The 144,179-nt window shown below is 47.0% G+C and overlaps 2 protein-coding genes across 2 annotated transcripts; one reads left to right on the top strand and one right to left on the bottom strand.

Moving 5' to 3' along the window:
• Nucleotides 1-8,341: 8,341 nt before the first annotated feature.
• nxt2 (nuclear transport factor 2-like export factor 2) lies at nt 8,342-15,451 on the bottom strand. The gene is made up of 4 exons (XM_038775682.1): nt 15,257-15,451; nt 14,548-14,634; nt 10,311-10,455; nt 8,342-8,869 (listed from the first exon to the last, which is right to left on the bottom strand). The coding sequence occupies exons 1-4, from the start codon at nt 15,269-15,271 to the stop codon at nt 8,691-8,693; spliced, it is 426 nt and encodes a 141-aa protein (XP_038631610.1). The 5' UTR covers nt 15,272-15,451; the 3' UTR covers nt 8,342-8,690.
• A 9,729-nt stretch (nt 15,452-25,180) lies between these two features.
• LOC119951674 (retinal guanylyl cyclase 2-like) lies at nt 25,181-120,042 on the top strand. The gene is made up of 20 exons (XM_038774878.1): nt 25,181-25,496; nt 27,373-28,202; nt 46,727-47,028; nt 57,642-57,996; nt 65,744-65,828; nt 68,640-68,736; nt 68,909-69,052; nt 70,286-70,366; nt 72,596-72,772; nt 73,904-74,060; nt 80,992-81,141; nt 83,369-83,517; nt 83,693-83,856; nt 90,620-90,812; nt 99,443-99,617; nt 100,195-100,293; nt 108,946-109,040; nt 109,156-109,241; nt 109,365-109,449; nt 119,659-120,042. Exons 2-20 carry the CDS (start codon nt 27,464-27,466, stop codon nt 119,662-119,664), a joined length of 3,339 nt encoding a protein of 1,112 aa, XP_038630806.1. The 5' UTR covers nt 25,181-25,496; nt 27,373-27,463; the 3' UTR covers nt 119,665-120,042.
• Nucleotides 120,043-144,179: the final 24,137 nt, after the last annotated feature.

The raw sequence follows: 144,179 nt of genomic DNA, 5'->3' as shown, positions 1-144,179 counted from the left end.
CCCAAACGGCGTAGCAAGCCACTCAGTTCAAGGGCGATTAGGGATCAGCGATGTCCGCATCGCAAGAAAGAATAAAAACAGTGTTTGAATTTACCTACAGAGTGACTGGCAGCGTTGGCTGAGCTTTTGTAACAGATGTGCTGCTGGGTGGGGGCTTGGAGCTCTCACTTGCAAGCAGTGACATTGTTTACATAGAATTTTACATAGAATTTACAGTGCAGAAGGAGGCTTACATAGAATTTTACATAGAATTTACAGTGCAGAAGGAGGCCATTCGGCCCATCGAGTCTGCACCGGCTCTTGGAAAGAGCATCCTACCCAAGGTCAACACCTCCACCATATCCCTATAACCCAGTAACCCCACCCAATACTAAGGGCAATTTTGGACACTAAGGGCAATTTATCATGGCCAATCCACCTAACCAGCACATCTTTGGACTGTGGGAGGAAACCGGAGTACCCGGAGGAAACCCACGCACACACAGGATGTGCAGACTCCGCACAGACAGTGACCCAAGCCTGAATCGAACCTGGGACCCTGGAGCTGTGAAGCAATTGTGCTATCCACAATGCTACCGTGCTGCCTTCCACAATGCTACCGTGCTGCCCTATTGTTGCTCGGATTGTTTTCCCCTGTGGCACAGAGATCAAAGACTGAAAGGGAAAGTTTATCCAGAAGCAGCCTATTTTTTTTTTTAAACCCTAATGTTACGCTGATGGATGGTTTAAGGAGTCTCCATCCTGTAAATTTGAGGACAGGGTGTCAGAAAGAACAAAGAGCCGACACGGAGCTGCAACTTCTCCCCAGCCCAGTCTGCAGTTGTGTCAAAGTGTTGTGGCCATGAACTGCTCGCATTATAACCGGCTGGTGGCTCTCTTGCAGGGACTTTTAATGCGGTTGAACAGCACATCAGCAGACCTGGCAAACCTCACCTGCACAGAGAAAGTTGCCCAGGTGAGGAGCAGCGAGGACGCCTATCTCTACATTCTTCTGGTGATGGCTTTCTACGCTTTCCTCACGGGGTTGATTCTGGTTCACACCCGCTCTCACACGGCCAGGCCCCAGGAAGACCAACACCACCCAGGAGTGGTCTGTCCACATAACTAAGCAGAGGGCAGCGGAGAAAGCGACAGGCTCCCCTTGGAGGACCACCACTCTATTTGTTTCTTTTTGAAAATTATTTTTTCAAAACATTGTGTCGCCTCCCCCCCCCCCCCCCCCGCGGATATTTTTTTGAAGTGTTTCTGAAGCGATGCCTGTTTATTTGGATTCCAGTCGAGCCTAGCGCGTGGAAGCGGTTGTGTGAAGTTCAATGACCCTTGGAAACGCGGTGACAAGATGCAAGAAGCAATTCAGGGATCTTTGAAGTTGGCGCGTTCGCGCGTTACGCAGTCTGTCACAGCACAAGGTGAAGAAACCTCTGTTTTTCTCAGGAGGTGCAGAGAGGGAGATTTGTGATGAAAAGGAATCAGTCAGATCATAACCTCATTTGAATGTATATGTCATTCCTATATTCGCTCTCAGGTGAAGGGAAAGCCCTTATAAACACATCTACAGTTTTCATAGAATCCCTACAGCGCAGAAGGAGGCCACTCAGCCCATCGAATCTGCCCTCTGAAAGAACAGGCCACCCAGGCCCACTCCCCCGCCCCCATTCCTGTAACCTCACCTAACCTTTGGACACTGAGGGGCAATTTAGCATGGCCAGTCCACCGAACCTGCACATCTGTGGACTGCACTGTACTTGCAACAAATGCTGTCTTCCACTCAGAAATGTGCTTCATTTTGAAGGTGATGCAACCAAGTGGGTCATATTTAAAATTATTTCAGCATGTCAGACTGTAAAGATGGATTATACAATTGCATTTATCAAAGAAACCATATTTAAAACATGAGTTCAAATTTATTATCAAGCTCTTTGGTAAATCTAACCCACCCCATAAAAATGCTACAGCGTAAATGAAAAGAGTGCTAGAGAACTGAGGTACAGTAAAACGTGTATCAGCATGTGAATTCATAGTTCTGAGGAAGAGTTCCAACCATATCATTAAGGTTATTTTGCAATTTTTCACTTTCAGGCACACTTTTTCATTGAAATAACGCTGAACAGGAGATGGAGAGTAATCCTGACATTGATGGCACGCACACTCGTGCAGATGACCTATTTTTGGAGATGTGATGGCTTTTGAGATCTCTATTGACTCTTGGCTTTAACACAAGCATTTCCCTCCCTTTTAGCTCTGGGATTTGAAAGTCTCTGACCTACAGCTTGTCCTAATTATGAAGTGCCAAACCGAGAATATCAGAGCATGCGGCTTACAGGTCTCTGCTGAAGCCCACTTGTCCAGAATCAACCCTTGCAGGACAGACGGAGTGAACTGTACAATTAATCCAATTTCCCCGCTCTCTCCCCACAGCCAAACATTTTTTCCCCCCTTTACAATTCCCTTTCAAAATTTTTTTGTATTTCCAACATCTTTCGCAATAACATGCAGCTGAAAACAAATTCTCTTCCTCTCCCCTTCAGTTCTTTTACTTAAAACTGAAAGAAGAAAATACCTGTGTTAAGAAATGCTAATTCCTTAAGTTGTTAAGTGTCGTGCTAATCACCCTGAGGTAACACAGACTGCAAGAGGCTGGTTTAGCTCACTGGGCTAAATCACTGGCTTTTAAAGCAGACCAAGCAGGCCAGCAGCACGGTTCAATTCCCGTACCAGCCTCCCCGGATAGGCGCCGGAATGTGGCGACTAGGGGCTTTTCACAGTAACTTCATTGAAGCCTACTCGTGACAATAAGCGATTTTAATTTCATTTCAACTGGATGCAGACTCCAAACTTTGCTGTTAGTTCAATACGCTTTATTGAACTTGTTAAGCAGTGCACACAGTTTGCTGTGGGTTTGACACTCTACTAATCTAAACATGCTTGCTATAACTAACTAGACCAGACTAGCTCTGAGCCACGTGTAGAAGGTGCTAACTGTCACTACAGTTGTCACCAGTGGAAAGAGGCAGAGTGTTGATGCCTCGTGTTTTATAGTGGGAGAGCACCTTCCAGTGTTCTGCCTGGTGATTGGTTGTGTTCTGTCCTGTGTGTTGATTGGCTGTACTGGGTGTCTGTCACTGCCTGTCTGTATCTCATTATGTGCATGAGTGCATATCATAACAAAGTATGCCTTTACTTGGCTTTCAATGATAATGTTCAGTTATCTGTTTGGTATTTGGGAGATTTCTGTGAAATAGCTGGGCGGGGAGAGCTGGACTCTCCAACCTACATGCAGCCAGAATGTTAGGGGTATAATGCAAGATTAGGTCCTGTTCCTGTAATAATTGTGTGCCACGTAGAGTAAGATAAAGATGATATTAAAGGCTGCAGTTGTGTATCTGGGAAAACATTCTTCCTGGTTATGCATCACATGATGTGAATTGATGTCTGCAAAGTGTTTGGCTTTTAGCAGATGACCATGTTTGATTGTATTGAGTAACGCCCTTAATAAACTTTTATCGAGTTTTACAAGAATCCAGAGTGTGGGCACTTCCACACCTTTGCTCTATGTGGCAACAAAGAAATGTAACAGCTGCATTTATATTTTGCATTTGTGCCAAGTGGTTTTGCATGTACATCACAACAAGCAGCACAGTCTGACTTTGAAGTTGTCTGACCGCACTAGAAATGGGAATTGTGAGGCTCCCAGGAAGTTTATCAAATGCCTCTTTCAGCGCATGCTGGTGCAATGATAATGTTGTTTCGCTTTCCGCACATAGCTTGAGGGATGCCACACCGCATCAAGCATGGCTGACCAGGCCTTTCTCTCACTCTTCCCACCTGCCATGGCGTGCTGGAAGAATTTTTCAGGTTGATGCTCAACCTGTTGGCCACATTAGGGTTGGGACTTGAACCCAGAGCCTCTGGCCCAGATGCAGGTGTGATGAATGTAGGAAATTGGTATATATAATAGTTTATATTTTGGTGTACTAATGCCATTAAAAACCCTGGGTTCAAGTATGTTTGCTAAAACTGTGATTGGGGAATCGGAAAGGTGAGGTAATCATTGATTTTCACTCATTACTTGTTTACATATCAATGGCTAATGAAATATTGTTTGTAGAAAGGAGGTTCCCTGGGGTGTAGATAATTAATGAGGGTCGGTGTTTAGTCCTAGCTAAGCAGGTCATGGGACATCTTAGTAGGATACAGATGATGTAATTAATGGCAGGAGCCAGATCTGTCTATGGGTTTGGCAATTTGGCTATAGGATTTGACTCTGACAAGACAGACGGATTTTATCGCTTCTCGGCCTTTTGGCTAAGATGGAGAGTGAGGTCAGGTGTAATGTCTGGATCTGGCATGTCTCTTGTGGAGACTATGAATTGGATTCAATTTGACTTGGTTTTTGGAGCAGGCAAGGAGCTGGATTAGGGGTTTGCCCCTGTCCACACACTGAGCTCTGGCTTTGTAACTCTGATAAAGTAATTAAAAAAAGATAGATGGATTTTAAGGTTGTTCCTGAAAGGGTCTCTCTCCGATGGCTAACTTTATTTATGAGTGGATTTTGAACAGTATTGGGTTGCTTTGTTGGAATATATATAGTGGCAGGTGTAGAAAGTGAGTTAAAGTTTTTTTAAATTTAAGAACTGTTTAACAGATAATTGTACAGCTATTTCTTTGATGTTGGGAGCCATGGTGTACATTTCCGTTAGGCCAAAGTGTTTCCTCATTTGGTACCACATCCCGAGCGTGGCTACTACCACTGGGCTTCTCGAGTGCTTGGTCGAGGAGGGGGGGCAGGCCTCACAGGTTTCTTTTCCTTTTTAGGGCCTTCTTTAGGATCCTCGCTCCCCCCCACCCCCACCCCGCCCACTCACACATACAAACGCCATGATTGGTTTGTCTACCGTGTTGAAAAAGGCCTTTGGGATGTAGATCGGGAGAGATCTGAGCAGGAAGAGGAACCTGGGCATCATTATGATCATCTGCATGCTCCTATCAGCAGGGAGAGTGGGAGGGGCTCCACATTTGCGGGTCCTTTTTGACTTCCTCCCCCAGAGTTTTCAGGTTCCATTTGTGGATCCGTGTCCAGTTATGGGCAATTTGGATCCCCAGGTAGTGGAATTCTGGGTCTTCCAGCAGGGTGGTGCAGGGTGATTGGAGTTGGTGGATGGATCCACGGACCAGAGGTGGGGTTAAAAGAAGGGAGCAGTTGGAGTAAGAGAATTTTCATGTGCCGCAGGTCCAGATGGTGGAAGGTAAAGGGCCAACCCTGCCTGCCCAGCGGTCGACGGAGCAACTGTGGACTTCTTAAACGAGGAGTTCAGCCGACAGAGGAGGGAAGTGTTCAATTCTGGTCGCCACACAACCAGGATGTGGAGGTGTCAGAGAGAGTGCAGAAGAGATTTACCAGAATGTTGCCTGGTATGGAGGGCATTAGCTATGTGGAGAGGTTGAATAAACTCGGTTTGTTCGCACTGGAACAAAGGAGGTTGAGGGGTGACCTGATCGAGGTCTACAAAATTATGAGGGGCATAGACAGAATGGATAGTCAGAGGCTTTTCCCCAGGGTAGAGGGGTCAATTACTAGGAGGCATAAGTTTAAGGTGCGAGGGGCAAGGTTTAGAGGAGATGTACGAGGCAAGTTTTTTTTTTTTACACAGAGGGTAGTGGGTGCCTGGAACTCGCTGCCGGAGGATGTGGTGGAAGCAGGGACGATAGTGAAGTTTAAGGGGCATCTTGACAAATACATGAATAGGATGGGAATAGAGGGATACGAACTCCGGAAGTGTAGAAGGTTTTAGTTCAGACGGGCAGCATGGTCGGCGCAGGCTTGGAGGGCCAAAGGGGCTGTTCCTGTGCTGTACTTCTCTTTGTTCTTTGTAAGCCCAGAAGGACCTAGCCAGGGTGGTGGAACCATTAAAAGCAGAAACTGACCCCATGGAATAGAGGCTGGAGCCCCAGGGCCAGGCAACTCGGAAGGCGTAGAAAGCGGTGGGGGAGCACAAGAAGCAGCTTGCCTCGTTGGCGGCCGAAAAAGGTGTGATGCGGGAGACTCCGAAGCAGTTAAACGAGGTGTAGGGTGTGGAGAATCGCTCCCAGAAACATAATTTAAGAATCATAGAATTTACAGTGCAGAAGGAACGAGGGGACACTGATGGTTCGGAACATGTACAAGGACTTGTCAGGTACTGGACAACCTTTTTTGAGGCAATGTCCAGGGTTATGGGAGGGTGGAGCCAGACCTAAAATTGGCAGTCTTCAGGGTCTCAGACCAGCCAGAACTCTTCATGGGGAGGGAGGCTGATGTCCTAGCCTTTTCCTCCCTGATCGCCCACTGGCTGGCCATCAGCAGCACCATCCAAGGCTTCAGACTGGCTGTCCAACTGGCAGGATTTCTCAAACTGGAGAAATTAGAATTTGCCATCTGAGGAGGAGGGGGGGGGGGGGGGGGGGGAAGAGAGAGAGAGAGTGAGGAGCGGATGGGGACACTTGCAAGGAAAACAAGACAGACAAGGGACCAAAACTGGACAGGCACCTGTAAATACGCGCACGGGCCAAACTAGGAACAAAGATACGCCGACCGGGGCGGGGGGGGTGGGGTGTACACGGCCACAGCAGGAGGGAAAGCAATTGTATGTCATAGAATTTGCAGTATAGGACGCCATTCGGCCCATTGTGTCTGCAGCGGCCCTTGGAAAGAGCACCCGACTTAAACCCATGCCTTCATCCTAGCTCCGTAACCATTTGGAGACCAAGAGGCAATTTATCATGACCAATGCACCTAACCGGCACATCTTTGGATTGTGGGAGGAAACCGGAGCACCCGTAGGAATCACATGCGGACACAGGGAGAAAGTACAAACTCCACAAGACAGTCACCTGAGGCTGGAATTGAATCTGGGTCCCTAAAGTAACTTCATTGACAAAAAGTGATTATCATTATTAGAGCTGTGAGGCAGCAGTGCTAACCACTGTGCTGTACAGATATATAAATATCTGTACTGACTTCAGCCTGTCTTTTCATCTCTTATTTCTTGCTTATGTAAAGCGTAACATACGGAGTTTTGAAATACAAAATGTGAAAACCCAATAAAAACATTTTTTTTAAATTAAAAGCAGCAGCATGCTTCAAGTCCATTATTTCAATGAAGCTGGACTAAACTGCATGGCGCCTTCACCAATCTTGTTCATACATTTCTTTCTCAATTTTTTTGCACAGTTAATGCCTCCAAAGTGAGATTGTCATTTTTAAACTAAATTGTTCTTGTCAGCTCTGACAACCGTGAATGAAATGATTTTTAAAACAATACCAGTCACTATATAGAGTGGAGAAATTGTGTTTGCAGCTGCCTTCCCATTATAACCAGCAGACACTAACACCACAGCTGAAAAGATCACAGACTGATCAGGATCCCAAATTTAATGTTGCAATAAGTTAGATAAAAAATACTAGGGCAGGGGTAAGTACTCGGAACAATATAAACTTTCTGCAGGCTCAGAAGAATCCCCCTTCTGTTTTGGTTGCTAGGCCAGAGCAGCACTAGGCAAAAGGATAAAATGTTCCATAACAGGAAAATAATGAAAACCATGTGAAAATAATGATCACCAAGTAGATTAATGATCTTTATAACGTCTATTTTTTTCCATGGCATTCATGGTGCCTTTTCACACTGTGAAGTCAGTTGTTTTACTCCTGATCAGTCGTTGTCTCTTAGCTCTTTTTCTCCATTTGGTTATTTTCAACTTGTTATTCAATCATGAATCATTTCCCCCAATTATAAAGTCATTGACATATTCTACAAAAGCAAAACTAACCACAATTACTGGGCCTCTCCCACCCCTCTGGACACATTCAACTGAGATGGCGTCCTTGAGATTTCAGAGTTCAGTGTGGAGAAACTTATATTTTATAGAAAGGCTTTTAACGTAATTAAACATCCCCCAGGGGTTTCACAGAAGCGTGATAAAAAAAGTGAGACACCTAGCCATTAGGTCAAATGACTAAAATCTTGGTGAACGGAAATTTTTAAAAGGAGACAAAATGAGGGAGAGGGGTATAAGGAGAGAATTCCCTAGACAACTGAAGGCATAGCTACAGATAGTGGAACGAATACAATTGGGAATACACAAGAAGCCAGGAGTACAGCAGCGCAGATAACACACGCGCACACACACAGGACATGGTACCAAAGGTGAGCAGCAGCAAAACAAACATGTGCAGAGAAGGCTGAAGTTGATAAGTAGCCTACTCCTAGTCCTATTTCACAGCAGATAGGGCGAAAACTAGAATGGGAGGAAAAATGCACTAAGCGTTAATAGAGAATCTAAAGCATGAGCAACACAAAAACATGGCTTGATTCAACTGTTTACTGAAGTCAGTTTAAAACAGCACGTTATACAAAGTGAAAACAGTAATGAGTGTCAGACTTCAGATTGAAACCATAGCTTACAGACTGCAGGGTGTGGCTTTGCCAAGTACCATTTATAAAACATACACTGAATATCAATACAATATGTGCTGGTTTTATGCTTCTCTACGAGAGGATGATAAAAGTTCTCTTTTCCCTTCTTTCTGTTACTCTGGTCACAATTCTTCTCACAGTTCCTGCACTGTTTATTCTTCACCTGATGCACCATTTACCATAGACTTACATCCAAAGCAGTGTCAATTCAATCACTCTTCCAATTAAAGCCGAAAGTTAACTGGCCCAGTCCTGAAAGCGGAAGCAATCACTTGCAATTTTCCACACTGTATTCTGTGGGGTTACTTGTGCTGTGAGAAGGAAATTTTGATTGAAGTATCGCTGTTTATTTCCTTCAAATTTCACTGTTCCACAGGTGACGACAAGCACAGTGGTCTGTCCTTGAGTAGCTTGCTCTAGATAGAGACAAACAAAAAAGCTTTACTACACACATAGGTGAATCAGAAACACATACAATAGCCTCAAAACAATTACTAAGCTATTCAATGGCTGGAAACACAATTTTGCAAAGAGGGATAGAATGTATCTTTCTGTAAAGCAATAGCTGGGGCTGGGTTCTTCCGACCCGCCCGTTGCAAGATTGCCACGGGCGGGATATGGACCATGTAAAAATCCATTGACCTCGGGTTGAAATTTCCACCCAATATGTTTGATAGCTGTTCTTTAACACATTGTTCTGCCATGTTAGAAGAGTATATTGCAAAATAAAACATATCATAAAGCTGGCCTTGTAGAATGTAATGAAAAATGTATATGCAACAACTGAAAATATTCAGGAGAGTGTGCAGGAACTGAGAAGAGAAAAAAAACAGCGAATCCCTTTCATTTACAGCCAGTATCAAACCCAGGGAAAAAGCTGGTCTCAGCCAATTGTAAAAGAAAAGATTAAGGTGCTAGACTATTGTCCACTTGTGTACCAACAAAATAAGCTGCCTTGAACATTTTATCTTGACACAACAGAGTGAATGCTTTGCAGAGACCTTAGAAGTGAGCTGTGGTCTGTAACCCCTCTTACAGGAAGCAAATTAACTAGTCAAATATATACACATCACTCATTTGTGTCTGATCATTGCTGAACTGCAGAAAAACTAGTGCACTGGTGAAGCAGCCTTTGCTGCTACAAAGTAACAAGCAGCAACACTGAAGTATTGCTGAAAGAGATTTTTCATCAAAGCTTTTTGCCTTGGATTAATCAGCACATTTCACAAGAATACCAAATGTAAAAAGGAACTGTTGCTCTCTTTATATTTGGTATTCTTGAGAATTGTGCTGCTGAGTGCAAGACGAAACGCTTCAATGAAAAACATCTTTTTCCAGCAGTACTCACGTTCTGTATTACCAGATGTCTACTCGAATATCTGTGATCAGTTGAGCCAACGACTGACTACAAAGTCATAAGCTAGTCAGTCAAAAAACAATGTTTTCAGTATTAACACCATCTCCTAAAGCGAGGATTGAATCCAGGAGGTAGGATTGCCGGGGGGGGGGGGGGAGGAGAAAGAGAGCTCAAAACAAATATTTTCTTAAAATAGGAAAATATATTAAACCAAGTTAGATAACAAAAATAGAGCATTGATAAAAGGAAAAGGTTTTGTGTATCTTTGTTATTAATTATTTTTCTGTAGACGAAGGGGAAAATTGCTAAAGAAATGCAATAAAAATCACATAGTTCATGGACAATCCACACAACCATTTCCCCATTGCTCTTGTTAAAGATAACAGAACAATCCAAATGTAAAAAATACTCCGATCTATTGTAAGAATAATGATACAGACGCAATTATTAGGATTTAAGCATTCAAAACATGTTATATGTCAGGTGTAACTGAAGCATACCATGAACTGGCTGACAATCCAGGATATTTATTTGGAAATCGCTAGAAGGCAACATTTCAAAAAATTCAGTGAGTGCTTGATGTCCTGATATTGCATTACCGTTCCACACTAAGGTCGCTGTGTCCAGGTACAATTTGGTCAATACCTATGAAAAATACATTGCAGGAGGTAAAGAGATGATCAAAATGCAAAGGCTGAAGACAAAAAACATGATTCAATGTGACAAATGGCAATTTAAATCCATGGCAAACATTTGGTGCTGCTGACCAGGTACTCATTTTAGCAACTCCCTTGAAGTTGCATTGGCACGGTGAGGTTTGGCCAAGCATTTTAGCAGCAAGACAAAATGAAACTACAATAAGTGAATCATAAAAACAAAAATCACCTGACCAGTTTGCCGCCATTTTAAGTGCCTATTCTTAAGACATGGTCCCAGCTCCAGAATGGACTGCGGGACATTGATTAGTCTTGCCTGCTTCTAATAATAATCTTTATTGTCACAAGGAGGCTTACATTAACACTGCAATGAAGTTGCTGTGAAAATCCCCTAGTTGCCACATTCTGGCGCCTGTCTTTTTAATGTTTTTCAGAGTTCAAGTTAAAATCTTTACGTGAAATTAACTGAAAAGTAGTATGAGAACCAATAAAGGACAGATTCAGGGAAGAATAAAAGACCGACAAACCATTTCAGCAAGTGCATTTTTAATAAAACTTCCATGCACTGCTATAATTGCTTCCAGGAATACAATAGCAGGACTGTTTATAACATATTGGTTAGATATTTCAGGTGTTACAAGGTCAAATCTTAAAAATTGGCAGCTGAGGAATCAGAGAACTCCTTGGAATTGTTGGAGGTTTGAGGAGGTAAGATACGCCTGGAGGGATTGTTTGTACATGAAACAATCTCCAGCAACTGCCATAATCATATCTATTGCACCAATTAGAATGAGCAATCACATGAAAACCAAACATCTTCTATCTGTGTAGCTAACGAAAACAGTCACAGCATTTTCTTGGAATTGAACTTGCAGTCTAAATTTTCCTCTCTTGGATTTCTCTCTGCTGTCTCCTCCCCTTCCTGTAGCCTAGTCGTAGTATTCGGAATAAGGTAAATGAGTGGATGGCGCAAATCATTGTGAATGACTACGATTTAGTGGCCATTACTGAAACGAGGTTAAAGGATGGTCACGACTGGGAGTTAAATATCTACGGGTATCAAACTATTCGGAAGGACAGAGTGGATGGTAAGGATGTAGCTCTTTTATTTAAGGATGACATCCGGGCAGTAGTGAGGGATGACATTGGTGCTATGGAGGATAAGGTTGAATCCATTTGGATGGAAATCAGGAATAGTAAGGCGAAAAAGTCACTGATGGGAGTTGTCTATAGGCCACCAAAGAGTAACATTACGGTGGAGCGGGCAATAAACAAAGAAATAACTGGTACATGTAGAAATGGTACAGCAGTTATCATGGGCGATTTTAATCTACATGTTGATTGGCTTAACCAGGCCGGTCAAGGCAGCCTTGAGGAAGATTTCATAGAACATATCCGCGATAGTTTTCTGCAACAGTCTGGAACCTACAAGGGAACATGCGATCCTAGATCTGGTCCTGTGTAATGAGACAGGATGGATTAATGATCTCATAGTTAGGGATCTTCTCGGAAGGAGTGATCACAATATGGTAGAATTTAAAATACTGATGGGAGGGCGAGAAGATGAAATCAAACATTAGTGTTTTGTGCTTAAACAAAGGAGATTACAATGGGATGAGAGAAGAGCTGGCTAAGGTAGTCTGGGAGCAAAGACTTTATGGTGAAACAGTTGAGTAACAGTGGAGAACCTTCCAAGCGATTTTTCAGTGCTCGGCAAAAGTGTATACCAACAAAAAGGAAGGACAGTAGAAAGAGAGAAAATCGACTGTGGATATCTAAGGAAATAAGGGAGAGTATCAAATTGAAGGAAAAAGCATACAAAGTGGCAAAGATTAGTGAGAGACTAGAGGATTGGGAAATCTTTAGGGGGCAACAGAAAGCTACTAAAAAAGCTATAAAGAGTAAGATAGATTATGAGAGTAAACCTGCTTAGAATATAAAAACAGATAGTAAAAGTTTCTGCAAATATATAAATCAAAAAAGAGTGGCGAAGGTAAATATTGGTCCTTTAGAGCAGTGCACCTCAAACTATCTGATGTGGCGTACCGGCAGTTTTTTTTTTCAATGTGCCAGGGACCGGCGAGCGAAACAAGCCAATCCAGGATTACTGTCTCTTTCTTTTCTGGAAACACTCCAAGTACCGGCAGACGATGGCTCGCGTACCGGCACGCGTACCACACTTTGAGAAGCACAGCTCTACAGGACGTAGAATGCACTGGTTAAAATGTTACTTGGACTCTTAAGTGATAAAGCCCAGAACAGGGTTAAGTAATTTGGAAGTTCCACACTTTGAGAAGCACTGCTTTAGAGGATGAGAAGGGAGTTTTAATAAATGGCTGAGGAACTGAACAGGTTTTTTGGGTCGATCTTCACAGTGGAAGACACAAATAACATGCCAGTGACTGATGGAAATGAGGCTATGACAGATGAGGACCTTGAGATGATTGTTATCACTAAGGAGATAGTGATGGGTAAGCCAGTGGGGCTAAAGGTAGACAAGTCTCCTGGCCCTGATAGAATGGTACCCAGGGCACTAAAAGAGATGGCTAGTGAAATTGCAAATGCACTCATAATAATTTACCAAAATTCACTAGACTCTGGGGTGGCCCAGGCGGATTGGAAATGAGCAAACTTGACAACACTGTTTAAAAACGGAGGTAGGCAGAAAGTGGATATAGGCCAGCAAGCGTAACTTTGGTAGTAGGGAAGATGCTGGACTCTATCATCGAGGAATAAATAGTGAGTTATCTGGATGGAAAATGTCCCATCGGACAGACGCAGCATGGGTTCATAAAGGGCAGGTTGTGCCTAACTAATTTAGTGGAAGTTTTTGAGGACATTACCAGTGCGGTAGAAAATGGGGAGCCAATGGATGTGGTATATCTGGATTTCCAGAAAGCTTTTGACAAGGTGCCACACAAAAAGTTGCTCCATAAGATAATGATGCATGGTGTTACGGGTAAAGTAGTAGCATGGATAGAGGATTGGTTAATTAATAGAAAGCAAAGTGCGGGGATTAATAGGTGTTTCTCTGGTTGGCAATCAGTAGCTAATGGTGTCCTTCAGGGATCAGTGTTGGGCGTACAATTTACATAGATGATTTGGAGTTGGGGACCAAGTGCAATGTGTCCACGTTTGCAGACGACACCAAGATGAGTGGTAAAGCAAAAAGTGCAGAGGATACTGGAAGTCTGCAGAGGGATTTGGATAGTTAAGTGAATGGACTGGGGTCTGGCAGATGGAATACAATGTTGACAAATGTGAGGTTATCCATTTTGGCCAGAATAACAGCAAAATGGATTATTTAAATGATACAATATTAAAACATGCTGCTGTGCAAAGATCTGGATCAGTCACAAAAAGCTGGTTTACAGATGACGAAGAAGGCAAATGGAGTTTTTTCCTTCTTGCTCGCGGGATAGAGTTTAAGACTAGGGAGATTATGCTGCAACTGTATCAGGTGTTAGTGAGGCCACACCTGGAGTATTGTGTTCAGTTTTGGTCTTACCGGAGAAAGGACATATGGGTGCTGGAGGGTGTGCAGAGGAGATTCACTAGGTTAATCCCAGAGTTCAGGGTGGTTAGATTATGAGGAGAGATTGAGTAGACTGGGACTGTACTCGTTGGAATTTAGAAGGATGCAGGGGATCTTATAGAAACATATAAAATTATAAATGGAATAGACAGGACAGATACAGGTTGTTTCCACCGTTGGGTGAAAGCAGAACTAGGGGGCATAGCCTCAAAATAAGGGGAAGCAGATTTAGGAGGAACTTCTTCACCCAAAGGGTTGTGAATCTATGGAATTCTCTGCCCAGTGAAGCAGTAGAGACTCCTTTATTAAATGTTTTCAAGATAGATAGTTTTTTGAAGAATAAAAGATTATGGTGTTCGGGCCAGAAAGTGGAGCTGAGTCCACAAAAGATCAGCCATGATCTCATTTAATGGCAGAGCAGGCTCGAAGGGCCAGATGGCCTACTCCTGCTCCTCGTTCTTAAGTAAAATAGCTTCAAGTGCAGATTTACCAACAAAGGGAAAACCACGTACAGCTCCGGAAATGCAAACCCCAGAGGGCACTTACTCTTCTCCTTTTGTCCATCGTGTCATAATAAATGTTGACAAATTCATCTGCTGCCCTGCACGCCTGGTCCGCATGGGTTTTGAAGTCCTGAAAATTAGATGCGTTTTTTTTTAATGTAGTGTTTTGAAGACAAGATACCTGCATTTATAAAGCGCAAACTCTGCTCTAAAACCATTATAATCACAGTTCAGCTATATTACAAGATGGGGTTCAATGAGCGAGGATGGGGGGGGGGGGGGGGGGGAGAAGAGATCTACTTCCTTGTGATAAGTAACAGGGCATAATCTAGATGTCCACTGAGCCACCCACCTGGTAAGTGGGTGCTACGGGAAATGTATAAAGAGACGGCAGGGAAGGCCATTCAGCCCTTCCAACCGGTGCCAGCCTGAGAGCACATGCTGGGGACACTCTGCGGGTCCAGCGGCGCCTGTGGTGGGAAGGACACAGGAGGGTTGATCCGAACGGTCAACTCCTGTCTCTCTCTCTCTCCACAAACCCTGCCGGACTCGCTGAGCATTTGTTTGTGTGTGTGTGCCTTTATAATTTCAGATGGCCAGCGACCGCAGTGTTTTATTTCTGCCTTTAGAGCCAGTTGCCTCATTTCTCTATCGTCCTGTATAAAGGAGGATGGGGATCCGGACTGGTTTTATGGGGGGCACCAAAGCCCCGGGTGAGAGGCTAATTGACCGCCCGAGCTTCCCGCCCTCACCAGAGAGCCGGCCATGAAGCGACAGCAGCCGTGAAGGCCAAGCCTCAGAGGCCCCGAACCCGCCGCCGCCGCCGCCGCCGCCAACCGAAGCTCCTCTCCCTCCAGACACACCAACTTCCGGTTGGCGGCGCCGGTTAATCTTCCGTCCCCTCTCCTGGAAAACGCCGCCCGCCTCCTTCCGTTCCGCCCTGGCAGCTGCACCCTCTGCAGGAGACGATGGAAATGACGAGGGTTTTAAAAAATAATAATTTTTAAAGGCGTGAAAACTGGCTGCATTGAGCCAATCAGAAGTTTTTTTTTAAACGTGGCTGCAAGAAGCTGTTTGGAATGCTGCGATTGAAGGAATAGTAACTTTTGCAAACATGGAGCATGTTTACTTCCAGCCACTGGCCTAATCCAATCTCCACAGTAACCTCATCGTAACAATAAAGATGATTCTTATTATTATATGTTGACTAACATTTTGTGTACTTCCTGCATTTATAGTTTTTTTTCTTTCTGATTCTACCCTCTGCTTCAATCTAGGGGAGGCCGCCTATGAAGGCTGATCATTTTGTTTAGCTGTCACGTTTCTCGACGGCGTCAACATGGCCTTAGGATCAGCAATTCTGGCCCCAACACGGGGTCAGCATGGCACTGGAGCCATCCATGCTGCTTCAGCTGCTGATCCTGCCGTGAACTGGGCACTGCGGGGTCCGCGCATGCGCAGTGGCACCGGCGCCAACGTGCGCATGCACAGTGGCTCCCTTCTCCGTTCCGGCCACAACACAACATGGCGCAGGGCTACAGGGGCCGGGGTGGAAGAAAGGAGGCCGCCAGCCTGAGAGACCGGCCCGCCGATCGGTGGGCCCCGAACGCGGGTCAGGCCACAACGCAGGCAACCCCAGGTTCGGCCCCCCCCCCCCCCCCCCCCCCCATAGTCCGCCGCCGGACCCTTCCATGCGGAGGTCCCGCCAGCTGAGAGCAGGTGTGAACGACGCCGGCGGGAATCGGGTTTTTTACAACGGCCGCTCGGCCCATCCCGAACAGAGCGGGTGGGGCCGCGTAGAGCGCCCTCAACCGGCACCGCCCAACCACGCCGGTGCCAATGGTGTCGATTCTCCGCTCTGTGGAGAATCCTGTGCCGGCATCAGGGTGGCGTGGCACGATCCGCACCGGTCGTGGGGATTCTCCGGCCCTGCCCCAGGCTGAGAGAATCCCGCCCAGGATTCCTGAGCAGATTACCAGCCTGTTGAACCACATTATGAAACATACTCCTTCTGCGGCCAGCAAGTCCTGGTATTGGGCTTGAACCAGAGCATCTGGCCCAGAGGTAAGGGCACTATCTCTGCGCCACAAGACCTCCTCAATAGGCGAAGGGTCATTCATCCGAAAAATGTCTGTTTCTCACTCCACAAAGTTTGCCCTGCACCTGTTAAGCGTTTTGGCACTTCCAGCTTTTATTTCCGATTTCCAGCATCCATATTATTTTTGTTTTTCGTATAGGAAGGCGTAGCCAGAGAATTCACTGAACTCATGGGAAATCATGGAACACGGGGGGGGGGGGGGGGGCATCTGAATGGCTCACCAGCACTGATGTCGGCTGCCTATTGGGCCCACTCTGACCACTACACCGGGCAGTGCAAACATACAGCTGCACCCTTTCAAGATTATCACTTTTAACTCTGAAAAAAATCATGCAGAAACTATACAGCAACAATTTATATTTATATCGCACCGAACATAGTAAAACATCCCAATATGTTTCACAGGAGTATTATAAAATCAAATATGGCAACGAGATGCATTAGGGTGAAAGAGGTAAGCTTTAAGGAGTGCCATAAAAGAGGAGAGGGGGGTGTAAGTTTGCAGGGGTATTGCAGAGCTTAGGACCTTGACAGCTGAAGGTTCACACCCATTCTTTCCAATGCAGATATGAAAACTTCATGCTTCCTCCCAGTTTAAGTGATTGTAGAGTGCAACCAGCACTAAAGGCACTATTGACCGCCTACATACCTCAGCTAGAGGCACAAGACTGTGAAGGTTTGGTACCTCTTAATGCTAGGCTGCACATTTAAAGACAGCTTGCACCTTTTAAAGGAGAGCTGCAATCTGGCTGCAGTAGGGTTGGAATTGATTGGAGTAGAGAGTCTGACCTGCAAGAAGAGTAAATATGGCGCAACAAGGGCAGAGAGCATTCTAATAATGAAGCACTGGAGACCTTGAAGAAGAAAATGGACAGGAGGAGAGAGGCCCTCTACTCATAGGATGGATCTCCAGACAAAGATTGTGAAGGCAGTGGCAGTAGATACCTATCGTGATCAATGCAACTCTATACAGCCCCAATGACCTGGATGCAGCGCAAAAAGAAGTTTAATGGCATCGCTTATTTAATGGCTAAGGTTGGTGAATTCATTTTTTTATAGTCATAGCTATAGTTATAGTCAGGGCAGCATGGTAACACTGTGGATAGCACAATTGCTTCACAGCTCCAGTGTCCCAGGTTCGATTCCCAGCTTTGGTCACTGTGCGGAGTCTGCACATTCTCCCCGTGTATGCGTGGGTTTCCTCCGGGTGCTCCGGTTTCCTCCCACAGTCCAAAGATGTGCGGGTTAGGTGGATTGGCCATGCTAAATTGCCCATAGTGTCCAAAATTGCCCTTAGTGTTGGGTGGGGTTACTGGGTTATGGGGATAGGGTGGAGGTGTGGACCTTGGGTAGGGTGCTCTTTCCAAGAGCCGGTGCAGACTTGATGGGCCGAATGGCCTCCTACTGCACTGTAAAATTCTATGATAGCCCACTAATTATACCATTAACCTCCCATATTGTTCCCATATTGTTCAAATCACCCCCCCCCCCACCATCAACTACCAATAATCTCCATCAACCACTATTTAACATTCCTCACTTTACCTTGCCCTCCTTCATTTAGCACTGCTGAAAGCTTCATACCCATACCATGCCCATGCCTCACAGCTTGTAGATACTTCCAGCTATTCAACCATAACAGCCATATCACACAAAGAGGGGAGCAGGGTCATTGTCACCTCCAGGGTAACTGGCTGGGGAAAGCCCATGCTTGCTTAGCTGACTTACCCGACAGCCATCTAATGGCCATTGGGCTATTAACTAGCTTGAGGTGGGTTCTCTACCCCATCCGAGGGGCGGTCCTGCCTCAGAGAGTTGCAGGCCAATCAGAGGGCCAGCAGCCCTCTGGTTCCAGCAGCACCACTATGCAGCAATGGTGCCCGGACTCTGAGGTAAGTCTGGGGTTTCGCTGGGGCCAGGCTAACAAACCCTGGGGAGGGCAATGAGAGGTGAAAGGTCAGGATGGTCAGGTTCAGGGGTGGAGAGGAAACACAGGGTGGGAAGACCTTTTGGGAGCCCTCCAATGGGCACAGAGAGCCTGTAGAAGAAGCCTCCTTGCTCTTGTATGCCCATCAGATAGATGACCTAGTGAAACCTGCTGGGCTCCAGACTAGATGCTGGTCTTCATCCATTGCAGGTAAAAGCACAGCGGTGGCAGGAGGAGGGTAGCTTAAAGGTGGGATCAGCACATGATGAGTCACCAGGCAGGAGTGACCCGCAGCCAGGGCAGGGGGAAGTGTGCTGGGATGGTGTGCAGAAGTATGCTGACACAAACAGAACTGCTTGGTGCTTTAGGTGGCCTGTCATAAACCATTGATCACGGAGCACAGATAAGTCTGGCAGCAATCCTGGACAGAGGTTAGTACAGAACTTGGAGCGCGTACTTTCTTATTTGGATGTTGCGATTAATTTTACTGAGCTGCCATGTTGCAGTGTTTGATGTTGTGGTTAATTTTACAGAGCTGCAATGTTACAGAGCTTGATGTTGTGGTCAATTTTACAGAGCTGCCATGTTACAGTGTTTGATGTTGCGATTAATTTTACAGAGCTGCCATGTTACAGTGTTTGATGTTGTGGTTAATTTTACAGAGCTGCCATGTTGCAGAGTTTGATGTTGTGGTTAATTTTACAGAGCTGCAATGTTACAGAGCTTGATGTTGTGGTCAATTTTACAGAGCTGCCATGTTACAGTGTTTGATGTTGTGGTTAAATTTACAGAGCTGCCATTTTTCATGTTTGATGTTGTGGTTAATTTTACAGAGCTGTCATGTTGCAGAGTTTGATGTTGTGGTTAATTTTACAGGCTGCCATGTTACATGTTTGATGTTGTGGTTAATTTTACAGAGCTGCCATGTTGCAGAGTTTGATGTTGTAGTTGTAGTGATCTTTACATGGGTATGTACATAAGGGGTTAATGGGAAATTGAAAGATCACTAGGGGGCAGCACTGGCGGGTATAAAAGCCAGACGCAAGCGGCTCTCTGCCTCTCTTGGTGATTAGACTGTGATGAGAGCAGGAGCATAGATCTAGCTCAGGGCTACTAGTGTGGTCAGACATAGCTACTGTATATAAACGTTGTTTCTACTGGTATCGATCTTAAAGTAAGAACTCACGGAGTTGTTAAATTCTGTTACTCAATAAACCTTTCGATACCTCTGGATGACTTTGAGCCTTCTTCATCAAGGTGCAGAAATCCTGTGCCACAATTGGTTGAGTAATACATGTTACATACAGTAGTGCTACCAAACACACTACAGTAAGGTAACAAAAGATGGTACCAAGCTGACTTTAGAATTAGAATTAGAACAGTACAGCACAGAACAGGCCCTTCAGCCCTCAATGTTGTGCCGAGCAATGATCACCCTACTCAAGCCCACCTATCCACCCTATACCAGTAACCCAACAACATTATTTTTTAGGACACTAAGGGAAATTTAGCCTGGCCAATCCACCTAACCCGCACATCTTTGGACTGTGGGAGGAAACCGGAGCACCCGGAGGAAACCCACGCACGCACGACGAGGATGTGCAGACTCCGCACAGATAGTGACCCAAGCCGGAATCGAACCTGGGACCCTGGAGCTGTGAAGCATTGATGCTAACCACCATGCTACCGTGCTGCCCCAAAATGAATGCCCCTTTAAATGAACAATACTAGCTAGATTAGGTTAGAGAAAAGAAAGAAAAAGAACAGAAATTAAATTACCGACCGCTCGACTGTGGAAGACTTCGCAGCATTTGGATCCTAGGGAACCAACCAACATGGTGGAACACGTGCAAGCTCCACGGCAGCTGAAAACTACGGTAACTTAAATAGTAACTGGAAAATGTTTAAACAACAGTTCCAAATATCCATGGCAGCTACTGATTTAAACACAACCTCTGATGAGAGAAAGATTACGCTGCTACTAGCAAGGGCAGGTCAGCAAGCAAAAGACATTTATAACTCTTTCACTTACGTTGAAAATGAAGACAAAACTAAATTTCAAGTGATACTCGCAAAATTTGAAGAACGCTGTGAAACACAGTCTAATGAAATCCTGGAAAGATTTAACCTACGCAACAGGTTCCAAAAAACAGCGCGACAATCTCTAATTTTGTCACAGATCTCAGATTAATAGCACAAGGTTGTAACTATGCTGATTTAACAGATTCCATCATCAGTGATCAATTAATACACGGGCTCTCCGATGAACACTTAAGGGAATCACTAATGCAACAAAATGATTGAACTCTAAAAACCACCATAGCAAAGTGCACAGCGCAAGGACAAAAGAAACAGCAGTACCTTGAGTTTCTTCAGAGAAAAAACCAGGGAGAAATTCCTCCACGAGGTGGAAGAAGTTAAAATGGTGTCCTCGCCTCACAGGCATCTTCTTCTGGCCGCCGGCTCCAATTCAAATATGTACACGCATGCGCACAGTCAAGAGAGATGCGACCCGGCGAGATCCCGTTCTGCGCATGCGCACTACCCAAAATACCGAACTCAGCCAGAGGAGCGATTCGCGCATGAGCAATTGCTTCCTACGCATGACGTGATGACGTGCTACCACTGTGGCAATGTCCACTTAAAAGGCAAATGTCCTGCCCAAGGGAAAAGTTGTTTATAGTGCTCCAAACTGAATCATTTCGCCTCCCAGTGTAAGTCAACAGCAAAATATCACTCTCCAACACAGAAACATGCAAACTTCAAAGTTCGCACAGTGGATACAATGGAAACCAAACACCCGAAGAAAATTTTTCTGACCACGAAGATTTCCACTCATGGGAGAACACATGCTGCGTCGGAATAATAGAGTTGGCAGAGGAACTTCAAGCGCTGACCACGAATCCTCAATACGTTAATGCCATTGACTCCAAAAGTGAATGGAACGCCACGGTGCAAGTGAACAACTTCCCAATTACGTTCAAGCTTGATACGGGAGCGTTTGCAAACTTGATGACAAGCAAAGATCTCGCATCCATTCCCGGGACACACGAGATGATACCTACTGCAAATTAAAAGACTACAATGGCAACCAGATCACCTCAAGAGGATCATGCCACCTACAAGTAGTCAATGAGAGGGTCACAAAAGGACTGCGCTTCGAGATCGTGGACGACAAAAAGACATCGCTGTTAGGCTCAAGCCTGCATGGACTTGCAGCTGGTCCAGAGAATATTTATGCACACGAATGACTCATCACGACTAGACGATGACACCCAGCTGCTGCTCAGCGAGTATCCTGATGTCTTTCGTGGCATAGGTATGTTACCGTACAAATACAAAATCCTGCTCAAGGAAGATGCAAAACCTGTCATTCATCCACCTAGGAGGGTACCAGCTCCCTTGCGGGACAGGCTAAAATCAGAGCTCCTACGCCTACAATCTCAAGGCATAAGATCAAAGGTCACACAGCCGACTGACTGGGTCAGCTCGCTGGTGTGTGTCAAGAAGCCATCAGGTGACCTCAGAATCTGTTTAGATGCCAGTGTAGCCCACTTGATTGGCACCCCAGTACCTTCAGCATCCATTCCCTCCACCACTGATGCTCAATGCAGAAGTGTGTACCATCTATAAGCTGCAGGAACTCTACCAGCTGGAAGGACAAGGACAGTAGATGTATGGGAACACCACCACCTGCAAGTTTTCCTCCAGGCCATTCACCATCCTGACTTGGAAATATATTGCCGTTCCTTCACGGCCACTGGATAAAACTCCTGGAACTCCCTCCCGAAAAGTACCGCGGGCAAAGCTATACTACATGGACTGCAGCGGCTAAAGAAGGCATCTCCTCACCACCTTCTCCAAGGCAATTAGGGATGGGCAATAAATGCTGAGCTAGCCAGCACTGGCCATATCCCATGAATGAATATTCAAAATTGCATGTAGCAGTGTATGTTGCTACCGCAACTTGGACTGCTTGGGGGCTGTTTGGCTCAGTTGGAATGCGGCTAATGTGGATCAAATTGATTCCAAAATCATTGAGTTTGATCTATGCTCTGGCTGGGGTAGGTTAGGGACCTGCCTCCATACCCTATCAGTGGCATTGTGGTTCGGATCTGCCTTTGGACAGAGAACTGAAGAAGTCTCCCATGATTAGTTGATGGGAAAATGTTAGAGCCCCTTGTAAAAGATTACTAGCAGACCATTTAGAAATACATCATATAACAAAGAATAGTCAGCATAGTTTCATGAAGGGGAAATCATGCCTCACAAATTCTTGGAGGTAGTAGCGAGCAGAGTACATGAAGGGGAACCAGTAGATGTAATATACTTTGAAATCCAAAAAGTGTTTGATAAGGGACCGCACAAAATGCTTCTTAATAAGATAAGAGCCCATAGTGTTGGGTGTAGTACATTAGCATGGATAGAGGATTGGCTAACTGATAGAAGATAGAGAGTTGGGATAAGAGGGACATTTTCAGGATGGAAACCTACAACTAGTGGAATGCCACAGGGACCAGTGCTGGGGCCACAATTATTTACAATATATATAAATGTCTTGGATGAGGGAAGTGAATGTACTATTATCAAGTTTGTGGACGATACAAAAATAGGTAGAAAGTCAAGTGGTGAGGAAGACAAAGTGTCTCCAGAGAGATAGGTTAAGTGAGCGGGCAAAAACTTGGCAGATGGAATAAAATATAGGAAAAAGTGAAGTTAAGCACTTTGGTAGGAAGAATAAAGGAGCTGAATATTATTCAAATGGAGAAAGACTGCAGAAAACTGCAGCACAGGAGGGTTTGGAGGTCCTCGTGCATAAATCACAAAAATGGAATGTTGACCTTTATTTTAATGGGAATGAAGTATGAAAAGAGTGAAGACGTTCTACTAAAACTATACAAGGCACAAGTTAGACCACACCTGGAATACTGTGAACAGTTTTTGTCCCTTTATCTAAGGAAAGATAGACTGGCATTGAAGGCAGTCCAGAGCAGGTTCACCAGGTTGATCCTGGGTATGGAGGGATTTTTTTTAGGAGGAGAGGTTGAGTAGATTGGGCCTGTACGCATTGGAGTTTAGAAAAATGAGAGATGACCTTATTGAGACATATAGGGTGCAATTCTCCGCGCTCACGAAAATTCGGAGAATAGTGGGCGGCGTAAATTTTTACAGACACGCTGGTCCGACGCCCTCCCGCTATTCTCCCCCACCCCACGGCCGTCCCCCAACACGAATCGCTGCTCGCCGTTTTTTTACGGCGAGCAGCTATTCACCCCTGGCCGATGGGCCGATTTCCAAGGCCTTTACGGCCGTTTTTATGAACGTAAAACACACCTGGTCTGACCGTGCGTAAAAACGGCCGTAAAGTCCCGATCTGGGGAACCATGGCACCGATTGGCACGGCAGTACCACGGCCGTGCCAAGGTGCCACGGTGGGCACCGATCGCGGGCAGCGGGTACTTAACCCGCGCACTCTTTCTCCCTCCGCCGCCCCGCTGGATCCATTCGCGGGGCGGCTGAGGGGCATACCGGCCCGCGCATGCGCGGGTTTCACGCATATGCGTGATGACGTCATCCGTGCATACGCGGGTTGGAGTCGTCCAATCCGCGCATGCGCGGCTGATGTCATCTGACGCGTCAGCCGTTGCTAACTCTGGCTAGCGGGCTTAACGAAAATCGTTAAGCCCGCGATGCCGGAGTTCACGGCCACGCGATGCTAGCCCCGACCGGGGAGCTGAATCGGTTCCCGGTCGGGGGGGGCGGAGGCTGGCGTCAAACGCGCCCGTTTTTGACGCCAGCTTCCCGGGTTTTCGTTACTCGGGAGAATCGCGCCCATAGGATTCTCAGGGGGTTGACAGTGTGGATGCTGAGAGAATGTTTCCCCTTTGTGGGAAGGTCTAGGACCAGAGGGCATAATCTCAGAGTAAGGGGTCGCCCATTTATGACAGAGATGAGGAGGACTTTCTTCTCTCAGAGGGTAGTGAATTTGTGGGGGGCTGTAGAGGCTGGGTCTTAAGTATATTCAAGGCTGAGATAGACACATTTTAAATCGGTAAGGAATTAAGGATTATGGAGATAAAGCGGGAAAGTGGAGTTGAGGACTATATCGGATTAGCCATGATCTCATTGAATAGCGCAGCAGGTTCGATGGGGCGAATGGCCTACTTCCGCTCCTTTGTCTCATGGTCTTCTAATTTCTTTGGGCACAAGGTGGACATGAAATTGGGAAAGAAACTTCAGATTAATTTGATGGCACCATCTAGTGGTCAGGGTCTTGACATTTTGCCAATCATACAAAACAATTGGACGGCATATGTTGGAAGTATCTGAAGAAATGAGCAACTATGTTGTGTTTTTTTTAAAAATTCCATCTATGCCAGTAAATAATCTTAAATTCATAGACAGTGTGTGTGCACAGTGTAAAATGCACAAGCTATTTAATTTCTGATTTGTTTTTATTCTTTTCATTTACTGTTTTTCTACTTATATCAATTTGTGACCCTGATTCATTTCCCTCTCATTTTCCTTTGGAATCTCCCCCAATAAAACCGGCACTGGGATTTTGCATTTTGGGACAACCAAAACACAATCTTAAGGTCATTGTATGTACGTCACTGGATTTCACAGCTCTGTTACATATCAGTTTAAAGGATTTACTATTCCTTGGTCACAATACTGACTGTAAGCTCCAATCTGTACTATGCAAAACGCCAACCTTTCACTTTCCCACTGCTTGCCCCCAGGGTCCGTAGGAAAATAAATACATATTCTGCGTAAAGGCATTCAGTTAAGATTGGCACAATGCGGAGGAAAATAACGAGGAACTAATTATATTAACGTTGAAAGGTGCACAATGCTAAGCAGGCTGAAGCGATTGGATTTAATCAGATCAGTCACTAAAACCTTAGACCTCGTTAGACTGTGAATGCAGGAAAGTAACCTTCTCATGACTTCATCCTAAAAATTGGTAAGTTTAGATTTTTATTCACCATTTTAAAAGTTACTCATAACAACATGAATAAAATTCAAATGGAAATATATATTTAGTTGTGAGATTGGTGGGATAATTTGGTTTTGGTATGGTTAGAACAAGCCTTTCTAATGTCCAAAACGGGTTGAAATTTAGCTTCAGTAAATAGAATAACAATAGCTGTGAGATATTAGTTCAGCATTGGACAGAATCCCAATAAGGCTGAGTTGTCAATTCACTTCAACTTGTCATGTTACAAATGCTCTTCTATCTGTTCCTTTCTCTAACCTCTTGGGTCCATTTTAAATGTACAGAATGCAAGGTACATTCAGTTGAACAGTGCTTTGGAGGTATTCAATTGTACATTGTCGATTGTCATTAAAAACCCATTGGGTTAATTAATGCCCTTTAGGGAAGGAAATCTGTTGTCCTTGCCAGGTTTGGCCTACATGTGACTCCAGATCCACAGCAATGCACCCTCAGGGATGGGCAATAAATGCTGGCCCAGCCAGTGGTGCCCACATCCTATGAACGAATGAAAGAAAATAACATGTTACGTCCAAAGATGTGCAGGTTAGGTGGATTGGCCATGATAAATTGCCCTTAGTGTCCAAAATTGCCCTTAGTGTTGGGTGGGGTTACTGAGTTATGGGGATAGGGTGGAGGTGTTGACCTTGGGTAGAGGGTAGGGTGCTCTTTCCAAGAGCCGGTGCAGACTCAATGGGCCGAATGGCCTCCTTCTGCACTGTAAATTCTATGTATTCAATTATATAACATGTGAGAGATTAGGCAGAATGATTTTGCGCTGGGCTTCTTACAGAATTAATAAATAAGCACCAATTGGAATTCATCTTTGTCCTGGAAGATCAATTTATGATAATATTCGAATGGTTTAGTCTGATTTCAGAATGGATCAAAGTTATGCCAATCCAAATGTATTCAGTCGATCGAATTTATAGAAATTATCAAAGAATATGACAAACATATGGAGGCAATAAAAGTCAACAGTGCAGAATACCACAAAATTGAAAAAAGAAATGTAGGAAAGCAGGAGCGATAAATCAAAGGATAGTTGTTTGGTGACGCCCAACTGTGAATTTTAAGAATTAAAGGGGGAAGACGAATCTGAGGGAATTATGAACTTTCATAGCTTCGAGATCTTAAAAACTGAACACATTAATATAAGCAATGTTGCAGTGAATATTGAGGGGTAATTCTCTAATCCATCATGGTGCTTTGCTCCTAGAAAGTACTTTTAAGGAGTCAAAGATGCACAAACCCCAAGGTTTACAATGCATTAAAATTGATGGAAGGTAGGGCAGCACGGTGGTCACAGTGGTTAGCCCTACAGCTTCACGGCTCCGAGGTCCCAGGTTTGATCCCGGCTCTGGGTCACTGTCCGTGTGGAGTTTGCACATTCTCCCCGTGTTTGCGTGGGTTTCGCCCCCACAACCCAAAGATGTGCAGGGTAGGTGGATTGGCTACGCTAAATTAATAATAATAATAATAATAATAATAATAATTGGTTATTGTCACAAGTACATTGCCCCTTAATTGGAAAAAATGAATTGGGAACTCTAAATATATAAAAACAAAAATTGATTGATAGTTCCCACATTTGGGATATTTCTTCTGGGAGCTTCTCGCCACACTGGGAGCATGGTAGTATCAAATCTGCTATCGGCTTCAGCATAGAGAAGGTATCAAAATTAAGAAGGGCGAGTAGGATGTAGGATGGTATCGTTGGATAGTATCGTTGGATAAGAGGAGCAGGACCACAGTAGTTATCAACAAAACACAGCTAAGGAAGACTGAGAAAGAATGTGAAAACAGTCACAGGAAGAATAAAGCTAAATCCATTTTCTTTTTGCAGGACTCACTTCTGTAAATACTTCTGAAAAAAATTGGATTAAATTCTGAATGCATCCTTCTTAGTGAATGAATTGGACTGCAATGAGATAGCCATGTCACTTCACTCCTCTCACTTCTATACATTGAAATTATTGAACCATCCCATCTGGATCGACATCAAAAATCAACGGCTTGCGTCAGATTCATTGGCGCCCTTGCCGTTGTTTTGTATCATTCTGGTGATGTTGACCCTTCCATGTTCAGTACATTGTGCAACATACACAGTGGGGGTCATAGGACCCTGGAGATGTGACCCTATTTTTGCCAAAGCTCTTCCAAATATTGCTGCTAAATTGGCTGTGGACCGAATCAACAAGGATTCATCTTTAAGTCTTGGCAACCACTTTAATTATGTGATACTAAACGAAGACTGTCAAACCTCAAAAGCTTTGGCTGATTTTCTTAAATATTCAGAACTGGCGTCTGGATTCATCGGCCCCACAAATCCAGGCTACTGTGATGCTGCTTCCCTCCTGGGAAAGAATTGGAATAGGATCGTATTTTCATGGGCTTGTATAAACTACGAACTGGACGATGCTACAAACTACCCAACATTTGCGAGAACCTTACCATCTCCAACCAGAGTTCTCTTCACTGTAATGAAATACTTTCGGTGGGCCCATGTAGCCATCATCTCATCAACTGAAGACATTTGGGTGGACACGGCTGCGAAAGTGGCGAGTGCACTCAGGAAACAAGGCCTGCCAGTGAGAGTTGTGACGTCCATGAGTAATGAACCACGGAATATCAGAAATGTTCTAAAGAAAATAAAAGCTGTCGACAAGCTTCGCAGTATGTACAAACTTTTTTTAAAATCTGGAATTAAAATGATCCTTGGCATTTGCAATCTGTAGTCTATTGGAATATTGCTAATATTTAAGAGTACTGGGGAGCCTTGGCATGAGAAGATTGTGCAGTTCTTTCAGTATTACTCAATTTACAAAGAACAATAGAACAAAGAACAATACAACACAGGAACAGGCCCTTCGGCCCTCCAAGCCTGTACCGGTCATGATACTAACCATGGCCAAAACCCTCAGTACTTCCTTGTGCCGTATCTCTCTATACCCATCCTATTCTTGTGTTTGTCAAGATGCCTTTTGAACGGCGTTAATGTACCTGCTTCCACAACCTCCCCAGGCACTCACCACCCTCTGCGTAAAAGCCTGCCTCGCACATCTCCTCTAAACTTTACCCCACAGTCCTTAAACCTATGCCCCCGAGTGACTGACCCCTCCACCCTGGGGTAGAGAGCCTGCCCATCCACTCTATCCATGCCCCTCATAATCTTGTAGACCTCTATCAGGTCAGCCCTCAACCTCCGTCATTCTAATGAAAACAGTCCCGAGTCTATTCAGCCTCTCCGCATAACTAACACCCTCCAGACCAGGCAACATCCTGGAAAACCTCCACTGCACCCTCTCCAAAGCCTCCACATGCTTCTAGTAGTGTGGCGACCAGCATTGTGTGCAATATTCCAAGTACGGCCTTACCAAGGTTCTATACGACTGCAGCATGACTTGATGCCCCATCCAATGAAGGCAAGCATTCCGGATGCTTTCTTGACTACCTTGTCCACTTGTGTTGCCACATTCAAAGATCTGTGGACCTGACTTTCTATGTTCCTAAGAGTTTTGCCATTTACAGTATATTTCCCCTCTATGTTAGAGCTTTCAAAATGCATTACCTCACATTTGTCTGGATTAAACTCCATTTGCAATTTCTCTGCCCAAGTCTCCAACCTATCTATGTCCTGCTGTATCCTCTGACAATCCTCAACACTATCTGCCACTCCACCAACCTTGGTGTCATCCGCGAATTTACTAATCAGACCAGCTACATTTTCCTCCAAATCGTTTATGTATGCTACAAACAACAGAGGCCCCCGCACAGATCCCTGTGGAACACCACTAGTCACAACCTTCCATTCAGAAAAACACCCTTCTACTGCTACCCTTTGCCTTCTGTGACTGCGCCAGTTCTGGACCCATCTTACCACCTCGGATCCCATGTGGTTTCACCTTTTGTACCAATCTGCCATGAGGTACCTTATCAAAGGCTTTACTGAAGTCCATGCAGACAACATCCACCGCCCTCCCCTCATCAATCATCTTTGTCACCTCCTCAAAAAACTCAATCAAGTTAGTGAAACATGATCTACCCTTCACAAAACCATGCTATCTATCGCTAATGAGTCCATTAAAGTTGTACCATTTACATAATGCCTTTCATGACCACCGGCCATCTCAAATTATTCTGCAGTCAGCAAAGTCAACGTCATCACTGCTGTAATGTCGGAAATGCACAACCAATTTTATCATAGATAGAATTCATAGAATTTACAGTGCAGAAGGAGGCCATTCGGCCCATCGAGTCTGCACCGGCTCTTGGAAAGAGCACTCTACCCAAGGTCAACACCTCCACCCTATCCCCATAACCCAGTAACCCCACCCAACACTAAGGGCAATTTTGGACACTAAGGGCAATTTATCATGGCCAATCCACCTAAGCTGCACATCTTTGGACTGTGGGAGGAAACCGGAGCACCCGGAGGAAACCCACACACACGGGGAGAATGTGCAGACTCCGCACAGACAGTGACCCGAGCCGGAATTGAACCTGGGACCCTGGAGCTGTGAAGCATTGTGCTATCCACAATGCTACCGTGCTGCCCAATTTGCACACAGTCAGCCTGCACACATGGCATTATGATAATGATCAACTAATTTGTTTTTGTGAAGTCAGTTGAGGGATAAATATTGGCCACGGTAATGCGAATAGGGCAGCATGGCAGCACAGTGGGTAGCACTGTTGCTTCACAGCTCCAGGGTCCCAGGTTCGATTCCCAGCTTGGGTCACTGTCTGTGCAAAGTCTGCACATTCTCCCCGTGTCTGCGTGGGTTTCCTCCGGCTGCTCCGGTTTCCTACCACAAGTCCCGAAAGACGTGCTGTTAGGTGAATTGAACATTCTGAATTCTCCATCTGTGTACCTGAACAGGCGCCGAAATGTAGCGACCAGGGGCTTTTCACAGTAACTTTATTGCAGTGTTAATGTAAACCTACTTGTGACAATAATAAAGGTTATTATAACTCCCCTGCTCTTTGAAATAGTATCACTGAAACATATACATCCACCTCTGGGAAGAACCTGCTCACTCGGGTTAAAGTTAAGTGTGCTCTGTGAACCACTTTCAACTGCATTAAGCTTAGCCGTGCGCATGTGGAGGTGGAGTTGACCCTGTTCAGTGCTTCGTTCCAGAGATCCCACCCCATTTCAAACACCAGCTCTTCCTTCCATTTTCCCGTTGTTTTATCTCGTGGGGAGTATGCCTTCCCCAGTAGTTGCCCATACAAGTCTCCGCAGTTCCCCCCCCCCCCCCCCCCAAATAATCCCCGTCCATCAGTTCCTCTAATAATGATTGTGTCGGTGCCTGTGGGTATGTCTTTGTTTCCCTATGTAAGAAGTTTTTAATTTGCATGTGTTGTAGCTCACCCCTCCCGTCAGTTGGAGATTCTCTGTCAGTTCCTCGAGTGTTGTCAGTCTGTTGTCTGTGTAGAAGTCCCTAACTGTCAGTGTCTCCCCGTCCTGTCTCCACCATTTCAAGGTGGTGCCCATTTTGGCTGGTGCGAACCTGTGGTTGTTGCAGATGGAGGCATTTATGGCCATTGCGGTCAGACGGAAGTGTTGTGTTAGCTGGTTCCACGACCGAAGTGTGGTTATTACCACTGGGCTTGCGGAGTGCTTGGCCGGTGGGGATGGGAGTGCTGCCATGGCTAGGGCCTGGAGGGATGTCCCTGTGCAGGAACCCCCCTCTTTTTTTTATCCATTCGGCTTCTGGTTCCTTTATCCATCCCTTTACTTTTTTCGCTGTTGCTGCCTAGTGGTAATGCAGATTTGAGAGCGCCGGCCCCACATGCTTCTCGTTCTTTGCAGGAATTTTTGGAGAATCCTGGGGTTCTTCCTCCCCCACGCAAACATCATGATTATTTTTTGGACTCTGTTGAAAAAGGCCTCGGGGGTGTAGATCGGTCTGGATCTGAATAGGAAGAGGAACCTGGCAGTACGTTCATCTTGATCATCTGCACTCTCCCGGCCAGGGAGAGCAGGTGTGTGTCCCACCTCTGAAATGAAAATGAAAATCGCTTATTGTCACGAGTAGGCTTCAATGAAGTTACTGTGAAAAGCCCCTAGTCGCCACATTCCGGCGCCTGTCCGGGGAGGCTGGGTCCCTTTTTACTTCCTCCACCAGGCTGGCCAGGTTCTATTTGTGAATCCATGTCCAGACATGGGCGATTTGGATCCCCAGGCAGTGGAATTATTTTGGGCCTGTTTAAATGGCAGTCCCCCCAGCTCTGCCCCTCCCTCTTGCAGATTCACCAGGAAGATTTCACTTTTGCTCAGGTTGAGCTTGTAACCGCAAAGGCTCCAAACGCTCCCAAGGCCACCACGGTTCCCTCCATGCTGCTTTGTGGGTCTGCGACACAGAGGAGCAGGTCATCTGTATAGAGCGAGATTCTGTGCTCTCTGCTTCCACTCTGGATCCCCTTCCAGTTCTTTGCCGGTCTGAGCGCGATCGCTAGTGGCTCGCTCACTGGGCGAACAGCAACGGGGATAACGGGCACCCCTACCTTGTGCCTCTGTGTAGCTGGAAGTACTTAGAGCTGGTGGTGTTAGTCCATATGCTCACCATGGGAGCGCTGTACAGGTGTTTCACCAGGCGGTGAACCCTGTTCCGAGCCCAAACTGCTCCAGTATCTCTGTGAGGTATTTCCAATTGACTCTGTGGAAAGCCTTTTCTGCGACCAGGGAAATGATCACCTCTGGTGTTCTCTCCCCAGATGGGGTCATTATCACATTTAGCAGGCATCTGATGTTCGACGTCAGCTGTCTATGCTTAACAAAGCCCGTCTGGTCTTCTGCCACCACCTGTGGTACACAGTTCTCCAGTTGCCTGGCTAGGATGTTGACCAGTATTTTCCCATCCACATTGAGCAGTGAGATGAGTCTTTAGGACCTACATTCTGTCGGGTCTTTGTCTTTAATGAAAGAGAAAATGCTGGAAAATCTCAGCAGGTCTGGCAGCATCTGTAGGGAGAGAAAAGAGCTAATGTTTCGAGTCCAATGACTCTTTGTCAAGGCTAACAGACAGAGAGAGTGGGAAATATTTAGACTATGGAGTGAGAATGAAAGATGAGTCATAACCACAGAAACCCAGGGAAACTGGGTGCTAACGGCCACAGAAACTAAGGGGAAAGAGTGTTAATGGCAGTCCCCAGAGAGAACAAAAGATGTGAAAGGTCAAACAGCAGGGAAACTAACATCAGAGGATGAACTGTAAATGTGGGGGGAGGGGAAGGGGGACGCAAAGAGGAGAAAGGTGAAGGAAAGGTGGATAAGATTGGAGGGGGGAATTAAATATATATTAAGAAAGGAAGAAATGGTAAAAGACAGTTAAAATGAAATGGGATGAAAACAAATGGGTCGAGATGGGATAGAGCTGATCATCTCTTTGTCTTTCTTGGATATCAGTAAAATTGAGGCTTGTACTAGCTTAGGTGGCATAGTGCCCTTGCCAGTGAGTCTGTGAACATCATCCGCAGGTGCCAGTGTCGTCAAATTGTTTATAGAAGTCTGCTGGGAATCCATCTGGTGGGGGTGCCTTTCCCGCCTGTATGGAGTTGACACTCTCCATGACGTCCCAGTTCTAATGGTGCTTCCAGCCTCTGTTTTGTATCCTCCCTCCACGACTGGCATGTCCAGTCCAACGAGGAACTGCTTCATTTTCGAGTCCCCTTCGGAGGACACGGATATGTGCAGCCCCCAGTAGAAGGCCTCAAATGTGTCGTTCACCTTTCCTGGCTCTGTTACTCGTTTGCCTCTGTTGTCTCTAATCTGGGCTATTTCCCTCATGCTTTCTCAGCTGGTGAGCCAACAGGTGGCTGGTTTTGTCTCTGTGTTGGTGCAGGGTTTCCGTGTCTGGTGAAGTTGGTGCACTGCTTTCCTCGTGGAAAGCACATCAAAGTCCATTGCGGCATTTTCCTCTCTGCCAGGAGCTCAATGGTCAGGGCCTCAAAGTATCGCCAGTCCATGTCCACTATGGCGTGGACCAGTTGTTGCCTAGCCACCCTCTCCTCCCTGTGCTTCAGAGGCAATAATCTCACTCCTGATCAGGGCCTTCAGTCCCTCCCAAAGCGTGGAGGGTGAGACCTCCTTGTTCTGGGTAATATAGCCATCTGTGGCCTATGAAATTTTTTTGAAGAAAGCCTTGTCGGTGAGGGGAGCCATGTCCAACCTCCACGAGGGGGGTGTATGAAACAGCCCATCTCCAACCTCACTTCCATGTAGTGTGGAGCATGGCTGGAGATCAGGATTGCTGAGTATTCCATTCTTACTATCTCTGGAAGCACTGATTTCCCACAACAAAGAGGTCAATCCGGGAATATCCATCATGTACCTGGGAGAAGAAGGAGAGATACTTCTCTCCTGGGTGTGTGAACATCCATAGATCCACTGCCCCCATCTGCTCCATGTATGTGCCCAGTTCTTTTGCCATGTTAGAGGTCATCCCTGATTGCGGTTCAACCTGTCTAACACAGTACACAGTTAAAGTCCCCCCCCCCCATGATAAGTCGGTACGTATCTATGTTGGGGATTTCCGCCATGGTCTTCTTTCTGAGCTTTGTGTTGTGCCAGTTGAGAGTGTACACGTTTACCAGGTCCACTGGTGCCCCATCCAAGGTACTACTTTAAAAAAAAATTAATTGATATAAATTTAGAATATCCAATTCTTTTTTTTCCAATTAAGGGGAAATTTAGTGTGGCCAATCCACCTACCCTGCACATCTTTGGGTTGGGGTGAGACCCACGCAGACACGAGGAAAATGTTCAAACTCCACACGGACAGTGACCCGGGGCCGGGATCGTACCCGGGTCCTCAGCGCCGTGAGGCAGCAGCGCTAATCACTGCGACACCGTGCACATCCAGATGATTATTCTGATGGGAGGTTTCTGTTCACTCCCGTGAGATCAACCATAATTACCTTGTGGATGTGTTCCTGCACTCTGGGGATTCCCTCTGTTAGGGGGCCATCCAAAATGATTGCGGTCACCGTACTCACAATGAGGCTCGGACCTTGGACTCCGGGGTTTCCCTTTGTCCAGGGGCCACCCAACATGGCCGCCAGCTATGAGTACGCCATGTGAACACTCCGGGGTTTCCCTTTGTTTGGGGACCCTTCAAAGTGGCTGTTTGCAGTGCTATCTTGTTTCCTGTTGCCATTTGTGGCTTGTTGTAGCCAGCCTAGAGCCCTTCCCCCTCTTGTTCCCCTTGTGGTTCTGTGCATCCCCCCTTATTATTCTTATTATTTTCCTCCCCCTCCCTTATGCTAGTCCCCCCCCCCCCCACATTTCTCCCTTCTTGTGATGTTTACCCTCCCTTTGCCAGGCGCTCTCTCCCCTGCGCAAGATGCACCACGTGCCCCCTCTTTTGTACCTCCTGGCGCTAGGTTTCCCACTAGTGTGATGGCCCCCCCTCCTGAGTCGGTCCTAGTTTTCCCGCTGCTTTTCTTCCCTTTTCCCTCTTTCTCTTTCTTCCCTGTTGCTGCGCCTGCTGTTCTCGCCCTTCTTCCTCATGCCTTAGCTTTCAGTTTTAGAACGAGTCGGCACAGTCCCGTGCAAATTGTCTCTCAGTTTCTCAGTCTCTTCAGGGTGACTGCTTCACCTCTGCTCTGCTTTCCCAGCCCATTCATTTGGACCAACTCGCCCGCTTCTGCAGGGGCTGTAAAGTAGTGCTCCTTGTGTTGGTGGGTTACCCAAAGCTTGGCTGGGTAAAGCATCCCAAACTTTACCCCACTTTATCCTGTTGAATGTGGCCCAGCGCTTGGCCAGGTCTGCCCCAATGTCCTGACAAATTCTTATCTGGCGTCCCTCCCAATGGCAGGTTTTCGTATGTTTGGCCCATCTCGGGATCCTTTCCCGGTTTGGTACCGGGGCAGCTTTGCAATTATTGCCCTTGGTTGCTCCCCGGCCCTGGGTTTGGGTCAGAGCGACCTGTGTGCCCTGTCTATCTGCGGCGGGTTGGGGAAGCTGTCTCTTCCCACCAGGCTTGACAGCATCTGCGCCACATAGTCCATGGGGTTTCTGCCTTCGGTCCCCTCCGGCAGCCCAACTATTCTGAGGTTTGATGCCTCGACTGGTTTTCCTCATCCTCCACGTTCCCCTTTAGGTTCTCGTGGGTCACCACCAACCTTGCTGTGTCCGTTTCCAGGGCGGTGATCCAATCACGTTGGTCTGTGGAGGCCTTTTCCAGTTCTCTGATTCTATTTTCCTGAGCTTCTAGTCACCGCTCTGTTTTGTTGAGGGCCGCCTGCATGCTGGCCAGTGCTTCAGTGACCACCACCTTGACCACTGCCTGGATCTGCAACCTTATGTCCTCCTTGAAGTCCTTCAGCTCTCGGGGGAGGAATTTCTCTAGCCATTGTCCGGCGATGGGGAATTTGTCGCATGGTTCGTTGGCCCCTCTTTTTCGGGTACGGCCAGGGCTCCTCGCCTCGTGGGTCTGTTATCTCACCCGTCGGTTTCTCTAGGTTCCTGTTACCTCTTGTCTCCTTGCGGCCTCTGGTGCAGCTGATGCTTGGCATTTCAATTTTTTGCCTGTATCTTCTTTCGTGGGTTGAAGAGGGTGATGAATAGGCAGCACGGTGGCGCACTGGTTAGCACTGCTGCCTCATGCGCCATGCTCCCAGTTTCGATCCCGACTCTGGGTCACTGTCCGTGTGGAGTTTGCACATTCTCCCCATGTTTGCTTGTGAGCCAGACTCACTTTTCGAAGAGAGCTATGTGATTGCGGTGTGCTCTGTTTCATGGAGACATGGCTCACTCCTACTTCACCGGACTGTGCCCTGCAACTAGAGGGGTTCGCAATCCACCGAATGGACCATACGGCAGCCTCAGGCAAGGCAAGGGGAGGTGGGGTCTGCCTCATAATCAACACCTCCTGGTGCCTCGATGTAGCAACACTAGCGAGTTTCTGCTCCCCGGACCTAGAATACCTGACGCTAAATTGCTGCCCCTACTACCTTCCGCGGGAGTTCAGCTCCGTTATCCTGACGACAGTTTACATCCCACCCCATGCGAATGTGAAAATCTCACTGGACGAAATATTCACCACCACAAATAGCCTTGAAACAAAACATCCTGAGGCCTTGTTCATTGTAGCTGGGGTCTTCAATCAGGCCAAGCTCAAGAGCATACTACCAAGTTACCACCAACACATCGCCTGTTCCAACAGAGGCCCAAACATCCTGGACCACTGCTACACAAATATCGAACATGCCTACCGCTCTATCACCCGCCCACACTCTGGCAAATCTGACCACAAGGCTGTGCTCCTGCTCCCGGCCAATAAGCAAAAACTGTAGCGGAAGAATCCGTCAAAGAAAGTTGTGTGTTGTTGATCTGAGGAATCGGATGATCTCCTACGGGACTGTTTAGAATCAGTGAACTGGTCAGTATTTAAAAACTCTGCGACCAGCCTGAACGAGTACGCCACTACAGTAACTGACTTCATTAGTAAGTGTGTAGAAGACTGTGTGCCAAAGAAGCAAATCCGTGAGTTTCCCTACCAGAAACCCTGGATGTACAGGGATGTCCACTGCTTGCTACAGTCTAGGTCTGAGGCGTTCAAGTCAGGTGACCCTGACCTGTATAAGAAAGCCAGATATGATCTGAAGAAATCCATCAAAGATGCCAAAAGACAGTACGAGTCCCAGGCTAGCCACACGGATCCCCGCCGTCTATGGCAAGGTCTGCAAAACATAACAGGCTACAAGATGAAAGCATGTAAAATCGTCGGCTCCAACACACCCCTCCCTGATGAGCTCAACGCATTCTATGCCTGCTTTGAGCAAGAGGTCAGCGAGAGAGAGAGAGCCCTCCACTCCAGAAGTGCAGATGAACTTGTATCTGAAATCACCACTGCAGACGTCAGAGCAGCCTTCTCGAAGGTCAACCCACGGAAAGCCACTGGCCTGGATGGGGTACCTGGACGGGCACTCAGGCCTCGTGCGGATCAGCTGGCGGGGGTATTCGCAGACATCTTCAACCTCTCTTTACGACAATCTGAGGTCCCTATCTGCTTCAAGAAGACGACCATCATCCCTGTACCAAAAAAAGTCAAGCAGCGTGCCTTGATGACTATCGTCCAGTGGCTCTGACATCCATCATCATGAAGTGCTTCGAAAGGTTAGTCATGGCACGAATCAACTCCAGCCTCCCAGATTGCCTTGATCCACTACAGTTCGCCTACCGCTGCAACAGGTCCACAGCAGATGCCATCTCCATGGCCCTGCACTCTACCCTGGAACACCTAGATAACAGAGACACCTATGTCAGACTCCTATTTATCGACTACAGCTCAGCCTTCAACACCATCATTCCTACGAAACTCATCTCCAAACTCTGTGGCCTTGGCCTCGGCTCCTCCCTCTGTGACTGGATCCTGAACTTTCTAACCCACAGGCCACCATCAGTAAAGATAGGCAACAACACCTCCTCCACGATCATCCTCAACAAGGCTGTGTCCTCAGCCCCTACTATACTCCTTATACACCTACGACTGTGTGGCCAAATTCACCTCCAACTTGATTTTCAAATTTGCAGATGTAGTGGGTCAGATTACAAACAATGATGAGACAGAGTACAGGAATGAGATAGAGAATCTGGTGAACTGGTGCGATGACAATAATCTCTCCCTCAATGTCAACAAAACAAAGGAGATTGTCATCGACTTCAGGAAGCGTAGTAGAGAACATGCCCCTGTCTACATCAATGGGAATGAAGTAGAAAGGGTCGAGAGCTTCAGGTTTCTAGGTGTACAGATCACCAACAACCTGTCCTGTTCCCCCCCATACCGACACTATAGTTAAGAAAGCCCACCAACGACTCGACTTTCTCAGAAGACTAAGGAAATTTGGCATGTCAGCTACGGCCCTCAGCAACTTCTACAGATGGTCCATAGAAAGCATTCTTTCTGGTTGTATCACAGCTTGGTATGGATCCTGCTCTGCCCAAGACCGCAGGAAACTACAAAAGGTTGTGAATGTAGCCCAGTCCATCACGCAAACCAGCCTCCCATCCATTGACTCTGTCTACAATTCCCGCTGCCTCAGAAAGGCAGCCTGCATAATTAAGGACCCCACGCACCCCGGACATACTCTCTTCCACCTTCTTCCGTCAGGAAAAGATACCAAAGTTTGAGGTCACGTACCAACCGACTCAAGAACAGCTTCTTCCCTACTGCCATCAGACGTTTGAATGGACCTACCTCGTATTAAGTTGATCATTTCTCTACACCTTGCTATAACTGTAACATTATATTCTGCAGTCTCTCCTTCCTTCGCTCTGTACGGTATGCATTGTTTGTACAGCATGCAAGAAACAATACTTTTTACTGTATACTAGTACATGTGACAATAATAAATCAAATCAAATCAAATGTGTTTCGCCCCCACAACCCAAAGATGTGCAGGCTAGGTAGATTGGCCACACTAAGTTGACCCTTAATTGGAAAATATTAATTGGGTACTCTAAATTTATTTTTTAAAAAGAAGAGGGTGATCAAGATTAGCTGACCGGCAGAATAATAATTAATAATAATAATAATAATAATCTTTATTAGTGTCACAAGTAGGCTTACACAATTAAGTTACTGTAAAAATTCCCTGGTAGCCACATTCCAGCGCCTGTTCGGGTACACTGAGGGAGAATTCAGAATGTCCAATTCACCTGACAAGCACGTCTTTCAGGACTTGTTAGAGGAAACCGGAGGAAACCCACGCAGACGTGGGGAGAACGTGCAGACTCTGCACAGACAGTGACTCAAGCTGGGAATCAAATCCAGGTCCCTGGTGCTGTGAAGCAACAGTGCGAACCACTGTGCTATCATGCCGCCCAGGCAGAGAGTGGGGATAAAGGAGTCTTTTTCCGGATGGCAACCGGTGACTACCGGTGCCTCAGAGGTCTGTGCTGGGACACAACTTTTCACAATATACATTAATGATCTGGAAGAAGGAACTGAAGGCCCTGTTGCTACGTTTGCAGATGATACAAGGATATGCAGAGGGGCAGGTAGTATTGAGGTAGCAGGGGGAGGCTGCAGAAGGACTTGGACAGTCTAGGAGAGTGGCAAACAAGTGGCAGATGGAATACAATGTGGAAAAGTGTGAGGCTATGCACTTTGGTCTGAAGTATGGAAGCATAAACTATTTTCTTAAAGAGAAAAGGCTTAGGAAATCGGAAGCACAAAGGGAATTAGGAGGCCTTGTTCAAGTTTCGCTGAAGGTTAACATGCAGGGCAGCAGGGTAGCATGGTGGTTAGCATAAATGCTTCACAGCTCCAGGGTCCCAGGTTCGATTCCCGGATGGGTCACTGTCTGTGTGGAGTCTGCACGTCCTCCCCCTGTGTGCGTGGGTTTCCTCCGGGTGCTCCGGTTTCCTCCCACAGTCCAAAGATGTGCGGGTTAGGTGGATTGGCCATGCTAAATTGCCCGTAGTGTCCTAATAAAAAGTAAGGTTAAGGGGGGGGTTGTTGGGTTACGGGTATAGGGTGGATACGTAGGTTTGAGTAGGGTGATCATGGCTCGGCACAACACTGAGGGCCGAAGGGCCTGTTCTGTGCTGTACTGTTCTATGTTCTAGGTTTGGTCAGCAATTAGGAAGGCAAATGCAATGTTAGCATTCATGTCTCGAGGGCTAGAATACAAGAGCAAGGATGTACTTCTGCGGCTGTATAAGGCTCTGGTCAGACCCCACTTGGAGTATTGTGAGCAGTTTTGGGTCTTGGAAAGGGTCCAGAGGAGGTTCACAAGAATGATCCCTGGAATGAAGAGCTTGTCATATGAGGAGCGGTTGAGGACTTTGGGTCTGTTGGAGGAGCTCTGTTGGAGTTTAGAAGGATGAGTGGGGATCTTATTGAAACTTACAGAATACTGAGAGGCCTAGATAGAGTGACGTGGAGAGGATGTTTCCACTTGGAGGAGAAACTAGAAGCAGAGGTCACAGCCTCAGACTGAAGGGACAATTCTTTAAAGCAGAGATCAGAAGTGCTTTCTTCAGCCAGAGGGTGGTGAATCTGTGGAACTCATTGCTGCAGAAGGCTGTGGAGGCCATCTCTTTAAGATAGAGATAGATCGGTTCTTGATTAATAAGGGGATCAGGGGTTATGGGAAGAAGGCAGGAGAAGTAGGATGGGGGATGAGAAACGTATCAGCCACGAATGAAATGCAGAGCAGACTCGATGGGCCGAATGACTATATCTGCTCCTGTGTCTTACGGTCTTATAAGGGAGTGCATTTCCCCCTGGAACTGATGGGCCAATTTGGCATCAAATTGCCTGAATTCGATGTCCTAGGAGGAAAGCTACCTTCTGTGCATCCTCTCAGCACATCCCTGACACCGAAAGTCTCAAAAGTTTACGAAGATAGTGACAAATCCAAATTCGGAATGTTTTTTAGAAACTAGCAAAAGGCCACCAAATTGGTTATGAAAAGAAAAAAACAGAGAATACAAGAGTAAACTAGACAGAAATATACCAAAACCTGATTTAAGAAGGTGTTGCAAGTATATAAAAAAGGAAGAGAGTAGCTAAAGTAAATGTTATTTCCTTAGAAGCAGAGACAGGAGAAATTATTATGGGGAGTGAGGAAATGGCAAAGATATTGAGCAAATACTTTTGGCCAGATTTTACGACTCCATGGACCTTTAAATATGGAGGGTGGGATTTGTAAGCCCTGCCTCTATTTTTGACAGATCCAGTTATTGCTGGTAGGGGAAGGAGAGCTTAGTCTGATTCACACAGGATGGAAACTCAAACTCACATACCCCATTTTGGCTGTTGCAAGGGTCTAACCAAACCGCCTAAGCTCTCACTCGTCCTCATGCCCACCTACCTCTGCCTCCGGGATCGGTGGGCCCAACTATGTTCCTCAGCCCCAGAGAGAAAATCACATATTTTGGGGTGCTTTTAACCAAGGCGGGTCCGGCAAGTCAGGAAATTTCCTAACTCAAGCTACTTGCCTTTATAGTGATAGGCAGCATGGTTTTGTGCAGGGAAGGTCATGTCTTACAAACCTAATAGAATTCTTTGAGGAAGTGACAAAGTTAATTGATGAGGGAAGGGCTGTAGATGTCGTATACATGGACTTTAGTAAGGCGTTTGATAAGGTTTCCCATGGCAGGTTGATGGAAAAAGTGAAGTCGTATGGGGTTCAGGCTGTACTAGCTTGATGGATAAAGAACTGGCTGGGCAACAGGAGACAGAGTAGTGGTGGAAGGGAGTGGCTCAAAATGGAGAAAGGTGACTAGTGGTGTTCCACAGGGATCCATGCTCGGACCACTGTTGTTTGTGATATACATAAATGATCTGGACGAAGGTATAAGTGGTCTGATGAGCAAGTTTGCAGATGATACTAAGTTTGGTGGAGCTGCAGATAGCGAGGCGGACTGTCAGAGAATACAACAAAATATAGATAGATTGGAGAGTTGGGCAGAGAAATGGCAGATGGAGTACAATCCAGGCAAATGCAAGGTGATGCATTTTGGAAGATCTAACTCAAGAGCAGACTATATGGTCAATGGAAGAGTCCTGGGGAAAATTGATGTACAGAGAGATCTGGGAGTTCAGGTCCATTGTACCCTGAAGGTGGCAACGCAGGTCGATAGAGTGGTGAAGAAGGCATACAGCATGCATGCCTTCATCGGACGGGGTATTGAGTACATGAGTCGGCAGGTCATGTTACAGTTATATCGGACGTTGGTTAGGCCACATTTGGAATACTGCGTGCAGTTCTGGTCGCCACATTACCAGAAGGATGTGGATGCTTTAGAGAGGGTGCAGAGGAGGTTCACCAGGATGTTGACTGGTATGGAGGGTGCTAGCTATGAAGAAAGGTTGAGTAGATTAGGATTGTTTTCATTGGAAAGACGGAGGTTGAGGGGAGATCTGATTGAGGTCTACAAAATTATGAGAGGTATTGACAGGGTGGATAGCAACAAGCTATTTCCAAGAGTGGGGGTGTCAATTACAAGGGGTCACGATTTCAAGATGAGAGTGGAAAAGTTTAAGGGAGATGTGTGTGGAAAGTTTTTTACGCAGAGGGTGGTAGTTGCCTGGAATGCTTTGCCAGTGGAGGTGGTAGAGGTGGGTACGATAGCATCATTTAAGATGCATCTGGACAGATGAACGGGTGGGGAACAGAGAGAAGTAGACCTTGGAAAATAGGCAACAGGTTGAGATAAAGGATCTGGATCGGCACAGGCTGGGAGGGCCGAAGGGCCTGTTCCTGTGCTGTAATTTTCTTTGTACTTGTTCTTTGTTCTTTATAGCCAAATTCTGGCCATTTGTGTCTGTCTTCATAGTAGAAGATACAAGGTACAGGAATAAAGGGTAACCTGCATGCTAAAAAGAGTGTGCAAATTGAGGTAATTAATATCAGCAGAAAAAAGTACTGGAGAATCTCAAGGGGTGAAAATCTAACAAATCCCCAGAATCCTACATGCTAAGGTTTAGAAATATAAAATCCTAACAGTGTATCAGGAGGCCATTCAGCTCATCAAGTCTGCACCAACCTCTGAAAGAGCAGCCTACCTAGGCCCACTACCCCACCCAATCTACACATCTTTGCATACTAAGGGGGAATTTGGCATTGCAAATCTACCAAACCTACACATTTGTGGACTGTGGGAGGAAACCAGTGCAAACCCACACAGACTCAGGGAGAAAGTGCGAATTCCACACAGTCACCCAAGGCTACAATGGAACGCAGGTCCCTGGCACTGTGAAGCAGCAGTGCTAACTAACCACTGTGGCACCATACCACCCATGGTTCCAAAAGAGATGGATGCAGAAATAATGGCTGCGCTCGGAACGATTTTTCACAATTCTGGAACGACCCCAGAATATTGGAAGTTAGCAAATGCACCATCACTTTTCAAGAAAGGTGAGAGCAAAAAACAGTGAACTTCAGGCCAGTTAACCTATCATCCGTCATCGGGAAAGTACTGGAATCTATTATTCAGGATGTCTCAACAATGTACTTTGAAAATCACAGTCTGATCAGACAAAGTCAACATGGCTTTATGAAAGGGGTTTTACTGTGTTTGACAAATTTATTAGAGGTTTTTGTGGATGTAACTGGTTGGGGAGATAAAGGGGAAAGGTATACAATAAACTGCCACACAAAAGGTTAATAGACAAGATAAGGGTTCGTGTCCTGGGGCTAATATATCAACGTGCACAGAGGATTGGATAATGGGCAGGAAACAAAGATTAAGAATAAATGGAACATTTTCAAATTGCTAGGCTATGACTCGTGGAGTTTTGCAAGGTGGTGCTTCAGCTATCTAGCTATCTCTGTTCATGATGGCGATAAAGAGACCGATTGCAAAAAGAGGGAGGTGGTGGTTTAATGCTATTGCCAATGGGCTTGTAATCCAACGGCCTGCATTAAAGCACTGGAGACCCCATTTCACACCCCGTGACAGATGACAAAATGTATACTGATAAAAAATTTGGAATTAATGACCACAAAATCATTGTTGATTTTTGTAGAAATCCATTTGAATCACGAATGTCCTGAAGGGAAGGAAATCTGCCATCCTTACCTGGTCAGATCTACATGCAACTCAATGTGGTTGACTCTTAAACATCCTTTAAAATGGCTGTGCAAGCCACTCAGTTCAGCTGAAGGGTAATTGGGATGGGCAATAGATGCTCTTATCCCACGAATGTCCTTTCACCAGATGCTGAGTAAATTGGGTGTACATTCTCTGATGTTTAGGAGAATGAGAGATGATCTCATTCAAACACACAAGATTTTGAAGGGGTTTGACAGGGTAGACACCGAGAGATTGTTTTCACCAGTTGGGGAACCTAAAACACAGGGCATGCAATCTCTGGATAAGGGGGAATGATCATTTAGGACTGAGATGAGGAGAAATTTCTTCACTCAAGGAGTTGTGAACATATGGAATTCTCGAGGGCTGTGAATACTCCATCATTAAATACATTTAAGGCTCAGATGGACAGATTGGTGGACCCTCAAGAAATATGGGAAGTGGGGGGCAGCACGGTGGTGCAGTGGTTAGCACTGCTGTTTCATGGCGCCGAGGTCCCAGGTTCGATCCCGACTCTGGATGACTGTCCGTGTGGAGGTTTTACATTCTCCCCGTGTTTGCATGGGTTTCGCCCCCACAACCCAAACGATGTGCAGGGTAGGTAGATTGGCCAGACTAAACTGCCCCTCAATTGGAAAAATTAAATGGGGACTCTAAATTTATTCTAAAAAAAGAAATAGGGGAAGTGGCTGAGAAAGTAGAAGCCTAAGATTAGTCATGATCATATTGAATGGCGAAGCAGGCTTGATAGGCTGCATGGTCTATTCCTATCTCTTGTGTTCTTATGTTAACAAGTGTTTAGTTGTGTGAGATTAAGAGATGGCATTAGCTTCGGTACTGAGCTTGGAAGTGGCACTGCTGACATCAAATAGCATTGCAGGTTGGTTGTCATTATGATTTGTCTGTTCTGCACGCTTCTCACGGATGTTGGATGTACACCCCAGCACCCTCACTATCCAATGTGATTTGTGGACATCAGTTTGGTCAGCGAGCTGCACACATAGCTCCAAAACAACAGGCGCTACCCAGCCAAAATAATAACAATAATAATCTTTATTAGTGCCACAAGTAGGCTTATATTAACACTGCAATGAAGTTACTGTGAAAATCCCCTTGCGGCCACATTCTGGCGCCTGTTTGGGTACACTGAGGGAGAATTCAGAATGTCCAATTCACCTAACAGGCACGTCTTTCACGACTTGTGCAAGGAAACCGGAGCACCCGGACCAAACTTACGCAGATACGGGGAGAACGTGCAGACTCCGCAGAATTTAATAAGCCAGCATTTATTGCCCATCATTAATTGCCCTTTAATTGAGTGGTTTGCCAGGCCATTCCAGAGGGCAGTTAAGAGTCAACCACATTGCTGTGGTTTGGAGTCACATATAGGCTAGACCAGGTAATAACGGCAGCTTTCCTTCCCTAAAACACATTAGTGAACCTGATGGGTTTTTATGACAATCGACATTGGTTTCATGGTCATCATTATACTTTTAATTCCAGATTTTTATTAAATTGAAATTTCTCCATCTGAGGTAGTGGGATTCAAACCGAGGTCCCCAGAGCATTACTCTGGGTCTCTGGATTGCTAGTCCAGTGATAATACTACTATGTTATTCCACTGCCTCACCAAGTATTAGACATGGGACTGGATTCTCCAATAATGGTGCTACGTCCCCACGCCAGCGTAAAAATGCTGTTGTTTCACTCTGAACGTTGCTTAAGAAAATCCTGAGTGATTCTCCCATCTGCAGGGGGCTGGCAGGCCCCCAGAGTGCTTCCCGCAGCTCTGGCTGTGGATACGCCCTGTGTGACATGGCGGACTCGGACCACTGAAGCGGCACCAAAAATGTTTGCCCCCCCCCCACCCAGATCGCGCGCGCCCGCGGGTCCGTGACACCCGATCGCTCCCCTGGCTGCCCATGAGGCCCCCCCGGTGAATGATGCCCCCGCCCCTCCTACCAGGGCGGCCGCAGACTGAGACCGCAGCTGTCACCTGACATTCCCGACGGCAGATAGGTGGTTAGAACCACGCTGTCGGGAACTCGGCCAGTTGCGCGCGGGGAATCGTTGGGGGGGGGGGGGGGGGGGGGTTGTCCACTTTCACCCTTAATAACAGTGAGTGCTAATGTCCTCCACATTATTGTTACCGCCAAATTCAGGCCAGTCCCATGTCATTTCTGTCTCGGCTAATTTAATGCAGCTATTAATCTGCTTGAAATGAACAAGTTAATGACGGAAGTAAAATGACTGCGAGATTGCATTAACTGAACCAACCAATCTTGCACTGATATACAACAAGATCTGTTGAATGCCTACCAGAAGCCCTGCATTTCAGTTTTACTTGACATGGAACCTCAAATCATTAATACGCAACAGGCTACAAAACCTTTTGCTGATGATATAGAAGCCAGAGATCGTTAGATATTTGGATACTAGGGGAACTAAGAGAGAAAGGAGATATTTCTGGAAAGTTGAACTGAGGTAGAAGGTTTGGCATTTTTGTATTGAATGGGCAAAATAACCCATTCCAATCCTATTTCTAATGTTCTTACGTAATACTTTTTTAAAAATTAAAAAGCCGGAATGGATTTTGATAACACAATAACAACTTGATAACAAAACCTTTCTATATGTCTTTCAGTGATAATCATGTGTATGCACTCAGTTCTTATTGGAGGTGAGGAACAGAAACATCTTTTGGAAGCTGCCCATGACTTGCAGATGACTGATGGTGGCTACGTGTTTATACCATATGATACCCTTCTTTATAGTCTCCCATACCAAAACACTCCCTACCCAGTGTTGGTGAACAACTCCAAGCTGCAGAAGGCATATGATTCAGTGCTGACAATAACTGTGGATTCTGCAAGAATGTCATTCCATCAGGCATTCGAAGAATACATGCAGAGCCGAGAAATTGTAACACACTTGAAGCCTGATCAGGTACCTTTTATTAGTCATTTCCTGATTTTTCAGCGATCTCCCCATTTTGGCTGAAAACAGAGATGTGTGCTGGAGTACAAATCCCTCCGTTTCCTTGTCAAGTGACCATTTATTATTGATGAGTTGGGCAGTACATGTTGGAAAAGCCCAACCCAACATCCATACATGTCAGGAGTCGATCACTATGTGGGAATACAGTATCAGTTATTTTATTTTTAGACCAGAATTGTTATAGCACAGAAAGATGTCCATCATGTCTGTGCTGGCTCCCTGCAAGAATAACTCACCTAATCCTACTCCCCCTCCATTTCCCCATAACCCAGCAAGTGTTAATATTCCAACTCTCTTTTCAAAGCCACAGTAGAATTTGGTCGCCACATTCCCGGAAAGTGCATTCCGGATCCTAACATCCAAACAGTGTATTCCAGATCCTAACCACCAGACAGTATATTCCAGATCCTAACCCCCAGACAGTATATTCCAGATCCTAACAACCAGACAGTATATTCCAGATCCTAACATCCAGACAGTGTATTCCAGATCCTAACCCCCAGACAGTGTATTCCAGATCCTAACATCCAGACAGTATATTCCAGATCCTAACATCCGGACAGTGTATTCCAGATCCTAACCCCCAGACAGTATATTCCAGATCCTAACCCCCAGACAGTGTATTCCAGGTCCTAACCCCCAGACAGTGTATTCCAGATCCTAACCCCCAGAAAGTATATTCCAGGTCCTAGCATCCAGACAGTGTATTCCAGATCCTAACCCCCAGTCAGTATATTCCAGATCCTAACATCAAGACAGTATATTCCAGATCCTAACCCGCAGACTGTATATTCCAGATATTAATCCCCAATCAGTGTATTGCAGTTCCTAACATCCAGACAGTATATTCCAGATCCTAACCCCCAGAAAGTATATTCCAGATCCTAACATCCAGACAGTGTATTCCAGATCCTAACCCCCAGTCAGTATATTCCAGATCCTAACCCCCAATCAGTGTATTGCAGTTCCTAACATCGAGACAGTATATTCCAGATCCTAACCCCCAGAAAGTATATTCCAGATCCTAACCCCCAATCAGTGTATTGCAGTTCCTAACATCAAGACAGTATATTCCAGATCCTAACACCCAGAAAGTATATTCCAGATCCTAACATCCAGACAGTGTATTCCAGATCCTAACCCCCAGTCAGTATATTCCAGATCCTAACATCAAGACGGCATATTCCAGATCCTAACCCGCAGACAGTATATTCCAGATCCTAATCCCCAGACAGTGTATTCCAGATCCTAACCCCCAGTCAGTGTATTCCAGATCCTAATCCCCAGTCAGTGTATTCCAGTTCCTAACATCCAGGCAGTGTATTACAGATCCTAACCCCCAGACAGTATATTCCAGATCCTAACATCCAGACAGTGTATTGCAGATACTAATATCCAGATTGAGTATTCCTGATCATAACCCCAGACAGTGTTTTCCAGATCCTAACTCCCAGACAGTTTATTCCAGATCCTAACATCCAGACTGTAGCTTCCAGATCCTAACCCCAGTCAGTGTTTTACAGATCCTAACCCCCAGACAGTGTATTCCAGATCCTAATCCCCAGACAGTGTATTCCAGATCCTAATCCCCAGTCAGTGTATTCCAGTTCCTAACATCCAGGCAGTGTATTACAGATCCTAACCCCCAGACAGTATATTCCAGATCCTAACATCCAGACAGTGTATTGCAGATACTAATATCCAGATTGAGTATTCCTGATCATAACCCCAGACAGTGTTTTCCAGATCCTAACTCCCAGACAGTTTATTCCAGATCCTAACATCCAGACTGTAGCTTCCAGATCCTAACCCCGGAGAGTGTATTACAGATCCTAACCCCCAGACAGTATATTCCAGATCCTAACCCCAAGTCAGTGTATTCCAGATCCTAGCCCCCAGACAGTATATTCCAGATCCTAACATCCAGACAGTGTATTGCAGATACTAATATCCAGATAGAGTATTCCTGATCATATCCCCAGGCAGTGTTTTCCAGATCCTAACTCCCAGACAGTGTATTCCAGATCCTAACCCCCAGACAGTGTATTCCAGATCCTAACCCCAGAAAGTATATTCCAGATCCTAACATCCAGACAGTGTATTCCAGATCCTAACCCCCAGTCAGTATATTCCAGATCCTAACATCAAGACAGTATATTCCAGATCCTAACCCGCAGACTGTATATTCCAGATCCTAATCCCCAGACAGTGTATTCCAGATCCTAACCCCCAGTCAGTATATTCCAGATCCTAACCCCCAGACAGTGTATTCCAGATCCTAACTCCAGAAAGTATATTCCAGATCCTAACATCCAGACAGTGTATTCCAGATCCTAAGCCCCAGTCAGTATATTCCAGATCCTAACATCAAGACAGTATATTCCAGATCCTAACCCCCAGAAAGTATATTCCAGATCCTAACATCCAGACAGTGTATTCCAGATCCTAACCCCCAGTCAGTGTATTCCAGATCCTAACATCAAGACAGTATATTCCAGATCCTAACCCGCAGACAGTATATTCCAGATCCTAATCCCCAGACAGTGTATTCCAGATCCTAACCCCCAGTCAGTGTATTCCAGTTCCTAACATCCAGGCAGTGTATTGCAGATCCTAACCCCCAGACAGTATATTCCAGATCCTAACCCCCAGACAGTATATTCCAGATCCTAACATCCAGACAGTGTATTGCAGATACTAATATCCAGATAGAGTATTCCTGATCATAACCACCAGACAGTGTATTCCAGATCCTAACATCCAGACAGTGTATTCCAGATCCTAACATCCAGACAGTATATTCCAGATCCTAACATCCGGACAGTATGTTTCAGATCCTAACATCCAGACAGTGTATTCCAGATCCTAACATCCAGACAGTGTATTCCAGATCCTAACTCCCAGTCAGTATTTTCCAGATCCTAACCCCCCAGACAGTATATTCCAGATCGTAACCCCCAGACAGTATATGCCAGATCCTAACATCCAGACAGTATATTCCAGATCCTAACATTCAGACAGTATATTCTGCCTAACCCCCAGACAGTATATTCCAGATCCTAACATCCAGACAGTATATTCCAGATCCTAACATCCAGACAGTGTATTCCAGATCCTAACCCCCAGACAGTGTTTTCCAGATCCTAGTCCCCAGACAGTGATTTCCAGATCCTAACCCCCAGACAGTATATTCCAGATCCTAACATCCAGACAGTATATTCCAGACACTAACCCCCAGTCAGTGTATTCCAGATCCTAACCCCCAGTCAGTGTTTTCCAGATCCTAGTCCCCAGACAGTGATTTCCAGATCCTAACCCCCAGACAGTATATTCCAGATCCTAACCCCCAGTCAGTGTATTCCAGATCCTAACATCCAGACAGTATATTCCAGATCCTAACCCCCAGACAGTATATTCCAGATCCTAACCCCCAGACAGTGTATTCCAGATCCTAACATCCAGACAGTGTATTCCAGATCCTAACATCCAGACAGTATATTCCAGATTCTAACCCCCAGACAGTATATTCCAGATCCTAACCCCGAGACAGTGTATTCCAGATCCTAACATCCAGACAGTATATTCCAGATCCTAACATCCGGACAGTGTATTCCAGATCCTAACATCCAGACAGGATATTCCAGATCCTAACCCCCATCAGTATATTCCAGATCCTGACATCCAGACAGTGTATTCCAGATCCTAACCCCAGTCAGTGTTTTCCAGATCCTAACCCCCAGACAGTGTATTCCAGATCCTAACATCCAGAGAGTATATTCCAGATCCTAATCCCCAGACAGTATATTCCAGATCCTAACATCCAGACAGTGTATTCCAGATTCTAACCCCAGTCAGTGTTTTCCAGATCCTAACCCCCAGTCAGTATATTCCAGATCCTAACATCAAGACAGTATATTCCAGATCCTAACCCGCAGACTGTATATTCCAGATCCTAATCCCCAGACAGTGTATTCCAGATCCTAACCCCCAGTCAGTGTATTCCAGTTCCTAACATCCAGGCAGTGTATTACAGATCCTAAACCCCAGACAGTATATTCCAGATCCTAACCCCCAATCAGTGTATTGCAGTTCCTAACATCAAGACAGTATATTCCAGATCCTAACCCCCAGAAAGTATATTCCAGATCCTAACATCCAGACAGTGTATTCCAGATCCTAACCCCCAGTCAGTATATTCCAGATCCTAACATCAAGACAGTATATTCCAGATCCTAACCCTCAGACAGTATATTCCAGATCCTAATCCCCAGTCAGTGTATTCCAGTTCCTAACATCCAGGCAGTGTATTACAGATCCTAACCCCCAGACAGTATATTCCAGATCCTAACATCCAGACAGTGTATTGCAGATACTAATATCCAGATAGAGTATTCCTGATCATAACCCCAGTCAGTGTTTTCCAGATCCTAACCCCCAGTCAGTATATTCCAGATCCTAACCCCCAGACAGTGTATTCCAGATCCTAACATCCAGACAGTGTATTCCAGATCCTAACATCCAGACAGTATATTCCAGATCCTAACATCCGGACAGTATGTTTCAGATCCTAACTCCCAGTCAGTATTTTCCAGATCCTAACCCCCCAGACAGTATATTCCAGATCCTAACATCCGGACAGTGTATTCCAGATCCTAACCCCCAGTCAGTGTATTCCAGATCCTAACATCAAGACAGTATATTCCAGATCCTAACCCGCAGACAGTATATTCCAGATCCTAATCCCCAGACAGTGTATTCCAGATCCTAACCCCCAGTCAGTGTATTCCAGTTCCTAACATCCAGGCAGTGTATTGCAGATCCTAACCCCCAGACAGTATATTCCAGATCCTAACCCCCAGACAGTATATTCCAGATCCTAACATCCAGACAGTGTATTGCAGATACTAATATCCAGATAGAGTATTCCTGATCATAACCACCAGACAGTGTATTCCAGATCCTAACATCCAGACAGTGTATTCCAGATCCTAACATCCAGACAGTATATTCCAGATCCTAACATCCGGACAGTATGTTTCAGATCCTAACATCCAGACAGTGTATTCCAGATCCTAACATCCAGACAGTGTATTCCAGATCCTAACTCCCAGTCAGTATTTTCCAGATCCTAACCCCCCAGACAGTATATTCCAGATCGTAACCCCCAGACAGTATATGCCAGATCCTAACATCCAGACAGTATATTCCAGATCCTAACATTCAGACAGTATATTCTGCCTAACCCCCAGACAGTATATTCCAGATCCTAACATCCAGACAGTATATTCCAGATCCTAACATCCAGACAGTGTATTCCAGATCCTAACCCCCAGACAGTGTTTTCCAGATCCTAGTCCCCAGACAGTGATTTCCAGATCCTAACCCCCAGACAGTATATTCCAGATCCTAACATCCAGACAGTATATTCCAGACACTAACCCCCAGTCAGTGTATTCCAGATCCTAACCCCCAGTCAGTGTTTTCCAGATCCTAGTCCCCAGACAGTGATTTCCAGATCCTAACCCCCAGACAGTATATTCCAGATCCTAACCCCCAGTCAGTGTATTCCAGATCCTAACATCCAGACAGTATATTCCAGATCCTAACCCCCAGACAGTATATTCCAGATCCTAACCCCCAGACAGTGTATTCCAGATCCTAACATCCAGACAGTGTATTCCAGATCCTAACATCCAGACAGTATATTCCAGATTCTAACCCCCAGACAGTATATTCCAGATCCTAACCCCGAGACAGTGTATTCCAGATCCTAACATCCAGACAGTATATTCCAGATCCTAACATCCGGACAGTGTATTCCAGATCCTAACATCCAGACAGGATATTCCAGATCCTAACCCCCATCAGTATATTCCAGATCCTGACATCCAGACAGTGTATTCCAGATCCTAACCCCAGTCAGTGTTTTCCAGATCCTAACCCCCAGACAGTGTATTCCAGATCCTAACATCCAGAGAGTATATTCCAGATCCTAATCCCCAGACAGTATATTCCAGATCCTAACATCCAGACAGTGTATTCCAGATTCTAACCCCAGTCAGTGTTTTCCAGATCCTAACCCCCAGTCAGTATATTCCAGATCCTAACATCAAGACAGTATATTCCAGATCCTAACCCGCAGACTGTATATTCCAGATCCTAATCCCCAGACAGTGTATTCCAGATCCTAACCCCCAGTCAGTGTATTCCAGTTCCTAACATCCAGGCAGTGTATTACAGATCCTAAACCCCAGACAGTATATTCCAGATCCTAACCCCCAATCAGTGTATTGCAGTTCCTAACATCAAGACAGTATATTCCAGATCCTAACCCCCAGAAAGTATATTCCAGATCCTAACATCCAGACAGTGTATTCCAGATCCTAACCCCCAGTCAGTATATTCCAGATCCTAACATCAAGACAGTATATTCCAGATCCTAACCCTCAGACAGTATATTCCAGATCCTAATCCCCAGTCAGTGTATTCCAGTTCCTAACATCCAGGCAGTGTATTACAGATCCTAACCCCCAGACAGTATATTCCAGATCCTAACATCCAGACAGTGTATTGCAGATACTAATATCCAGATAGAGTATTCCTGATCATAACCCCAGTCAGTGTTTTCCAGATCCTAACCCCCAGTCAGTATATTCCTGATCATAACCCCCAGACAGTGTATTCCAGATCCTAACATCCAGACAGTGTATTCCAGATCCTAACATCCAGACAGTATATTCCAGATCCTAACATCCGGACAGTATGTTTCAGATCCTAACTCCCAGTCAGTATTTTCCAGATCCTAACCCCCCAGACAGTATATTCCAGATCCTAACATCCGGACAGTGTATTCCAGATCCTAACATCCAGACAGGATATTCCAGATCCTAACCCCCATCAGTATATTCCAGATCCTGACATCCAGACAGTGTATTCCAGATCCTAACCCCAGTCAGTGTTTTCCAGATCCTAACCCCCAGACAGTGTATTCCAGATCCTAACATCCAGAGAGTATATTCCAGATCCTAATCCCCAGACAGTATATTCCAGATCCTAACATCCAGACAGTGTATTCCAGATCCTAACATCCAGACAGTATATTCCAGATCCTAACATCCGGACAGTATGTTTCAGATCCTAACTCCCAGTCAGTATTTTCCAGATCCTAACCCCCCAGACAGTATATTCCAGATCGTAACCCCCAGACAGTATATGCCAGATCCTAACATCCAGACAGTATAATCCAGATCCTAACCCCCAGTCAGTATATTCCAGATCCTAACCCCCAGACAGTATATTCCAGATCCTAACATCCAGACAGTATATTCCAGATCCTACCATCCAGACAGTATATTCCAGATCCTAACATTCAGACAGTATATTCCAGATCCTAACATCCAGACAGTATATTCCAGATCCTACCATCCAGACAGTATATTCCAGATCCTAACATCCAGACAGTATATTCCAGGTCCTAACCCCCAGACAGTATTTTCCAGATCCTAACCCCCCAGACAGTATATTCCAGATCCTAGTCCCCAGACAGTGATTTCCAGATCCTAACCCCCAGACAGTATATTCCAGATCCTAACCCCCAGTCAGTGTTTTCCAGATCCTAACATCCAGACAGTATATTCCAGATCCTAACCCCCAGACAGTATATTCCAGATCCTAACCCCAGACAGTGTATTCCAGATCCTAACATCCAGACAGTGTATTCCAGATCCTAACATTCAGACAGTGTATTCCAGATCCTAACCCCCAGACAGTATATTCCAGATCCTAACCCCCAGACAGTGTATTCCAGATCCTAACATCCAGACAGTGTATTCCAGATCCTAACATCCAGACAGTATATTCCAGATCCTAACCCCCAGACAGTATATTCCAGATCCTAACCCCCAGACAGTGTATTCCAGATCCTAACATCCAGACAGTGTATTCCAGATCCTAACCCCCAGACAGTATATTCCAGATCCTAACCCCCAGACAGTGTATTCCAGATCCTAACCCCCAGACAGTGTATTCCAGATCCTAACATTCAGACAGTGTATTCCAGATCCTAACATTCAGACAGTGTTTTCCAGATTCTAGTCCCCAGACAGTGTTTTCCAGATCCTAACATCCAGGCAGTATATTCCAGATCCTAACATCCGGACAGTGTATTCCAGATCCTAACATCCAGACAGGATATTCCAGATCCTAACCCCCATCAGTATATTCCAGACCCTGACATCCAGACAGTGTATTCCAGATCCTAACCCCAGTCAGTGTTTTCCAGATCCTAACCCCCAGACAGTGTATTCCAGATCCTAACATCCAGAGAGTATATTCCAGATCCTAATCCCCAGACAGTATATTCCAGATCCTAACATCCAGACAGTGTATTCCAGATTCTAACCCCAGTCAGTGTTTTCCAGATCCTAACCCCCAGTCAGTGTCTTCCAGATCCTAACCCCCAGACAGTATATTCCAGATCCTAACCCCCAGACAGTATATTCCAGATTCTAACATCCAGACAGTGTATTCCAGATCCTAACATCCAGACAGTATATTCCAGATCCTAACATCCGGACAGTGTATTCCGGATCCTAACAGCCAGGCAGTATGTTCCAGATCCTAACCCCCAGTCAGTATTTTCCAGATCCTAACCCCCAGACAGTATATTCCAGATCCTAACCCCTAGATAGTATATTCCAGATCCTAACATCCAGACAGTGTATTCCAGATCCTAACCCCAGTCAGTGTTTTCCAGATCCTAACCCCCAGACAGTGTGTTCCAGATCCTAACATCCAGAGAGTATATTCCAGATCCTAATCCACAGACAGTATATTCCAGATCCTAACATCCAGACAGTGTATTCCAGATCCTAACCCCAGTCAGTGTTTTCCAGATCCTAACCCCCAGTCAGTGTATTCCAGATCCTAACCCCCAGACAGTATATTCCAGATCCTAACCCCCAGACAGTATATTCCAGATTCTAACATCCAGACAGTGTATTCCAGATCCTAACATCCAGACAGTATATTCCAGATCCTAACATCCGGACAGTGTATTCCGGATCCTAACAGCCAGACAGTATGTTCCAGATCCTAACCCCCAGTCAGTATTTTCCAGATCCTAACCCCCAGACAGTATATTCCAGATCCTAAACCCTAGACAGTATATTCCAGATCCTAACATCCAGACAGTATATTCCAGATCCTAACCCCCAGTCAGTATATGCCAGATCCTAACCCCCAGACAGTATATTCCAGATCCTAACACCAGACAGTATATTCCAGATCCTAACATCCAGACAGTGTATTCCAGATCCTAACCCCCAGACAGTGTATTCCAGACACTAACCCCCAGACAGTGTATTCCAGATCCTAACCCCCAGCTGGAAAGGCTTCACACAGATCGGTGTGCAATTTTAGATGGCTGCCCCAATCTCCCCCCACCCATCCCCTTTAGGCCCCTGTTTGCGACTCCCTCACCCCACCCCCACCCCCTCACCCACCCTCCACCTGGTCAAACCACACCCCCCCCCCCCCCCCCCCCCCCCCCCCCGGCCTGATTCCTGGCACTGCCATCCCCAGTAATTTGCTTTTATCTGTGAGAAAGCTTCAGGTACGTGGATAGATTGGAGAAGCTGAGACTGTTCTCCTTCGAGAGGAAAAGGTCACAGCTCCAGTGTCCCAGGTTTGATTCTGACCTGGGATGGAGTCCATGTGCAGTTTGGGCATTCTCCCCGTGTCTGCGGGGGTTTCCTCCGGGGTGCTGGGGTTTCCTCGCACAGTCCAAGGTCGTCCACATTAGGTGGATTGGCCATGCTAAATTGCTCCCTAGTGTCCAGGGATGTACAGGTTAGGATAGAGCGGGGGAGTGGGCCTAGGTACGGTGCTCGTTCAGAGGGTTGCAGCACGGTAGCATTGTGGTTAGCACAATTGCTTCACAGCTCCAGGGTCCCAGGTTCGATTCTCGGCTTGGGTCACTGTCTGTGTGGAGTCTGCACATTCTCCCCGTGTGTGCGTGGGTTTCCTCCGTGTGCTCCGGTTTCCTCCCACAGTCCAAAGATGTGCAGGTTAGGTGGATTGGCCATGCTAAATTGCCCTTCGTGTCCAAAATTGCCCTTAGTGTTGGGTCAGGTTACTGGTTTCTGTGGATAGGGTGGAGGTGTGGACCTTGGGTACGGAGCTCTTTCCAAGAGCCGGTGTGTACTCGATGGGCCGAATGGCCTCCTTCTGCACTGTAGGAATTCTATGCTTCTGTAGAAGCATGCTTAGAGGCTGGCAGATTACAGCACCAGGACAGACATATTTTAGGCTGCATTTTAAAGTGATTCATTCTGTCCTTTCCCGATGGAAAATGGCGTTGATAGCAGTGGGACTGGAAGAATCCAGGCCCCACTCTGCAAAATGCGCTGCGGGGGAGCTGAAAGTCCCGTCTGTTACATTTATAAATTCCTGTACTCCTAATCATAAAGAAAACTGCTGATGTAAACTTGTCACAATGTGGTTAAATCCTTCTGCCAGCAATGGCACTGGGTAGGTTGTGAAAGTTTATTTTTGATCACCAGGTGTCACCGCTGTTTGGAACCATCTATAACGCTATCTATTTTGTAGCCAAAGCTATGAACAACAATAGAAAACACCAAGCCTGGGTCTCTGGTAGCAACATAGCAATGTTTTCCAGGAACATAAAATTTGATGGCTTTAATCAGAAGATCTGGACTGATAAAAATGGGGACAGCTTCACCGATTATGTAATCCTGGACACTGATGGCAAAGGGACTGAACTGTATCGCACGTATACCGTAGACATGGAAGCAGACCTGCTACGATTGACAGGGAGAACAATTAATTTTCCCAATGGAATCTTACCGAAAACAGACTCCGCTTGCTGGTTTACCCGTGGGAAAATCTGCACAGGAGGTAACGTGACATTTAAAAAATATTACACTTATTGGGGTTCTTTATTCCAGCCAGGAAGCTAATTGTCTGGGCAAAAATGTGATGTTTCATCGATGTCAAAGATCATGGGCTGGATTTTTTGTGACATTTAAAATAGGGTGGGAATTCACCCTCGCTGCCCTCGCTGCCCTCCCGCCCATGCCTAATTTCACCCCCATTTTGAAATTGACAGCTGGCCTGTCATATTTAAATAATTATCAAGGGGTCAATTGAGCTTGTTAACGAGCCAGTTGACCCTGATAATATGCTGCTCGCAGCAAGTACATTTCTCTCTCTTCCACACCAGATGCTGTCTTTGTTTCCCTCTCTCTCTCTCCTGCTCTCTCTTTTTCCATTCAAAAACTTGGAGACCGAAAGTTTGTCCAGTTAGTTCAGTGCTTTGTTTTCAGGTGTGAGCATTTTATAATTTTCTCCCAGTAAGTTTCACCCTGTCCCCATGGTAACCAAACCACTCAGGCTTGTTGTCAGGCAGTCGTCGAAGATCACATCTTCCCTACTCCCTTTTACCTGGAAGTAGAGACAGTCCAAAAACATAACCGTCTTATACAACTTCACATTCATTATAGAAGGACAGAGCCTTATTCCTTCAGGTTTTAATGATTGTCAGAGATTTTCAAGGGCTGGTACAGACTCGATGGGCCGAATATCCTCCTTCCGCACTGTAAATTCTATGATCTATGATTACAAATAAGGCATTTTTAAATACTTTTCTTTCTCTCTTTTTTCACTCTTAATCAAATCCTTATTTTTTTTAACTTTGTACGTGAAATTGATATTGAATCACCCTCTCTACCTTTTTTAAAAATTTAGAGTACCCAATTCATTTTTTCCAATTAAGGGGCAATTTAGCGTGGCCAATCCACCTACCCTGCACATCTTTGGGTTGTGGGGGCGAAACCCACGCAAACACGGGGAGAATGTGCAAACTCCACACGGACAGTGACCCAGATCCGGGATCGAACCTGGGACCTCAGCGCCGTGAGGCCGCAGGGCTAACCCACTGCGCCACCGTGCTGCCCACCACCCTCTCTACCTTAACGCTTCCTTCTCCATTCACTTCAGTTCCAGTTGCCAGGTTTCCCTCTCTGCGAGTTTTCAGCTTGCACTTTCATCAACCTATAGAGCAAAATCTCATTGCGATGAAACGTGCAAGGGCCAGTCTCAGTTTAATGGCAGAGCTGGTGGATGCCTTATCACAGCAAACGATGGCTTGAAATGTTCTATTAAGTGGTGTTATAAATGAATGTCTACTCAGACAAATAATTCTGACAGGTGGTTTAACTACAGCGAGTGTCACTCAAGTCAGATCTGCCCCGATTGAGTCCGCAGTGGCACTTTGTGGAGAAGTTGCTGCAGGAACGGAGACTCCGCTGATTTTAGCTCTCCTCGCCCTAGGCATTGAGACCACTAGCGCTGCTTCTGTTGCTGCCTCAGCTGATGTTAACAAATTCTGTATTAACCGGGACTCAAACCTGAGGCCTCCTTGGTTGCATGGTTGGCATTATAGCTCTGGCACAATTACCCACTGAGCCAGTTCTGCTGTTTCTCTTAAATTGTAAGTGTAAACGTGGTCTCAGTATCTGTGACATTGCAGTTATTAAAAGACAAATCTCTCTCTGTCTATGTTGCAACCAGCACACATTTTTTTCTGCTCTGCCGATAAGAAAGAATCGCCATTCATTCACAAGGCCTTACAGAAATCTATTGCCTGTAAACTTCACCCCTCTCCAGAACCGCTGAAAATTAATATTGGACTCAAAACATTAACTCGGTTGCTGAGTATTCCCTGCCTTTTCTGTTTTTGCTTCAATTTTTCTCATTGGGCTTCCATTGTCCCTTAGCATTTAATATTATTTCTGTCTTTAAGGCCTTGTCAGGATCTAGATTACAGTACCACCCACACAGTGATTCAAAAAGGCACATGACCCAGATCGAGGGCCAGTGTTGTGTTGAGCAGAGATGTGTGAACACATAAACATTTCAGATAGCTCCTTGCCTGGACACTACTGCATATATGTATAGTGGACTTCCGGTGGCGGCTATAAGCCGAGCGATTGCATGAAAGGTGGCTTTGTCTAAGAATCTTTAACCCCAACAAACGGGAACCAAAAGTACTTATAATCCCCCAGCCTAAACCCCCAGTGACCACACTGCCAAGCAGGATTGGAAAGAACCAACCGCCCAGCCAAAAATCCAGTAGAAACGAGGGGAGGGAAACCTCAGTCTTGGAGCAGGAAACCACACATGGAGGCACAGTACTGGCGAGGGTCGACCCCGCAGAGCTCCCAGTGCAGACCCAGGTGCCAATCGCCAAGTTGACAACTTATATCACCTCCGAGCTCCAGAGACATAGGGAGGAGATGAGCAGCTACCTCCTGGGAGCAGTAGAGGTGGAAGTCGAGGGAGGCAATGATGCACCGGTTTCTTCCCAAAATACCCGAAAGACGTGCTGTTAGGTGAATTGGACATTCTGAATTCTCCCTCTGTGCACCCAAACAGGCGTCGGAATATGGCGACTGGGGGATTTTCACAGTAACTTCATTGCAGTGTTAATGTGAGCCTACCTGTGACACTAATAAAGATTATTATTACCCTGGTTACAGCTCCTCTCGCTGGCAGATATTCTGGCCTTGCTGAAGTCGATGGTCTTTTAAATGGCTGGCTGCATTTCCCAGCCATGCCTCACTGTAATGGGGCCACAAAAATCCACCCTTAGAATCTGGTGACTGCCTGCAGTCCCAGTCCTGGCCACTGCTGCCACTGGCGCTGCCAGTCAATCTCACTGGTTAGTAGGTAGGTGAGGCGGGTGTGGTGACTGTGATTCACACCGGATCATAATCTGTATATACATGTATCTATATTGTAAGTGCAATTGCACTACCTGATCACCAGGGGGAGTAGCTCTGGGAATGCTCGAGAATTGTACTGGGCTTCTCCCTTGGTTCCGCCCAGGACTCCTCCCCCTGGAGCTGCTGTATAAAGATCAGTGCCACATGGTCAGCCGGCCAGTTCACCGAAAGTTCAATGGCTGATAGGCTGGCTCTGTTGTGAGTATATTAAAACCGCTATTCTAATCCTACAAGCACGTGTCCGTAGAATTGTTGGTTCCTACAATTTAATATACTCAAGAAACAGTCGAAGAAATCATGGAAGCAGCCCTCAAGCCCGGACGCCTAGAACTCGACCCACAAGATGCAGAGGCTAAGGAAATTTTTTCCCACTGGCTGAGATGTTTTAAAGCCTACCTGGCAGAAGCCAGCACCGCCGGAACAACGGAGGAACAAAAACTCAGCCTACTGCACGCGAGGGTAAGCCACAGAATCTCCACACAGCTGAATCCGGCCAGTTCTTACACCGCAGCGCTGGCAATACTGGACAAAATGTACGTTTGGCCCATTAACGAGGTTTATGCACGCCACATGTTTATAACTCGCCGTCAGCAGCCTACAGAAACGTTAGCTGAGTTTGTAATGGAATTGAACAATCTTTCCAATGACTGTAATTATCAAGCCGTTACCGTGGCTGAACGTTGCTGTGTGGGACGTTTTCGTGGCGGGCCTTAGGTCTAACTATGTGCACCAAAGACTGCTAGAAAAGGGGGCCCAGGACTTAGACACTACTGTGGAGGCTTCTACCACTATGGAAGTTTCCTTCCGCAGCCTCACCTCGTTTCCCGCGGACCCCGCGACCTCATCGTGGACCCCCGACCAACAGTCCCCCCCAAGCCTGTGCCGCACAGCCCCCCAGCTACCGCGCTGCCCCAGCCAGTTACTCTGCTGCCCCAGCCAGCTACTCGGCTGCTCCAGCCTGCCATTTCTGTGGCCAAAGCCAGCACCCGCGGCAGCACTGCCTGGCCCGTAACGCGACCTGCAGCAGCTGCGGGCGAAAAGGACACTATGCCGGAGTGTGTTTGGCGAAGAAAGCCCCAGCCTCTAACCCTCCCACGGCTCAAAGCACTCGTTCCCTGAATTCACAGGCCTGCAAGCCCCGAAATGCTGCAGCCTGTATGCCGACTCCGCCCCCACCCATGTGCGACTCATGGGGGTGGCCATCTTGGCAATCCTCCTCCATGCGGCCGGCCATGTGCGACTCATGGGGGCGGCCATCTTGGGATCCATCCCCTTCAAACTCTGAAACTCACTTCGACGACTACGAACTCAGAGGGCAGTCATCGCGGGGCCACTCCAGCACAGCTGATCGAGCCGCCGACTACCCGCAATGCAGCGCAGTCGCCCTGGATCAATCCCGCCCCAAGCACCTACGAAGTTCGATGGCAGAGGTCCAGATCAACGGGTACATCACGCCATGCCTCTTTGACTCCAGGAGCACCGAGAGCTTTATACATCCAGAGCTGGTAAGACGCTGTTCGCTTTCTATTTTTCCGGTGAGTCAAACTATCGCCCTCACTTCGGGCTCCCACTCAGTCCAAATCCAAGGAAGCACCGTTGCTACGCTCACAATTCGAGGCGCTAGTTATTCTAAATTTAAACTTTATGTCCTGCCCGACCTCTGCGCGCCACTCTTATTAGGCCTGGATTTCCAGTGCAACCTCAAGAGCCTCACCCTCAGCTTCGGCGGGCCCCTGCCCCCACTCACTATCTGCAGCCTAGCCATGCTGCGCATCTCCCCCCCCCCTCCGCTCTTCGCCAATCTCACTCCAGATTGCAAGCCAGTGGTTACTCACAGCAGGTGATACAGCCTACAGGATAGGGTCTTTATCCGATTGGAGGTCCGACGGCTGCTCAGTGAGGGGATCATAGAGGCCAGTAATAGTCCCTGGAGAGCTCAGGTGGTGGTCGTCAAGACCGGGGGAAATTTTGCATGGTCGTCGACTATAGCCAGACCATAAATCGCTTTACGCTCCTAGACGCGTATCCCCTCCCCAGAATTGCAGACATGGTTAATCAGATCGCCCAATATCGGCTATTTTCCATGGTGGATCTGAAGTCTGCATACCACCAGCTCCCAATCTGCCCGGAGGACCGCCACTACACGGCATTCGAGGCCGATGGCCGCCTCTTCCATTTCCTCCGGGTCCCTTTCGGCGTCACTAACGGGGTTTCGGTGTTCCAACGAGGAATGGACCGAATGGTAGACCAGTACGGACTGCGGACCACGTTTCCGTATCTGGAAAATGTTACCATCTGCGGCTATGACCAGCAGGACCACGACGCCAACCGTTTTCTCCAAACAGCGCAGAAATTAAATCTCACTTATAACAAGGAGAAATGCATTTTCCGCACAAACAGACTGGCCATCCTCGGCTACGTCGTGGAGAACGGAGTCCTGGGCCCAGACCCGGACCGCATGCTTAGAACTCTTAGAACTCCCCCTCCCTCATTGCCCCAATGTCCTCAAACGGTGCTTGGGGTTCTTCTCATACTACGACCAGTGGGTCCCTCAATATGCGGACAAAGCCCGCCCACTCTTTAAGGCCACACGATTTCCCCTGTCAGTTGAGGCACGCCAGGCCTTCAGCTGCATCAAGGAGGACATCGCCAAAGCAGCCATGCGGGCGGTGGATGAATCCACTCCCTTTCAGGTTGTGAGCGACGCCTCAGAGGTAGCTCTAGCAGCCACTTTAATTCAGGCAGGGAGGCCCGTTGCATTTTTCTCCCGTACCCTATCCGCTTCAGAACTCCGACACTCCTCAGTCGAGAAGGAAGCACAAGCCATCGTGGAGGCTGTTCGTCACTGGAGGCACTACCTCGCAGGTAGGAGGTTCACCCTCATCACCGACCAACGATTGGTTGCCTTTATGTTTGACAACTCGCAAAGTGGCAAAATAAAAAATGATAAAATCCTTCGGTGGAGGATCGAACTCTCCACCTATAGTTACGATATTAAATATCGACCGGGGAAGCTCAACGAGCCCTCAGATGCCCTATCCCGCGGGACAGGCGCCAGCGTGTAGATCAGCCGTCTGAAAGCCATCCACATGGACCTCTGCCATCCAGGGGTCACCCGGCTCGCCCACTACATCAGAGCCCGAAACCTGCCTTTCTCCAACGAGGAGGTAAAAGCGGTCACCAGGGACTGCCCAATCTGTGCGGAGTGCAAACCGCACTTCTATAGACCAGACAGGGCCCACCTGGTCAAGGCTTCTAGGCCCTTTGAACGCCTTGTGATCGATTTCAAAGGGCCACTCCCCTCCACTAACAAGAACATTTATTTCCTCAACATCGTCGACGAGTTCTCCCGATTCCCTTTTGCCATTCCATGCCCTGATATGACCTCCCACACAGTCATTAGGGCCCTGCATAGTGTCTTCACCCTGTTCGGTTTCCCCAGCTACGTGCACAGCGACCGGGGTTCGTCCTTTATAAGCGACGAGCTGCGTCAGTACCTGCTCGACAAGGGCATCGCCTCGAGCAGGACTACCAGCTACAACCCCAGGGGGAACGGACAGGTGGAAAGGGAGAACGCGACGGTCTGGAAGACCGTCCTACTGACCCCCAGGTCTAGAAAACTCCAAGTCTCCCAATGGCAAGAAGTCCTCCCAGACGCGCTCCACGCAATCAGATCCCTCCTCTGTACAGCTACAAATCAAACCTCTCACGAGCGACTCTTCAATTTTTCTAGGGGCACTACCACGGGAGTCTCACTTCCGGCGTGGCTGAGGACACCAGGCCCGGTCCTCCTGAGGAAGCACGTCAGGGGGCACAAAACTGACCCCCTTGTTGAAAAGGTGCGCCTCCTCCATTCCAACCCCCAGTATGCATTCGTGGAGTTCCTGGATGGTCGCCAGGACACAGTATCCCTTCGGGACCTGGCACCCGCTGGATCCAGCCCCCCCTACCCCCACTGAGGAACCCCTTACCCTGTTCCCTATGCTGCCGCCCCCTCGCGCCCCCGATTCCGCAAACTCACCCCACCGGTTCCACGCGCCAGAACCAGCCCTCCCCCAGCGCCCCAAGTCTCCGGTCGAGCCAGAGGTGTATAAAGTTTGGGCGAGACCCGCCCCGGAGTCTGCCATCGTACCCCAGCTCTCAACACCCACCCAGCCACCGCAAGAGGCTGCAGCCCCGGTGCTCCGCAGATCGAAACAAACAATTCATCCACCAGACAGACTAACTCTGTGAGCCAACACCCCCGCTGGACTCGATTTTTTTCACAGGGGGTGAATGTGATTCACACCGGATTATAATCTGTATATACATGTGTCTATATTGTAAGTGCAGTTGCACTACCTGACCACCAGGGGGAGTAGCTCTGGGAATGCTCGAGAATTGTACTGGGCTTCTCCCTTGGTTCCGCCCAGGACTCCTCCCCCTGGAGCTGCTGTATAAAGATCAGTGCCACATGGTCAGCCGGCCAGTTCACCGAATGTTCAATGGCTAATAGGCTGGCTCTGTTGTGAGTATATTAAAACCGCTATTCTAATCCTACAAGCATGTGTCCGTAGAATTGTTGGTTCCAACAGCAGGACTTCCGCATAAATGAGGGGTAAAAAACCCATCTCCAGACGGAGTGTTAAAGGGCAGAGGGGCTACTGCGATTGGCAGGATTGTGTTTACCACTGAAGGACAGAATACCCCCCCCCCCCCACCCCACCTGAAACACCCTTCCCATCATCCTGTGTTGAATCCAATTAGACACCTCTGGAAGAAATGGGATGAGAATAATAAACTGCCAGAAGTTTCAAGTACTTAGATTTCTCTTTAACTTTGTTGTAATGCCATGTTATTCTATTTACTTCTTATTTTAGGAATTGATCCTTTCTTTGCTGTAACAGTGTCATTGATGGTCATCTTTGCTGTAGTTTTCAGCGTGGGCCTTGTTTATGCTATAAGGTATAGTCTTTGGCAAATTACTCTTAATAGTAAAAGGTTTTGGGTCTAAGTGTTAAGTTGCAATCTATTTTTCTATGATACGCGTTTATGCACATTTTTATCCGTCACCTGATCTTGAATCAATGGCAGACACTGGGCTGGTGGGGGAGTTAAAATCAAGCAGGTTACATCGCACTCAGATCCTGATATTAACCTGCACAGGTTCTGTGATGGATGAGCAGGCGGGAGTCTCATAAATTTTAACAAATCAAGGGAATATCCTGGGGCTAGTTTTACCCAGGGCTTGAATGAGGAAGATGCTGCGATGTTAATGTTTCACAACTTGCCATGGCCTAATTAAGATGACTTGTGAGTCAGTAGACAGTGCCCCTGTCATTGAGATAGAAACTCTGGGTTTAAGCCCTACTCCAAGACTTGTTGGCCATTGAAGGAACATTCATGATGTGGGTGAACAGGCTGCTTATCATTCCACCATTTTGCAGAGTCACAGAATTGTTACGATGCGGAAAAAGGCTATTTGGTCCATTGTGTCTGCACTGGCACTCCAGAGGAGCATCATGACTCAGCACTGTTCCCCTGCCTTTTCCCCAGACCCTTTCACATTGTTTCCATTCAAATTATTATCGGCAATGCCCTTTTGAATGCCCTGATTGAACTTGATTCCAGACTCAAACCACTTGTACGAAAAAAAAATTCTCACATCACATTTGCCTATTTTGCAAATCACTTTAAATCTGTGCCCTCTCGTTCCTGATCCTTTTACGAGCAGGAACTGTTTCTCCCTGTCTACTCTGTCCAGCCCCCTCATGATTTTGACATCTCTATCAAATCTCCTCTCAGCCTTCTTCTCACCAAGGAGAACTGTCCCAACCTCGCCAAACGATCCTCAAAACTGAACTTTTTCATCTCTTGAACTATTCTTGTGAACATCTTCCGCCCTCTCTCCAATGTGTTCACATCCAGCCTGTAGTATGACGCTCAGAACTGTTCCCCACTATTCCCTAAAGTGGAAAAAAGTATGTGAGAAAATACAAAACAAACATGGCCCAATTGGTCAATTGGTTCAGAATGGGGGCAGCAGGGTAGCATGGTGGTTAGCATAAATGCTTCACAGCTCCAGGGTCCCAGGTTCGATTCCCGGCTGGGTCACTGTCTGTGTGGAGTCTGCACGTCCTCCCCCTGTGTGCGTGGGTTTCCTCCGGGTGCTCCGGTTTCCTCCCACAGTCCAAAGATGTGCGGGTTAGGTGGATTGGCCATGCTAAATTGCCCGTAGTGTCCTAATAAAAGTAAGGTTAAGGGTGGGGGTTGTTGGGTTACGGGTATAGGGTGGATACGTGGGTTTGAGTAGGGTGATCATGGCTCGGCACAACATTGAGGGCCGAAGGGCCTGTTCTGTGCTGTACTGTTCTATGTTCTAATGGGAGCCAATTCATTTCCCATAACTGATGAGTCACTGGATGGTGCCCGCTTGGTGCCTTCAGCTCCCTGGTGACATTAAAATGTGCTGCAACGCCAGTAGCAGTTCAGACTGCATGATTCTGGCTTTGGACAGGTGGCATGTTTGCTTCACCTACTAACCCTCTCTGGTTGGAGCTAGACCCATCATGGGCGGGATCCTCCGCCGGGTGCGCTAAACTCCCGCCGGCAGCGGGATCCTCCATCCCACCAGCCTGCCAGACAATGGAGTTTCCCATTGTGGGAAGCCCCATTCCATTGGGAAACCCCAGATGCCGGCGCAACGGAGAACCTCACCAGCAGAGAATCCAGCCCCGTATCTTTTTAACCCACCTATGTCGAATTAACCATGAAAGAGTGTGGAGCAACTAACAATGAATCAGAGAGATACCAACAGTGAGACAGAATAAATATAACATTGAAATAGAGTGATACTGACTAACAACACGAAGCTCACAGAGTAACAAAGTAAAAAGAAAAGGAATGGTGTTGCATTAATATAGCAGATTTCATAATCTTTGGACATCCCACAGTTTTACAGCCAATGAAGTACTTCTGAAATGTTTTCACTGTTGTAATATAGGAAAATAGACAGCTAATTTGCATGCAGCATGATCCCACAAAGAGCAGTGAGGGAAATGACCCTGTAATCAGTTTCACTAATTGATGAGAAAAGAGACAACTGTCAAAGCTTTTCATCTTGCACTCATTAGGACAGTTCACAAGAATGGCAATAGTAAAGGGGAAACAATTTATGCTGCATGAGAAGAAAGTGCTGATTAGTTGGCAAGTGGACTCTTAGTGGTAGTGGTGTTATCATGGAGCTTGCACTAGAGAACAGTTGCTGCCTTTGCTATTGGTATTCTCGCGAGCTGACCTGATGAGTGCTGGATGAAAAGATTTGACAGCCTGCCTCCTTTTTCAGCAATACTCAAGTTCTGTACTACCAAATGACTATTTCTTTTGCTAACGATGGTTAAGGGATAAATATTGGCTGGAGGCGCCAGAAGAACCTCCCAGCTCTCCTTTAAACAGTACCATGGGGAATTCTTACATGCACCTGACTGTGTCTTGGTTTAGCATCCCATCCAGAGGACAGCACCTCTGACTGTGCAGCATTTTCTCAGTAATGCATTGTCAGCCAGGATTATGTGCTCAAGTCCCTGGAGTGGAATATGAATGCTAACCCCATTGACTAAAGGATGAGTGTTTTACTATGACACCAAGGCTGACTCATTGAATGAAACTGAAAGTGAAATGGAGCGTCACGGACAAAACATTAAGTATTGCCATTCATTTGCTGCTGATTTTACTCATAATTTTCCCATGGTGCAATTTCTAATTTCTCACCTCCAGGCAGAGAATTATCCAAATAAAATTACTGAAGGGCCCAGATAAGATTCTACTGACACTCAATGACGTAACATTTATAAACCCACAGCTCAGTCGGAAGGTTGGTACTTTGGTTGAATATTAATTATATTATCAGTTACACTAATTTATATTATAATATCCGAATTTGTAATTTGAACCTTAAAAAATAGTGAGTACAATCAGTGTTATTCACAATGATGCGTGTAAATATCATTCTGCCTGAATCTAACATTTTCATGTCTGGCTTGAAGAAACTCAGCGGTGAAGATAGTCAATTTAGTGAAGGCAGACAAAGCATTTCTGAGACCAGGGATGGGAAGTCTCCCATGTGGTCATGCTCAATCAGAAGTCTGACTCCTGCCACCCACGAAAACTCAAATGTAGCAGTCTATGAGGTAAATTTAATATCTTATATACATACGTAGCTTTTTAGTTCTCGCATTTACAATTTTAAGCTTTAACAGTGAAAGAAATTGCACCACTCTGATCACAATTACACATCCTATGATGGGTGAGAAAGGATCGGGGGGGGGGGGGACGATGTTTAAAGTTTACAATCACCTCCAGCGCATCTGTGTTTCACTCTGGCGAGGCGGGATACGTCACTGAAGTAATTAATTCAGGCTTCCCGAGGGCAGTTAGGCGCTTGATGTAAGGGCTTACTGAAACCAGACAGCTAAATCGGGACAGGACCTGCTATTCTTAGCAGAAAGTAATGAGCACAGAGGTTTGGAGCGAAATACAGCGCAGAGATCCAGGGAATTTGGTCCACAGATCAGGAGCTATGAAGAATACTGCTGGTGTGGGGGGGGGGGGGGGGGGGGTGGTTAGTACTGCTGCCTCATCTTGCCAAGAACCTGGGTTCAATTCCAGCCTTGGGTGACAGTTTGTGTGGAGTCTGCACAATCTCCCCGTGTCTGCGTGGGTTTCTTCCGGGTGCTCCGGCTGCCTCCCACAGTCCAAAGATGTGCAGGTTAGGTGGATTGGCCGTGTTAAATTGCTCCTTATTGTCCAAAAGGTTAGGTGGGGTTAGTGCATTATGGGGATAGGGTAGGGGCGTGGGCCTAGGTAAAGTGTTCTTTCAGAGGGTCAGTGCAAACTTGATGGGCCGAATGGCCCCTTTCTGCACTGCCTGGATTCTATGAGATCACCCTCCAGGAGAGGTGTAAATTCAGGAAAGCTACGTGTTATGCCTGTAATAAGAGGGGGCACACTAAGAGGAAATGCAAGGCTCGATAGCATTGAGAATGACCCTGAAAACAGGTTTGAAGTATACAGTTTAAAAACATTACGTTGGACAAGACGGCCCCATTTACAATTGTGTTAATGGCAAACAGTCAATCACTTGGAATATAGGTGGACACGTGGACCTCTGCTGCAGTTGTAGGTGAGCAACGTATCGTTATTTATAAGGTGCGGTCCAGGCCCTGAAGTTAAAAAGTACGAAGGCCAGGCCAGCCAAGTGTACGAGCGTTTGCAAATATATTTGTTTAAAAGCAGTGCTCCTTTAACATGTTCCTGGCTGCCATGGAATTTAGTATTTTAATATTTGTAACTATGGCTCCAAATGTGACCATTCATCAATAGGATATCACGCATTCTAAATGAAAAAAAAATCTTCTTTACAGGGTGACTGGGTTTGGCTGAAGAAGTTTCCTTATGAAGAGAATGGAAATATCAAGCCAGGTGCAAGTGCTGTGTTTAAAATGGTAGGTTCAAAATGAAAAAAATACAGACACAGAAAGGTTTAGCCACGGTAGTTGATGAGTATGGAGTTCAGGTCCTGCCCATGGCACTTTCTGACCAGTTGACTGTAGGTCACTGTTTTCATTGAAATGTTTGGCAAAAAATGTGCATTTGTTTTGCTCCCCCCCCCCCCCCCCCCCCCCCCCCCCCCCCGGTTATAAGTGGAAGCCTATTTCCCAACCCCTCGGTTTTGGTGTGATCCAATTTCTGTTAAAAACCCAGCAGAAAGGATGAACTTAGAGGGTTAGTTAATTTGCATACACTCAAACGTGGGAGCGAGCAACATTGCCCCTTTTTCATTTATATAATAAATGGTGTATTCCTTCACAGAGGTTGGCAGACTAAAACTGCTGAATAATTCACTTTTCCAGCAGAGATGTCGTCCATGATGAGAAAGACACACAGAGATGATTGTAGGAGATGGTATAGAAGTTTAGAAGTTCCATCGAAACAGTGTAGGAGGAGGAGGAGGAGGAGGAGGCAAGGCCTTCAAACCTGGAAGGCGTCCCTTTTCTGTGTGGCTGCTTGCTAGATGGAAGATGGCAAACTGATTTGTAATATAGTAAGACATTGGGCTGGATTCTCCGCACCCCGACGAAGAAAACGCGGTCGGTGCTGGGGCAGAGAATCCATTTCGCTGCACGAAATCGGGATCGGCGCCAGTTCCCTGATTCTGCGAGCCCCTAAATGCAGCGTACATGCCACGTAGCACCTACCTGGGGCCATTGCTCGAGGCCTGCGCCCGGCCAAAGTCCCGACGGCGTGGATCTAATGTCCTGCCGGTCGGGATACTAGCGAGGCGGTTGCGGACACAGTTGGGGGCGGGCTGATTGGAGGGCAGGGGAGACCTTATATGCGGCTGGGCAATGTTTGGGTGGGCAGTCAGGGTCGGGCGCACAGCCGATCAGGAGGGGGGGGGGGGGGGTCTATTTTCAGTGTCCAGCTCTGCGGTCTAAGTCCGCCGTGGAGCATGGCGTGGAATCTAGCCCAGTATAATTGGCTCTCCAAGCTAGTGGGACCATGTCACATGACTCCCACCTCTCCACTTTGGTTTTGACAAAGGACGTATAACCCAATGAATGTTCCAACCATTAATAATTTGAAAGAAAAGTTGCAGGGCTCTTTGTCCCAGCAGACTAGTTGGCCAGTCCAGGCTTATGCAATGTATATTTTTTTGGTGGTCGGGTTTTTATTTATCTTATGCTGGGCACTCTCACAGGCTTAAATACAAAGCCTTGGCCTAAAGTCTGTGTACCTGACTGATGATGTCACCAGTGCTAACGTGAGTCACCTCTTAAAGAGACACTGCCTCAACATAACATATAATACATAACAGCATTTGCACAATTCCATTTGAATTTAATCGCTGCAGCCCACAGGGGTTGTTGATATCTACATAGAACATAGAACAGTACAGCACAGAACAGGCCCTTCGGCCCTCAATGTTGTGCCGAGCCATGATCACCCTACTCAAACCCACGTATCCACCCTATACCCGTAACCCAACAACCCCCCCTTAACCTTACTTTTATTAGGACACTACGGGCAATTTAGCATGGCCAATCCACCTAACCCGCACATCTTTGGACTGTGGGAGGAAACTGGAGCACCCGGAGGAAACCCACACACACAGGGGGAGGACGTGCAGACTCCACACAGACAGTTACCCAGCCGGGAATCGAACCTGGGACCCTGGAGCTGTGAAGCATTTATGCTAACCACCATGCTACCCTGCTGCCCTTCAGAGATAATGAGACACAAATTTATTTGATCCTACCAAATTGGTTACTATTGTTTGAAGGTCATGTGGCTTCAGTCGTTTTTAAGGTCATTGCCCAGTCATTGCCCATCTTTAGGATTTAGCAATGAAGATATTTATTATATACACATTTCATAAAAATCTAGTGTGAACTCTTAGTTCCGTTAGAGTTTTAGAGCTTGCTACAGTGGAACATGGAGGGCAGTCTAGGATAGTTATAGAGAACAAAAAAATGGAGTGGGAAGATGCAGATTTTTCTACTGTGGTGGATAAATGTTTTTGTTGAAAGGGCAACAGTCGGATGCCTAGTTTTCTCATTTGACAAGGTGATGTACATCAACACTTAGCATTAAGATTATTTCACGTTATTTCTTATTGATTTAAATCTGTCTTTTCTATGGTCGCACCTATTGATAGATTTTCATTGATTTAGATGAAGGACTTTAGGCATGAAAACATAAACCTTTTCCTTGGATTCTTCTTTGACTGTGGAATGCTTGCTATCGTGACGGAGTTCTGCACCCGTGGGAGTCTGCTCGACCTGCTGAGAAATGAAGATGTGAAATTGGACTGGATGTTCAAGTCATCACTTTTGATGGATTTGATCAAGGTTGATGATATTTCTGATACTCCTGGTCCTGTGAACATTGTGGAGATTGTTACTATTAAAGCATGCAGTATAATCTTACTACGGAGTGGGGGTCGGTCAATATTACATTGCAACAAGGGAACCAAGGGTAATCTTCATTTAGTCATTCACCAAGACATTTGACATGGAAGGGAATGTACGTCAATGCAGTATACAAGAGCTGCCTGGCACGTTCATGCATTTTGGTGCAAATTGTTTAATTGCGTCAAGAGTATTTTAATAAAGAAATACAAAAGGATTAACAAAGAAAGACTAGCATTTCTACCTTTGGCACCAGTCACAACCACAGGATATCACAAAGTGCTTTACACCAAATTAAAGTATTGTCACCATTGTATTATAGAAATCATGGCCAGCTGCTACATACAACAATATGCTCCAGAATACTTTATTAGACTTTGCCACCCAGGTTTGTAACAAGGTAGCTGATTTCAACCCCAGCAATTGTACAGATGTTGCAAATCGCTTGGCTGCTCTCTGAGTAGAGTTTCTTACTTCCGATCCTGTTTAATAATCCCTGCTGGAAAATACTTACATGTGTGGCCCAAAATCTAAAAATATCTGTACCCGTTTTTGTTGCTCAGTAAAATATAGCTTTAATGGGATATACAGATATTAAGCAAGTATTGAAATTAAGTATTTGATTATTTAATTGGATATGAAAAATGAAATGAATGAAAATCACTTATTGTCACGAGTAGGCTTCAATGAAGCTACTGTGAAAAGCCCCTAGTCGCCACATTCTGGGGCCTGTCCGGAGAGGCTGGTACAGGAATCGAACCGTGCTGCTGGCCTGCTTGGTCTGCTTTAAAAGCCAGCGATTTAGCCGAGTGAGCTAAACCAGCCCCTATGAAGGGATATGAAGGGTGAAATGCCATAATATTCACACATTGCTCTAGGTGACATCCAATTCCCATCCAACCAGCATAAAGCACCCATCATTGCTGATTAATGTGGTATTACATAGAATATAGAAGTTTGTGGACTATATACCATAACAAGTAAGAATGATTTTAGTGTTATTTAGTCTGGAAATGGTAAGCAAATTCTGCGCAAGCAGTTAGACAATTTTCCATTCATCTACTACCACAGGGCATGAGGTATTTACATCATCGAGACTATGTACATGGAAACTTGAAGTCGCGAAATTGTGTGGTAGATGGACGCTTTGTCCTTAAAGTGACAGATTATGGATATATTGACGTGGCCAAAGCCCAGAACATTCCATTGGCGGAGCCTTCAGTAGAAGGTAAAAGAGGCAAAGCAGATTGATTATAACGTATTTCCTTACTTCTCACCTTGATGTACATTTATTGTAGTAAGTCTTCTATATGCAATCCATGTCAACGTTGCTTATTGCGCTGGGACCTGAGCAGTCTGCAATGGTTACTTTTTAAGGTGTCACGTCTTTTCTTTATTCTTTCATGGGATGGTGCCGTTTAGCACTGATCGATGCAAACGTGAACCAGGTGTGACTGCACCTGTAGGGTCTCCCAGGCCATCAAAGGCCCGAGGGTGGTCAGGCTCTGGGTTGGATGGTACCCTGGTGCTCCTGCTACCATCTGCCATATGTGCATGTTGGCACTGCTATCTAGGCACGTTGGTACTTCCACATGGGCACCAAGACACTGTCATCCAGTCACCCTGAATGCCAAATGCCAGATTGACACTGGCAGGGATTGGGCCCAGGGGTGCCCTGCCTTTATGAGGTTGGGTGAGGGAGGGGCTCGAGGACCCACTAACAGGTAAGTTGGGGCATGGGGAGGGGCCGAGGTGGGGGGCCTCGAGGTCAAGGAGATGGGGCGGCATTTAAAAATGGCTGAGCTCGTCAGTACAGGGAATGAAGGTAAGTGTGGTCTCGGCAGGGCATTCCTCACCAAGACCAAAAGTAAAACAGAGTCTCCTTTGACCGGGGGTCGTTCTCAGTGCCCCAGGTGCCGAGAAACACCTTGCTAAATGCGCCCAAAGCGGGACTCTTTTTTTTCCCCGTTAAATGACACCCACTGCTCCTTTCTTTCTTCCCGAGGATTAACAGTAAAATGCCGCAGTTTCACATAATCACAGAATTGTTATGACGCGGAAGAAGGCCATTTGGCCCAAGGTGTTTGCAGTGCCTCCCCAAATGAGCATTATAACTTTGTGTCATTCCCCTGCCTTTTCCCCGCAGCTGTATTGTTTCCATTCAAGTAATACCCTCTTGAATGCCCCAACTGCTTCCACCACACTTCCAGGCAGTGCATCCCAGACCAGAACCACTCGCTGTATGAAAACGTTTCTTCTCACATGGCATTTTCTTCCTTTTGCAAATCATTGTAAATCTGTGTCCTCTCATGCTTTGGAATATTTCAATCAAATCTCCTCTAAACCTTCTTCTCTCCAAGCAAAACAATCCCAACCTCCCCAATCTATCCTCCCATCTGAAGTTTCTCATCCTTGGAACCATTCCTCTTCGTTTCGGTGCTTATTAAATAATTTCTGGTGGGATAGCGGGAAGCTAGAGGAACCACATGTTCTCCTCATCAACATGACACTAAGAACAAGTGAGGCAAGACATTTCATGATCATTTATGCCATCGTTTAATGTCTTTCTGCACAAATGGAAAATACTTAACAAAGTTTTCTTTACAAAGTGGTTTAAGAAGCCCCATATATATGCAGCTCTTGTACAATATACCACACAAACCATATTAACAACACGCACTTAAAGTAATGCCCATTAGAAAGTTAGTGTGGCAAACGTGGTGTTTATTAACTTTTTTTAAATAAATGTTTTTATTCTCCATTTTCACATTTTCCTTCAAAATTTACACCCCACACGCAGACAGTAAACGGTAACAAAAACAAAATCAATCCCCTTAACAATAACAAAGATCCCATCCTCCCACTACCCCAAACAACGGCCCACCTATCAATATATGCATCCAATAAAACAAACCCTCCCACGGTGGAAACAAAAAACAATGGAGAAAAAGAAAAAAGGAGTCCAGGACCGCCCATGGTCACCATAGAGTCCACTCCCCCCCACCCCATACTCAACGCCGTCCAACCTCTGCAAGAGTACCGTACATGATACCCAAGAGTTGTAAACCCCCCCCCCCTCCCCAACTCCTCCCGTCCACTGCCTCTTGTGAAACTCCTCCCCCCAATCTCGGTTCCTTCCCCCCAACTTTCCACCCTGGCTAGACCACTCGGACCCTGTTCTGCCAGGCTCCGATGGCCACAGCCCCTCCCCCCACCTCACTCCCGTTCACTGGCCGGCTTAAACCGGCCAGCATGGAGGCCCCCGCCCGGGTCCCTTTCCCCCTTGCCCGGCCCTAGGAAAGCCCAGAAATCCCCTTTTAGCACACAACCCCACATATCCACCTACACCCCAAAGAGCCCTCACTTTGAGTGAAAGTCCCATCACTTCCCTTGTCCAAATATATACAACATTGGCTCCTTTAGCCCATACGCCCGCATGCAGTGAAACAAAAAAAAAATAAAATACAGTCATGAGGTTACATCGGCACATGGCCATTTCTCAATTTCTCAGTTCTGCCACAGTCCTTCTGCCTTCGCAAACTCCTCCGCTGCTTCCGCCGTTCCAAAATAAAAGTCCTTGAGCTTGTAAGTCACCCTCAGCTTTTCTGGATATACAATGCCGCACTGCACCTTGCTAATGTACAGTGCCCTCTTCACCCGATTAAAAGCAGCCCGCCTCCTCGCCAGCTCCACCGTAAAGTCCTGGTATACACGTATACCTGCTCCAGCCCACTGCACCACCCGCTTCTGCTTGGCCCAGCACAGGACCTTCTCCTTCACACTGTACCTACGGAAGCACAGAGTCACTACCCTTGGTGGCTCACTCGCCTTTGGTACAGGCCTCCACGGCTTATGAGCCCGATCCAGTTCATAACGGGAGGGATCCTCCCCCTCCCCCAATAGTTTCGCCAGCATTGCAGCAAAATACTCAGTCGGCCTCGGCCCTTCAACTCCTTCGGGCAGCCCCACAATCCTCAAATTCTGTCGCCTGGATCTGTTTTCCAGGTCTTCCATTTTTTTCTCGCAGATCCTTGTTAATCTCCATCACCTTCCACATCTCCTTCCCCATCGAGGTAAGTTGATCACCGTGCTGCGCCACCGTCTCCTCCACTTCCTTCAGCGCCTCCCCTTGCTTCCGCACCTCCGTCACTGCGCTCGCCGCCACCGTCGTCACCGGGGAAATCGCCTCCTTCACCAGCACACTCAAAAACTCCCTCATCTCCTTCCTCATTGTCTCCATGTATTTTGTAAACTGCTTTTCGAATTCCGCAGCCATCACCTTAGTTATTTCTTCAGCCATAAGCAATGCGGCCTCCCCTGGTGCTCCAGCCTCCATTTTCTTTACCGACCCCGCGGTGACCTTTCTACTCCCCGACGGACTTTCAGCTGTTTTCACGGCTTTTCTTTACTGGCTCTCGACATATCCCTTCCCTGTGCCTTCTCCTGACATTTACCGCCTTCGCTGCCCGAAGGACTGGGCGTCAATCCCCGACAATGCCGTTCCCGAACGGGAGCCCTCCAACGCACCTCCCGCCCGCCGTCACCGGATGTCCCTGGTGTTTATTAACATGATAGGAACAAACATTCACAAAACTCAAGGCAGACACTATTAACAAACAACTACAAACCAGTAAACTAACTTCAATAAAATGAATAATAGTTTTCTTTGTAAAGGTCATCTCCATTGAGGACATAATTTGTTATGCAAAAACATTAACCAGAACAGGCAAGTGATGTGATGGAAAGTAATGAGTAACTTGTTGTCAAAACAAATGTTTGCATCCAATGTGTGGATGCGTTATTTATTTGTTAATCATGCACCGAAAACAGATAAAGTACTTGACGGGTGAATGCAATAATTTGTTTTGGCTGCATTTCACTGAGTTATCCTTATTAAGGCATTTTACAATAATGGGTGTTTGGAATAGCTCCCTGGAATGTTCGAAAACTCATTTCTACTGATGAGGAAATTGGATCAAATATTCAGGTATACTTCACATACACTAGAAACTTAGAAAATAGGAGCAGGAGTAGGCCATTCGGCCCTTCCAGCCCCCTCCACCATTCATTATGACCCATGGTTGATCAGCCAATTCAAAACTCCTGGGCTGGATTCTCTGATTTTGCGGCTAAGTGCTGACGCCGGCGTGGGAACTGTGGTGGTTTACAATGCCAAACTCAGCGCCGAACCCTCACCGATTCCGGGACCGGTGAGGGGCTAGCAGCAGTGCTGGGTAAAACTCTTGGCTCCTGCGGCAAAAACAGCCAGAGAATGGCCTGGTCCGTGGTCGCGCATGCGCACGGTGACACCCTGCAGCGGTCGCACCGTACAACATGGCGCCGGCCACACGTGGACCCGACCTGCCAGATAGTGCTCCCCCGGGATCCCCCCCTCGCCTTCCCAGGATCTTCTCCCATCAGTCCGCGCCGAAGCCCCCCTGACCAACGGCATGGCTCCTCTCCGACTGTGCCGGCGCTGGACACAGTCTGCTGCCGCCACGTGAGGCTAACAAAAACTGAGAGCACAAGTGAACCGCACCGTCGGGTACTCAGCCCATTGGGGGCAGAGTATCGGGGGAGGGGCTTCAGGTGATGTCCTGAGGCCATCCCAACTCCCCGATTATGCCGTTTTGGAAGGTCAGGGCATCCAAAAACAGGCACCGCCCCCCGATTCGGTCGTTAAAAAGGGATTCTCCGCTCGTTCGCTGATTACGATATTGGCGTCGGGCAACGGAGAATCCCATCCCCTGTTCCTACTCCCCCCCCCCTTAATATCCTTTGATCCCTTTAGGCCCAAGGGATACATCTATCTCCTTCTTGAAAACATACAAGGTGCAATCTAACGGCCACATCGCACCTCGACTCTGGATGTTCTCAGGCCACCCTTTGATCACTACTTCTTGCAGCACTGGGAGAGTTTCATCTTGTTGGGTAGTTTGCTTGATTTGACCAAGGCACTTACCTGTCAGATTCAATGTGGTTCCTCGTCCTCCTCCTCCTCCAGCATGTCCCCCCTCAGCTGCGTGATGTTGTGCAGGACACAGCAGGCCAGTACGATGTGGGAGACCCTCCTCAGATATATTGGAGGGCTCGGAACCACATCTTTAAAACACCGATGAACCACAGCAGCCCTTGCGGACACACTGATGCTGTATGCACAGGAGCACAGGGAGGACTCGGGTCGAACAGGAGCCTGTCCCAGAGGAGTAGGGCCAGCCGGTGAGGCTGGCGAGCTGGCCGTCCAACAGGCCGAGGAGGAGGTGCAAAGGAGGTGAAACATCATGCTACGTATATACCGTCAGCGCCTGTCCTTCGATGATTTATCGGACCAAGCAAAGACTTTGGCTGACCAGAGAGACTGTTTGACATCTGTGCGAGATGATGCCCCACCTGAAACTGTGATGGTACCGTGGAGAACACCCGCTCCCAGTGGCCGTCAAGGTGACGCTCGCCTTGAAATTCTTCGTCACGGGCTTCTCCCAGGTGCCGAGTGGCGACCTATCCTGGATATTGCAGAGATCCGTGCACAGTTGCATCATGGATGCCCCATATTACTGGGCAACGGACTATATTAACTTTAATGTTAGCCCTGTTATATAACAGGGGTCTAAGATATATGCTACTCATTTGTCTTGCCAATAAGTTACCGGTAGTTTTCAGCTGCCATGGAGCTTGAACGTGGTCCATCAAATCGATTTGTTGTCGAGGATCATTTGCTGCGAAGCCTCCCACAGTCGAACAGTCGGTATTGGAACTTTTTCTTTAATTCCCTAATCTGTCTACTCGTTGTTCTTAAAGCTTTTGTTACCCAGTACCATGTTATAATACAGGGGTGTAATATGTAGCTACTCATTTGTCTTGCTGAGTTGTACTGTACTTGATGATAAACAGTCGAAGTCTTCCAGTCGATTGCAAATCATTGATTGAGTAGCAAAATAATATACTTGTGAGTTCTTTTACTTTAATACTTTGACTCAGAGTATAATTAACTAAGATTAGATTAAATTAACAATTAATATAATACAGTACACTCTGAGCTGGTCACGTCTATCCTCCAGCTGCAATATACACAAAAAACCTAAAGAAAGAGCAGGAAACAGCTTTTATAGTCCCTGTTAGTGTTGCCATCTAGTGATCATCTGACTGTACTGACTGCACATTACTAATCATGTATTTACATATACACAGATCACTACAAGCCCACTAGGTTGCCTGGGCAGCAGGATGCGCCGTCATCGCTGGTATGCCCAGGTCCAGGGGGTGACAGATGGGACAGGCATATCCTCCTACGGGTACTGGCACATGAGGGGGTGCCCTTGATCAATGGGAAAGGCTTCCACTCAATGAATGTGCAGGTGGTGCGTGACCATCATGCACGTCTGCGCCCGGTACCTTGGCAGCATGCATAACATATTTGTCCTAGCGAACTCGGCAGTGCCCGAAACCTTTGAGGTGCTCCCTCCCGTGAGGGGTTGACTCCAGCTTAACGGTGACAAAGGGTATCGGCTGCAGTCGTGGCTAATAACACCTGTCTGGAGGCCACAGACCAACGCAGAGAACTGTTACAACGTCGCCCGTGCAAGAGGGCCCTTTAAAGTTCCGGTTCACGGCCTGCAGTCTCTGGGACTGGGCATGCCTCTGCATAGTACGGTGGCACAGTGTCTAGCATTGCTGCTTCACTGCGCCAGGGACCTGGGTTTGATTCCGACCTTGTATGACTGTGCGTGTGGAGTTTACGCTCTCCCCGTGACTGTGTGGGTTTCCTCCAGGTACTCCAGTTTCCTCCCACAGTCCAAAGATGTGCAGGTTAGGTGGGGTTACAGGGTCACGGCGAGGGAGTGGGATTAGGTAGGGCATTCTTTCGGAGGGTTGGTGCTAACCCAATGGGCTGAATGGCTTCCTTCTGCACTGTAGGGATTTTATGGAGCATTGATTAGGCGGGATGACGGTCTGTAATCCAGCCTGGCTACTAATTGGCAGCAATTAGTGTATTATCGAGACTACACTGACGGCGGGCCCGGAGGTTGGAATCTCCGGCTGTGGATCCCTGCACATTGACCGCAAAAGTTTTATTCAGCCCATGGTTTTGATTTGCAAATATATACTGCATGCAATACTTTGATACTTTTTTAAAATTTGATACTTTTTTTAAATTTCAGAATTCTTCTGGACTGCTCCTGAAATACTGCGGAAGCCTAACCCTTTAATGAATGGTACCTTCAAAGGTGATATTTATAGTTTCTCAATCATAATGCAAGAGGTGATTATACGAGGTCAACCATTTTGCATGTTCGATATGTCTGCAGAAGGTAAGCAGCTTCTGTGTGACATTAAAGTGCAGGTTCCCCCAATATCTTAATTGGTAAATGCATTGCGCAGAATTAGGAAGTGGCTTAATCCTTGGGCTTGTCTCAGACAGGCAGCAGTATCATACAACAATATGCTTTAACGTCTCGGGAAATCAGCCAAGTTCTCCCTCCTAACACCTATCCAGTGACGATGCCCAAATACTTCATGGATGCGACTCTGGTGAGGCTGGGGTGAGAATCAACTTAACTCATGGTTAGCGAGCCTTCCATCATTCTCCCTTCAGAATGACATGGATCCTGGACTGAGGTAGTGGAGGGCAAACAGCAGAGTGAAGCTGGAAGAAAAACGGGTTGTCTTATGAGGAAGGTTTGAACAGGTTAGGCTTCTATCCACTGGCGTTTCAAAGAATAAGAAGTGACTTGAGTGAAACCTTTAAGATCCTGAGGGGCCCTGACAGAGTGGGTGTGGAGAGCATGTTTCCTGTTGCTGGAGAATCTAGAACTGGGGGGGTCACAGTTTAAAAATAAGTGGTTGCTCATTTCGGACAGAGATGAGGAGAAGTTTCCCCACTCAGAGGGTTGTGAGTCTCTGGAACTATCTTCCTCAAAAGACAGAGTCCATGATGTTTGAGGGAGAACTGGGGCAGCACGGTGGTGCGCTGGATTAGCCCTGCTGCCTCACGGCGCCAAGGTCCCAGGTTCGATCCCGGCTCTGGGTCACTGTCCGTGTGGAGTTTGCACATTGCCTGTTTGCATGGGTTTCGTCCCCATAACCCGGAGATGTGCAGGTTAGGAGGATTGGCCACGGTAAATTGCCCCTTAATTGGAAAAATGAATTGGGTACTCTAAATTTATGAAAACAAATGTTTGAGGGAGAACTGGATAGATTCTTGATTCACAAGGGGGTCGAAAGGTTATTGGGGGTAAGCAGGAATGTGGAAGTTGAGGTTACAATCAGATCAGCCATGATCTTATTGAATGACGGAGCAGGCACGAGGGGAGGAGTGACCTTCTTCTGCTCCAAATTCATAGTTCATATGTTAAACATATTACTGTTTGTTGCACCTTGCAGCCACTTTTCCTACACTTCAAAGGTATCTAATTAGCTACAAAGTGATTTTGCATGTTCTGAGTCGTGAAAGGCAGGTCTTTCTTCCTTCTTAAAAGGGCTAAATCCAAAATGATCCAGTTGAGCTCTTTTAGACCAGGTAGAACCTTTCTTTATTTCCAGCCCTCTTAAACTGTGCCATTATTTGGCACTTTTCACTTCTGTCCAGATTTACACTTGAATAATTAGCCTGTCTTTCTTTTTCGAGACACTGAATGATCTTCTGCATGCTTTGTGCATTATCGCGGGGCGGGGACAGGAGGGTGGGGGGGTTGTGGGTGTGTGTGTGTGTCATCATGATTCCAGCAGTCACCATTTTGTTTTTTTTCTCCTTGTATCCTGTGAAACTGTGCTCAGGATGAGCCAGTGCCTTCAGTGTAGAAGAGGGGAGAAGCATATTTAAAACAGAAAAAAAACCCTGGGCAGGATTCTCCGGGAATCGGCGGGGCGGGCAGAAATGGCACAGTGGCGTGGCGCGAACCACTCCGGCGTCGGGTCTCCCCAAAGTTGCGGCATCCTCCGCACCTTCAGGGGCTAGGCCGGCGCCGGAGTGGTTTGTGCCCCGCCGGCCAGCATGGAAGTCCTTTGTCGCCGCGCCAGCTGGGGCCAAAGGGACTCCGCCCTGCGCATGCGCGGGGGGTTTCACCTTTGCTCCGGCCATCACGGAGGCTTACACGGCCAGCGCGTAGGAATAGAGTGCCCCCACGGCACAGGCCTGCCCGTGGATCGGTGGGCCCCGTTCGCAGGCCAGGCCACCATGGGGGCACCTGCTAGGGCCAGATACCCCGCACCCCCCTGAGGACCCCGTAACCCGCCCGTACCGCCAGGTCCCGCCAGTAAGGGACCAACTCCAGTTTACGTCGGTGGGACCTGCATAGAACGGGTGGGACTTCGGCCAATCGCGGGCTGGAGAATCGCTGGGAGGAGCCTGCCGACCGGTGCGGCGCGATTCCCGCCTCCGCCAAATCTCCAGTGCCGGAGAATTCGGCAGCCGGCGCAGGCGGGATTCACGCCGCCCCCCCGGCGATTCTCCGACCCGGAGTGGGGGTCGGAGAATCCCGCCCCCTATCCATAAAAGATTTCGAAATTATGCTAATTGTATCCACTGATCTCTTCCAGAAATTATCCAGAATATAAAAAAACATTCTCCTCTGCTCAGGCCCGTTATTACCTCAGATCACGCTCCTATAGAGTGTATTCAGTTATTGAAGCAATGCTGGAATGAAATACCTGAAAGAAGACCATCCTTTGATGAAGTCTTTGATTACGTGAGTTTTTATTTTAATCAATTTACCTCATCCTATGTTCTGTGCATTTAGCTAGCCTTATTGTAGTCATAGCAACCCAGCTACATAGCCATACCTTCCACCTTTCTTTGGGCACTTATTGCATTAAATTTGCACTGTTTATATCACATACATTTATCTCTTTCTGCTCTTGCAGTTCAGCAATATTAACAAGGGTAGAAAGACCAATATTATTGACTCTATGCTGAGAATGCTTGAGCAATATTCCAGTAATTTAGAAGATCTGATAAGGGAACGAACTGAAGAGTTAGAAATGGAGAAACAGAAAACAGAGAAGCTTCTGTCACAGATGTTACCTCCGTGAGTATATTCCTTTTGTTTGTTTTTTTTTCTTTCAAATTATAATGCATTTGCCCCGAGCCTTGATGGCGATTTCTGTACTGATTTTCCCTTGAAAAACTCTAGAAACGGCTCAAGCGTTAACTCATCCCACACAGATGAGAAGAACGTACCTGGGTTAAGGAGGAGAGAAAATTAGCCAGGTTTCTTACATCTGACGATGATTCATTGAATCCTGCCAGTGGGGAACATGCATATGAATGCGGGATAAGCAGAAGATTGGGAATGGCTGCCATAAGTTCTCATGCTTAATTTACCCGCTGGCCAGTCATCTGATTGTCCGCCAGCTCTCCAAGGCATAACTTCCTCCTGAGAAGAGGTGGAGGTCTCAACTTAAAGCAATCAACACACCTCTCAGCTTCAAATTGCGGCAGGGCAGCCATTAAGATCATGGGTGTGATTCCCCCCCCCCCGCTAACATTTTAGCCTGGGCATGGGGACAGCCGTGGGATCCAGCCCATAATCAGCCAATGATTCTTCAGCAATTGACTCAGTTACTCAACTGTAGCACCAAATCATTCCTTTGTATCTTTTTTGTCTAAGGTGGACATGGATGTTTCATTGACAATGTCATACTGTCCTATTGAGGTCGACCTTAAACTAAAACATCCAAATGAAATGTTAGGCTGTTTGTTTAAACTATGGGGTTAAGTCTCGCCTCGGCCATTTCCATACCTCCTAAACTTTTTTCAGTAAAGCTTGCTTATGGAATTAGCAGCTTCGCATTTCAAAAGAAGACAAACATTGACATCATCAATTAATGTCAGCTGGTAGGGCAGCATGGTGGCGTAGTGGATAGCACTGTTGCCTCACGGCGCCGAGGGCCCAGGTTCGCTCCCGGCTCTGGGTCACTGTCTGTGTGCAGTTTGCACGTTCTCCCCGTGTTTGCGTGGGTTTCGCCCCCACAACCCAAAGATGTGCAGGGTAGGTGGATTGGCCATGCTGAATTGCCTCTTAATTGGAAAAAATTAATTGGGCACTCACTCCCCTATCCCCGTAATCCCCACTTAACCTTTTTTCGGACACTAAGGGCAATTTAGCATGGCCAATCCACCTAACCCGCACATCTTTGGACTGTGGGAGGAAACCCACGCAGACACGGGGAGAATGTGCAGACTCTGCACAGACAGTGACCCAAGCCGGGATTCGAACCTGGGACCTGGAGCAACTGTGAAGCAACTGTGCTAACCACTATGATAACGTGCTGCCCATCATGTTCTTGAAGCCTCCAAACAGAAATACCAGTTAGGAGCAGCTGGAGGCCATTCAGTCCCTTGAGCCTACTCCACCATTTGATATGACCATGGTTAATCAGATTTCAGCAGGCAGCACAGTGGTTAGCACTGTTGCCTACGGCGCTGAGGACATGGGTTCGATCTCGGCTCTGGATCACTGTCTGTGTGGAGTTTGCACGTTCTCCCCGTGTCTGCATGGGTTTAACCCCGACAACCCAAAGATGTGCAGGGTAGGTGGATTGGCCATGCTGAATTGCCTCTTAATTGGAAAAAAATAATTGGGTACTCTAAATTTTAAAAAAATAATCTTCTTTTGGCCTCTACTTCCCTGTCTGCACCCCCTCCCTTACCACCCCCATACTGTCTGTCTCCCTTATCAGTCAAGAATCTAACCAACTCTGCCTTAAAAACAACCAGTGATCCAGCCTCCATGACTCTCTGGAGAAGAGAATTCCACAGATTAATGACCCTCTGACAATAAAAGTTTTCCTAATCTCTGTCTTAAAAGGGAGATCCCTTTTGTAAACCATGTCCCCTGGTTCTAGTCTCTCCCACAAGGAGAAACGTCCTTTCAGCATCCACCCTGTCAAGTCGCTTCAAGGAACTTCAAGATGACTACCTTTCAATTCCTAACCTCCGATGAACGCAGGCCCAACCTGCCTGGCCTTTCCTCATAAGACAACCCCTTCATCCCAGGAATCAATCAAGTGAACCTTCCCTACACTGCTTCTAATGCAATTATATCCTATCTTAAATAAGGAGACTGAAACTGTACCCCAAATGTGGTCTCACCAATGTCCTGCACAACTGTGGCAAAACCTCTCTGCTTTTATATTCCATTCCCCTTGCAATAAATGCCATTTAATTTGCCTTTCTAAGAACTTGCTGTACCTACGTACCAGCTTTTTGTGATTCATGTACCAGGACACCTAGATCCCTCTGGGCCAATGAGTTTTGCAGTCTCTCTCAATTTAAGTAATATGCTGCTTTTCTATTCTTCTTGTCAAAGTGGACACAATCACATTTTCCCACATTATCATAGATTATCATAGAATTTACAGTGCAGAAGGAGGCCATTCGGCCCATCGAGTCTGCACCAGCTCTTGGAAAGAGCACCCTACCCAAGGTCAACACCTCCACCCTATCCCCATAACCCCACCCAACATTAAGGGCAATTTTGGACACTAAGGGCAATTTTGGACACTAAGGGCAACTTATCATGGCCAATCCACCTAACCTGCACATCTTTGGACTGTGGGAGGAAACCGGAGCACCCGGAGGAAACCCATGCACACACGGGGAGGATGTGCAGACTCCGCACAGACAGTGACCCAAGCTGGAATCGAACCTGGGACCCTGGAGCTGTGAAGCAATTATGCTATCCACAATGCTACTGTGCTGCCCCTTTTTTTTAAAAACAACCTTATAAACAATTAAATAGGCTTTCAAAACAAACATATCAAATTTAAAATAATTAGGAACTGGAACCAACCACAAGAGTTTCTTCATTGGAGTTATACTCCATTTCCCACATTTTTGCCTACTCACTTAACCTATCCATACAGGAACATAAGAGCAGGGATAGGCCATTCAGCCCATTAAGCCAGCTGCACCATTCAATTACATCATGGCTGATCATCCACCTCACTGTCATTTCCCTGCACTATCTCTATAGCCCTTGATGTCATTAATCTCTGGGAATCTGGCGATTTCTGTTTTGAGCATGTTCAGTGATTGAGCTTCCACAACTCTCTGGGGTTGTGAATTCCAAAGATCCACCGTCCACTGAGTGAAGTTCCTTCTCATCTCAGTCTTAAATGGCTACCTCTTATCATGAGAATATATCACCTGGTTTTAGACTCACCAGCCAGGGGAAGCATCCTGTTCACATCCACCCTGTCAAAGCCCTGTGAGAATTGTAAGGTATTAATGAGATCAACTCTCATTGAATCTCTGGAGAATATAGGCCCAGTCTCCTCAATCTCTCCTCATAAAACAATCCCACCATCCCAGTGATTAATCTGGCGAACTTCCATTGCAGACCTTCTATGGCAAGTACATCCTTCCTTAGATAAGGCAACCAAAACAGTGCACAATGCACCAGGTGAAGTCTCACGAAGTCTCTATACAACTGCAGAAAGATATCCTTACTCCTGTACACAAATCCCCTTGTGATGAAAGCCAACATACCATTTGGCTTGCTAATTGCTTGCTGCACCTGCATGCTAGATTTTAGTGACCCATGAACAAGGGTACCCAGGTCCCTTTGGACACCTGCACTTTGCAATCTCGTACCATTTAAGAAATATTCTACCTTTTCGTTTTTTTCTCTACCAAAGTCAATAACTTCATATTTATTCATAATATATTCACATTATATTCCATCTGCTATTTGCCAGCCGATTCACTTAGCCTGTCCAAAACCTCGTGAGGCTTCCTTACATCCTTCCTACAACTCCCTTTTCAGACTCCTTTTATGTCTTCTTCACAACCTATTCTCCTAAATTACTTTGTACCATCCACAGATTTAGTAACCTTGGGCGGGATTCTCCTGCAACTGGCCGGATGGCCCAATGCCGGAGCAAGAGCGGCGCGAACCACTCCGGTGTCGGGCCAACCGGAAGATGCGGAATCCTCCGGCCGGCATGTTTCCTGCACATGCGCCATCGTGGCCTCTGTAGGGCTCCGCCATGGCCGGCGCAGAAGGAAAGAGTGCCCCCACAGCACAGGCCCGCCCGCAGATCGGTGGGCCTCGATCGTCGGCGAGGCCACTGTGAAGGCCCCCCGGGGGCCGGATCCCCCCCGCGCTCCCCCGAGGTCTCACCTAGCCAGCCTAAAAGTCAGGTCCCGCCGTGATTGGCCATGTCCGCTTCACGCCGGCAGGACTGGCCAGGAAACAACAGCCGCTCGGCCCATCGCGGCCCGGAGAATTGCCGGGGGGGCTGCTGCCAACGGCCCCCCACCAGCGCGGCGTAAACCCTGCCCCGCCCAAAAAAACAGCGCCGGAGAATACAGCAGCTGGCGTCGGAGCAGCTGGGCGGATTTCGCACCCCCCTCCCCCCCCCCCCCCCCCCCGGGAATTCTCCGACCCGGTGGGGGGGGAGAATCCCGCCCCACATGTTCTGTCCCTTTAACCAGGTCATTGGTCTGTATTGGAAATAGTTGAGGACCCAGCACTGTTCCCTGTGGCACTCCACTTGTTACTTCGCCAATGTTCATACGACTTAAATTAATTGAATCTCTGAGGTTGGGTTGAATAAACCCTGGAACAGCCATATTGTGCCTTTATGCTCTTTGTCATCAAACATACTGAAATGGCAAAATTCATGTATCAAAGCAAAATGCAGCTTTGAAGTACGACTGTTTGTTGGTTTCAGTCCGATGTTTTGACCCTTGGCTCTCTCGACTACATATATCATGGCCTGAAAATGTAGTTTTGCATCACAGTCCAGTGACCTTGTGCAGCTGCGATAAAGCACAGATTTGCAGTTTTTAAGCAGGTTTATTTAGCTGCCTGCCTTTGCAATACTGGTAGATTTGATCAATTTCCATCCAATGTCTACATCAAACAGCTTTCTGTGTTTCATTTAAACCATCAATGCCCCTTGAGGTTGAATAACCTCACATATTTCAATTACAATATTACTGTTTCTTACAAGGGAGATATTCATGCTAATACCAGGTGCCTGAAATGGGATAATGTAGTCACCCCAACGAGACCCATGAGGTGACCCAATTGATCTCCCCATGAGGCACCTGGAATACAAGCGCCCCCACTGAGGAGCAGAGGCCTAAAAGCGGGACTTGTTGAATGGGACCGATAAAAGCAGGCCAGAATCGGATGGTCCCAGCTGGGATTGGATGTACTGCCCATCGTGATGCTGCCTTGCTTTTGTTTAAATAGATAAACCAATGAGTTAAGCCTTGTAGCCACCTGGGGTGGCCACATCCCAATTTCAAAATGGACATTTGCAAGAGTAAAGGGAAAATTGGACAATGCTAAGAAAACAAGCAGGTGCAAGGTTTGCCTGTGGATTGGAGTTTGCAGCTCCCAGACAAAACCGATACTACAAGCCATTAGCATAGTAATGAGCTATCTCCGGGGACAAAAGAGAAACATTTAAGCAATCGGTACCAGAGCAGACTCCCCGGCGCCAATGGAGACTAAAACAAAGGCAGGCCAATGGTCACCTAGGGCCCGCCCAGCAATCATGCAACCACCCATTTATTGGAGAAAATCAATACAAATGATTCGGACATGATCCAATTAATTGGGGCCAAGTTCAAGGCCCGCCCAAAAGAGCGCGAAGCCCCTTTGGGGTATAAAAAGGAGACCCAAGACAGATCGCTCTCTTCTACTTAACCTTCATCTTGGCCTTGGCTCTCAGCGACGAGAGGCTCGCCAAGCACCAGCCAAATAAGTCTAAAGTCAACGCACACTATGAGATAGGCGCTCCGAGCTACTATTCTATACCAGTTCGAAGCCAGCAGCCTCAGAACCGGACAATGGCCATTGTTCCTCTGACTGAGTGGGCGCCCGAAGCTAAGTATAGGCTTTTAGTAGTAGTTGTAGTTTAGTGAGTAGAGTTTGTGCATGAGTATAATTGACTGTGTGTGTGTGTAAATAAATGTGCATTGATTTCAAACTTACTAACTGGTAAGTAAGTATCGAGTCTTTGATCAGTATTCGGTTTTGAACCTTGTGGCGGTATCGAAAGATACCTGCCGACTGTTGAGCTAGCATAATTAAAACAGAGCAAATTAAGGAGAGCATAACGAGCAACAGCCTCCTCAGAAATCCTGTGAATATTATAGATAATATTGTACAGATGAGTATAGAAATTCACACAAAAGCAGCACATGTACTCCGAATACCGACTGTTTTTGTGTTTTAATCGCTTGAGCCAATTGTCTGCTCATCCCTGCATTCCAAGCCTGATGGCAGGAAGGTATTGGTGGGATGGGCAAACCCTTCATCAATTTCCCTCTGAAACGTTATTGTTTGCTTGCAATTGCTTTCAACGTGCTGTCATGAACGGTACCACAGGATGCTAACAACCATTGTTAAACGTATGAACCTAGTGGGTTAGCCATGTTGCCTCACGACGCCGAGGTCCCAGGTTCAATCCCGGCTCTGGGTCACTGTCCGTGTGGAGTTTGCACATTCTCCCCGTGTTTGCGTGAGTTTCTCCCCCACAACCCAAAGATGTGCAAGGTAGGTGGATTGAACACGCTAAAATTGCCCCTTAATTAGAATAAAATGAATTGGGTACTCTAAATTTATTTAAAAAAACAAAAACAAAAAAACGTATGAACCTAAATTATTGAGGTTATTTCTTTATTACAAACCCTCCAGAGTTGCGCTGTGTGATAAAGCCCAGACTTACCATACTGTTAGCCAACAGCATGCTGACTATTAACAGTGCACAAAAATTGTTGACAGCTTGCATACTGGAAAATCTTGTAGGAAGATAACGCTTGAATTTTAGATCAGTTTCAGAATCCCTGAAGACTGGCTGCAACGTTGAGCCTGAGTACTTTGACCAGGTGACCCTGTACTTCAGTGACATCGTTGGTTTTACAACAATATCAGCAATGAGTGAACCCATTGAAGTGGTCGACCTGCTAAATGATCTCTACACTCTTTTTGATGCTGTGTTGGACGATCATGATGTCTATAAGGTAGGTAAATAACATGAGCAATTGCCAATGAATATTACTAGTTTTAGTTACAGATTCACAAGCCTGCAATTATTCCGTTACTTACTGCCAAGTTTGCTCTTTCTACCGTCAATATACAATTGATGTAGTTTTGCACCATTGTGAGAAGAAGTAAGGGGTTCAGGCTTATGATGGTATGAGTTGACTGAAAGAGAAGGTATCTGTCCCATCACTATCAAAAGCTACCACCTCCCGTATTCTGTTTCTCACGAGAAGAGCTGGCAGATTCCCTCCTTCCACAGCCCAACTAACGTTGGTTCACATTGGGCTACGAGGAAAGTTGCTCAGGTTTACTTATATTCAATTTTCTCTGCCTTACAGTGAGAGTCTCGACTCATGGCTTCCACCTTCCTCAAGAGTGGTAATTGTGTAGGGAATCTCCAGAAAAAGCATGCATCTTAACACTCCAAGCTGTGGATCAAACCCTTTAAAACTGAATTTATCCAAATGCTCAATCCTGTTGCACAAATCTGACCTTTGGTAAGGATATCAGACAAGTGTTGTGCATATCAGTGAGACAAGTTTGCAGGTTATTGGGAATGTGGCACCCAAGGATATAACATATGCATGAAGTCTACATGACTTCACAAGACACAGGAAGGAAGTAGAACCATTGCCAGGAGTGTATCTGGAAGGTGTGCCTGTGTCCTCTGGTTTCCCATTTCACACTGGAAGCTGCCTCCTTTTCTATTTGCCACCTCACTGCTCATTACCAATTGGACCAAGACTGAGTGAAGCAGGATTCAACCTTTGCCTGTCCCAGCCCCAGAACATTCATTTATTGGTTTTTAAAATAATATTTTATTAAGGTATTTGAAATTTTTTATAACAGTAACATAAACAATGACATCAACATGGTAAAATAATCATTTCGCCCACAGCCCAATCCTTCACGCACCTCAACCATACAACAACAATCCGCTCCCCTTGGAATACTGCATTGGCTGACATTTTCATTTTCCCTGAGAAAGTTGATGAACGGCTGCCACCTCCGGGAGAACCCTAACATTGACCTTCTTTTTTAAAAAAATTTAGATTACCCAAGTATTTTTTCCAATTAAGGGGCAATTTAGCATGGCCACCTACTCTGCACATTTTTGGGTTGTGGGGGCGAAACCCACGCAGACACGGGGAGAATGTGCAAACTCCACACAGACAGTGACCCAGAGCCGGGATCGAACCTGGGACCTCAGCGCCGTGAGGCAGTTGTGCTAACCACTAGGCCACCGTGCTGCCCCAACATTGACCCTCTTAAGGCAAACTTAATTTTCTCGAGACTGAGAAACCCAGCCATGTCACTAACCCAGGTCTCTACACTCGGGGGCTTAGAGTGTCTCCACATTAATAAGATCCGTCCCCGGGCTACCAGGGAGGCAAAGGCCAGATGTTGGCCTCTTTTGCCCCCTGAACTCCCAGATCTTCTGACACTCCAAAGATCGCCACCTCCGGACTCGGCACCACCCGTGTTTTTAGTACCGTGGACATCGCCTCATCAAAGTCTTGCCAAAACCCTCTAAGCTTCGGGCATGCTCAAAACATGCGGACATGATTTGCTGGGCTTCCCGCGCACCTCGCAGACCTATCCTCAACCCCGAAAAACTTACTCATCCTAGCCACTGTCATGTGTGCCCGGTGGACTACCTTAAATTGTATCAGGCTGAGCCTGGCGCATGATGGGATATTAACCCTGCTTAGGGAATCTGCCCATACCCCCGCCTCTATCTCTCCTCCTAGCCCATCCTTCCACTTGCCCTTAAGCTCCTCCACTGGAGTATCCTCCGCCTCCGAAAGCTCCTGGTAAATATCCGATACCTTCCCCTCTCCCACCCAGGTACTGGAAACTACTCTATCCTGTATCCCCCGTGGCGGCAGCAGCGGATAGGCCGGCACCTGTTTTCTCAGGAAGTCTCGCACCTGCAAATACCTAAAACCATTCCCTGCTGGCAATTTAAATTTATCCTCCAAGGCTTTCAAGCTGGGAAAGCTCCCGTCTATAAATAGATCCCCCGTCCTTCTAATTCCTGCCCTCTGCCAACTCCAGAAACCGCCATCGAGCCTACCCGGTACAAACCTGTGGTTATTATAAATCGGGGTCCAAATCGATGCTCCCTCCACTCCATTGCCCCCAGATCCTCAGAGCCTCACTACCACCAGACTTGTGGAGTATGGGGCCGGCGAGAACAGCAGAGGTGCCATTACCAATGCTCCCAGACTGGTGCCTTTACATGGCGCCGCCTCCATCTGTTCCCATGCCGACCCCTCCCCCACTACCCACTTCCTAATCATGGCTTTATTAGCCACCCAGTAGTAATTGCAGTAGCTCAGCAGTGCCAACCCACCCTCCCCACCGACTGCGCTCCAGCAACACTTTCTTCACTCGCGGGGTTTTACCCGCCCACACAAAGCCCAAAATAATCTTATTTACCTAATTGAAAAAGGCCTTCAGGATGAAGATGGGGAGGCACTGAAAGACAAACAGAAATCTGGGAAGGACCGTCATTTTCACGGTCTGTGCCTTCCCCGCCAGTGATAGCGGGGGCATGTCCCATCTCTTAAAGTCCTCGTCCATTTGTTCTACCAACCGGGATAGGTTTAACTTGTGTCGTGCCTCCCATTTCCGGGCCACCTGGATTACCATTCTTTTTTTTTTAATAAACAATTTTATTGAGGTAGTTTTTGGCTTTATAAACAGTTACAGACATCATCAGAAAGAAAGCAAGCAAAAAAGGCAAAAGTGTGCAAACATCCACGTACTTTCAATACTTCCATCGTAACATATTGCACAAGCCCGCTCCCCTCCCACCGGTACTACCCGCCATATTTTCCCTCCTACTCTACTCTACCCCCCCTCCCCCCCACCCCCCTGCTGACGCTCACTCTCCCGCAAAGAAGTCAATAAATGGTTGCCACCTCCGGGTGAACCCCTGCACAGATCCCCTCAAGGCAAACTTAATTTTCTCCATCCCCAGGAAACTCGACATGTCCGCAAGCCACAACTCAAGTCTTCAGGGGCTTTGAGTCCCTCCACGCCAATAATATTCGTCGCCGGGCTATCAGGGAAGCAAAGGCCAACACATCGGCCTCTTTCTCCCCCTGGACGCCCGGGTCTTCCGAAACCCCAAAAATTGCCACCCCTGGACTCATCACCACCCTTGTTTTTAGCACCTGGGACATGACCCCCGCAAATCCCTCCCAGTACCCCCTCAGCTCAGGGCATGCCCAAAACATGTGAACATGGTTCGCTGGTCCTCCCGCGCACCTAGCGCATTTGTCCTCTATCCCAAAAAATTTGCTCATCCGAGCCACCGTCATATGGGCCCGGTGAACGACCTTAAATTGGATCAGCCCGAGCCTAGCACATGTCGCGGTCAAGTTTACCCTACTCAGGGCCTCTGCCCACAGCCCATCCTCCATTTCCCCGCCTAGCTCTTCCTCCCATTTAAGTTTCAGTTCCTCTGTCTGGGACCCTTCCTCCCTCATGAGCACCTTATATATACCCGAGACTCTGCCCTCCCCTTCTTCCCTCCTAGAGACTATTCTGTCGAGGATCCCCATTGGCGGGAGGCGTGGGAAAGATGGGACCTGTCTACGAACAAAGTCCCGCAACTGTAGGTATCTAAAATCATTTCCCCTTACCAACCCAAATTTCTCCTCCAAGCTCCTCAAACTCGCGAAGCTCCCTTCCAGGAACATATCAGCCACCCTTCCCGCCCCTGCTCGCCGCCATACTCGGAACCCCCCATCCATACTGCCGGGGGCAAACCGATGGTTGTCGCAGATTGGCGCCCAGACAGCTTCCCTACCATTCTAAGCGGCAGCTCTCCCAGTCTCTTCTGTCCTCTTGCCTGGATCGCAAACATCTCACTTTTCCCCATGTTCAATTTATATCTCAAAAAATTGCCAAATTCCCGCAAGATTCGCATTACTTCCCCCGTCCCCTCCAATGGGAAATGTACAAGAGTAGGTAATCTGCGTAGAACGAGACCCGGTGTTCCACCGCGCCCCCGAACCAGTCCTTTCCAGTTCCTAGAGGCTCTTAACGCCATGGCCAGTGGCTCTATCACCAGAGCAAACAGTAACAGGGAGAGGGGGCACCCTTGCCTCGTCCCTCAGTGTAGTTTAAGATACCCCGACCTCAGCCGGTTCATACGCACACTCGCTCCTGGTGCCTGATAGAGCAACTGCACCCAGTCAATAAAGCCCTCACCAAATCCAAACCTTCCCAGCGCCTCCCACAGATAAACCCACTCCACCCGATCAAAAGCCTTCTCTGCATCCATCGCTACCACCATCTCCGCCTCCTCTCCTTCTGAGGGCATCATAATAACATTTAGAAGCCTTTGAACATTGGCCTTGAGTTGCCTGCCCTTAACAAATCCCGTCTGGTCTTCCCCTATCACCCCCGGGACACAATCCTCTATCCTTGTGACCAGTATATGCTCCCAGTTCTGATAGATGCACAACTCACAGTTCTCCCACTTGCTGCTCCATTCTTTCTTGGCCCACTGCAAAACATGTTCCTTGTCCATGAAACAGTGAAAACGTACCACCATGGCCCTCGGCGGCTCGTTCGCTCTGAGCTTCCTCGCGAGGGCTCTGTGTGCTCTGTCAAATTCCAGGGGCCGAGGGAACGCCCCAGCCCCCATCAACTTCTCCAACATGTCCGTTACATAAGCCCTCGCATCCGATCCCTCACTGCCTTCAGGGAGGCCGACAATTCTGACATTCTGCCTCCTGGACTTATTGTCCAGCTTCTCCTGCATTCTTTTCTGGTGGTCGTTCAATTATCCCTACCTTGCTTTCCAGCACGGTTATATACTCCTCGTGCTCGGACAACTTTTGTTCGACCTCCTGGATCGCTCTCCCGTGGGTTTCCTGATTCTGAACCACTTGATCAATCGAAGCCTTAATCGGGTCCAGCTTGTCCTTCTTCAGCTTGGCGAAGCAATCCTCGAAAAACCTCACCAGCTGCTCCGTCGACCACTGTGCCGTCTCCCGCAGCCCTTGCTCTCCGCCATGCTGTCCCGTGTTATAAGCTCTGCTTACGTCTCCCTTGTAGGACTTTGTCATCTCACCCGGCTACTTCTGGTCCAATTCTCCATACACTGGAGGGGGATTTCTCCTTACTGTCTCACTCTTCACTGATTTATCCCATAAAATCGGAACAAAACCAGGGGAAAAAGATCCAAAAGTCCGTTAGAGGCGGCAGCTATCAAATGTGCAACCTACTTCTCCATGGCCGCCACCGGAAGTCAAACATTCATCTATTGTACAACCCAATTGACCACTGCTGGACCATCATGTCGCAGGAATGGGGAGTTTACAATATGGTAAATTTATATTATGGTGTGAAAAAAACACCGGAGAGGAAGAAATAGTTTAATAAGAAATAATGCAATTTGACAAAGCTAGCGCAATCACTTACATTCCTTTATGACTATTGGTTACACTATATCATTTACACATGTTGACCAATTTATTGCCCAATTCTACATCATCATTAGATTTGTTTCTGCATTTTAATATCTCAATGGTACATGACTTTGGATAACCTTACTAACAAGATAGACTGTCAGTGACAAACAAAATTAGCCCTCCTCTCTCCTAACATGTCCCATCATTCCTTTGGTGATTTATGCCATCTAGTTAGCATTCATCAACCAGTGGAAATTGTTTTTGTACAATTAACATTATCAATGCCCCCACATAATTTTGGATATCTCGATCAGATCTCCTCTTAATCCTCTCAGTTCTAATAAAAATAATCCTGGTTTGTGATTCCCTCTCTATAATTGAAGTTCAAAAAATTTGATAGGATCCAAAAATGGATAAACTTTTCACTTCCTTCTCACATATACAGCTGCAACATGCAGCCAGTGCTGGTCGGACTGATAGATGGCTGGATATCTGTGCAAAGGGTACACAATCGCGCCACTTAGAACACACTAGCAGGTCTGAAGAGAGACTGGAATAGTTAGGAATTCATTGCACAAGTGGCTCTGCTCTGGAAAAGACACAAACAGTACAAGATCAGGGAGTGTGTTCCAAGGTTCGCCAGCAAAGTACTGGAGGCCTTATTGCAGGAGATCAACAGGGAAAAGAGGTTACATTTCCACAGGGAGTCAGGATGCCCTCCAGACACACTCTGAGAAGTTAATGGGAGCGATTAGCCAGTCAGGTCAATGCCAAGAACTTGGAGGAGGTGACAAAAGTGGTTTAAATACCTCATATAAGCTATAAGCCTCATTTCAGTTTGCACAATCTGCCAGCTATTCAACCATGACAGGCCCATCACCCAAACACAGTGCACAGAACTGACTGACACACTTCCCTGTCTCTTGCGGGACAAGGTGACACAGCAGCATCTAAGGTGGGGAACAGGCATGGCTGCGTGTCTTGGCCCCAATGGATGGGATGTTGCTCCGCATCGTCGGAATGGCCATGATTGAGACCGTGGCCAGCGGGGCTGAAACAATCAAAGATAACCTTATGCTCTTCCTCATGTCTAACTTAACTCTCATCCCATAATCTCTTCTGAATCCAAGGTGCCCTTATTGTAAGCATGGTGCTCTTGCTCCAGCCTCCCAACACTGTACCTCTACCCTTCTGCCTTTCCCTTTTCAGATTGACGGGAATTGTAGCCTGGCCCGGCAATAATACAGGAAGGGGAAGTAAACAAGGAGGAAAAGACAGATGATGATCAAACACTGTTACTTAATCTCACATTTGCAGCCACCAATTCTGATATGGGCACTCTGTTTACGTTAATAGGTAGCATAGAGTGGTAGGAGCCAGGAGTGGACTGCGGTAAGCTTAGAGGCAATGGGTAGTGCAGGTTCTAGCTTCCCAGAGAGTGAGATTGCAAATGAGTTCTACTCATGCTCTTGACATCCATGTGCATCAAAGCAATAATGGTTTCTTTGCTTGTGACAATGATGTCAACCCTGAAGCATAATACACAACTGAACGCTATTTGTTCAACAATCCTGAAACAAAATGCCATCCTCTCCCGCAATTCAAATTATAGTCACTGAAGAACTCCAGTAATTGCACCTCGAATGCACATTCACAATATTAAACCTGATTCTCCAGCTAGAAAAGTGAATTCTTTCATTTTTTTATGCTTGGTTTCCATTTTATATCTGACTGAAGAGTGAACATCTTCTATTTTAAACCTGATTGTTTCAAAACCATATAAAACCAAATACAAAAGTTATATTTTCCCCAAACCTACTCTTTCAGTTCCTGGAAGCTGTTTGAGTTGACAGACCATATGGAATAACGTGTAGAAGTTAAAGAATGCTACAGGAACTCTAGCCGAATAATGGCTGCTTCACAGGCTCAAAGGGCTAAATGGTCCAGCATTGCTCCTACCACTTATGCTGTTTCTTGTGTTCTTATGTGTCGAGAGCCTGAAGACTGCCCTTACATATGTATAAACTCACCTCGCCCCATTGAGAAGGTTTTGTCTATTTCTTGGCTGACTTATTTGTATAATAGAACTGCTGGGCTCAACTAGACATAGTGGCTTTCAGGGGAATTAAGTATACTTTGGGGAAATTCTACTGCAGAGAAGACATCATTATCATCAAGGAGAAGCTTCCTATAAAGAGAGTGGACGAGCTTCTTCTTTGAGTGTAAAATACAGTGGTGTTCCTGTTCTCAGTCATGCCACCAGCCAAAACCTTACAACGTTCTAAAGAATCACCTCATGCATCTACTGGATGCTATTTTCAGGGTAGCTTTAGCAATACTTTGTTGCCAAAATATGTCCCCTATCAATCCAGGAAAATTACAGAAAATTGGATTGAGTCAATTATCTTTTCAAACTTTGGACGAGATGTTGAACAGAGGCTCCATCTGCCTGCTCCGATGGGTGCAAAAGATTTCACGCCATATTTTGAAGACAAACAAATAAATTATTCCCGTCTGACCAATGTTAATCCCTCAATCAACAATACATAATAAAGTTTATCTGGTCATTATCACATTGCTGGGTGTAGGAGTTTGCTGTATGCAAATTGGCTGCAATTTTTTATTCGTTCATGGGATGTGGGTGTCACTGGCTGGGCCAGCATTTCTTTCCCATCCCCAGTTGCTCGCGAGGCCAGTTCAGAGGGCACTTTAAGAGTCAGCCACATTCCTGTGGACCTGGAGTCACATGTAGACCAGACCAGGTAAGAATGGCAGATTGCCTGCCCTAGAGGACACTAGTAAACCAGTTGGGGTTTTATGACAATCGGTAATGGTTTCACGATCATCATTAGACTTTTAATTCCACTTTTCGTTTCTTGAATTCAAATTTCATCATCTGCTGTATAGGGATTGGAACCCTGGTCCTCCGTTGCATTGCCCTGCGTTTCTGGGTTACTAGCTCAGTGACAATGCCACTACGCCATCGTCTCCCCTACAGTTTAAAAAGCATTTAATTGACTGTAAAGAACTTCAAGAAGTCCTGTGGTTATCAAAAGTGCAAGTCTTTTTTTCTTTCAACTTTGTCACTTAACTGCAGACATTTCACTGCAAAGGCTACAATTGGAGGGTATGTGATCAGAATTACATTAATGTGTTTGTGCTTGTCTGACACATAGGTGGAGACTATTGGGGATGCTTACATGGTTGCCTCTGGCCTCCCAACAAGGAATGGTAACAGGCATGCAGCCGAGATTGCAAACATGTCGCTGGATATCCTGAGTGCTGTAGGCACCTTTAAAATGAGACACATGCCAGATGTGCCCGTTAGAATAAGGATAGGTCTGCACTCAGGTAAGGCACTCGCTGTTGAATCATTGTGTGTCTGGTAAAGACTTAAAAATAAAAACTAAGATATCTTTGTATATTTCACACCTCTGTTGTTGCAAAAAGCAGCAATCAGTTTATATAACTAATCTTGTGGAATATGTGGATTTGGCCTATAGAAAAGACCATGCGTACTGGTACTTTCTAAAATCCAGGGGCATTACAAAGACTTTTGAACAAGAGGTTGAACCAAAGGCCCATTTGTTACTCTACCAGGAGTAGGAAACTTGGTCAATTTTTGATCCTTGGCCTGTAGGCTGAGATAACGCATCTCAACTAATGCAGTGAGGATACTCTGCATGATTGAACGATTTGCAATATCCATTGTTACATGTGCGAAGATAGTTCATTGGATGGGGTAGCAGAGGGCTGGTGATGTGCTGGAACAATCCCAGAAGATGAACTGGGGCCTACAGTTAAGGAGTGGGTGATAACTGACAATATGTTCTCAAGACCTTTTCCACCTGTATGGCCAAACATTGAAACCATAACTTTTACTTTCACTGCCTCTATAGAAGATTACAAGATATATTGATTTTTGTAGGACCATCTGTTGCGGGAGTTGTGGGTCTTACCATGCCACGGTACTGTCTGTTCGGAGATACCGTCACTACAGCCTCACGCATGGAATCCACAGGGCGACGTGAGTAACCAACTTCAGATCATCGACTAGGTCTCAGTGTAATTCAGGCAATATTGTATGTATAGAAGCACAGGTTGAGACCCTGCTGTGCAGGGACATTTCATAGTTCAGAAAGGAAAGATGCAAATAGAAAGGGAGGTTTGAGATCATACGGGATGTTCTTGCAATGCAGCACTGTATATTGCACACTGCCTCTGGGAACATCCCGTCCCATGGGATTACATTTAAATTTCTTGTCCCAGTTTATGTGCAATATATTATATACTGTGAAAGTCAGGGGATGGGATTCTACAGCCCGCCATCCGCGTTTTACTGGGCGCGCAACATCACCGGCAATGGGATTCGCTGTTCCTGACACCTGCCTATGGGATTTCCCATTGTGGCCACCCCACACCGTCAGGAAACCCACGGGTGTGGGTGCACTGCCGGCGCAATGGAGAATCCCGCCGATGGAGAATCCAGTCCAATGTGTTGGTTGTTGTTGTGCAAAAATAAAGGCTGGAATTCTCCGGCCGTTGATATTTCCTGCTCCAGCCAGCAGCTCTGCCCATGGGTTTCCTGATGGAGATGGGCGGCTTCAATAGGGAATCTCATTGACAAACGGCGGGCGTAGAGAATCACGCCATCAACGAACGTGCGCCGCCGAGAAACATGGGCTGAAGGACGAGAGAATCCTGCCACAAATCTCTTGGGTGGGATTCTCCGTTCAGCCAGCCCCGTTTTCCGGCGCGGTGCACCCCGCCAGCAACGGGATCCTCTGTTCGGCAGCCGACCAATGGGGTTTCATGTCGGGAAACCCGCGGACATGGGTGCGCTGTTAGCGAAGCGGAGGATCCCGCTGACGGAGAATCCCCCAGTGTATGTTGCATGAAAGGATAGTCACCATACCCCAGAATGACAGTCACACCCGCAGGTTGCTACAAACTCCTGTTAGACAGAGGGTTGAATTCTCCCATCTGTGATTAAGTCTCGTAGTGGCTGCAGAACCCAGCGGGAAAATACACCATCTGCAGGATTCTCCGTTGGCGAGATCCTCCGCTTCACCAGCAGTGCTCCCATGCCTGTGGATGGGCACAAAAGGAAACCCCATTGGCCAGCTGCAGGAACAGAGGATCCTGCTGGGGTTGCGCAATGCTGGAAAACGGGGCTGGTGGGTCAGAGAAATTCACCCTCGACCTTCCGGCCCTGACTTCCTTAATTGTGCAAACGTTTTGGACCTTTTTTCGTGGTGGGGCAGATCTGGATGGCGAATATTCTGCCATTGTATCTGAGTACCATATTGAAAAGGCGCCCAACATCACTGACTCACTATTGAAGAAGGTGGGCCTCCTGAAAATGAAAATAGATTTCCGAGAGCATTCTGAGGCTGGAAGATGGACCTCCTGAGAACGAAGATGGATCTCCAGGAACATTCTGAGGCTGGATGATGGACCTCCTGAGAACAAAGATGGATCTCCAGGAACATTCTGAGGCTGGAAGATGGACCTCCTGAGAACGAAGATGGATCTCCAGGAACATTCTGAGGCTGGAAGATGGACCTCCTGAGAACGAAGATGGATCTCCAGGAACATTCTGAGGTTGGAAGGTTGAGCACACTGAATCTGGAAGATTCACCTGGAGATGTTCCCCCTCACCCTCTGCAGTGTTGTCCCCTGTCCAGGGTTGCTGGCGCAGCCCCAGGCATTATTCAGGTGAGTCCTGACACCTGCACGTCACGTTGTTGCAGACATGTTTTGGACTGATGTGTTTTCCCACTGGCATTGCAGGCAATTGGGCTTGGGGAGAAGATTCGGGCCGGGCCCATCCTCTATTGAACCCGCCAGCAGGGTCTTGGAAGAATTCCACCCAAAAGATACATGTTGGATTATATGGTAACCTGTAATATTATATCAATCTTGCCCGACAACCTTAATCCCAAAAGTTGCTATGGAATATGTTCTTTAGGTTCCCGCATTTATTTGTTAACAAAAACCCACCAACGCTCCCTCATTTTGGTGGAGTCTCCTGTCTCAAAGTTCATCTTTTTTTTTAAAATAAATTTAGATTACCCAATTATTTTTTCCAATTAAGGGGCAATTTAGCGTGGCCAATCCACCTACTCTGCACATTTTTGGGTTGTGGGGGCGAAACCATTTTTGGGTTGTGGTTTTTAAAATAATATTTTATTAAGGTATTTGAAATTTTTTATAACAGTAACATAAACAATGACATCAACATGGTAAAATAATCATTTCGCCCACAGCCCAATCCTTCACGCACCTCAACCATACAACAACAATCCGCTCCCCTTGGAATACTGCATTGGCTGACATTTTCATTTTCCCTGAGAAAGTTGATGAACGGCTGCCACCTCCGGGAGAACCCTAACATTGACCTTCTTTTTTAAAAAAATTTAGATTACCCAAGTATTTTTTCCAATTAAGGGGCAATTTAGCGTGGCCAATCCACCTACTCTGCACATTTTTGGGTTGTGGGGGCGAAACCCACGCAGACACGGGGAGAATGTGCAAACTCCACACGGACAGTGACCCAGAGCCGGGATCGAACCTGGGACCTCAGCGCCGTGAGGCGGTTGTGCTAACCACTAGGCCACCGTGCTGCCCTCAAAGTTCATCTTAAACACTTCTACATGGTTTGAGTTTTGACTATGCCAGTAATTCTCGGCATTTCACTATCTCTCCCAGGCATTTGAATTGTTTCATGCTCTATGCTGTCTCCACCTCATTTATCTGCTTTCTCCTGCTCTCTACTGAAACAATGGCGAGGAGCAGAAGCAATGCTATCTCCCTCAGGAAGAAACAGGGAGCATGTAACACAGGCACAGAGGGTGGGGAGAGTTCATTAAAAATAAATTGCTCTTTTAGAAATTATCTTTCATGCTGCAAAGTGCCATCTGGCTGCCTGGGGTGCAAAATGTGTCCACTAATGTAAAATCATTTGAATTATTGAACTGGGTAGCTACACTACCTGGTGTGTGAGTGAGCTGTAAGAAGTTCCCAAGCCTAAAACCAGCAGACGTTGGAGTGAATTTCATGCTCAGGGTGGTGGGCCTGCCCGTTGGCTAGAGAGCTGGTGGCAACCCCACCATGGCCATTCTGGGCCCCCAACCCAATTTAACACCGATCAGTACTTTTCAGGTTGGCGGTGGAGGTCCTAGATGTTGCCCAGGCAGATAGCCTGCCTCTGAGAGCTGGCCACCATGCCATCAGAAGAGGTGCCCACTGCTGGTACTGAATAGGTCCAGATTGAAGAGCATCGCCAGAGATTAGAATGAAGGTAAGTAAGTCAGGATCACTGGGGCCAGCCAGGGAGGTTTAGTTTTAAGGACACAAGTTCTCTCTGTTGGACAGAGGCTGCCCAAGTAGGATTATGGCCCCATGCTGCAGACATACCCGTCAATGTTTACTTGGTGAGTTGCCCACAAGGCATATTCTCCACTCCATGGTGGTTGAATACAAGCAGCAGCGGGATAAGTACCTTCGAGGCTATTTAAGATCCTCAGTTGATTCTGGGCAGGAACACCATCTTGACCCTTCCTACTCTGGAGTGGGGGGGGGGGGGGTGAATTTGGAGAAGGGGAGGTGTCCCTCGTTCAATGCCTACTCAAAGGTTGGAAAAGAGTGGGCTACTGAGAACCACCCTTGTCTTTGCAGACAATGGCCTTCTCCTTCCCCTAAAGCCCCCAAACCTCCTGCCACCAGTCACCTGTGTCTCAGTCCATGATGATCCGAGGACCCGACTGGATGTACAACTTGCAGCAGCCTCCTGGGTGATGCTGTTAAGCAATCGAGAGCAGGTGATTCTTTCGCCCTCATGCTCCCCCATCCCCGGGGTTCTTGATCCTGGGCGAAGGCCTGCTGCTGACCAATTACGTGCCTAATTGGTGATAATATGTGGCGGGCTTCTACAGCCTGCAGGCCAATGCCTGTCACCTCCATTAATTACCACTCTTTGTGTATCGAAGTGTTTCCTAATTTCACTCCTGAAAAGTCTGGCTCTAATATTTAGACAATGTTCTCTAGTCCTAGACTCCCCAACCAGAGCAAATAGTTTCTCCATCTACAACAGAAAATGTGAATCAAATCACCCACGAACCTTCTGAACGCCAGGAAATGCAAGCCAGCTTGGGGACCTTCACCGCGTAACATTATCCTTGAAGTGCAGACATATTTCTGGTAAACCGACACTGCATTCCCTCCATATTTCCTTCTTAAAGATAGTGGGGCGCAATTCAACCAACAAGTTCTGAAGGCACGATTTAATATAATGGGAACAAAGTCCCAAAGAAAGCACGTTGAGCTGCGCATTTCCCGACGATCAGTGCTCTCATCAGAAGCGCAGCCCCACTGTAGGGAAAGGAGGGGAATAGCAGAGTTCACCCCAAACAAAGGACACATACACTGTGGCCTTTGGCACCCTCCCAGGCACATTCTCTGTATAAAAACAGAGGCCTCACCAGTGATACTATCAGTGAGCCCAACCCTCAGGACCACCAGCTGTTGCCAAGCCTTGCCTGCCCACTGTGCCCCTACTCCTGCCCCAGCACCAGTTGTCACAACCTGTGTGTCACACCCAGGACCCACACCACACTGCAGCTCTGCTCCCAGCAGATGCACACTTCCCTGCCCCACCTCCATCTGTAAGACCGGCCCACGCACAAGCCTCAAAGCATGGGGGAGGTGATGGCACACGGTGACCCTCTCCACCACACATCCCAACCTGCTGTTGGGATAACACAACAGCACAACCAATGGAGACACCCACAGCAGACCCACTGGGCAAACTGGACAGGGGCTGTAGAGGCCATCGGGGAACACTGGTTGCAGCAGCCACCGGTACCCCTGTTGCCAAGGACTGGTGGTGAGGATAGAGGCTCGCTGGGGCCACCCACCGATGGGGACAGGGTTTCAGTGTGGAAGGCAACATATCGGGGCAACGGCTGAGGGGTCGGGTGGGTTTGTGGGGACATGTGGAGGGCTGAGCTGAACTGCAACTCAAGGTCACCATGTAGCCTAAATAGGGCTGGTTTAGCTCACTCGGCTAGACAGCTGGTTTGTGATGCAGAATAAGGCCAGCAGCGCGGGTTCAATTCCCGTATTGGCTGAGAATTCTGAATTCTCCCTCAGTGTACTTGAACAGGCGCCGGAATGTGACGACTCAGGGCTTTGCACAGTAACTTCATTGCGGTGTCAATGTCAGCATACTTGTGACACTAAAAGATTATTATTATTATTAGCATGTTGGTTCAGGATGTGCAAGGGGATAGTCATCTTGCTGACATGTCTTCTCTTTTCCCCCCGTCATGAAGATGGAATTTGGATTACAGCCAGTAATTCTCGCTGTATATCTGGCTGCCGCTGCTGTAGCGAATGCACGGAGGCTGGAGGCACAGGACGTGCTCGGGGAGTACCCTGCACAAGGGGAGCCTGCCAAAAAAAGAGCAGGGGGCAGCCATTGAGCCTGGAGAGCTGGCCATCCAACAGGCCGAGGAGGAGGAGGTGCGAGGGAGGGGCCGCACCTCGGCATGTGTATACCATCACGCTTGTCATCGAAGACCTGCCAGATCTTCTGTGGCACCAATAACTCTGCCAATCCAGGGTAACCATGCACCACCGTTCACAGGTGCATCCATGCTGTCATGGGTGCCCTATTTGCCCGGGCGGCAGAGATATATCACCTGCAGTCTGGACCAAGCCTCCAGGTTGCCTGGGCAGTGGGATTCACCGCCATCGCTAACATGCCCCAGATCCAGGGGTTGATAGACGGGGCACATGTCCCCCTTTGGGAACCACTCATCGGAAATGTGTCCTTCATAAATTGCACTCCCTGAATATGCAGTTGGTGTGCGACCACCAGCTGCACATCATGCACGCCTACATCTGCCACCCGCGCAGCATGCACGACTCGGACATCCTGGTGCACACGTCGGTTTCCAGCACATTCGAGGCACTCCCTTGGGTGAGGGGTTTGCTCCTAGGCGACAAGGGTTATCCACGGTGGTCGTGGCTCACGAAACCTGTCCGGACTGAGGTGGAGAACCGTTACAATGAAGCCCAGGCTACAACCAGGAGCATAACCGAGCGGTGCATCGGCGTGCTAAAAATGGGACTCCGGTGCTGGCCACTCTGCTGGGGCTCTCCAGTATAGCCCCATGCAATTCTCCAACATTGAGGTGGCCTGCTGCATCCTTCATAACACATGCAGCAGAAGGGGGTTGTGTTGGAGGAGGAGGAAGAAACCAGGCCTCCTCTGATGAGGACAATGAGGAAGACAACCAGGTAGATCAGCGCGTGGAGCCTGAGCTGGCAGGGCGCCCAGGGCCACTCCAGGGCCGGCCACATGGGAGAACTTAATCACATCCCAATTTGCATGCTAGGAGGCCTGGCCACTGGCAACTGCGACACCCTGTCTCCCCCCCCCCCCCCCAAATAGTCTCCCTAACCCCCCCCCCCACCTCCAAATGGTGCCCACTTTCCCATAGCCGCTCACATCCTCCCCGTCCCTCCACCCTTTGCTCCAGCACGGTAGCATAGTGGATAGCACAATTGCTTCACAGCTCCAGGGTCCCAGGTTCGATTCCCGGCTTGGGTCACTGTCTGTGCGTAGTCTGCACATTCTCCCCGTGTCTGCGTGGGTTTCCTCCAAGTACTCCGGTTTCCTCCCACAGTCCAAATATGTGCTAGGGAGGTGGATTGGCCATGCTAAATTGCCCTTAGTGTCCAAAATTGCCCTTCGTGTTGGGTGTGGTTACTGGTGTATGGGGATGGGGTAGAGGTGTGGGCTTGGGTAGGCTGCTCTTTCCAAGAGCCGGTGCAGACTCGATGGGCCGAATGGCCTCCTTCTGCACTGTAAATTCTATGAAATCTCCCCCCCCCCCCAACTTCCCCTCTCTCTTCCTAGGGTCCAACCAGCATCACCACAGGGACTTGGCCCTGGGCAGGCAGTATCAGTGGGTCTTGTCCATGGAACGGAGGATGATGACGATTCGCTGTGAGATGAGCTCAGACCGAGGATTGAGACAAGTCGGAATGTTGGTGAAAAGGCGTTTAATAGTGACTATTTACAATTGTTGTACCCTGACCCCTACCTCTAATCTATATACTCCACCTATGCCAACTGAACTGGTGTCTAACTTTCTTATTTTATGTGACCTACCGCTCCTTCTAAGTGTGACTCCAGACAGCACATTAGGCGTGGAGACATCCTCCTGCATTTCTCACCTTCTGACCTTTGGTTCCTTGGCGATAGTTCTCTGGAGGGTATGGTCTCGGATAGGCCCAGCTGACTTTCGAATGTCACAGGTGACGGGATGCCACCCTGTCCTGCCCATTAGATGTGCCAGTGTCATGTGGAGGAGATTCAGAAGCACTGAGGTGTTCCATTACCTCCCTGCAAGAGGCAGTGGCATGAGCCCCATCACTTCCTCCTCCCTCAGAGTGCTCGATGTCCCCCAGGCTATCACTCCAAGGGATGGAGGTGAGGCCAGAGTGAGCTCTGGAGCCTCCACCATCATCTGACGCTGCCAGTCCTGGAGGCCCGTTCTTGTCTCAATTGAGGGCCTCAATGCCGTTAGCTACGGAGCACTGAGACTGGGACATGTCCCTCAACGAGTGAGTCATGTCCTTCACTGCCTTGGTCATGTCCCTCTGGCACTGTGCCTGGTCCCCCTCTGCGACTGGACCACCCATTCAGTGCTTGATTGGGTACCACGCATTGTCAGCACCATCTCCTGTGCTGGCAGTGCCAAGGTGCCTGGCTGCCATTGGGAGAGCCAGGGGACCACTCTGCTGTGTCCTCGAGCCCCCAAGGGTCACCCATAGCCTGGGAAACCTCCCCAAGTGCCATGCATTAGGCCTGATCCAAGTGGGTGTGGGCCAGTACTAAACGGTACCTAGTACAGGCCTCGCTGGGGAGGCCGTTAGTTCCTGGGTGCCAGGAGAATCCGGCACAGACACATTTAAATGAGCCGTGCGGCTTATTTAATTATGTTGATCTGAATCTCACCCAGCACGGGCAAGTCCAAGATCACGACATCTCGCGATGTTCAGATGAATCTCACAAGACGTCTCAGGGATCGCGAATCTTGCAAGAGGCCTCTCACGTGATTCACCAGCCTTGTCACATCACCAAGTCGGGCGCAACAAGTCTGATAAATCGCACCCATGGTGTCCTTAACTGCTCACAGTACTCCAGGGTATGACCTAACCAGCTCCTACCCCTTATGTGCTCGCTCTGTAGATCTGAAAGCAAGCATTCCATGAGCTCTCTTATATTCTGTACCCGTTCATTACACTTTAATGATCAAACATACCTAAACCCCCAAAATGTCTTTGGGCCTCCACTCTTTCTGCTTTTTCACACTTTAGAAAGCACCCTTGTTCGATCCTTTTAAGTTCAAACAGGAAGACCTCACATTTCCCTCCATTGAAATCCATTTCCCACAGTTTTTCCCAGTCACTTAATCATTAACATGGTTTTGTAATTTTATGCTCCCACATACATTGCTTACAATGGTGCCCATGTGACTTTGTGTGATGGGCCACCTGATTGTGGTTCTGGGCAGTGGGATAGCATAGATTAGGGCACTGCAACTGATTGTAATGCACCAAAACAGTATCACATGCCTCTGAATTTTGTAACCTATTTTTGCAGCTTATCGCATTCATGTCAACCACACCACTGTTAAAATCCTTTTAAGTCTGAATGAAGGCTATAAGGTGGAGCCCAGGGAAAGGACTGACCTGATGGTAGGTACCAACCCATTCCCCTGATTTAGCCTCGTTAGTAAGAGCTGCCGCAGTTTTGCGTTCATTGTTACAGAAAATAAAATTGCTACGTTGTCATTCTCCTTAATTTTGTCAGGGCCAAGGCTTTGAGGAGACCTATTGGCTGTTAGGGAAAGATGGCTTTACCAAACCATTACCGAAACCTCCAGAATTGAAGCCAGGGTAAGCAAAGTAATCAAACCTTTACAAGTGAGGTGTGGGTGAACGAAATATTGCCATCAATTGTGGCTGTCTTTCCCATTCTCATCAAAAAACGCTCGTATTCACTTCTTTTTACTCCCACAGACAAACTACTCATGGTTTGCAAATGGAAGAAATGGCAATGTACAAAAAAATGAAAGCAGAAAAACTGCAGAAAGGAAGTGCCCAGGTAATGCTGTGCAGATAAATGTTTAATATTCTGTGCCTTGCACACTGTTCCATTTACTTGAAGATTAGCTCAGTTGGCTAGACAGCTGGTTTGTGCTGCAGAGCGAGGCCAGCAGCGTGGGTTCAATTCCTGTACCGGCTGAGGTTGCTTCTCAAACTTGCCCCTCGCCTGATCCTCAGATTAAATCCCCACCAGTCAACTCCTCCCCGCAAAGGGGAAAGCAGCCTATGGTCATCTGGGACTATGGCGGCTTTATCTGTTTACCTCAACCTTATCAAAATAAATATTTTCCTAAAATTGATCTTACTCATTCACCAAAAGCACTTCCTGTTGGTTGTAATTTGAGGGAGGAGGGGGGGGGGGGGGGGGAGGGGGGGGGGGGGGGGGGGCGAGCGAGGGGGGAGTGTGGAGGAGGGTGAATTTGAATGAAGACTGTATTTTAGGTAGATGAGTTGGGCAGCTGAGGCAGGAAGAGCTCAAATCCCTTTGTCATTCATTTGTGGCCTACACTATTTTATTGATTTGTGGGCAGATTTACATCGAAACATCTCGCGAGATCGCATTGGATCTCGTGAAGCGTGGCGAGCCGGTAGATCTCGGGAGCGGGGTCTCCTAGCTTTCATCGGCCATGCTGCGCTGTGGCGAGCTGATTTTCTGGAGCAGCGTGGCCGTTGGATCGTGCCTAATATCTGGAATACTGTGTACAGTTTTAGTCTCCTTTTTTGAAATTATTGTATTATTAGCAGTACAGCGAAGGTTCACTCAACTCATTCCACGGATGAGCGGCTTATCTCATGAAGAAAGGTTGAACAATTTGGTCCTATACCTACTGGAGTTTAATGAGATGTGATCTTATCGAAGCATGCACGATCCTGAGAGTACTGCATACTGTAAATATTCGGAGGGTGCTTTCAATTGTGGGAAAGATTAGAACAAAGGGACACAGTTCAAGAATACGAGGTCTCTTGTTTAAGATGAAGATGAGGAGAATTCATTTTCTTTCAAGAGGGTTGTAAGTCTGTGGAATTCTCTTTCCAGGAAGCAGTGGTGGCCGGGTCATTGAATTTAATCAAGGCAGAGTTAGCAGATTTTTGACAGGCAAGGGAGTTAAGGATTATAAGAGGCAGAGGGGAAATTGAATGGTGGAGCAGGTTTGAAGTGCTGAATGGCATACTCCTGTTCCTAATTTCTATGTTCCATTCCTGCTGGCCAGGCTAAAATCACCCCCTTTTACGTCAATTCTGCCATTTTAGTTCATGCTCCGGAGTAAGTAACAGTGGAAAACCATGTATTGTGCGATGTTTTCCTCTTGTAATTAGAACTGACTGCATCTCTGATTTCTGAGAATTCTCACTATCAGAGGTAAACATCGGCCCAAGGTATTGTTTTTCCACTCTTTATTCTCAATGGTTAATGCTGCTGTCGTAGACAAAAAAAATGAACGTGTTATATGTTTATCCGATTATATGGATCAACATCAATTTCTAGGTATTAATATCTGGATTAAATAGTGACTGTTAATAATTGTCTAACCCAAAAACCCAAGCATTCCATTGCAACCCAGACAGTTGGTCATCCTACATTCCGGAATTATCCTGAAGCACTCCATCTCGTTCTTTGCCCTTGTGTCCTTTAAAACATGTAACTTTTCATCATTATAGTAATATTTTAAAATTGATTCCAGAATATGTATTTTAGTAATGTTTATAATGTTCAGACTGATGTCTAGCATTTTAGAGCAATCCTACAGCAGTTGTGGTTTAATAAAGCACAAAAAGCATTGTGGGGCAATGGGAGTTCGAGGAAACAACGTTGTGCAATTGGAGACAAATTTAGTCACCGTTCTTGCCTTTAATTTTTTATTTTTTAAATAAATTTAGAGTACCCAAATTTTTTTCCAATTAAGGGGCAATTTAGCGTGGCCAATTCACCTACCCGGCACATCTTTGGGTTGTGGGGGCGAAATCCACACAAACACGGGGAGAATGTGCAAACTCCACACGGACAGTGACCCAGAGTTGGGATCGAACCCGGGACCTCAGTGCCGTGAGGCAGCAATGCTAACCCACTGTGCCACCGTGCTGCCCTGTTCTTGCCTTTAATCACTGAGCATGGGCTTAAATAGGGTACTCTCTCCAAGGGCCGGTGCAGACTCGATGGCCGAATGGCCTCCTTCTGCACTGTACATTCTATGATTCTAATAAAATTGGAGTTGAAGAGGTCAAGACTTGCTTTTTAGATCTTATTATAGTGATACCAGTGGAGCTTACATAGATACATAGAAGATAGGAGCAGGAGGAGTTCTTTTGGCCCTTCAAGCCTGCTCCGCTATTTATCACGATCTTGGCTGATCATTCAACTCATTAGCCTAATCCTGCTTTCTCTCCATAACCTTTGATCCCATTCTTCCCAAGTGCTGCATCTAGCCGCCTCTTGCGTATATTCAATGTTTTAGCATCAACTACTTTCAGTGGTAACCAATGGTAGCAGAGGATGGTTGCTGCTAATCAGTAAAATGCATTGCAAGATTATAGACTCATAGAATTTACAGTGTTTACACTGTTGGAACAAATGTCAGAGGATCTTAAAAAGCTTCCTTGGCAAACATTCCCTTCTGGTAACCTTCATGACACAAATGGGACGTTGGCAATAAGACAGACTAGGGGAGGCTCAATGTTAAAGGGATGGAAAGGTGGTCTGGAAACAGGCTGTAAGCGTCAATCCAAAAGAAGATTTTGAACAGAAGACAGAAACTTCTTTAACAATGATGGCAGGAGGAATGAGTTGGAAAATTCCAACAAAAAAATCAATCCCAGAAATGCCCAGGGTGTCGCAATCGGTGTTTTAGGTGTGATTTGAAATTTCATTTTGCAAAAACTGTCTAAAGAGCTATAATAGGGTGTTTGAAACCAAACACGAGACAGAAGACTCTGAAGAAGAAGAGGGAGATATTGACCAAAAAGAGGGCATTGTCTCAGTAACGAGAGGTGTCAGTCCAGCGATGAATGTGTTGATCACAGTCCTTCAATTATGCCGTATTAGACAGGAGGAGTACTCTAGTCTACAGGACGTAGAATGCACTGGTTAAAATGTTACTTGGACTCTTAAGTGATAAAGACCAGAACAGGGTTAAGTAATTTGGAAGTTCCATGAGTTTCAGATTTGGAGATGATCATACCCTTAAATCACTGAAATGAATGGTGATTCCTTGTAAAATCACCACAAGGAAGCATTTCATTAGCATGGATGTCGTATCCAGTAAATATCGTCACTATTGAAGAAAGCACACATGAAACCTGACATGGAAAATGTCATGGTAATCATATTTGCAAAAACTGTGGACTTACATTTTACACAATCTGGACACTATTGTATTCCGTTAATGAATCCTAATTTTTCTTGTAAAGATAGTAAGGAAGTACTATGAGGATCAGAGACCCAGGAGTCTGCAAAACAAAAAGTTAATTGTGTTAAAGCTGCACCAGCAATTTGTCCATCCATCTTCCCAAAGATTAAAAATTTTACTCAGGGATATGGGTATAAGAGATGAAGAATATCCGAAATATATTCAAAATATGGTGGGGCCTCACGGTAGCATGGTGGTTAGCATCAATGCTTCACAGCTCCAGGGTCCCAGGTTCGGTTCCCGGCTGGGTCACTGTCTGTGTGGAGTCTGCACATCCTCCCCGTGTGTGCGTGGGTTTCCTCCGGGTGCTCCGGTTTCCTCCCACAGTCCAAAGATGTGCGGGTTAGGTGGATTGGCCATTCTAAATTGCCCGTAGTGTAAGGTTAATGGGGGGATTGTTGGGTTACGGGTATGTGGGTTTAAGTAGGGTGATAATTGCTCGGCACAACATTGAGGGCCGAAGGGCCTGTTCTGTGCTGTACTGTTCTATGTTCTATGTTCTATATAGAACAAGTAAGTGATAGATGTGATATGTGTAAGAATAGAAGTACACCATTGCGACCCCTAGTGAGTCTGCCTTTAACGACAAATTTTAATAAAGTTGTGGCTTTGGATCTTGAGGTGTGGGATAAAAAAAAATATTTTCATTTTACACTTGGCAACGAGATTTACTCAGACGATGATTATATGCAGTAAAGAAAAAATAACTGTGCAACAGATAATGGAAAAATGGATCGGGACCGAACTGGGGACAACAGCAAAATCCCTCACTGATAATGGAGTGGGACGATTTGCTAACGATGAATTTTGGGATATGTGTTGAGAATATGAACATAATAGTTATGAATGAATACAGCTGCAGAAATCACATTTAGTAACAGGGTGTGCGAGAGAAATCATGTTGTGATAGAAAAAACGTTTCATACAATTTTGGCAGATAGGCCAAATCGTAAATTAACTTCAATTTTATATGGGCCATCCAAGCAAAGAATTCACTACAGATTGTAAGGGGCCATAGTAAGGTCCATAACAGTTGTTTTTTGGGAAAAATCCCCAAATTCTTTCAATCGTGAATGATCATCCTCCAGCTTTGGAGGGGACTACAATTAGCCCTACCTTTTCTGAGCAATTGAATGTACTGCACGCGGGCAGGAGAGAATTCCTCAAATAGAAATCTCAGTAAGAATTGGAGAGCTTTGAAGCACAATGTACTGCTATCGAAAATCTTTCAAAGAGGGAGACATGGCATACTGAAGATGGAATTAATGAGTAGAAAGGTACAGGAAATGTTGTAGATACAAATGGTAAAACAATCATTTTGGAGCATGGAAACCAGTCCTTTTGGTTACACAAGATTAGTAAACAAGATTAGTGGACACAGATTGCAAGTTTGCAGATTCCAAAATATTGGAAGTGCTGAGGAATGGACCGGGATTCTTCCTTCCGTGGACTAAGTCCCCACGTCGGCGGATAAACCGGCGCCAATGACTCTGGTGCCAACGGGACCCAAGGTGAGGAATTCTCACCTGTCTAGGGGGTTAGGTGGACACCGGAGAGGCGCCGAAGGGACTCCACGAGTTTGCACATGCGCGGAACGGTCGTCGTGATCTCGCGCATGCGAGGAACCGCCAGGGTGATTCCGCGCATGCGCAGACCGGCCGTCGTATTTTGGCGCATGCGCGAGGGGTTCTCTTCTCCCCGCCAGCCATGGTGGAGCCCTATAGGGGCCCGGCACTGAAGGAAGAAGTGCCCCCACGGAACAGGTCCACCCACAGATCGGTGGACCCCGATCGTGGGCCAGGCCACAGTGGGCCCGCCCAGGGTCGGATACCCCCTGTGCCCCCCCCCCCCCCCTCCCGAGGACCGCCCCAGCCGACTTACCTGCCAGGTCCCGCTGCGTGGGACCATGCGTAACCCACGTTGCGGGACTGGCCAACAACGGATGGCCGCTCGGCACATCGGGGCCCGGAGAATCACCAGGAGGTCGCTGCCAACAGCCCCCAACCTGTGTGTTGTGAGTCCAGCCCCTGCCCGAAGAACGGCACCGGAGGATACGACAGCCAGCGTTGGGGCGGGATTCATGGCCCCACCTCCCCAGTGGGGGGGGTCAGACAATCCCGCCTGCACTCATACACATATTTCACTGAATTAGGAGGACCAGATCATGGAAATTGACATGGGACAGGATTCTCCAAAATCCCGGCCAAGCGTTGATGCCGGCGCCAAAACTGGCACGAGTGACGCCGGCGTCCACGGGCTACCAGGCCCAGTCATTCTCCCCTTCCTCGGGGGCGAGAATGGCACTGGAGTACTGTGTGCTCCTCCGGCGCCGAAAGCCGGCCCTACACAGCCAGCGCAGGTCCACGAAAGGGCGCCACGGGTCAGCTCTTGGGCGCCACGGCCGTCTCTACCCTCAACGCATGCGCATGGTTGCCGTCTCTGCGCCGGCCCCCGGACAACATAGCGTAGGCCCCCACGGAATGAGCGTGCCTGCCGATCGGTAGCGCCCGATTGCAGGCCTGGCCAACATGGAGGCCCACCCCGGAGTCGGATCCCCCGCCCATCCACCAGGACGGCCCCCGCAGCCAGAACGCCGGGGTCCCGCTGGGTGGGACCATATGTAAACTACGCCGGTGGACTCGGCAGGCACACAGCCCGTCGAGCGTGGAGAATCGCCGTGGGGGCCGCTTTCAGCAGCCCTTGACCGTGCCGCAGCGACCATGCAGTTGCCGTAGAATCGGTGGCCCGGCGTCGGACTGGCGTGGCAGTATTCTCGCGCCCCCCCACCGATTCGCCAACCCGGCGCGGGCTCGGAGAATCCTGGCCAAGGTGTCTGAAGAGGGACAAAGTAATTCTGATCAATTGGTTGAGGCTATTTGTCCTAAAGAACAAATGCCAAAGGTTGCCACTAAAGTGACATACTTGCCAGAAGGGGCCCGTCAATGCAAGGATGCAACTATCATTGGTAGAGCAGGAATGGCCACCAGAAAATATAAAAGCTGGTTGAACGTTAAAGATAAAAGGAAGGAGGTTGGGCCCATGGATTGGGAACATGAAATACAAAAATGGAGAGAACAGAGTGTCAGTTCGGACAGTAGGTCTGATAGTGAATGTGCCCATAGGAAGAGATCAGAAACTGTTGAAAGAACATCTCACAATAGGAGGGGCAGATCAAGCAGTAACAGTCCAAAACGACATATAAGGTAGGATAGAGGGCACAGCTTTACAAGGTCAAAGAATATGGTTCAGACTAAGAATGCCACAAGGAACAGAAGCCCATTTGCTTGAGAGATCTAAGTAGCTTCCTACAAATGAGACGATAAATTAAATAAAGATGACAAAGAACAAGAACTGCACAGTTGGAAAGACTTTGGGGTGTACAGGGAGGTCCCTGTTAAGGGATAGAACCATAGAACAGTAGAACAGTACAGCACAGAACAGGCCCTTCGGCCCTCAATGTTGTGCCGAGCCATGATCACCCCACTTAAACCCACGTAACCCGCAACCCAACAATCCCCCCATTAACCTTACACTACGGGCAATTTAGCATGGCCAATCCACCTAACCCGCACATCTTTGGACTGTGGGAGGAAACCGGAGCACCCGGAGGAAACCCACGCACACACGGGGAGGACGTGCAGACTCCACACAGACAGTGACCCAGCCGGGAATCGAACCTGGGACCCTGGAGCTGTGAAGCATTGATGCTAACCACCATGCTACCGTGAGGGATAAGAAGTCCTATCTCATAAATGGATAGTGTCATGACACCCTGGGATAGTGTGAGGTCAATTCCAGCCCCACTTGACCCGAAGTCGCAACGCAGGTGAAATTAGATTTTATTAAAATACCCGAGATCTTTGGTTGAGCCAATAAACTACAGTCACCAGCTTTGTAACTATAAATCACAAGCAACCTGTTATTATATACAGTATTTTAATTAAATGGGCAGAAAATTACTATCGACTACCCCATTCCCAACCTCCCCCCCCTTCCTAACTTGACCCACTCACTATACACACACACAGACACATACATATACACAGACACATACACACACACAGACGAATAAACCAGAGGGGAATGGGTGGTGGAAAGGGAAAGAAAATATGAATAAAAATAAAAAGATAAGGATCTTTGATGCACTGGGATGACTTCCAGTCAATGTCTTTCTGAAGTTCAGGCTTTGGAAATATTGTTATTAACATACTTAGAACCGAGTTCAAGACTGGAGTCAGGCCTCTGGTGCATTCAAATACATTGGGTTAGAAATCGGACAGAGTGGTCCGCATGTTACTCTACCTCGTAACCTGACTTGGAGAACATTAATCCCATAGCGATTGCTCATGGTAGGACCTCACAAAAAGATACGGCGGGCGGCTTCTGAAATGGAAAGAAAAGGAACTCTGAAGTTTAATTGGGCAGCTGAATTGATTAGCTAGACACACAAGTTGCCAGTTTTGATGTTTTAGAACAAAACACTCAAATGAACAAACCCGAAGTTGAAGGAATTGTTTAAGCAAACAAAACATTGGCAAGATTAAAATTGGAGAATTGTGTTTTGAAATTCCCATCTTTAGGTGATATTAGACAACTGAAACTGATTGCTTATAGTGACACATCTTATGCTAATCCCAGTGATGGCTTTTTGAGAGTGGACGATTTATAACTTTTCCTCCTGGGGGTGAAAGGGAAATGTTGCCCTTTGCCAAGGGAAATTAAAAAGATAAGAAGAGTGGTAAAAAGTACATTGGCAGCAGAGACACTTTCCCTAGTGGAGGCAGCAGATATGGCGGGTTGGTTTCTCCGTTTCCCGAAGCCAAATTTGTAATCGGCAATTGGGCGGAGAATCCATTTTTACGACTGAATCGGGGGCGGCCTGTTTTATACAGGTTGCGCATGCTCCGCCCCTCCAAAACGGCGTCACCTGCAGCGGTTACGCCATACAACATGGCGTGGACCTGACCTGCCAGATAGTGCCCCCCCTGGACACCCCCTGGCCAGCCCGCAGTCAGTCTATAGGGGCGGCGCATCGGGTGAGGACCTTCAGATGCCACACTGAGGCCGTCCCAACGGCATGCGGCACGCGACACAATGATGCCGTTTCAGAGGGGGCGGAGCATGCAAAACCTGCGTCAAACAGGTGCCGCCCCCGATTTTGCCGTCAAAAGGAATTCTCCGCCCGATCACCGATTACAAAATGGGCGTCGGGGAACGGAATATCCCACCAAATACATCCCTTTGGGAGAATGTCCACTCTGCAAAAGCATCAATGAAAAGAGACTAAGGATTAACATAACAAGCCCTAAACCATGCCAGAGAACAGGGAGATTGACAAGTGGGTTGATATCATTTCCCAATTATCTGATTGCCTAACCAAAAAAGGGGCTAGCTTGATTAAGTTATTAGAAATTGTTAATGAGGGGTGTCTTTTCCTATCAGGAAGAGAATTAAAGGGTGGATTTTTTTGAAACTAGGGTGCATTTATTGTAGAAAGTAACATCATAGAATCCATATAGTACAGAAGGAGTCCATTTGGCCTATCAAGTCTGTACTGATCCTGCGAAAGAGTACTCTACCTCGGCCCAATCCCAATGCCTATCCCTGTAACCCCACCCAACGTTAGGACGCTTTGGGGCAATTTAGCATGGCCAATCCACCTAATCTGCACATCTTTGGACTGTGGGAGGAAATCCGTGCACCCGGAGGAAACCCAAAAAATATATACATGTGTGCTATTGTAAATTTACGTCAAACTGAAGGGCCCATGGAACCATCCTTTCTGATTGCTCTCAGGAGTGAAAAAGAGTAATAATCCCAGTGCTTTACGGTACTGAGCCACACAGACTGAGGAGTTCCTAGTTTTGATCCCTAATTTGTGCTGCGTTTGCTGACCTCAGTCATGGTTGTGGTAGGATTCACATGACATAATGGAGGAGAGGGGGAGAGGAAGCCAGCCAGGATTCCTGTTCCTAATCATTATCCATGGACTGCAGCTACGCAAGAGGTGAGGTTATGTTACATCTGTTAGGACCATAATTCAGTCACATAACCTGTTAATACTCAATGCTATGGAACAATATCCCACATTAATCAAGTATCTTTGTAAATTGGGCAGAGGATGTTGAACCCCAAAATAAACCCGCATTATGCCTGTTTTACACTCATAAAACACTTACTATGCAATCCAATTTCTACCTCAGCATTTTTATCCAATATTTCCATATACTGTGGCTCTTGTATCTGAAAAAAAAGAAGACAGAGGATTCAAGTCCCAATCCAGAAACTTGAACACATACTCCCAAATAACACTTCAGTGCAATTCTTGAGTATTGCACAGTCGAGGGGTTATCTTTCAGATGAAATCTGATTGCTCCATTTGATCGTAGATGCCCCATTTGCCCTGTCAGGTGAACGTCGAAGTTCAGTTTGAAGAAGAGGAGGGAGTTCTCCCATCTTCTGGCCAAAATACTATCTCTCAGCCTAAATATTTCCTCAGACATGTTATTGCTTTTTCTTATCTTGTTACTCACAAATTAGCTGGCACATTTCCTACATTGCAGCACTTAAAACGTGCTTGATTGGCTGTAAAACAATTGGAACATCTTGAGTTCGCAAAAAGGATGCAGGTTCTTTCTTACTATTGTTAAATTTGCAGAACAAACTTCAAGGCTATCAATATTCTTGAGGAAAGCCCGATGCCAAACCTGAGAAAATAAAGAGAATTGATTACAGTAGAATATTGGTCAAACTAATGGATTGTAAGTTTCACTTTTAATCCATGTTTTTACTTTTATTTGCAGCCTTGACACCCAAAGGACAAAGATCTGTTTATGAAGAAGACATGGTGCGACAGCACAGCTCCCGCAGCAAGGGGAACTATAATAGCTTCACAGATGGCAACCTTAATCCCTCATCCTCTGATTAAGAGGCTAACATCTGTTTAACAAGGACATTGCAAAAGGTTATTTTTAGCGGCATTAGGACCATTGCAGCAGATAAACCAGAGGTAGATTATTAAAAGTAATCTTGGAGGAAAGTTCATAACTCAATTTGATGGCCATCAACATTGCAATGAATTTTAGTAATTTAGCTGCTGAATATTTCAAGAGTAAAATCTTAACCCATTAAAAATTAAAGAGTAAAATCTTAATCAAACTTAACCCATTAAAAATTAAAGAGTAAAATCTGAACTCATTAATTTTTTTTTTTAAATCCAACACTTAGCAGAGATATTTTGAGATTGAATCTCAAGACTTCAGAAGACCTAAGACTCTTTCAGCACACGTGGTCGAACTTTATCTGTTAGGAAGTTATTGAAACATCAACCAACAGAACGAATTGCTTTTCTCAAGGCATTTGTGCTGTATTTCTTTACTTTTAAAAAGTAAAGTTCCCAATTGTTTTTTCCAATTAAGGGGCAATTTAGTGTGGCCAATCCACCGAGCATGCACATCTTTGGGTTGTGGGGGTGAGACCCATGCAGACACGGGGAGAATGTGCAAACTCCACACTGACAGTGACCCGGGGCAGGGTTCAAACCTGGGTCCTCGGCGCCATGTGGCAGCAGTGCTAACCACTGTGCACGAGCCGCCCCACTGTATTTCATTACTGAAGATTAACTTTGTAAACGTAATGTCTGAAACTATGTTAGTACAGCACGCCCTAAACATGCACAAAACTACACAAATACAGTAAAAGATTGTCTGATGTATATATGTTCTCATTTCACAACAATAGAGGGAAGGTTTCCTTTCATTGCTATTGGTAGCATCTGATTCAGATCCATCAATACCATTCCACTATGTATAGCAAAGGGAAGGAGAACCTTCCTCTGGTACATATTATGTACCAATTCAAGATATTATTATACTGAATGCAATTTGCATAAATTATATTGCTCTGGCATCTACAGCCAGGAAAATGTTGCATTATAGTGTAGATGCTGAATTTAGGTGGTACTTTGTGGGTTCTTTTCTTTACTTTTTCATGGGATGTGGTGTCGTTGGCAAGGCCAGCATTTGATGCCCATCCCTAATTTTCCTTGAACTAAGCTGCCTTACTAGGCCATTTGAGAGAATAGTTTAGGGTCAACCACATTGCTGTGGGTCAGGAGTCACACATTGGCCAGAATGGGTAAGGATGGCAAATTTCCTTCCCTCAAGGACATTTGTGAACCTAATGGGTTTTTCCACAATTAATAACAGTTGTCACGTTCACCGTCATTTTCCAGATTTGCTAATTGAATTGAAATTAAACCAGCTGCAATGGGGGGATTTTGAACCCATAACCCCAGAGCATTAGCCTGGGCCTCTGAATTACTACTCCAGCGACATTATCACTCTGTCACCACCTGTGGCATTGTACATCTTCAGGTATTATAGCAGTGCTAACCTCCACCCTGTTTTGGCTGAAAGCTGCATAATAGTTTTTAAAACATTAATAATCAGCATTAGTTCTCTTCCCCACCCCACAACCTTTTATCTTTCCACTCCTTGCCCATGCTTTCAAGGTACCAACACACTGGGATAGAGGTCGCTGGATGCTTCCCACTCTTCACTACCTTGCTCACATGCTAACCTCGCAGTGAGTGTCGGCAGGCCACAGGACTCTCAGATCATCACAGCCACTCTGAACCTGCCCTTTGCCAACCAGTACTGTCCAATAGTATAGCCATAGGAAGGAAGTGACTGCACTAGAGAGTGCAGAGGAGATTCACCAGGATGTTGACCGGGCTGAAGCGTTTCAGCCTAGAAGAGAGGCTGGATGAGACTGAGGTTACTTTCCTTAGAGCAGAGATTGAGGTGTACAAAATTAGGAGGGATATAGATAAGGTAGATAGGAAGAACATTTTTCCCTAAGTAGAGGGATCAATAACTAGGGTGCATTGATTTAAGGTAATGGGCAGGGATTTAGAGGGGATTTGAGGAAAAACATTTTCACCCAGAGGGTGGTGGGAATCGGGAACTCACTGACTGAAAGGGGAGTAGAGGCAGGAACCCTCACAACATTTAAGAAGCATTTAGATGAGCACTTCAAACACAATAGCGTCCAAGCCTACAGACCAAGTGGGGGAAAATAGGATTAGAAAAAATAGGCATTTGATGGCCAGCACTGACACAATGGGCTGAAGAGTCTCTTTCTGAGCTGTAAAATCTATAACTCTATAACTCTTGCCATGAGAAACTCAAATCCTGAATATTAATGCATTTCTAGGGCGGGATTCTCCGACCCCCCGGTGGGTCGGAGAATCGCCCGGGGCCGGCGTCAATCCCGCCCCTGCCGTCTCCCGAATTCTCCGGCCCACGAAATTTGGCGGGGGCGGGAATCACGTCAGTCGGCGGGCCCCCCATGCCGGTCGGCGGCCCCCCGTGGCAATTCTCTGGCCCGCGATGGGCCGAAGTCCCGCCGCTGACAGGCCTCACCCGCCGGCATGGATTAAACAACCTACCTGACCGGCAGGATTGGTGACGCGGGCGGGCTCCAGGGTCGTGGGGGGGCGCGGGGTGATCTGACCCTGGGGGTTGCCTCCACGGTGGCCTGGCCCGCGATCGGGGCCCACCGATTGGCGGCGGGCCTGTGCCGTGGGGGCACTCTTTTTCTTCCGCCTTCGCCATGGTCTTCACCATGGAGGAGGTGGAAGAGACCCCCTCCCCTGCGCATGCGCCGGTATGACGTCAGCAGCCACTGACGCTCCGGCGCATGCGCGGACTTACGCTGGCCGGCAAAGTCTTTTCGGCCCCGGCTGGCGTGGCGCAAAAGGTTGTTCACGCCAGCCGGCGGAGTGGGAACCACGCCGGCGCAGGCCTAGCCCCTCAATGTGAGGGCTTGGCCCCTAAAGGTGCGGAGACTTCTGCATCTTTGGGGCGGCCCAACGCCGGAGTGGTTCACGCCACTCCGACGTGCCGGGACCCCCACCCCGCCGGGTAGGGGAGAATTTCACCATCATCCCTTTTGTCAATTAATCTCTCCTGCCTCGCACCCCACCACAGACATTCCCTTTTGTTGCTTGCCCTGCTAAGAATTTCCAGCATTCTCTGTTTGAATTTCCAATTTTCAGCATCCACATTATTTTGCCTTTGTAGAGTAGCCTGCTAGTTCCAGTTGAGATCAGTTAAATCATTACAAACCAAGCATTGATCACTAGTCTTTATATTCTTGTATGGTTCCGTTTTGCTTTGGTCACCTTAACAGGGCCATCAGGGAAGATCTGATAATGTAAATAAAGCACACACACACACACACACACACACACACACACACACATAGATGATATCCATTTTAAGATCTTGATTGCTCTCATAAAATTCTGCTATGTATCACTCCCAGTCGATAATGACATCAGAATCACTTTGTTAGATTAATTCTTCGACCTCTCCTATCGCCATCTGCCATCCTTTTATGTACACAATATTGTTTAATGCACCCAGGTGCTCCCATCTGTTGAAACATTACTAATTTAATCGTTTTCCATTATGTTAAGGCCTAGGAAATCAACATGACATTTAATCATGTATTGTTTGAGGGAAAAGTATTTTTTAGCAATATCATTAAACAGCCAGTGCTAGGTAGCAGAACAGTTTGCCAGGCATTTCCTCAGGTTTGTAAACGTAATGCACAATGAGTTGGATGACTTGGTGTCATCAATCAGCTGTACAGGAACAACTGACACATTTTTCAATATAGTTCCTTGAGTAGTCCTCTGTTTTCTTACCCGGGTGTCCAGTGTAGCCTTTAAACACTCTTATTGCATCCAATGACTCAGAAGTGAATGGGATGGGTTTCAAGTAGAGGTTTCAAGAATGATCTTGAATTCAAGAATTGTAGAATGATCCAGCAACCAAATATGGCCAGTAATACAGCGACACTATGTCCTGCAATAATGAGCACAGGGGATCCCAGTTAATCATAAATATATGGCCCTGAAATTCTGATGGGTTGTAAGTGTCAAATGATGCAACTCATAAGAAGGCTATTCAGTCCATTATGTTCATACCTGCTCTTTGGTAGAGATATACAGTTTGGTTCATACCTCATAATCCTATAATGTTTCCCTTCAAGTAATTAACTAATTATCTTCTGAATGTTATATTGTATTTGTTCCCACCATCCTTTTAGACAGCCTATTCCAAATGGTAACAACCAGTTAATCTTCCAGTTTGCCATATTCTCCTGGGGTTTCATTGTTCTCCTAGTTTTAAGCAGGGTTTAAAGCAGGAAACAGGGCCAGATATTTGCTCTGTAGACCACTGTGTGAGGTTATCCATGAAGGCCCCGCCTTCATTTCATTTCTCAACCTTGCCCCTCGTCTAAGGTGTGGTGATCCTCAGGTTAAATCATCACCAGTCAACTCTTCCCCCCTCAAAGGGAAAATCAGCCTATGGTCATCTGAGACTATGTTGACTTTACCTTACAGACCATTATTTCTCCAGGAGGTGGTCACTCAGCCTTCATAGAATCCCTACAGTGCAGATGGAGGCCATTCAGCCCATCGGGTCTGCACCGACCCTCCGAAAGAGCCCTCTACCTCGGCCCACGAACCCACCCTATCCCCGTAACCCAGTAACCCACCTAACCTTTGGACACTAAGAGGCAATTCAACATGGCCAATCCACCTGACCTGCATAATCCATCTAATCTATATCCACTAGTTAATTGCCACATTGTGTATTGCATCCTCATAACTCACAGCTTATGTTCTGTATCATTATACTCAGCCTGGCTGACAATTTTCCAGTTGTGTGACTTTATTACTGACATCAAAAACCAACAGTAAATATAATAATTGTGAAAGTTCCTCGTGTATTTCAGTCTATTGATGAACTAAAACGATGTCTATGTAATATTTATTGAATAAATGTTCCTTATAAAGTAGAGATGTCCATGTTGACATTTATAATGGTAATTGTCTATGCTATCCTCTCAGTCTGGCATCACATCCTGCCACCGCTCTACTTTACAGCTTGCAGCTCCTCGCCAGAGAAGCTCCGATCCTCTGCAACCTGTAGAATGACAAATTAGCAATCTTCACGTTTAGATTTGTGAAGATCAAAGTTCTCATTGGCTGATGTGATTTACAAAATTGGAAATCAGTTTTCTAATCTGAATTAAGCGATATGACATACGCTAACACAGTTTATTGCAACATCTCAGTCTCAAACTGAATATTAACAATGAATAGCTTTGAGATATTGAATTTCCAATTTAAGGAGGTTGATGTAAACAAAACACCATCACTGTGTGGGCTTGTAGTATTTACATTTGTCATTTTCCACCACCCCCTTCACTATCTTTACTAACCACTCCATTTAATCTGACATTAAATACTGACAATGAGACGTACAACTCCAGACTTCCATACGAGCAGTACATTGTTGACCTCAAGTTTCCAACATATTCCCGGTCGGTCCTTCACATCCTACCTACTTTAAACTTGATGTCACTCAAACCGCTGCTTCCTGTGTCTTAGCTCTCACACTGAGTGCTGTCTTGTTGCATCAAAATGCAGCTGGAGTTTGATGGAAAAAGGACTCTCAACGGGTAAGCTTGAAGGAATCTTTTAATTTAAGGGCTAATTGCAATCAGAAGTCTAGTTTGTTCTTTAACTGAGCCATTAACTAAAAGTTGCTCTTTTGACTGGGTGAAGTTATGTTGCAGCTTTAAACCAGGTGCTGTCAGAATCTCAGCTGCAGCTAGTTAATCAGCCAACCTGAAAATAAAGGAAGAGACAGAACATGTGAACATCATGTTGCACCAAAGGTTCAGACTAGAGTAGGGAAATTTGAGTATAGAACAAACTTAAAGGCATTGTCTCTTAATGATTGAAGCATTGGAAACAAAATTAATGAGTTAACAGCACAAAGAGATATGATTTGGTGGTGAATACTGCAACATGGTTACATGGAGATCATGTCTGGGAGTTGAATATCTCATGGACTAGACAGGAAGACTAAAAGATATGGCAGTAGATGAGCAGTGGCTGTTGTTTAAGGAGATTCTCAATTCCTCCCAACGAAAATATATTTCAAAGAGGAAGAAAAATTCTGGGGATCAAAACATCCATGGCTAAGCAAGGAAGTTAAAGGTAACAAAGACAAAAACTGAGGCATACCATACTTCAGAGGCCAGGAGCAGGTGGGAAATTTTAAAGATCAACAAAGGGTGAGTAAAAAAATAATAAAAATAGCAATGGTAAACTATGAAAAATAACTAGCGCAAAATATAAAAAAGGATAGCTTCTATAAGTATATTAACAGGAAGGGAGAGGGAATGTTGTTTCCTTGAGGATGAGACCAGAGAGTTAATAGTGGGGAACACAGAAATGACAGAGACACTAAATCAACATTTTGCCTCAGTTGTCATGGCGGAGGACACGAGTACCATCCCAATAGTAGCAGGTAATGCAGAGCAGTGGCGTGCAGAGGTCTGGTGATGCCCGGGGCAAATCTTGATTGTATGCCCCTAGGACTCAAGTATAAGGCCTAATATACTGAGAAATATTATGAGAAAGGAAAACATTTTGAATATATAAACACAGATGAAACATGAAATAAACGCTTTATTCGATTTTAATATAAATCAATCAAATTTATTAAGTTCTTTTCCCCAAATGATACCTCCTGTCACAAAACACCTGAACTACTTCACTTTTTACATCAGCTGTGAGAAATTCTTTTTCAATGCTTATTAAAGCCAGGTTGGTCAGTCGCTCCTGTGACATAGAAGACCTCAGACATGTTTTTATTAATTTCAGTTTTGAAAATGACCTTTTTTGAAAATGTAAGCAGTAATCTGTATGAAACACACAGCGTCGGAAAGACATCCCTCCCATACTGCAGTAAAGACTCCAGAGCATCTTTAGGATCAGGGGGAACTCTATTCCCTCCAGCTCGAAGGAGCATCACAAAATCAATAATTTTGTCATATAACTGAATTGCAACCACATCATTGTCATAATAATTTGCAAAGTCTGAACATTCCTTTTTTAATTTCTCTCTTTCTTGTTCATCTTCAATCACCCCTGAATTCAAGTTCAGAAGAAAAGGAAATCGGTCACTGAGACTTTGAAGACGGACACTGCGGTCTTCAATTTCAGTTTTTAATCTGTTCACAATCTCTACCATTACTCTATTCATTTCTTCTTGTGCCGTCAGTCCACTATCTCTTGCTGACTCTCCAGGCATTATTCTTCTTCTCCTTGTTCGTGCAATTGGTATTCCCCAATTTTGACAATATTCATTGGCTATTGCATTGTGGATAATTTCGTCATTCTTCAAATTCAAGATATGAATAAGTCCTCTCAGATCACAAGAAGCTTCATGGAACCCCATTTTCGGATCCTGCAAACGTTTTGAGACTTTATCCACTGATGATAAAACTGAGTACCAAAAATTTAATAAAGCTATAAACGGGAACTGTTGAATAGAGTTCAGTAGCGATCCTGCATCAGATTTAGTTTCCCTTGAAAATTCTCCTTCCAGCAGGTGTTGAAGGCTTGCAATAACGTTGTCACACTCTTCGTGGATTACTTGCACAGCATCATGGCTGGAACTCCATCTTGTGTCACACTGTCTTTTCACAGTCCGAGTGACAAATGATTTTAACACTTCCCAACGAGAAGTAGATGAAGAAAAAAAAGTAGAGTTTTTCTAGAATGCCAAAAAATGTAACAACAACAGGTTGCACCTCACTTGCATGGACACAGGACAAATTGAGGCTGTGGTTCTCGCAGTTCACAAACACAGCTTTTGGGTTAACTTCAAGAATTTTTTGTTGAACACCTCCTCTCACTCCAGCCATAACTGCTGCGTTATCATATGCTTGACCACGACAGTCATTCATGGAAATTTTGTCGTCTTCCAATTTTTCCTGAATTTTATTTACCAGGCTGACTGCATCTTTCTTGTTGACTTGAAAAAATCCCAGAAATGTCTCCTTTATTTCTACTTTTCTGTTTTCATCAATATGAACGTAACGCAGAATTTCAGAAACCTGATCTTCATGGGCAATATCTGGAGTTGAATCCAGCATTATGCTAAAATATTTTGCGTCCTTAATTTCGGAAATTATATTTTTCTTGACAGTTTCACCAAGAAGATTGATTATTTCGTTTTGAATTCTGTTGGACAAGTAGGTGACACTTTTTGGTTTCTCTTTCCCTCTCTGCAAGTGTTTTGCTAAGATGTCATCATATTTGGCCAAAAGTCTGATTGTTGCTAGAAAGTTTCCTGTATTTTCACTGACTGTCTCCCCTGGCTCTGATAACCCAGATATTCCTTCTCCTCGATGTCCACGATAGGCCAGATTCTGTTTTGCCAGAAAGGATATAACCTCGACAATCCGTTCAGTTATAGCTTTCCATCTTTTCTTTTCAGCAGACATTTGCTGTTGAAGTTCAGCATCTATCGTAGTTGAATGATGGAGTCGAACTACAAGGTTCAGGTATTCCCTCATGTGAGCTCTATGAGAAGGGCTTTTCTCATGGTCAGGTATTGTTGGATTTAATTTTCTCCAAGTGGAGAAACCGTCTTCCTTTCCAAAGTTTGACACAGACAACAAATGCTCCTTTGAAAACAAAAGCAAACAAAACAGTAGCATGCTTTCCGATATGGAGAGTATAACAACCATTTTCTCTCCACAATTTCTCCGTTTGTGGAAACTTTATCAAACCACTGTTTGGAAAATGATCTCCCATCCTTCTCAGCAAAGGGACCACTTTTATTCTGATATCTTTCAGGGCTATGTTGTAATATTGTCATCTTCAAATGATCTGGAATCGGTTTCTTCAAACAGCCAAAATCGCTTCTTTGCAAAAATATGCAAATATCTTCTTTATTTTCTTCACATGGATCATCATCCTGACAACGAGACTGAGGAGAGAGAGTATTATGTTCTGACCGAGCTGAATCCGTATCAGAAAAATCCTTCTCTGCACCCACATCATCTTTTACTTCTCCAGGTTCTCCTACTTCTTCTTTACTTCTTTTTATCCATGCATCTAATGCCCCTCTTTGATGGGACTCTTCTTCGACTCTGGCCCTCTTTTTTTTCCTGTTCTGTGCTCCACTCGGTTGTACACAAAATACTCGTAACATTTCATTTTCTATCTCAAAAACCGTAAGACGCATGAGAAAATGGGAAGAAAATGGTAAACAATCGGTCAGTTGCAGACGGATAAACCATATTTCATTTCTTTGTTCCTTCGTATCAAATTATTTCACACTGATTCTCCACTAATAATTTTGTGCAATTTATATCATATTATATCATTAGTGGTATCTGTATTCGAATATTAGCATGTTAAGGAATAAATGTCTCCTATTCCGAGATTAAATGCCATAGCAGTCCTCTGATCATCCAGGCTTCACTCTTACTACATCCCACGTAAATATTTCATTAAATATTGCCAAAAAACCTATAAAAACTGTAGTTGCACCTGTTCTAGAGCTATTCACTGACCTGAGTAGGTAAAAGAACTAATCTAGATGCACAAAAAGCTGAAGAAAAGACGAGTTATGACTCGAGGAAACGCAGGAACGAACAGCCACGTCTGCTTGTTGCTTTTGATGGTTGCACCACGTACATCATGCGCATGCGTGTGGGGGGATGGGGAGAAGGACAATTTTCTCTAGACAGAAAGGGTACACCATGTTAAAGGAATAAAGGGCTAACAACTGCCTCTGCAGTGTGGTGAGCCTCCAAAAATTGATTTATCACCGCTGAAATTTTAAAATTACTATCTTATTTCCTTCTCTGGGGCAGCACGGTGGCCTAGTGGTTAGCACAACCGCCTCATGGAACTGAGGTCCCAGGTTCGATCCCGGCTCTGAGTCAATGTCTGTGTGGAGTTTGCACATTCTCCCCGTGTCTGCGTTGGTTTCGCCCCCACAACCCAAAAAATGTGCAGAGTAGGTGGATTGGCCACGCTAAATTGCCCCTTAATTGAAAAAAATAATTGGGTAATCTAAATTTTAAAAAAAAATTTAAAAAAAAAAAAAAATTTTTTTTTTTTTTTTTTCCTTCTCTGATTGGATGCCCCCATCCAATGGATGCCCGGGGCCAATGCACCGTCGCCCCCCCCCCTCTGCACGCCACTGATGCAGAGGTAATAGGAAGGGAGGAACTTAGACCATCAACATTAATAGGGAAAAAATACTATTGAAGGCAGCCAAGTCTCGAGGATTTGATGACCTCCATCCTAGTGTGTTCAAGGAAGTAGCAGTGAAAATAGTGGATCCATTGGTTATTATATTCCCAAATGTGTGAAAGGTTCCGGTGATTGAGAAAATGCTAATGTAACACCCTTATTCAAAAAGGGAGGGAAGCAAAAAGTAGGAAACATAGACCAGTTGGTTTAACATCTGTCATTGGGAAATTGTTAGAATCCATTATTAAGGAAGTAATAACAATGCATTTAGAAAGTCAAAACACAATCCATCAGAGTCAGCATGGTTTTATGAAGGGTAAACCGTGTTTGACTAATTTGCTAGAGTTTTTCAAAGATGTAACGGGCCAAGTGGATAGTGGGCACCCTTTAGATGTAATATATCTGGACTTCCAGAAAGCATTTGATAAGGTGCTGCACAAAAGGTTAGTACACAAGGGAAGATCACATGGGATTAGGGGTGATTTATTAACTTGGACAGAAGACTGACTAACCGACAGAAGGAAGGGAGTCGGGATAAATGGGCCCTTTTCTCGTTGGCAAGATGTGATTAGTGGGGCGCCACAGGGTTCGGTCCTGGTGCTACAACTGTTTACAATATATATTAATGACTTGGATGGAGGAATAGAAGGTACTATAACCAAATTTACAGATGACACTAAAATAGGTGGGATAGTAGGTTGCAATGAGGAAACAAGAAGTTTATAAATGGATAAGATAGGTTCGGTGAGTGGGCCAAAATTTGACAGATGGAGTTTAACGTGGATAAGTGTGAGGTTATCCATTTTGGTCAGTAAAATGGAAAGGCAACATATTATCTAAATGGGGAGAAACTTCAGTGTGTTTCAGTGCAGAGGGATTTGGGTGTCTTCGTGCTTGAATCACAGAAAACCAGCATGCAGTTAGAACGGATAATAAGGCAGGCAAATGGAATTTTGGCCTTCCTAGCAAAATGAATAGCACAGTGTTTTTCAAACTGTTTTGCCGGGACCCACTTTTGCCAACCGGCCGACCTTCGTCCTGCATGCCAGACGACCTTTGTGACCCATGCTGGCCAACCTTCATGACCCTCTCCATAGGGCAATGCGCATATGAGGTGCAGACTTCACCCAATGCCTTTGCACCGTCTGCACCTTTGTGAGAACAGAAAAGCCAACCTCGCAAATGTAGATCATCTTGAAGGGCAATAGCAACAAAATGCATGTTTTACTCAGCACTGGATACTCCTGGGAGATGCTGCTCCAGAATGCTGACAGCCTCATGGGCTTTTGGCAAGTTTTTAATGTGCTATCACAGGCAAGGTACAGCAGCGTAATCTTTTTATTTGGATTCAGCTGTAAGTTAATAACTGACTCTGGGGTCTCAACTTCAAAAGGAATTTTTCACCCATAACGCCTCTTTCAAAATCTGAAACTTCTCCTCACATTTGCCAGTACTTCCCTACATATAACACACAAGGGCTTTGCATCCTTATTTGCATTGGCACAATTGACAAAACCATACCTTAAGAAATCTTCCTTCTCCTGCTTTGATCCCGAGTTAAGTTTCTTCTTTGTAGGATGTTAACCAGAGGCCCTAGAACTCCACGCAAAGCTAACACTAGCACTACTCTGTCCTACCCTGGACTCTCCTGGGCAGCTCTTTCCAGCAGATTCAGATGAGAGATCCTGGCCAGAGAATACACTGCCTTAGGCATCCTTTTTCTTGTAAGAAAATGATTCATCTTCACAGTCCTTCTGCCTTGTTTGTTAGCAGCTCAAAAATGAAAGAAGCTCTCCTCTGTGATTTGTCGGCAAAAGCACAGGGTGCTTTACGTCAGTGTACATGCAGGGCACGTGACCTGCTCGCTGCTGCCGGAAGACTGCATGTAGCCTAATTTCCTTCTCATTTAAAAGGAGGTAGCAGCTGCCTTACCCTGCAGTGTGGGAGTAACAGATTGATGCAGTAGACATAAAAACATAAAAGGTTTGGGGCAGTCGGGTAGCATGGTGGTTAGCATAAATGCTTCACAGCTCCAGGGACCCAGGTTCGATTCCCGGCTGGGTCACTGTCTGTGTGGAGTCTGCACGTTCTCCCCCTGTGTGCGTGGGTTTCCTCCGGGTGCTCCGGTTTCCTCCCACAGTCCAAAGATGTGCGGGTTAGGTGGATTGGCCATGCTAAATTGCCCGTAGTGTCCTAAAAAAAGTAAAGGTTAATGGGGGGGGTTGTTGGGTTACGGGTATAGGGTGGATACGTGGGTTTGAGTAGGGTGATCATGGCTCGGCACAACATTGAGGGCCGAAGGGCCTGTTCTGTGCTGTACTGTTCTATGTTCTATGTTCTATGTTGGATAAAGTATATCCAGATAGCCCGTTTGAAGATTATTAAATCCTCTGGTCTTTAAGCATGAAAAAACAGGCTTGAACAATCAATGAGAGTTTTTTTTTAAAAACCCGCTGCTGGAGTGCTTTGAGTGACAGGCTATCGATGCAGGCTAGAAAGACAATAATAATCTTTATTAGTGTCATAAGTAGGCTTACATTAACAATGCAATGAAGTTATTGTGAAAATCCCCTAGTCGCCACACTCCGGCACCTGTTCGGGTACACTGAGGGAGAATTCAGAATGTCCAATTCACCTAACAGCACATCTGTTGAGATCACCTGGTCATCTGTTTCAAACGAGCGCATGGATCACATTTCTCCAAAGACTACTATTATGTTATTGTGAATGCTTGGCTGAGTTTTAAAAGCTACAATTGTCTCAGCAGGCATTAGAGTTCAGTTTGATTGACAGTATAAAGTTACCATTGATTAGAAACTGAGCTGGACTAGTCATATTAATACTGTGGCTACCAGGGCAGAGCAAAGGCGAGGAATCCTACAGCGAGCAACTCACCTCCTGACCCTCAAAGCTTGTCCATCTACAAGGCACGAGTCAGGAGTGTAACAGAATACTCTCGATTTGCCTGGATGAGTGCAGCTCCCAACAACACTCAAGAAGCTCGACACTGTCCAAGACAAGCATTGATTGTTCCCCCTTCCACAACCATTCAAACCCTCCACCACCAACGAACAGTGGCAGCCATGTGTACCATCTGCAAGGTGCTCTGCAGTATTTCATCAATGTTCCTTTGACAGTACCTTCCAAACTCATGACCACTACCATCTAGAAGGACAAGAGCAGCAGATACCTGGGAACCCGCCGCCTGGAGGTTCTCCTCCAAGTCACTCACCACCCTGACTTGGAAATAATTTGCCGTTCCTTCACTGTCGCTGGGGCAAAATCCTGGAACACCCTGTCTACACCTCAAGGACTGCAGCAGTTCAGGAAGGCAGCTCACTGCCCCCTTCTGAAGAGCAACTAGGGATGAACAATAAATGCTGGCGGAACCAGCAACGACCGCATCCCATAAATGAATAAAAATAAATAAATAAATAGTGTATTGAAACACAAGTGCCTTTGTTGTGGTGTCTGAATAAAGGTTTGTTTGTTTTTGTATGAGATTAAGTAGTTCAGCAGATGGTTTTGAATGCATTTCTTGAATGGGAGCTTTTTCACTATCAAGTATGTTTGTGTGAGAGCTGTATCAGATAGTTGGCAGTTTCTTTTTGTTCATCTCTACATAGCTTTTGATGTCTATCCATGGTGGATACTGAGTGAGTAGTTATGGAGATGACATGTATGAGGGGGCAGAGGAAGTGATTGTGGGGGATGAGTTGGCATGGAAATTGCATGGGGGCATCAGGGGCCACGGGAGTAGGTGGGGGTGATGGCTCGATGGCTTAATAACATCTGAAACAAGTGGGATGAAGTCCCAGAGAACCAAGTGGGACTACTAAACAGCCCACCTTGGCACTTGCCCACCCGCATGGGCACCCTAAGGTCTGCCTCCAGCGTGGGCAGGTCATACCCGATCCTGTCCCCGCCTCATTGGGTCCAATAGAGCCCTTTAACCTGAGGCATGCCTGACAACCCAGGAAACCTCCTGACTCGAGCTACCCACCCCTGTAGCATAAACCTTCCCAACGTTGTCTGCTGGTCAAGCAATGTCTTGATTTTAACATTTTCATCCTTACCATCAAGTCCCTCCCTATCTCTATAATCTCCTCCAACTCCACCGCCCTCCTGAATATTGACACTCCTATAATTCTAACCTCTTCAGTTGCCTTGGGTCCACGCTCTGGAATTCCCTCCAAACATCTCCCTGTCTCACTTTCCTCTGTTGAGAACATTCCTTAAAACCTACCCCTTGGAGCAAGCCTTTGGTCATCTGACCCAATAACCCCCTGTGTGACTTTGTATCATATTTTGTTTTACAGTGCTTCTGTGAAGCACCTTGGGACATTTTATTATCTTAAAGACGCAATATAAATATAAGTTATTATTGGAAAAAAGAAACTTCCTTAAAAGGCTCATTAATCCAATTCTGAGGGTAGCAATCCTCAGAGCAGTGCTCAGCATAGACAAAGGGACAAATTCCACCTAAAGTCCCATGACTTTTTACACGAGAAGAAACTGTGGTTAGTTGTTCCCTCACCTGCTTGAACAGCAGTCTCCACCTGGTGGTGGGAATAAAGATAACGGGCAGGGTTCTCCATCGGCCGGCGGCAGAATCGGGAAATGCGATTGGGCGGAGAATCGGTTTTGACACTGAAATCGTGGCAGGCGCCGATTTCACATCTAATCGCAATTCTACGTCACCTCAACAATGATGTCAATGAGTTCCAGAACATACGTATAATAAACACCCTTGGCATATCATTAGCAGGTCTGACCCAGTATTCTTTTGGGCCTCCACGATTCTCCGCCTCCACTGGGACGAATTTGCGACGGCGAGGTTCATTTGTGCTTTTAAAAATCGTGAAACTGACGCTATGGCTGATGGGGGAGAGAGAGGAGGTAGGACACGGAGACGCTCGACCATGGGTTGCTAGGCTGTACACTGGCTGGGCTGGCTGAGGTGTGGAGGCCCTGCCAGAGCCAATGTGGAGGGGGGGGGGGGGGGGGGGGGGGGGCTGGCGGGGGTGGCCCCATGGGACTGGGGTGGTGTCTGTATTTCCACGACCTACAAGGCAGCCATCTTGCTGCACACCCTTCTGACCAGCAACCTTGGCCTTGGTTCTACAGAGTGACACCGGTCTCCACACTCCCACCCCCACATCCCACCCACTGCCATACCCCTCCACCCAGCCGCCACCTGCTGGTGGGGCATTAGACAACCCACCCAAGGACAACGCCCACTGTGGCCCCTAAGGGGGTACCGGACAGGTGCTGCGGAGTGTATCGCTGGCAAGGGCAATGCCAGCCGACGGTACCCCTGGCAGCAGGGACGGGCAGCAGTGCCAGAGGCTCCCATGGTGCCGGCCACCAACAGGGTCAGTGTTGCGGGGATGGCGGTGGTGGACAGAGATGGCAGTGCCAACTGGGAGCTCCATGTAGCCCATTGAACCTCGTTGGGCAAGGAGGTACGCACCAAACTAACATGCCGACCTTTCACCCCCTGCAGACAATGGATAATGGAATTTAAACAGCAATGATGACCTTCCTGCTGGTCACCGCAGCCCTGGGGGACGCCCTGCAGCTGTACAAGCTACAGCTGCTTGAGGAGGAGGAAGCTGTCGCAGCGGAGCAGGTAGCAGCAGAGCGGGCAGCAGTGGAACAGGAGGTAGCTGCCCAGGATGTAGAGCCGGCCGCTCAACAAGCCAAGGAGGAGGATGTGCAGAGGAGGTGCCGCATGATGCACCTGATACCCGGGCAGTCCGGCAGTGCCTGTCCTTCGAGGACCTCCCGAACTGGGAATGCCATTGAAGACTCCGGCTGAGTAGGGGGACAGTGCGATATGTCTGCTGGATCAAGGCGTACCTGGCACCGCGGGGGAATAGTGGAAACACATGCTCCCAGTGGCCAACAAAGTGATAGTTGCCCTGAACCTTTACACTATGGGGCCCTTCCAGGGACCTGTCCGGGATCACACAGAGCTCAATGCGCAGGTGCATCCGTGCCATCACAGAGGCATACCCAGTTGGCACATTACATCCATTTCAATGTGGATCGAGCCCAATAGGATGCCCGAGCAGCAGGGTTTGCCTCCATCACCGGCATGCTCCGGGTCCAGAGGGTGATCGATGGGATGCATGTTCCCCGACCTGCAGATGACAGGTCACTCTTTACAAACTGAAAGGGATTCCACTCGATGAACATGCAGCTGATATGTGACCATCAGCTGTGCAACATGCATGTCTGCGCCTGATACCCGGGCAATGTGCATGATGCCTTCATCCTGGCACATTTGATGATTTCCGGCCTCTTCGAAACAGGGTTTATCTGCTGCGGGCGTGGCCAATGGCACCTATCAAACAGCCACAGATCGACGCAGAGACCCGTTACAACGAAGCCCATGCAGCAACCAGGTAGAGTGATCGAGCGGTGCTTTGGCATCCTGAAGCTGTAGGTGCCTGGAACGCTCTGGAGGGGCTCTCAGTGACACTGAGAGCATCGCAGCATCATGGTGGCCTGCTGCGTCCTAGACAACATCGCGCAGCAGAGGGACGATGTGTTGGTGGAGGATGAACGGCAGGCTTCAATCCGATGAGGAGGATATGGGGGAGGGGGATGATGGGCAGGACATGGGGCCCAGGCAGGTACGGGAGGCATGGCATGTGCGCCAGGGCCAACGCGCACAGTGCGCTCTGATCGACTCCAGGTTCATCAACTAGTTGTGGGGGGGGGGGGGGGGTGTGGAAACTGGTCAGCAGTCCGGACACCGCATCCCCCCCTCCCCCCCCCCCCATCTCCTCCAGCTGCAGGTGCTGGATGTTCGCTGACAACCCAATGCTCTGTCACTGCAACTCCACTATAGATGTGACTGTCCATTCCAGAAGCCGATAACCGGCCTGGACGGCAGCCAATCCCTGGGGTCGGCCCGCCTTCTGACCGTCCGCCCCCTCGGGAATTCCTACCTCAACCTTATGTACTGGAGCAGCTGTGTGGTGCGCACCAGAGGGTGTCCCGATAGCCTCTTCACTAAAGTGTCCAACCGAGGATGATGGGGGGGTGTTGGAGATAGCTGTGATGGGAAATCGGTGTCATCCCTGGACTCGAGCTTTGGGTATCCAGAGTCACAGACATATGGCTCCCTCTGTGTCAATTGTCCTTGTCAGCACCCGGGGGGGGGGGGGGGGGGTGCTCACTTTGTGGCACTGGCTGGGGACGGAGGGGACAGCAGATGGACCCTCCCCATCACAAGCAGCTCTTGCAAACACAAGACAAGGTGCATGATTAGATTGGACCGGGGGTAGCGGGGGTGATGGTGGTGTGGGGGTGAGGGTGGTGTGGGGATGAGGAGGGTGGGGGTGGGGTGAAGGTGGTGGGGATGGTGTTGGGGGGGGTTTGACACATGAATCATGGGGACTCACTTCCTCGCCAGGGGCCGACCTCCACCCCGGCGAATTCTCTTTCCTCGGGGCTGCCAATCACGTTTAGAACCCACTGCTCTGCCGCGGTGAGGTGCTGCACTTCCGCAGGTCCCCCTCCAGTCTTTACTCGCTCCCGGCAGTTATGGACAATCTTCCCCTGGTGGGGAAGATGACAGTGTTAGACAATCTGACGCAAGCAGCCCAGCGGTGGGTTGCTGATGGCTTCAGTGGCCAGGGCACCCGGCCATGGTGGCCACTATGGGTGTTGGCATGTGTTGCAGGGTGGGGGTTCGGCCGCCCTCTTGGTGCTGGAGGGGTTGGTGTTACGGGTGTGAGGGACGGGGATTGGTGCCAGGGGCACAGTGCTGCCTACTCATCCTGGCCGCCCTGAGGAAGTTCTGCAGTTTATTCCGGTACTGTAGGCCGGTCCGGACCGTGGGCGGGATTGTCAGACCCCCCCGCCGGGTCGGAGAATCGGCGGTGGGCGGCGTGAATCCCACCCCGCCGCTCCGACGCCGGCTGCCGAATTCTCCGCCGCTGTTTTATTGGCGGGGGCAGGGATCGCGCCACACCGGTCGGGGGCCATTGGCAGCGCCCCCCCCCCCCCCCCCCCCCCCCCGGCGATTCTCCGGTTCCCGACGGGCCGAGCAGCCGCCCGTTTTCGGCCAGTCCACCCGGCGTGGATTAGACTGGGTCCGTACCTGCGGGACCGGCTCTGAGCGCGGCCTGTGGGGGGGGGGCGCGGGGGGATCCGGCTCCGGGGGGGCCCCCACAGTGGCCTAGCCCGCGATTGGGGCCCACCGATCTGCGGGTGGGCGTGTGCTGTGGAGCTCCACCATGGCCGGCGTGGAGAGGAAACCCCATGCGCATGCACAGGAATCACGCCAGCATTTCTGGGAACAAGCTAGCGCTCCAGCGCATACGCCAACTCCTGCCGGCCGGTGGAGGCCCTTTGGCGCCGGTTCGCACGGTGCCAACCACTCCAGCGCCAGCCTAGCCCCCCGAAGGGGCTGAGGATTCCGCACCTTCCTGGCGACCCGATGCCAGAAAGGTTCACGCCACTCTTGGGGGCCTCACGGTAGCATGGTGGTTAGCATCAATGCTTCACAGCTCCAGGGTCCCAGGTTCGATTCCCGGCTGGGTCACTGTCTGTGTGGAGTCTGCACGTCCTCCCCGTGTGTGCGTGGGTTTCCTCCGGGTGCTCCGGTTTCCTCCCACAGTCCAAAGATGTGCGGGTTAGGTGGATTGGCCATGCTAAATTTCCCGTAGTGTAAGGTTAATGGGGGGATTGTTGGGTTATGGGTATACGGGTTACGTGGGTTTAAGTAGGGTGATCATTGTTCGGCACAACATCGAGGGCCGAAGGGCCTGTTCTGTGCTGTACTGTTCTATGTTCTGTGTTCTTTGGCGCCGGTACGGCCCGCCCACCGGATACCGAAGAAACCCGGCCGGTGTTGCTGACAGCGCTCACCGTCACCCAGGCATGGCGAATGACGGTGGCTGGCAGCTTCCTTCCCGGCTGTGGTAAACCACTGTTGCACCTATATTGGGTGATGTATGGTAGGATCTGTACTACAGGTACGTTGGTAGTCCCTGGCTGCTGGCTCCGCCCAGTAGGCGGAGTATAAATGTGTGTGTCCTCCATGCTGCAGCCATTTTGCCAGCTGCTGTGGGAGGCCACACATCTGGTGTGGGCAGGTAGGCAGCACGGTAGCATGGTGGTTAGCATAAATGCTTCACAGCTTCACGTGTCTTGTTGCCACCTTGTTGACTGGGATGGTGTATGTAGTTTGCTATGCGTATACGCGGGTGCAGCTTGTCAGCCTCCTGAGTGTCAATCGCAAAACAGGTAACGTTTCTCATTGGAGTTGACTGTGTTCCACGTGGTGTGGTGCTAGCCCCTTTGGCAGCCACTGAATCGGTCCAGGTGCGGCGCCAGTTTTGCTGTCATGGAAGTCCACGAATCCCACCCCGGCGTCAACACTTAGTCTCAGGAAAGGAAATCCAGCCAAACATGTGTGTTGGGCTGTATTATGACAACAGGGTTCTTTGCTCCCAACATGAACTCTGCTGCTTTCTCCCTTGAAGGCTTGAAGAAATACTTGTACAGTGGAGTCATTTCAAGATAAATAATAAAATTCAGGTGGGAGAGCGACATTAAATCTGGATTTAAAATCTTGGTTCAGGAAAAGGGAGCAATTTGTAAGTTAATTCTTTGATCATAGTTAATATCAAAACATATTTGTCAATTCTGGGCCCATTTACTGAGGATGCATGGCGGAAGGGATGTTCCTGGAGCTACTCAGAGAAGTGCAACATTATGGGAATGTAACATCTTGACTGTGGACTCTCTTCTGTCAGTTACAGGTTTTGTGTAATTTCTTGTCGTGTAGCAATAGTACGAGCAAATGAAGCCAGCAATCACAGCAATATGAACAGATAACTGTGATTGAGTTGGTTGTTTGGCTGAAGTGGTGCTGAGTGGGGGAAATTGGAGCAGCACCACTCCTGGAGATTCTGATAAACTGCTCGGGTAGACTGCTTCCAGTCAGAACTCACATAATGACTATATACAGTCGACGGCAAAATCCATCTGTACCCTCTTGCACAGTGCTGGCAGCAGAGAGCTCAGGCAGTGTTTCCAAGAGAACTGGCCTCTTGTGCCGGAAGAAGGAAGAATGTCAACAACCGACTCCGGGCAGCACGAGCACCGATGTCACATCCTCCAAAGGGGCATCCCCTCAGGCAACCCCAACCCTTTCTCCATCCCCTTCCCCCTTCAACCCTCCCTCCACCCGAACCCTCCCTTCACATCCGCCCCCACAAATGTGAATCACACCTGTGGCTAACGATGCCCTCTCTGTGCCCCCTCAGGAAAAGCTCTCCCATAATCAGCGGGAGAGGGCTGTTGTTGAAAACTCACCACTATTCTTCGAAGTCCCCCTATACCAAAAAGGGCCGACATTCTAAATGCTGAACAGGGATTCTCACTCCCTGGGCGGGATTCTCCGACCCCCCACCGGGTCGGAGAATTGCTCGGGCCCGGCGTCAATCCGGCCCCCGCTGTGTCCCGAATTCTCTGCCACCCGAGATTCGGCGGGGGCAGGAATCGTGCCGCGCCAGTCGGCGGGCCCCCCGCAGCAATTCTCCGGTCCGCAATGGGCCGAAGTCCCCCCGCTGACAAGCACTCCCGCTGGCGTTGATTAAACCACCTCTCTTACCGGCGGGATTGGCAGCGCGGGCAGGCTCCGGGGTCCTGGGGGGGGGGTGCGGGCGATCTGACCGCAGGGGGTGCCCCCACGGTGGCCTGGCCCACAATTGAGGCCCACCGATCGGCCGGCGGGCCTGTGCCGTGGGGGCACTCTTTTTCTTCCGCCTTCACCATGGTCTTCACCATGGCGGAGGCGGAAGAGACCCCCTCCCCTGCGCATGCTCCGGGATGACGTTAGCAGCCGCTGACGCTCTGGCGCATGCGTGGACGTACGCCGGCCGGTGAAGACCTTTCGGTCCCGGCTGGCGTGGCGCCAAAGGCCGTTCACGCCAGCCGGCGGAGAGGGAACCACTCTGGAGCTGGCCTAGCCCCTCAATGTGAGGGCTTGGCCCCTAAAGGTGCGGAGATTTCCGCACGTTTGGGGCGGCCCGATGCCGGAGTGGTTCACGCCACTCCAACATGCCGGGACCCCCCGCCCCGCCGGGTAGGGGAGAATCCTGGCCCCTGACTCCTATGCAGGCTTCGGTGGGTGCTATTCAGGTCAAACTATATTTTAAAGTTATGCCCCAATATAACTCATACCTTCACAGAAGATTTCATCTACTTACCACTTAGTAGCATCGATCCTGGGTCCCGCATTGCTAAGTAAGTAAAGTAGACTTTGGAATAACCACTGTTTCAGGTTAAAACTTTTAAGTTATTTTATTTATTTATTTTTTTTCTTCTAAAAGATGCAATCACTGTCTTTACAGAAAAGTAAAACGATCTTGCTTCTGGATCCTTCTGGTTGGTTGAAGGGACCTTCAGGCCCACCTTGACAATCAATCTTCTTTAAAGTCTGGTCTTCTTTAGATGTATTCGCTGGTTAGCTTGGTTGCTGTGTCTTGTCGATCCCATGTACCGAGCTGTGAGAGCTGGCTCTGCTGGCTGTCTCTGAGCTGACTCTGAGCTGACTCTGCCTCCTCTTTAAAATCTGGTCTTCCTTAGATGTATTAGCTGTTTTAGCTCGGCTGCTTTGCTCTGTCCCTTTCCCATGACCGAGTTGACTGTAGGCTGACTCTGCTTGCTTCTCTTGTTCCTTCCCTGCTTCTCTGTTCCTCTCTGCTTCTCTGCCCCTTTCTCAGGGTTTATATATTTTTCAAACAGTTATTAAGTTTTTATGACTTTATTGTAAAGTAACTTTTATTTCACTTGGATTGTAAAAGGTACCTTTAAACTAAATTTCTCTAACATGACTAAGTATTCATTTTGACATGACCTCAGCTCATAGATCTGATTACATTGCTTCCTTTATGATGTTCAAAATGCTTTGATTGCAATAGGGGTGTGAATTTTGGTTTGGTTCCTGTCATTTCTATAGTTTTATTATCGAATTGTGTCCCCAGCTCATAATTGTGACTTTGATTTTGGCTTTAAATTACGTTTCTCGTAGACTGATAGTCTCCAGTTTTCTTTAATTTACCTGATTTCTGCAGAGTTTCACACCTATATATTCCCCCCCCCCCCCCCCCCCCCCCCAGTCATTCTTTTCTATCTGCTGATTTTACTTCAATGAAGGTGTGAATCATTGCTTTTAGCGTAATGCTAAAAATCCACTTGGTTATAACTTGAAAGGTTTACATTTATCACCTAACTCAACTGAAACCCTCATCCATGCTTTTCCAGATGCTTACTGAGGTGGTTAATTTCAATGAAGGTGTGAGCCATTGTTTTTAACTTCATACAAAAATCCTGTTTGTTTCCTGAGCCTGTTTGGAAGAAGGAATCTGCATTTTAAAATCCTGCTCTTTGCAGCTGCTGTTAACCCTTTGTGGGATCTTTCCCTGTATCCTCTCATGTTTCTCTCAGACCAGATGTTGCCAGACTTCCATGTTTCAAATTACACATCTTCCCATATTTTCAATTCCAGGTCCCAGGCTGGCGGAGGGGTGCCGGACCAGAGAATCCTCACCACCTTCGAGGTATGTGCCCTGGAGGTGACCGAGGACAGAGCGGCCCCCAATGCGGAGGCTGGCGGAAGCCGCAGAGGTGAGGGACTACCAGGATGTGTCAACTATGAGTAGTGATAGCCTTACTGACTGACCCACCCCTCCCACTGACCACATGTCCAGCATCCGACGGTGCCGGCCCATCCTGGGCAGCCCCCTCTGCTGACACTGAGGAGAACACCTCGGAGGAGAGCTCCGGAGACATAACTGTTATAGTCGCGTCACATCCCCACCCTCCACCAGCGCAGATACACACACCTCGGTAGGAAATGATAGTGGTCAGGCCTCTGGGGCACAATCTGGCGAGCACCACACTGCTGCTGATGTACATCTGGTAGAGGCAGGAAGCTCCAGAAGAGACAGAAGTTGGAGGTCTGGGTCCCAGCCTGATGCTGAGCCTCTGGTACAGAGTTACCCGGGGCTGGTGGGGATGATAGGGATCAAACTGGATGTCCAAAGGGTGATGTCAGCATCACTCCAACAGACCCATAGCCACTTGGAAGAGTCCCAGAGGCTCCGGGCGCAGGAGATGGCGCCGGCAATGATTGGCAGTGAGGCCAACACTGCTAGGGTGGCGACCGCAGTGGAGAGCCTGGTGCACGATGTTGGCACCATGAGTGAAGGTGTCCAAGCCCTTCCGCCAGGTTCACGTTTGTCAAAAGGAATACTAATCAGTGCCAGCGTGACCACTTGCTGGGGAGGCCGATGAATGACAGGAGGCCATTGGATGACAGGTGGCTCTCATTAACTGTGTGGAAATGGGGCTTAAGTGGGGAAAATTGGTTTCTCGCCTCACTACGGCGAGATTCCGCATTTGTGAGATTGGTGAGATTGTTAATGAAAATGAGGATCTAGCACACCAACTGAATGGCTTCCTTCTGCACTGTAGGCTTCCCTTGCCATTCTATCTAATGCTGGGAAATTGTTGAAGTCTACAGTGATTTATTTTCAAATGTTAGTTGACCCTCACATTGATCAGCATTGTGTCATTGTTCACATGTTTTGCAGTACTTTGCCAGTGGGGAAAGGGTCATAATGTATTTTTTTTTTCATTTTTAAGAAATCCTCTGCTGTGATTTTTTGTTCACTGCCTGACAGGGCTGGCTATTTTTTTTTTTAAACCCTGCTTCTGAATAGGACAAAATGGTTTGCATCTGCCCCATCCATTGATTGACAGACACTTTGCTTTCAAATGAAAACGGATGTCTGTTTAGTCATTGGAGCTGGAAGTCTTTGTTATGACAGCTGTTCTATTATGAATGCTTGGCTGTGTCTCAGAATCTATAGTTCAGCATATTATCTTACTGATCTATTGACCCAAGAATTATTGAAACTTTCACAAACCAGAACAGATTAAAGGCTAAATTTTCTGTCTCCGTTTGCGCAGATTTCTGGTGCTGCTGAAAGTTAATGGGGTTTTAGCTGGAATGCCAAATTTTACATTCTCACTCGCAATGGGGCCCGCCATGTACAAGACCAGAAATCCTGCTCTCTTTGGTGTGGCTTCTTATTTGTTCACTGACTTAATTGGCAATTAAAAGTTTATGGACTGAATTCTCCGCCA

The sequence above is a fragment of the Scyliorhinus canicula genome, chromosome 17 (genome assembly GCF_902713615.1).
Source record: "Scyliorhinus canicula chromosome 17, sScyCan1.1, whole genome shotgun sequence".
Lineage (NCBI taxonomy): Eukaryota > Metazoa > Chordata > Chondrichthyes > Carcharhiniformes > Scyliorhinidae > Scyliorhinus > Scyliorhinus canicula.
Note: the sequence above shows the minus strand (reverse complement) of the source record. Positions and strands in the feature narration are given on the sequence as shown.

Coding starts and splice junctions, on each gene's coding strand:
- nxt2 (XM_038775682.1), bottom strand. Junction 10,456..14,547: donor CGATGGACAAAAGGAGAAGA/GTAAGTGCCCTC, acceptor TATTTTTCATAG/GTATTGACCAAATTGTACCT. Junction 8,870..10,310: donor GGATTGTCAGCCAGTTCATG/GTATGCTTCAGT, acceptor GTCTCTATCTAG/AGCAAGCTACTCAAGGACAG.
- LOC119951674 (XM_038774878.1), top strand. CDS start 27,464: ATGTCACTTCACTCCTCTCACTTCTATACATTGAAATTATTGAACCAT. Junction 65,829..68,639: donor GGCCTTGTTTATGCTATAAG/GTATAGTCTTTG, acceptor TCTCACCTCCAG/GCAGAGAATTATCCAAATAA. Junction 68,737..68,908: donor ACCCACAGCTCAGTCGGAAG/GTTGGTACTTTG, acceptor TCTGGCTTGAAG/AAACTCAGCGGTGAAGATAG.